This window comes from Saccostrea cucullata, unplaced genomic scaffold (genome assembly GCF_032062105.1).
Source record: "Saccostrea cucullata isolate Sc308-1 unplaced genomic scaffold, CSIRO_AGI_Scuc_v1 ctg295, whole genome shotgun sequence".
In the NCBI taxonomy this organism is placed as follows: Eukaryota; Metazoa; Mollusca; class Bivalvia; order Ostreida; family Ostreidae; genus Saccostrea; species Saccostrea cuccullata.
In genome coordinates this window covers 13,598-157,197 of record NW_026937303.1, presented here as the reverse complement: position 1 = coordinate 157,197, position 143,600 = coordinate 13,598, and the positions used below count along the sequence as shown (strand labels likewise).

General features: G+C 34.4%; 14 protein-coding genes and 1 long non-coding RNA gene across 23 annotated transcripts in view; 5 read left to right on the top strand and 10 right to left on the bottom strand.

Moving 5' to 3' along the window:
- Window positions 1–409, bottom strand: part of LOC134247835 (uncharacterized) — a 6,339-nt gene extending 5,930 nt beyond the window's left edge. Inside the window, exon 1 of the mRNA XM_062730239.1 lies at window positions 362–409. The gene's annotated coding sequence lies outside the window, so the exon portion shown is untranslated. The remainder of the gene's footprint in view (window positions 1–361) is intronic.
- A 5,311-nt stretch (window positions 410–5,720) lies between these two features.
- LOC134247794 (uncharacterized) lies at window positions 5,721–12,042 on the bottom strand. The gene is made up of 4 exons (XM_062730182.1): window positions 11,950–12,042; window positions 11,706–11,838; window positions 7,407–7,502; window positions 5,721–6,127 (listed from the first exon to the last, which is right to left on the bottom strand). Exons 1-4 carry the CDS (start codon window positions 11,962–11,964, stop codon window positions 5,994–5,996), a joined length of 378 nt encoding a protein of 125 aa, XP_062586166.1. The 5' UTR covers window positions 11,965–12,042; the 3' UTR covers window positions 5,721–5,993.
- A 14,223-nt stretch (window positions 12,043–26,265) lies between these two features.
- LOC134247805 (BUB3-interacting and GLEBS motif-containing protein ZNF207-like) lies at window positions 26,266–37,369 on the bottom strand. The gene is made up of 10 exons (XM_062730194.1): window positions 37,366–37,369; window positions 35,884–35,935; window positions 33,354–33,480; window positions 32,840–32,978; window positions 32,321–32,563; window positions 32,048–32,066; window positions 31,799–31,928; window positions 27,822–28,040; window positions 27,463–27,544; window positions 26,266–26,807 (listed from the first exon to the last, which is right to left on the bottom strand). The coding sequence occupies exons 1-10, from the start codon at window positions 37,367–37,369 to the stop codon at window positions 26,671–26,673; spliced, it is 1,152 nt and encodes a 383-aa protein (XP_062586178.1). The 3' UTR covers window positions 26,266–26,670.
- A 2,614-nt stretch (window positions 37,370–39,983) lies between these two features.
- Window positions 39,984–45,671, top strand: LOC134247812 (heterogeneous nuclear ribonucleoprotein L-like). 4 transcript variants are annotated; one of them, XM_062730203.1, is made up of 2 exons: window positions 39,984–40,079; window positions 43,514–45,671. In XM_062730203.1, the coding sequence occupies exon 2, from the start codon at window positions 43,534–43,536 to the stop codon at window positions 45,190–45,192; it is 1,659 nt and encodes a 552-aa protein (XP_062586187.1). In that variant the 5' UTR covers window positions 39,984–40,079; window positions 43,514–43,533; the 3' UTR covers window positions 45,193–45,671. The 4 variants fall into 4 exon arrangements, with proteins under 4 accessions (XP_062586187.1, XP_062586189.1, XP_062586188.1 ...); XM_062730205.1 differs by lacking the exon at window positions 39,984–40,079 and adding an exon at window positions 40,359–40,406; XM_062730204.1 differs by lacking the exon at window positions 39,984–40,079 and adding an exon at window positions 40,372–40,441.
- Window positions 45,672–49,573: 3,902 nt separating this feature from the next.
- Window positions 49,574–56,573, bottom strand: LOC134247814 (H/ACA ribonucleoprotein complex subunit 1-like). The gene is made up of 7 exons (XM_062730207.1): window positions 56,480–56,573; window positions 52,772–52,892; window positions 52,525–52,590; window positions 52,074–52,222; window positions 51,865–51,924; window positions 51,653–51,779; window positions 49,574–49,871 (listed from the first exon to the last, which is right to left on the bottom strand). Exons 2-7 carry the CDS (start codon window positions 52,875–52,877, stop codon window positions 49,768–49,770), a joined length of 612 nt encoding a protein of 203 aa, XP_062586191.1. The 5' UTR covers window positions 52,878–52,892; window positions 56,480–56,573; the 3' UTR covers window positions 49,574–49,767.
- Window positions 56,574–56,587: 14 nt separating this feature from the next.
- Window positions 56,588–71,339, top strand: LOC134247811 (probable ATP-dependent RNA helicase DDX46). Its single transcript, XM_062730202.1, has 20 exons — window positions 56,588–56,680; window positions 57,313–57,552; window positions 57,735–57,852; window positions 61,257–61,481; window positions 61,739–61,783; window positions 61,941–62,057; window positions 62,304–62,369; window positions 62,754–62,850; window positions 63,305–63,425; window positions 63,575–63,750; window positions 63,923–64,123; window positions 65,245–65,327; window positions 65,493–65,657; window positions 66,032–66,363; window positions 66,682–66,844; window positions 67,348–67,497; window positions 68,460–68,717; window positions 68,874–69,047; window positions 69,699–69,890; window positions 70,999–71,339. Exons 1-20 carry the CDS (start codon window positions 56,664–56,666, stop codon window positions 71,044–71,046), a joined length of 2,988 nt encoding a protein of 995 aa, XP_062586186.1. The 5' UTR covers window positions 56,588–56,663; the 3' UTR covers window positions 71,047–71,339.
- Window positions 58,744–60,863, bottom strand: LOC134247815 (uncharacterized). 2 transcript variants are annotated; one of them, XM_062730209.1, is made up of 2 exons: window positions 60,160–60,863; window positions 58,744–59,081 (listed from the first exon to the last, which is right to left on the bottom strand). In XM_062730209.1, exons 1-2 carry the CDS (start codon window positions 60,263–60,265, stop codon window positions 58,774–58,776), a joined length of 414 nt encoding a protein of 137 aa, XP_062586193.1. In that variant the 5' UTR covers window positions 60,266–60,863; the 3' UTR covers window positions 58,744–58,773. The 2 variants fall into 2 exon arrangements, with proteins under 2 accessions (XP_062586193.1, XP_062586192.1); XM_062730208.1 differs by lacking the exon at window positions 60,160–60,863 and adding an exon at window positions 59,438–59,794.
- Window positions 71,340–76,339: 5,000 nt separating the features above from the next.
- On the top strand, window positions 76,340–79,588 carry LOC134247793 (uncharacterized). The gene is made up of 3 exons (XR_009987925.1): window positions 76,340–76,354; window positions 76,508–76,642; window positions 79,252–79,588. It is a non-coding gene; the product is annotated as an uncharacterized LOC134247793 (long non-coding RNA).
- A 7,595-nt stretch (window positions 79,589–87,183) lies between these two features.
- LOC134247827 (protein Njmu-R1-like) lies at window positions 87,184–101,666 on the bottom strand. 2 transcript variants are annotated; one of them, XM_062730228.1, is made up of 11 exons: window positions 101,515–101,666; window positions 101,364–101,423; window positions 94,723–94,848; window positions 94,329–94,493; window positions 94,157–94,214; window positions 93,893–94,003; window positions 92,754–92,818; window positions 92,430–92,593; window positions 91,634–91,734; window positions 90,281–90,351; window positions 87,184–87,353 (listed from the first exon to the last, which is right to left on the bottom strand). In XM_062730228.1, the coding sequence occupies exons 1-11, from the start codon at window positions 101,577–101,579 to the stop codon at window positions 87,221–87,223; spliced, it is 1,119 nt and encodes a 372-aa protein (XP_062586212.1). In that variant the 5' UTR covers window positions 101,580–101,666; the 3' UTR covers window positions 87,184–87,220. The 2 variants fall into 2 exon arrangements, with proteins under 2 accessions (XP_062586212.1, XP_062586213.1); XM_062730229.1 differs by having other exon boundaries at window positions 101,364–101,420; window positions 101,515–101,648.
- Window positions 101,640–113,272, top strand: LOC134247825 (meiosis-specific with OB domain-containing protein-like). Of its 4 annotated transcripts, none has more exons than XM_062730224.1 (14): window positions 101,640–101,763; window positions 101,882–102,087; window positions 103,371–103,428; window positions 104,044–104,175; window positions 104,304–104,379; window positions 104,989–105,181; window positions 105,310–105,410; window positions 105,773–105,825; window positions 106,003–106,098; window positions 107,359–107,445; window positions 109,855–110,014; window positions 110,935–111,154; window positions 112,041–112,127; window positions 112,545–113,272. In XM_062730224.1, the coding sequence occupies exons 2-14, from the start codon at window positions 101,899–101,901 to the stop codon at window positions 112,635–112,637; spliced, it is 1,545 nt and encodes a 514-aa protein (XP_062586208.1). In that variant the 5' UTR covers window positions 101,640–101,763; window positions 101,882–101,898; the 3' UTR covers window positions 112,638–113,272. The 4 variants fall into 4 exon arrangements, with proteins under 4 accessions (XP_062586208.1, XP_062586210.1, XP_062586209.1 ...); XM_062730225.1 differs by lacking the exon at window positions 101,640–101,763 and adding an exon at window positions 111,520–111,578 and having other exon boundaries at window positions 101,794–102,087; window positions 110,935–111,095; XM_062730226.1 differs by lacking the exon at window positions 101,882–102,087 and having other exon boundaries at window positions 101,706–101,763.
- Window positions 113,173–121,114, bottom strand: LOC134247826 (methionine aminopeptidase 1-like). The gene is made up of 13 exons (XM_062730227.1): window positions 120,971–121,114; window positions 120,790–120,841; window positions 117,727–117,809; window positions 117,497–117,557; window positions 117,312–117,403; window positions 115,527–115,610; window positions 115,253–115,320; window positions 115,023–115,093; window positions 114,669–114,800; window positions 114,427–114,532; window positions 114,280–114,317; window positions 114,108–114,173; window positions 113,173–113,530 (listed from the first exon to the last, which is right to left on the bottom strand). The coding sequence occupies exons 1-13, from the start codon at window positions 121,091–121,093 to the stop codon at window positions 113,364–113,366; spliced, it is 1,143 nt and encodes a 380-aa protein (XP_062586211.1). The 5' UTR covers window positions 121,094–121,114; the 3' UTR covers window positions 113,173–113,363.
- Window positions 121,115–122,164: 1,050 nt separating this feature from the next.
- On the bottom strand, window positions 122,165–128,847 carry LOC134247807 (cystinosin-like). The gene is made up of 9 exons (XM_062730196.1): window positions 128,711–128,847; window positions 128,484–128,607; window positions 127,634–127,840; window positions 126,994–127,134; window positions 126,559–126,658; window positions 125,892–126,011; window positions 125,496–125,672; window positions 123,977–124,094; window positions 122,165–122,855 (listed from the first exon to the last, which is right to left on the bottom strand). Exons 1-9 carry the CDS (start codon window positions 128,799–128,801, stop codon window positions 122,689–122,691), a joined length of 1,245 nt encoding a protein of 414 aa, XP_062586180.1. The 5' UTR covers window positions 128,802–128,847; the 3' UTR covers window positions 122,165–122,688.
- Window positions 128,848–129,090: 243 nt separating this feature from the next.
- LOC134247792 (large ribosomal subunit protein mL55-like) lies at window positions 129,091–131,745 on the top strand. The gene is made up of 3 exons (XM_062730180.1): window positions 129,091–129,243; window positions 130,895–131,066; window positions 131,477–131,745. Exons 1-3 carry the CDS (start codon window positions 129,224–129,226, stop codon window positions 131,621–131,623), a joined length of 339 nt encoding a protein of 112 aa, XP_062586164.1. The 5' UTR covers window positions 129,091–129,223; the 3' UTR covers window positions 131,624–131,745.
- A 1,517-nt stretch (window positions 131,746–133,262) lies between these two features.
- On the bottom strand, window positions 133,263–136,007 carry LOC134247791 (uncharacterized). The gene is made up of 2 exons (XM_062730179.1): window positions 135,962–136,007; window positions 133,263–135,100 (listed from the first exon to the last, which is right to left on the bottom strand). The coding sequence occupies exon 2, from the start codon at window positions 135,081–135,083 to the stop codon at window positions 133,425–133,427; it is 1,659 nt and encodes a 552-aa protein (XP_062586163.1). The 5' UTR covers window positions 135,084–135,100; window positions 135,962–136,007; the 3' UTR covers window positions 133,263–133,424.
- A 5,857-nt stretch (window positions 136,008–141,864) lies between these two features.
- LOC134247806 (SMC5-SMC6 complex localization factor protein 1-like) overlaps window positions 141,865–143,600 on the bottom strand; it is a 15,306-nt gene continuing 13,570 nt past the window's right edge. Inside the window, exons 11-12 of the mRNA XM_062730195.1 lie at window positions 143,111–143,236; window positions 141,865–142,652 (exon numbers count right to left, since the gene is read on the bottom strand). Of these exons, the coding sequence (XP_062586179.1) occupies window positions 142,138–142,652; window positions 143,111–143,236 (641 nt within the window). The 3' untranslated portion in view covers window positions 141,865–142,137. The remainder of the gene's footprint in view (window positions 142,653–143,110; window positions 143,237–143,600) is intronic.

Sequence of the window (143,600 nt, the reverse complement as noted above, 5' to 3'; positions counted from 1 at the left end):
TTGCCATTTAAGTATTACTACTTTAATATGTTTACCCACAAAAAATTGAGGTACCTTACCAGATATTTATGCAAGATAGCAGAGCGTAGTGTTTCTTATATAATCTTTTTGGAGAAAAAAATTAATTGTCCCAAATCAATTTTTTTAGTGTTTTATTTGTATTAGGATGATCAGAAAATGGTTTAGAAATCAGAATATGATTAGATTTTTAAATGTTTTTCAAACTTGACAAAAATATACAAAACAGATATTTGAGGAACGTATCGTCTGACCTTAAGATGGCCTTAGAATACACGATGCAAAACTAAACCATAATGTTCACTATTTTCAGTTTATAGTAAAGTTTACATATTGACTATACCTGGAAAATATAATTGTCAAAATCTGCACATGAAGTGCTGTAGTAGAATCTGTTATGCCTAATGTGACTCTCGGTACGTAAGGTATATTGTATATAAGAGTTCAGGTTACATGTACTACGCAGAAGTTGATTGAATGCAACAGGTTTTGGGTAATTTAAATGGAATTTTTGACATCATGCATTTATTACGACTGGTCTGTGGTCGTGATAACCTGGTGTCAACTAATAATTTAAACTGGACAAAAAGAGAATTTCATATTGACTTATTATACTTCTATTAATTGATATTTCCTTGATGTTACTGTTTAGAGTATTTTATTTTTTTTTCAAAATTTTTCAAATATGTGACTGTCGGCTACAATGTACAAAATGATTCCCAGTATATATCAGTCTTTTATACACAATTGATAAAAGGCTATGTAATTACGAAAGCCGGATAGGCTCATTTCTGAAAAGATAAAAAAAAATTTAACTCGTTATAACGAGTTAATTATCTCGTTATAACGACTTAGTTATCTCGTTATAACGACTTAGTATCTCGTTATAACGGCTTAGTATCTCGTTATAACGAGTTAGTTATCTCGTTATAACGAGTTAATTATGTCGTTATAACGACTTAGTTTTATCTCGTTATTACGAATTACTTATCTCATTATAACGAGTTAGTATCTCGTTATAACGAATTAATTATCTCGTTATAACGAGTTAATGATCTCGTTATAACGAGTTAGTTATCTCGTTATAACGAGTTAATGATAACGTTATAACGAATTAATGATCTCGTTATAACGACTTAGTTATCTCGTTATAACGAGTTAATGATCTCGTTATAACGAGTTAATTATCTCGTTATAACGAGGTAGTTATCTCGATATAACGAGTTAATGATCTCGTTATAACGAGCTAATTATCTCGTTATAACGAATTAGTTATCTCGTTATAACGAATTCATTATCTCGTTATAACGAGTTAATGATCTCGTTATAACGACTTAGTTATCTCGTTATAACGAGTTAGTTATCTTGTTATAACGAATTAGCTTTCTCGTTATATCGAGTTAATTATCTCGTTATAACGAAATAATAAGTTGCCCTTTTATTTCTAAATCAATAGCAATATAGGAATTAAAAATCGCTGTAGTTTTAATGCCATTATTGAAGTTTAGTTGATAATTATCAGTCGTACTTAACTTTAAAATTGATAAAGAGATGCAAATATAATTTGCAATATGGTTTTAATAATATTAATCATGTTCGAACTTCAAGTATCTTGCCGTCAATAATCACAATTTGATAAAAATAGCAATCTTTTAATCGAACACATTTACACATTTATATGTGAACGTCTCTAAGTACACACTATTACAAATATATGGCCAAATGTACTTGCTTCAAAGTTTTGCAATTTAAGTATAACAACTTTCTCCGATAAAATACACTATTTTTAGCTCACCTGAGCCAAAGGCTCAAGTGAGCTTTTCTGATCACAATTTGTCCGTTGTTTGTCGTTGTCGTTGTAGTCGTCGTTGTCGTCGTCGTCGTCGTTGTTGTTGTAAACTTTTCACATTTTCATCTTCTTCTCAAGAACCACTGGGCCAATTTCAACCAAACTTGCCATAAAGTATCCTTAGGTAAAGGGGATTCAGGTTTGTTCAAATGAAGGGCCACGCCCTTTTCCAAGGGGAGATAATTATGAATTAGAGAAAAATTAATGGCATTTTTAAAAAATCTTCTTCTCAAGAACCACTGGGCCAGGAAAGATGACACTCATGTGGAATCATCACCAAGTAGTGTAGATTCAAGTTTGTTCAAATCATGACCCCCGGGGGTAGGGTGGGGCCAAAATGGCCGATCAAAGTTTTACATAGGAATATATAGGAAAAATCTTTAAAAATTTTCTTCTCAAGAACCACTGGGCCAGGAAAGATGAAACTCATGTGGAATCATCACCAGGTAGTGCAGATTCAAGTTTGTTCAAATCATGACCCCCAGGGGTAGTGTGGGGCCAAAATGGCCGATCAAAGTTTTACATAGGAAAATATAGAAAAAATCTTTAAAAATCTTCTTCTCAAGAACCACTGGGCCAGGAAAGATGAAACTCATGTGGAATCATCACCAGTTAGTGCAGATTCAAGTTTGTTCTAATCATGACCCCCGGGGGTAGGGTTGCGCCAAAATGGCCGATCAAAGTTTTACATAGGAATATATAGAGAAACCTTTTAAAATCTTCTTTTCAAGAACTTCAAATCCATGCTTAGTGATATTTATATGGATTCATCCTCAGGTAGTGTAGATTCATGTATGTTCAAACCATGACCCCATATGAGGTTAAAATTCAAGCCCCCCCCCCCCCAAACTCAGTAAACTTTCAGTTCGGATCTGATATATGTGCTTTTCCTAGCAAATTGCTCAGGTGAGCAATGTGGCCCCTGGGCCTCTTGTTAGAATTATTATACATTGAAAAGGGTTTGTTATTTCTTTTTCATTATTTTTACAGATGGTTAATATGAGTGATGTAGTTTCGGAAATACTCCATTGAACTAAATGCGATACGCCTTTCCCTTTTGAATTCCATCTTGGAACTTGGATGTTATCATACCGTCATTACTCCAGATAGGTACTTTTGCTACAACGCCTAAATGCCTAGAACTCTGTGAAACTGGAAACAAGCAGAAAATTTAAAAAACTATATTCAAGTTCTTATTAATTCACCTCTAAACAATGTCTATTTTAATGTGTATTCACTTGAGACTATATTCAATGCGTCATCACATCAGGAGATTCTGTCGTTATTATTCTTTGTTATGGTGAACCCCTGTACAGACTAAATACATTCATTCTTCTCTACTCTGCTCTGTTTTTACTCTAACCAAATTGTTATAATTGGTTCCAATAAAAATGATTCCTTGTAAAGGGAAAACGTTCCAGTTATTTAATTTTTAGGGATGGAAAATCCCTGCTAGTGTTTTTCTTTCATAATAGAGCTCGGTTGTTAGATTACCATTAACGTCTTTTTCAAGTAAAATATCTAAATATTACACAGATTGTCAGACTTGTGGTATCTTTTAGATCAATCTCACCAGGAAATATCGCATCGACATACGAATGGAAATAACCATTGTTAATTGACAATACGTCGTCAATATATCTAAATGTCGAGTTGAAGGCCACAGCAAGTGTTTTCTTCTTTTCATGCATAAGATTTTGCAAAAATGTTGCTTCATATGAATACAAAATTAGGTCTCCTTATAACGGGGCGCAATTGGAACCCATAGGAATTCCAATAGATTGTTGGAAGACCTGTTCTCCAAAAAACAACATAGATATTGTCAATCAGAAACTCGAGCATCTTTTTGATGTTGACTTCAGAGTACTTGTTTGTACAATCAGAATACTTTTTAACAAAATAATTCTGCAAATGACCCATGACCAAGTAAGTAAATTTACGAGTTCCATTTTTATTGAAAAAGCAGCTGTCATTGATATCGAAGAGCCTGGACTTTAATCTATCGTGGGGAATATAACAAGAATTAGAACAGGAAGAACAGAGTCACTGTCACCTGCTTATGATGTTTCTATCCCGCAATGTATTCGCTTATCGAGAACTTACTCTGAGTATGATCAATTTTTAAATTAAATGCTTTTCAATTAATTGTATCCTCATTGTTCGGAATTAAACAAAAAATTATTTTCAGTGGATCTGCCTTAATGACTTAATAATACCTTGAATACTCTCCTTTAATTAAAGATTTTATCCAAATTACTAATTCTTTTTTAAGACACATCTTTCTGAGTATGCCCTTTGTGTATTGGAATACGATATTCATTATTCTAGAGATTACAAGGTTTGACGGATTGCTCATTATCTTCAACTTTTTTCAACTATTTAAATAGGGCATAAAACACAACCTCATGAAATTCCAAAGGTGAAACAAATGTCGAAAAACAGTCTAAGCATCCCTTGTCGACCGTTTACACCCGCCAAGATCCTTATGAAGAGATCAGACAGACGAAATATTCTGTAGCTAAATTTATTACGAACCAAAGGCCTATTAATTGTTTGGAGATATCTCACTCATTTATCGTTTCGTTGTATACTCTATCTGACATAATTCATACATGTAACTATTTGTTATTTTCGTGCTAAATCTGAGTCCAAAACATTTAACTGCGTCTACCTGATCAAGTTCACAGCGAGTTTTACACATCTATTAGATATACTCACTCCTCCTACATAAACAACTGGTCCCAACATCTGGTGTTTACCAAGGTGAATTTTTGTCCTAGATTTGTCCCAACTATATATCGAGTCGACATATCTATCAAAGTAACTACTGTTCTTGATTAATGTTGGGTTGAAAGCCATAGCAGGAGTTCTTTTTTTTCTTAAAGGTCTGCTTCAAGTCGGTTAATAAAGATGAAGTGTTTGGAGATATCGAACAGTATTAATTCAAGCTCAAAAGTCCATAAAATAATACAAAATAGGAACAAAGCCAACACGGACCTCCAAAAATCAGAGGTGGGATAAGGTACCATTGAGGAGTGAGCATTCCCTACCAACCAATCGCAACCGCAGTGTGCTCCTTGTCATAATCAAGAAATAATGGGAAAATCCAGTGTATGAATAAAGGCCTGACAATTAGTATTAAAAACGTCAGTCAGCATTTGACTTAATGATAAGTTGTACTTGTTGACAAGGTCAATGTATGGACCATAGACCTTACGAAATGATGACTTTAAACGAGACTGCTGATATTCTTGTTTCATCAACTTGTTTGTCAATAATTTACCTCGTTTTAGAAATTGTTCATACGTAGAGCATGCAATTGCGTATCAAATCAACTGACTCAAGTGATGAAGGTATATTGCTGCATAAGTAAGGTAAATTGAAGATTGAAAAGTTAATTTAAAAGTCATCACGTTTATCATAAAGATTGATTATTCGATTACCATGAACGACAAGAAAAATATCCAAATATAAAACAGACTCTGTGGTATCTTTTATCTCAAGTTCACCGGGATATATAACGCATCGACATAAGAACAGAAAAAAAACACTGTTGATTGGTAATAAGTCGTCGATAAAGGAGTACAATTAATGTCCATCTTAAATTAAGATCCTGTTTCTAAATACTAAAAGAATTTTTGTCAACCAGGAACCCTTGCATCGTTTAAAAATAAACTTCAAAGTACTTTTATGCAACAGAGGTATCAAGAACCTCTGACACGAATCTTGTATTTTCGTGCAGTATTGTAAGGATATAAACAAACTTTTATTTATAAAGAACATGAAATGAAAATTATTTTATATAAGTAGAATACATAAACCCAGACACATAAAATTTCGTTTAAATTCAAAAGTTTTAAAGAGCTAAAATAATTTAACAGGGGTTGTGGCAAAAAAGAAAGAATTGAGTATTTTAAATCTTCGATAAAAGACCCGAAATAAATCTAAAAATAATTATATCTCCACGAACCAACATATCGTTTGTGTTTTGTTTGTACCATGTGTCCTTAGCACTAGGTTTTCTAAAGTACAAATTTTAAAATCACTCAAGATATTGACAACGATCAAAAATTACTAAAGGTACATATATTTAATTTGTGTACATATTGGTAAACAGCGTCTTCACTTAAGGTGGGAGAGCACAGTTAGGGTTTGACATACAGTTATGCCAGTACTCCCTCTGTTGCTTCACCCAGGTGGCGTTGTAACAGCGAGCCTGTGGGCAGCACACCCCGGACATCGGTGTATAGCACTCGTAGCCTATAACATAAGGAACATTGATATATAACAGCCGTAGGCGTAGCCTATATCATAAGGAACATTGGCGTATAACACTCGTAGCCTATAACCTAAGGAACATAAGTGTATAATTCTCGTAGCCTATAACGTAAGGAACATTGGTGTATAATACTGATAGTCTATATCATAAGGAACATTGGAATATAACACTCGTAGTCTATAACATAAGGAACATTGGTATATAACAGCCGTAGCCTATAACGTAAGGAACATTGGTGTATAATACTGGTAGTCTATATCATAAGGAACATTGGTATATAATCACAGGCGCTTGTTTCATACAGTGAGCTTAGTTTTCTACTATATAATAACACAAGGTATCCATCTTTCTCGAGACCAAATATGTAGGTCACCAATTCAAACCCCTTTTTTATTTATTATACGCGACTGGCAACAAAAAACCCACATGTAATGGTTAGCGGAATCCCCCTTCTTGGACCTAATGTATATTTCCTTACCTCACCCCCTCGCGAACTTTGACATTGACCATAAAATTACACGCTTCGTCAATCGAGAGAAAAAGTACATCTCTAAACAGCTCAGCACTTCCGGTTTGGCAATCGCGATATAAAACACAAGATCTCATTGGCTACTGGTACATTTTGCACTGGTGTAGAGAGGATCCTTAACAAAATATTTTTGCTTTAATAATAACTATCAAATCATCACATTACATGTGGGTTTTTTGTTGCCAGTTGCGTATAATAAATAAAAAAGGGGTTTGAATTGGTGACCTACATATTTGGTCTCGAGAAAGATGGATACCTTGTGTTATTATATAGTAGAAAACTAAGCTCACTGTATGAAACAAGCGCCTGTGCCTGTATGTACATCCTTGATCAGTGGATGTTCCGTCAATGAAACGTACTAAGACGTACATATCAATAATGCGATAATTAATATTTTAATCCTACTTTAAAATATAATTCATACGGATATAAACATAAACAATAAAACTTCTTTCGTTGGTTTTTAGTATGGGAATGAATGTCGCGGCTATTGCAAAAAAAAAAAAAAACATTGCACAATCCGCTTGCACGGGTTGTGTATTTTTTCTGCAACAGCTGCGACACTTATTCCCGTGTAACAATCATTTAGGAGAGTGTGATTTGAATGGTTAGCTTACCATTCCAACTCCTTTCTTAATAGCATGTATGTATTTGAATTATAAACTATACATTACACCCCACTCCATCCTTCCCCTCTGAGTATCTCGGGCTTGCCTTGGACTATTGATTACCTGGTTCACATTTACAGTAATGTGAGTCACATGCTTCGTGTTCACGTGACAACTGTGATGTACACTGCCCTGAACGGTCCATTATTAACCCTCCGCCTACAACAAATCAAAATACTTATTATAAGTCTCTTATACAAAAAGAACATATCTGGATTAACCTTGTCGTCCCTTTGCATATGTTATACAATGGTTTAGAGCTTTTTCTGAGATAAACATTTGCTTAATTTTGGAGGCCACCTGGCCATCTTGTCGCCTTTTTCAATAAAGTTGAACATCGTTAATTTACAGTTAAATATTGAAAAGATGTGCGACATTAACATGAAAAAAGCTTATGTTTCAATTTTATATTATGTTTCTTTATCTGATTTTTATTAATAAAAAATCTACTGATCTGTGATATTATTAGTAGAATGTTGATAGAAATTTACATCTTCTTTCCTTTTTTGGACAGAATTGACTTTGCTTAACTAATTTGAAAACCTTAATAGGTCATTGAAAGGTAACAACCTTTTTTACAACATTTTGACTAAAACTCTTAAATAAAGAACTGCGTTCAATAGCGTACTTGCATCAGTTAACAGAAGTAGACAGAATACTGTCTTGCGATTTTCTTGATCAATTTCATGAAAATAAATCTTTGGCAATAAGTTTAACAAGAGGCCCATGGGCCACATCGCTCACCTGAGAAGCTTTGACCATTCTGTTCTTTACTAGATTTCCCCCTTGTAATACATATCGTGACCCCACCCTAAACCACTGATCATAATTTAGACAATTTGAAACTACACTACCCCAGGATGCTTCCACATAAGTTTCAGCTTTTCAAAGATTGTCCAATATATTTCTATGTAAAACTTTGATTCCCCATTGTGGCCCCGCCCTAACCCCCGGGGGTCATGATTTGTACAATTTAGAATCTACACTACCCCAGGATGCTTCCACATAAGTTTAAACTTTCAAAGATTGTCCAATATACTTCTATGTAAAACTTTGATTCCCCATTGTGGCCCCGCCCTAACCCCCCCCCGGTCATGATTTGAACAATTTAGAATCTACACTACCCCAGGATGCTTCCATATAAGCTTCAGCTTTTCTGGCCCAGTGGTTATTAAGAAGAAGATTTTTCCTATATATTTCTATGTAAAACTTAGATTCCCCATTGTGGCCCCGCCCTAACCCCCGGGGATCATGATTTGTACAATTTAGAATCTACACTACCCCAGGATGCTTCCACATAAGTTTCAGCTTTTCTGGCCCAGTGGTTCTTGAGAAGAAGATTTTTAAAGTTTTTTCCTATATATTTCTATGTAAAACTTGGATTCCCCATTGTGGCCCCGCCCTACCCCCGGGGGTCATGATTCACATAAGTTTAAACTTTCAAAGATTGTCCAATATATTTCTATGTAAAACTTTGATTCCCCATTGTGGCCCCGCCCTAACCCCCCCCCCCCGGTCATGATTTGAACAATTTAGAATCTACACTACCCCAGGATGCTTCCATATAAGCTTCAGCTTTTCTGGCCCAGTGGTTATTAAGAAGAAGATTTTTCCTATATATTTCTATGTAAAACTTAGATTCCCCATTGTGGCCCCGCCCTAACCCCCGGGGATCATGATTTGTACAATTTAGAATCTACACTACCCCAAGATGCTTCCACATAAGTTTCAGCTTTTCTGGCCCAGTGGTTCTTGAGAAGAAGATTTTTAAAGTTTTTTCCTATATATTTCTGTGTAAAACTTGGATTCCCCATTGTGGCCCCGCCCTACCCCCGGGGGTCATGATTTGAACTATTTAGAATCTACACTATCCCAAGATGCTTCCACATAAGTTTTAGCTTTTCTGGCCCAGTGGTTATTAAGAAGATTTTTCCTATATATTTCTATGTAAAACTTAGATTCCCCATTGTGGCCCCGCCCTAACCCCCGGGGGTCATGATTTGTACAATTTAGAATCTACACTACCCCAGGATGCTTCCACATAAGTTTCAGCTTTTCTGGCCCAGTGGTTCTTGAGAAGATTTTAAAAGTTTTTTCCTATATATTTCTATGTAAAACTTGGATTCCCCATTGTGGCCCCGTCCTACCCCCGGGGGTCATGATTTGTACAATTTAGAATCTACACTACCCCAGGATGCTTCCATATAAGTTTCAGCTTTTCTGGCCCAGTGGTTCTTGAGAAGAAGATTTTTAAAGTTTTTTCCTATATATTTCTATGTAAAACTTAGATTCCCCATTGTGGCCCCGCTCTACCCCCGGGGGTCATGATTTGAACAATTTAGAATCTACACTATCCCAAGATGCTTCCACATAAGTTTCAGCTTTTCTGGCCCAGTGGTTCTTGAGAAGAAGATTTTTAAAGTTTTTCCTATATATTTCTATGTAAAACTTGGATTCCCCATTGTGGCCCCGCTTAACCCCCGGGGGTCATGATTTGTACAATTTAGAATCTACACTACCCCAGGATGCTTCCACATAAGTTTCAGCTTTTCTGGCCCAGTGGTTCTTGAGAAGAAGATTTTTTAAAGATTTTTCCTATATATTTCTATGTAAAACTTGGATTCCCCATTGTGGCCCCGCCCTACCCCCGGGGGTCCTGATTTGAACAATTTAGAATCTACACTATCCCAGGATGCTTCCACAGAAGTTTCATCTTTCCTGGCCCAGTGGTTCTTGAGAAGAAATTTTTTAAAGATTTTTCCCGATGTATTCCTATGTAAAACTTTGATCTCCTGATTTGGCCCCGCCCTACCCCTGGGGGTCATGATTCACATAAGTTTAAACTTTCAAAGATTGTCCAACATATTTCTATGTAAAACATCGATTCTCAATTGTGGCCCTGCCCTCCCCCCTCCCTTCCCCCTCCCCCGGTCATGATTTGAACAATTTCGAATCTACACTACCCAGGATGCTTCCACATAAGCTTTAGCTTTTTTGGCCCAGTGGTTATTAAGAAGAAGATTTTTCCTATATATTTCTATGTAAAACTTAGATTCCCCATTGTGGCCCCGCCCTAACCCCCGGGGATCATGATTTGTACAATTTAGAATCTACACTACCCCAAGATGCTTCCACATAAGTTTCAGCTTTTCTGGCCCAGTGGTTCTTGAGAAGAAGATTTTTAAAGTTTTTTCCTATATATTTCTATGTAAAACTTGGATTCCCCATTGTGGCCCCGCCCTACCCCCGGGGGTCATGATTTGAACTATTTAGAATCTACACTATCCCAAGATGCTTCCACATAAGTTTCAGCTTTTCTGGCCCAGTGGTTATTAAGAAGAAGATTTTTCCTATATATTTCTATGTAAAACTTAGATTCCCCATTGTGGCCCCGCCCTAACCCCCGGGGATCATGATTTGTACAATTTAGAATCTACACTACCTCAGGATGCTTCCACATCAGTTTCAGCTTCTTTTCTGGCCCAGTGGTTCTTGAGAAGAAGATTTTTAAAGATTTTTCCTATATATTTCTATGTAAAATTTGGATTCCCAATTGTTGCCCCGCCCAATCCCCGGGGGTCATGATTTGAACAATTTAGAATCTACACTACCCTAGGATGCTTCCACGTAAGTTTCAGCTTTCCTGGCCCAGTGGTTCTTGAGAAGAAGATTTTTTAATGAACCCACCCTATTTTTGTCTTTTCTTGATTATCTCCCCTTGTTAAGGGATTTGGCCCTTCATTTTAACAATTTAAATTCCCCTTCACCCAAGGATGCTTTGTACCAAGTTTGGTCAAAATTGGCCCTGTGGTTCTTGAGAAGAAGTCGAAAATGTGAAAAGTTTACGGACGGACAGACGGACGGACGGACGGACGATGGACACAATGTGATCAGAAAAGCTCACTTGAGCCTTCGGCTCAGGTGAGCTAAAAAGTGTTTCTAATCTAATTTCTTTAAAGAATATATATACTGTTAAAGGCGTTATTACGCCTTTTCGAAAGGCGTTATAACGCCTTTTAATTTTTTTTCTCTCTAGATTGATCCTAATAGGCTTTCGTACTGTTGAAATTTGAAATAAGTTGTATTCTCTATTACATGTTGTTCGTTTCCTCTAAATTTCTTCTCACGACTCTATGTAATATCATCGTGAACCCATGAAATATTTATCAAACAATTCGTTGGCAAATTATTCATCACATTACTTTCCAGATATCAAGCTTTATTTCAATTTCTCAATACAAACTTACCAAAATGTCAAAAACCTTCCGAATGCAGTATATAACGGCTGGCCGGCAATTTTTTTCTATTAAATATTCTTTTCCAGATAACTAGCTTTATTTCAACTTCTCAATACAAACCTACCAAAGTGCCCAAAACCTTCCGAATGCAATAAAGGCTGACCAGCCATGTTCCTACAGCACGTTGCTGTCTTGGGACAGTCGTTCCCAAAATGACAGCTCTGGGCATTGATACTGAACACAACACATAATAAAACCTGTTGAAAGTATATGCTTTATTAACTTTCTTTAAACATCACAAAAAATTGTCTGAAGATAGATATAACATTTTGTATTATACATGTATTAAGTCGTAAAGAAAGACTTACCAGAAACACATACATATTTCCAGTAATACCAGCAAGGTATTGATAAGTTCTTATCACACCACCACGTATATGATAGTCACAATACGTTAGTTAACTCAATATCGAAATCTACAAACATCTACTTTTTAAAAACATATCAATAAAATCACTTTAACAAATGCATATCATCGGGACATAATACGCCCATCCCTTTTTCCCAACTTATTTTTGGTAAAACCAATTATTGTTTAAGAGTTAAGAGTGTTCATAAAACGACTAACAACCATCTAGATAGCATTGAAAGATTTGATATGAAAGAATAATACGTACTTTAACTGCACTCTTAAAAATCAAATCAGTTGAATACAAGTAGAAATTTAGGTGGTTGAAACATCTGTATCCATGGCGTATATCACATTAGCTTCGTCGCAGTAGTCTTGCAACAATTTTTCATTATTTATATTTGAGCTTAAGATTAAAGACTCCACAGAGCCTGGAAATCATACAATTAATTTGTATCACAAAAGAGATGACCAGTCTTCCACTATCTCCTGCTGAAGGTATTCATCTCTCCCAACTTATTCGCCTCTTAAGAGCTAACTCTGAGCACGATGAATTTTTAAAGCGATGCAGGCTATTCACTGATAAGTTGATGTTACAGCGATTTTAACAAGCTCATTTAAAGTTGGCATTTCATATAATTCATGTTCGTTATAATGAACTGTTAGCATTCATGGCCTATTATTGGGTGTGTTTTCTTTTTTTTGGGGGGGGGCTGTTTTGTTTGATACTTATTGGAAGGCCTTTGTTTTTAATATACTAAATTGACAACGGAAAGTTCCAACTACCTGATCAATACGCACAGCGGGTGTGACCCGTCAACAGGGGATACTTACTACTCTTAGGTATCTAATCCCACTCTCGAATTTCCCTTCACATTGTTCATATACTAGTATTGAGATAGATCGCTGTTCTTTATCTTCACGTTTTACTTTTCTATGTCTGTTTGGGTATCTCTCACTCAATCATTTGCTGTTTTGTATATGTACTGCCTGTTAGTGGATACTTTTCTGATTTTGGTTGCTCGTTAAATTCTGTCAGCTTTCGTTAAGATTTAATTGATCTGGAGGACCTGATGAATAAATAATTCGGTAATGTGAAACGTTAATTAATGAGAGGCGTAACAACCAAGATTTTCAATCAGGTCAGCTTAAAATTCGTCACGATTAGCCACGAAATAACAGAGAACATCTGTGTCGAGTGCTTACGGCACCTGCAACAATTGATTGTTTATCTATGTATTGCTGAAACATTTTGTTTTTTAAAATGTACATCAAATTTCATCAGATTTTAATTGAAGCAAAATGTTACATTCACAAGGTAGCGCAACAGGCAGGACGAAGAGAGGACATAGCATGTTACCTTGTATTCTGGTAATATTATATTTTGTAATGTTTGTTGATATGTATTGATTTAATAAGTTACCCTAATGTTTGTAAAGTTTTATTGAATCCATTTGATTGGAATAATTGCTATATATGGACATCAATAACAAATTAAAAAAAACGATGAAAACCATCCCAAAGAGTAATACTAGTAAGCGTTTTTATCATAAAAATGCAACTCGAATACTTACTTACCTTATCATTGGTCATTTGCAAAATTATTTTCTTAAAAAAACATTCTGATTGTAAACGCAAGTGCTCTTAAGTCGAGATAAAAAAGATGCTAGAGTTTCTGATTAACAATGTCTTTGTGGTTTTGGAGACCAAGTCGATCTTCCAACAATCTACTAGTATTGGAATTCCCATGGGTACTAATTGCGCCCCATTATTAGCAGATCTATTTTTGTATTCATATGAATTTTGTCCAAAAACTTATACATAAAAAGAAGAAGAAACTTACTGTGGCCTTCAACTCGACATTTAGATATATCGACAACGTAATTGCCAATTAACAATGGTTATTTCATTCTTATGTCGATACGATAGATTCCCGGTGAGCTTGAGATAAAATATATCTCAGAATCTGACACATCTGTTTCATATTTTGATACTAGTATTTCACTTGAAAAAGACATTAATGGTAATCTAACAACCAAGCTCTATTATAAACGTGATGACTTTAACTTTACAATCGTCAACTTCCCTTACTTATGCAGCAATATACCTTCAGCATCTGCATACAGAGTTTATATCTCTCAGTTGATTCGATAGCAAGAGCATGCTCCACGTATGTACAATTTCTAAAAGGAAGTAAATTATCGACAAACACGTTGATGAAACAAGAATATCAGCAGTCTCGTTTAAAATAATCATTTTGTAAGTTCCATGGTTGATACAATGACCTTGTCAGCAAATACAATTTATCATTGAGGTAAATGCTGACTGACGTTTTTCACATAAGTTAGTCCATTATTTACACACTGAACTGACGACGGATGTTTTCGTTATTTCCCGATCATGACAACTTGAGGAGCACACGGCGGGTGTAACCGGTCAGCAGGGGATGCTCACTCCTCCATGGCTTCTGATCCCACTTCTGATGTTTTGTAGGCTCGTGTTTGCTCTGCTCCTATTTTGTATTATTAAATGGACATTTGAGCTTGAATTCTGTTTGCTATCTCCATATATTTCATAACCATCCATGCCATCGTCATCTGAATGATTGTAAATGAGGAGAAATTAAATTTCTCCATATTCCTAGTCAACAATTTATTATCTGTTAGAGGTTTTGATTTGTTTAACATTGAAGATGGAAGCACAGCTGTGTCAAGATGGATCTCAATGTCCACAAACAGCCCCGTTCTGCAGAAACAGTAATGGCCAAGCCCTTCCCCATCAGAAGGTATATTTATTTATACGAATGATGGTGTTTGTACATAAGGTATCAACGCACGCCCTTTTCATACTATGAGCCTTTCTGATTCAAAGTCTGACCGTGTGCGACAGCCACAGGGTAGCAGGAGCAATGAAAATGTCTGGGCTGGACCAGAATCTGTCATTCCTTCAATAGAAATACATGTAATATATATTGGAGATTTCCTCAAGGATCTATGATCTGTAGTTCCTTTAATTGATTAGCAAATATCCTCAAATATTGATTGATTGACTGACAGATTGATATTTTGCGTCTCGTTCGAGATTTTTTTTCTTATAAAGACTTCTATTGAAGAATAAAGTTCTTCAATATGGGACCAGAATTTGGAACGTACTATATCGATTCCTTTAAAATGTAACTAGGCTTGCTACGTAATCATAGTGCGTCAATATACTTTAGATTAAAGTATAATAGCCATAAAGTTTTGAAGCCACAATAATGTGTTTCTTAATAATAATTACAAGAATGGGTGTTTCTAGTCTCATTCTTAATTATAATTACAGGAATGGATTGGATCGAACCAAAAACTGGGTTTTGCTCATCACGTCTGGCAAGTCAACACGAAACATGCAGCCCTTCTTGTGCATGTGCACCGGGTACTTACAAGCTCTTTTTTCATAGACATTTTTTGTCGATTAAAAACATAAATGAAATTAACTGCAACACTGTCCCCATTTATTACACAATTGTTAAAAGCTTGATATATTTTTGAAAATTTCAGTGAGCAAACTGAATGTGTGACTAAGTGATTGCTTCCTTTGGAGATTTTTTTGTAGGATTTGAATGTTACAGGCCTCTGTCAGGCGCTTGTTGTCCGCCATTTTCTTGTTATAACGCCACCTGGGTAAAGGAAATAACCGAATTTTGGGACATGTGCTTCAAAGACCCATCCTGTCCTCTACCCCAATAAGATGACTCATTTTCTGTTGGATTTTCCAAGAACTCTATTTTCAATATAGCTGTAGCGTTGTTGTTTTTTCAAGCAGCTGTGCTTATTCAGAATTTGCAATCATGCAGAGGTTGACATTTTCTCTACTGAACAGTTGAGGGAGAGTATTAAAACGAGCCATCAACTTCTCAGTAAAGAATAAGATTGGCAACCCTCGCATATCTCGGACTCTAACATCCGACTGAGGTAAAATATGCGTACAAGGAATTCTTGTGATGGGGTATAACGGTCTCAAAACAAGAGGCCCAGGGGCCACAGCGCTCACCTGAGCACATCGGCTAGGAAAAAGCACATATCAGATCAGAACTGAAAGTTTACTGAGGTGGGGGGGGGGGGGGGGGGGCTTGAATTTTAACCCCCCAGGGATTCATGATTTGAACAAACTAGAATCTACACTACCTATATAAATATCACTAATCCTAGCTTTGAAGTACTTGAAAAGAAGATTTTAAAAGGTCTCCCTATATGGGTCATTCTCAAAAAATGTCCAGATTTCAGTTACACAAGTTTTCTGATAAATATTTTAATAAAATACAAACTTTTTCTGTGCTGATGAACTTATCAATGATCTAAAAGTAAGAGAACAAATTTAAGTACGATTAAAAATTGATATAAATGCTGAAAAAATCCTTCAACATGAGTAAAATTAAAGAAAATTGCTTGTGATTTCGCCGAGGGTGAATTTTCAACCCTCTTTATTGAGACAGTAAATATAATTTGGGAGTATAAATTACCTTTAATGTATTTGTAAATACTTAACTTTGTTTAAAAACATGCTAAAAGGTAACTGAAAAAAGTAAGAATATCAATTTTTAAACAATAAACGTTAAAAAAAACTTTGTGATTTTCGCCGTGTCCTTGGAGTAACCAAGACATAAAAGTTATCTGTAACAGTTATTGTTCTTGAAGGAGGTCTTCAGCATCAGCTGCCTTCTAAAGATATTGTACCCGCCAAAATATAAAAAGACACAAAACACATGTGTTTCACCTCGTAGACACAATATTTGGTTTCAGTTGAGGTTGGTTGAAAGAGTATTTTATTTTTAGGTCCTTGGAGTTACTTAAATAATGCGAAGATAAATTAATATTTTATGTGTGTGATGCATTGAGCGACTTTGAAGTGAAATGCACATGATGTAGAAGCTGTGCTCTATCTTTTTAATTCAGCCATTGCTTTTATACTTGTAACTTTTGATATAGTAATTCCCTGGCGTTACTGTCCATTTTGTTACTGTAGGAAAAGTTACTCGAAGGACATATTTAATTACTCTATGGACAATCTGTAGAGAAACTTCAATATTTACAATTTAAAAATAAAATATAATGTGTAAAGTTTATCGAAAATAGTATATCAATAATATTTGTATCATCTGATCATATGTTTTACATATAATATTTTATACATGCTACAAATTCATTCAATAACCGATACGTGTAACACAAAGGACAAATTTGGTAACTTCATGGACGTCAAAAAGATGAAACATTTACATTATCAATATACTCTTGTATTTATACTTGCTTCAGTAGTAGAGTATAGAGTCTTTATTTATTTTGAATAAATTGAAATATCAAAATTTCTTATGAAATGCATCTTTACCCCTTTGTAACCCTATAATACTCAACTGTGGTAACATTATAGACAAATTCAGTTACACAAGGGAAATGGCAAGCATTTAAGATAGAAAAATTAAATAAAAATACCATGTATGAAGTCGTTATTGTGTTCAATCTATAAAAAAACAATTGTGGGGAGATGGTACAATTTGAGTTATATCAAATATAATGAGGTCCTTAAAAATGAGATGGTTAAAGTGGTAACTCCAGGGAAGTACAGGAACACAAGGGAAAAAAGTAAAAATCCAGGATTTTATGATATATGACATTTTTAACCCTGAAACCTTTTGATTCCATGTCATGTTCTCAACATGTTCTGAACAAAAAATTTCAAAAGTTGCAAAAAAGAGACAAGTGAAAGATCCAAGGTCTCCAGACACCTTCAAAGTAACATCAGTGGTGAACATTTGACTAATCTAGCATTGAATGAGTATGTACGACGATGAAATAGTTACAATTTTTTTTTTTTTTATTCACTATCAAAAGCGATATCAAAAGATTATATTTCAGAGGAAAAATGCATCTGTCACCAAATATGAATTGTTGTTTGAATGAAGATGAAGATGCTCTTCATGCATATTTGTCTAATTGATTTTACCCATAAAGGTTAGAAATTGTTTGTAAACCTTACACTGTAGAAGTATATTAAAGCTTTTGAAATGGAGTCTGAGCAGCTGAAGTAAGAGTGGACATTATAGAAGACGCAGTACTAATATGGACCTCTATCTTTCCCAGCATATCTAGAAATTTATATCAAACAATAAACAGGCATTATGCAAATGTATACAAGTATTCTTTATGCAGCTGATCAACACTCAACGTAAAATCAAATAATTTTTGAAAAAGGAAAGGCTGCTGACAAAAAAGTACGTACCGGTATGAGGAGAAACTAGAGCAACCAGAGTGCCCGGAGAACAATTCGAATAAAAATACTGAAAACACTGAGACCCTGGAAAAGAAACCTGATAAAAATGCTAAACACTGGGAAAGAGACAATCAGAACTTCATGTATGATCAAAGCTGTAATGAAAATTAGAAAAAAAAACTAAATATGTCCAAAAACTGTAAAAGATGAATATTAGTACAACATAGGTGATGATTTGGTTATAATTCGTCCTCCACATACCGTAGGTAGGAAGTATTAAATAGATAGCCCAGTGTGGAAGTAGGCTGTATGTAAAACAAAACACATAAAATAAGATGTCCTTTGTGTTATCTTTTGTCTTTGGTGTTACAACTTCTTTTTGGACATACAAATACTTGTACTTGTACCAATCAATGATTCTAGGTTCTATGATAGTAATCCTTCATTATTCATGCTTTACTTATTTTTATTTTTTGTTCATGTTTACGTATCTTTATAATTGGACAATTATGTCTGTGTTGTTACTTTTTAATCATTGGTGTTACTTGTCAGACTCCAAATGTAAAAAGAAATGAAATCCAAAGCATTTCTTTTCTTAAAATCATATACTTTCATCAACATCTATTAGATAATGCCATTGTTGTGCTTTTTACAGGGGAAGGGGAACAAATTTATTATTTATTCTTTACGTTTGAACAAAATGTCTTTTGTGTTACTTTTATGTCCTTTGTGTTATGAAAATGTCCTTGTTGTTACTCAACCATTTTCCCTGAATTTATATTCTAAATCTTTCCACAATTTTGTCAAAAACTGCTACACAATCCTGCTGTCTTCTAATACAAAGTATGTTTGCAAAGCCAGTGTTTCATGCTGAGGTAAAATGACATATGCTTAAGGTATATTTGTAAGAATAACCAAATTTTATAATTTTATTAACTTTTAGCTTCATGTCATCTAAAATGTCTCTCTCAAGAACCCTCAGTTTGTTTTGATAAAATATTTTTGATCAAAATGTTTAGATTATGATTCTAGAAACCTTAAGTTTTCATTAGTTATTATTTTATTGCAATTTCTAAGTAAGTAACACTATGGACATTTATTGTTTGATGCATGTACTTATAAAGGATTTTATAATAAATGTTGATAGAATTCTTAGTGCTTCAACATTATTTACGCATCTCTGATGTGTCATTGCTAACATAAAACTTTAAAATATTTAGTTCTCAGAATTTGTTTTCTCTGAATTCTGTTGATGGAATCTGGACAAAATTTGAGAATGACCCATATATCCCTATGTAAAACTTGGGTTGGCAATTTTGGCCCCACCCTAACCCCGGGGGTCATGATTTGAACAAACTTGAATCTGCACTACCTGAGGATAATTTCACATGAGTTTCATCTTTCCTGGCCCAGTGGTTCTTGAGAAGATTTTTAAAGATTTGTCCTATATATTCCTATGTAAAACTTGGGTCGGCCATTCTGGCCCCACCCTAGCCCCGGGGGGTCATGATTTGAACAAACTTGAATTGACACTACCTGAGGATGATTCCAAATGAGTTTCATCTTTCCTGGCCCAGTGGTTCTTGAGAAGAAGATTTTTAAAGATTTTCCCTATATATTCCTATGTAAAACTTGGGTCGGCCATTCTGGCCCCACCCTAGCCCTGGGGGTCATAATTTGAACAAACTTGAATCTACACTACCTGAGGATGATTCCACATGAGTTTCGTCTTTCCTGGCCCAGCGGTTCTTGAGAAGAAGATTTTTTAAAAATGGCACTAATTTTTCTCTAATTCATAATTATCTCCCCTTGAAAAAGGCGTGGCCCTTCATTTGAACAAACTTGAATCCCCTTTACCCAAGGATACTTTGTAGCAAGTTTGGTTGAAATTGGCCCAGTGGTTCTTGAGGAGAAGATGAAAATGTGAAAAGTTTACAACGACAACAACAACGACAACGACAGACAACGGACAAATTTTGATCAGAAAAGCTCACTTGAGCCTTCGGCTCAGGTGAGCTAAAAATTATAAAATCCACTCCAGGTATACATCACAGTAACCATTATTTCTGTCGGAAAACGAAAATTTCGGTAAACTAGTTTTTGTTTTTCAGATTTCCTGCTGCAATTCCCCAAATTTTAGACAGACTACTGATACATTATGTATTCTTGTTTCATCAACTTGTTTTTCAATCACTTTCCTCGTTTTAGAAATTGTTCATACGAAAAGCAAGCACTTGACTTGTGTTTCCAATTGACTGATATAAATCCCAAATGCTGGTGATTACGTTATATGGCTGCATAAGTAAAGGAATCATAGAGCTTGGTTGTTAGATTACCATAATTTCTTTTTCTAGTAAAAGATGCAATTATACAACAGTATCTTTATGTTATGCACAGCAAGTGTTTTCTTTTTTCACTACGAAATTTTTTAACAAGTTCTGCTTCGAATGAATAAAAAATATAAGTCTGCTAATAACAGGGTGAAAATGGTATCCATGGAATTCCAATATTGGAAGATCTGGTCTCACTCAGAAGTCTTTGTCGAGACTCGACTGGTTTGTATGTATAACAAGGACACATACGGAGATAACGAACAGTATTCAAGTTCAAAGGTGCATTAAACAATACAAAATTGGAGAAGAGCAAACAAGGGCCTCCAAAACATTACAGGTGGGATCAGATGCAACGATGGAAGATCATTCCATGCCGACTGGTCACACCCACCATGTGCTCCTTGTCATGATCGGGAAATTACGGTAAATATTAATCCGTCGACATTTCAATGTGTAAATTAATAATGGCCTAACAATAATTATGAAAATGTTGACCAGACAGCATTTGACCCAAGGATAAATTGTATTTGCTGAGAGAGTCATTGTATCGACCATAGAACTTATCAAATTACGACTTCAAACAAGACCGATTTCTTGTTTCAGCAACCTGCTTGTCAATGACCTACCTCGTTTTAAATAATGTTCGTAGGTAGAGCATGCTCTTGCGTATCGAATCAACTAGGATATATCGTATCAAAACAAGAATGGAAATTACCACTGTAAATTGATAATACGTCTTCAAAGTATCTGAATGTCTAGCTGAAAGCCACAGCAAGTGTTTTCTTCTTTTCATATATAAGATTTTGGACAAATTCTGCCTCTTAAGGAATAGTCATTCCTTATAATTTAATTTTAAAATAATTAAACAACTGGGGATGTAAAATTGTGTTGTTTTTATTAGTTCAAATTTACCGCGCAATAATACAACCGTAGTAACGGAAGTGATGGGAAGCAAGGGGAGGTAAGATCTAGCAGCCATGATGCTTGTTTACATGAGGTAAGATCGAGCAACTGTTTGAAGTTAAAGGTACATTCATTAAATCTGGAATTTTTCATGAATCCGAAGGACTGGAAATGAGGGGATTGATGGATACAGATGATTCAGCTGGTTGTCAAGGGGGTGTGTCCCCATACCAAACCAGATTATACAAAATGTTATGCGTTCCTTTTTGGAAATCAACCAATGAGAGACAAGAATACAAACAGAATTAAATTATTTAAGGAATGAATTTAATAGCTACCCATTTTATACGGTAATATGTTTTACGGTGTGACCGTTGGGGCGAGCGCAGTTTATTTACAATCATAAACCTACACATGTACTGTCTATCATTCAAGAAAAAGAAAGCAAAAAGAATAAAACAAAACAATAAAAAGAAATCATTTCCCAAGCATCGGGATCGAGATTCTAAACTTCTCGGAAGTTTCCGACAAAATCGGAAATACCCGAACCGTTGAAGTGACGAAAGTATGACGTCAGATAAAAGGCTCTGTTGACTTAGGACGCAAACGCTAGTTTTATGGAAAAGAGATTGCATTAAATCGTTCTTTTCAAGTAAGTTGTTGCTATGTTTTAGCCACCATGTTGCTATGCACCGCAACATGTTTTCCGAGTCTCACGGAAGCAACCGACATAACTTCGTCAAAATTCGCAAGTTTCCGCTGACGTCATTTGTATCATTTCCGAAGGGCAAGGTGAAGGCCGGTGTTGTGGCATGGGGGTATTTTTTTGAATAAGGTAAGGCAAAATCATTTCGTTAAGATTTCGGTAAGAAACAGTGTTCCTTTAATTTTTTTACTATTTTTGATTTATTTGCGCAAAGGACATTGGGTAGTGCAGGAATTCTGGGAATGTTGCACAGAGAAATTTGGCTGACGTATGTACAGATTTCAATCCGAATTTCCTCTGTTCATACACGTTAGTCTATTGAGCTCGCTTCGCGAGCGTCGCTTCGCGACGCTCGCTATAAACTGGGTTGGGGCAGTTTACGCTTTATAAACCGCGAAGCGGTTTATAAAAAAGCGTAAACTGTTTCAACCCAGTTTATACCGTATAAAATGGGTAGCTATTAATTTCATTGCTTATAATTTAATTTTCATTCATTCGCTGTAAGAAAAAAAGATAATTGTTCTAATAAAATGACTTTAATTTGTACAAAATTTTGAATGTAACGTCAGGCGGATTGATACGTTTTTGACGCAAGTCATTGTGACGTAGGCAACCCATTTTATACAATATGAAGTAAATTTTTTATCCAGTCAAATACAGTGTTACAGCCAGAATTAAATTATTTGTGAATACAAAAAATAGGTCTGCTAATAACGGGGCGCAATTGGTATTCATGGAAAACCTGATCTCCAAAAACCACCTAGATATTGTCAATCAGAAACTCAAGCATCTTTTTGATGCCAACTTCATAGTACTTGTGTGTACACAATTAGAATGTTTTTTAACAAAATAATTTCGCAAATGACCAATGACAAGGTAAGTAAATTTATGTAACATTTTTATTGAAAAGAAAAGATAGCAACTTGACTTAAAACTTTGCAACAACTGAAAAATATCAATGATCTTTTTATTCTCTTTTCTTGGAAAGATTGCAATCTGACTAAAATTGCAGGAGTAGCCTCAGTTCAAAAGTTTCTAATCTTAGTAAATACGGCAACACCATTTCACAAAAAATTATATTTTTAATAACTATCATGACAATACTGTTTATCAAAACCTGATGCACTAATAAATATATCAAAGTCATTTACTTGTGAGCCAAGTATATTGAAATTATACCAAACCTGTAGGAGGAATAGCATTTTATAGAAATTTGGCAAATATTTCTATTTTAGTAACCATGATGACATTGTTCATGAAATCAAAAACCTATGTAATAAATTATGTATCTTAGTGAAGTCCACTGATGTGCAAAGTTAGATATTGAAATAGGACGAAATCTAGGAGGGGCAGATAAACTGACAGCTGGACATACAATGGACACCGTATTATCGCACAAGCTCTTTTGGTCTATGACCAGAAGCGCTAAAAATCACATAGATATTGTCAATCAGAAACTAGTTTTTATTGAAATTATCAACTTCAGAGTACTTGTGCGTACAATCAGAATGTTTTGAGCTTGAATACGTTTGTTATCTCCATAACATTCATTCAAACGAAAAAAAATTGCAAATAACCAATGACAGGTAAGTAAATTTATGATTCCCATTTTTATTGAAAAGGCACCTGTCAGTGATATCAGAAAGTCCAGACTTTAATTTATCGTGGGGAATGGCTGTGTATAAAGTTGAAAAGTTGCAAGTTTTTTAAGCTGTTGATTTTGGCAAAATTCTGTGATTTCAAACTTTCAAAATATTCCTCGGAATCTTAAAATTATGTCTCAAATGAACTTCTTTGGAAGGATCAACTAAAAACATCATAAGGCAAGACTTATTTTGACAAAATCATATTTTAATGACAACCAAAACAGTCTCTCAGCTTATATTGTAACAACTGTTTTCATTGATTACATACAAACATTCAACATAATTCACATTATAACAGAAAACTTTACATCTTGATTTTTTTTTCACAATTTTGTCAATGATCAATTTACTGTCTGGTATATTTCTACTTATTTTAACATGTAAATGTTTAATTTGCCAAAAAATCTGTTCTGCTTCCAACACCACTTCAGGTTCACATCTAAGAAATCAATGTGCTCTTCTCCTTTAGAAATTCAGTTCATTTAAGTTCATTAGTCTTGAAAACTACTCACATTATTCAATCAAGAAATCAAGCACAGTTCTCAGTTCATGAACAATCACAGCAAATTCCATGTTCATTCAACAATTTCCTGAACAAGTGTTTCATTCAAATTTCCCAACACTAGTCTCAGTTCACTTGAAAAACCGCCATGTATAGAAGAAGTAAATGACATGCCATCTTTTAAAACTTGACCTTGACCTCTGAACTTGTCAATTCTATTTTTCAAGTCTGACAAAGTGAAAGTGCCTCCAAATATAATTAATACTTCCATCTTTAATATCCATAATACTTTCAACTATCTGAAAAGCATCTAACATACATATAATTTTTTTCTTTGAATCTAAAAAAATTCCTTAACATTCTTTTACACTTCACCAGTGATATATGTAACTATACATGTATGCTTAAAAGAGTACATTTTACAATTAATAAAATATCATTTAGTCCCTGTGGTCTTAACAACCCCAACCCCATCCTACATTTTAGCCCTATGCCTTCAGATCAATGGCATCAATAATCCCACATTCCCCTGTTTGAGCCTAAAGCTACAGATAAGGGGCCTCATAATGCCCAACCCATCCTCCATTTAGTTGCTCATCTTTAGATCAGGGGCCTCAATAATCACCCACCCCATCCCTTATTGCCCTTCACCCAGAGAAAAAGGGCCTCAATACACCAATTCCATTCCCCGTTTCCCTGTTTTGGCCCTACAACTACAGATCCTCCATCCTGTCCCCTACATGTAGAGATCAGGGGCCTCAAATACCCCCACCCCCTACCCCGTTTTGGTCCTATGCCTAAGGATAGCCATAATAGCCCCTACCCCATCCCCCACTTTGGCTCAGGGGCAATCGATCTCTTCATTCAAAATTACTATAGAGGGGGTATTGCATGATAGCCTTTTTAATGTTTTCAATATATAATAACATTAATTAAAATTCTAATTTTTATTTTTTGGAAAATATGTTATTTTATATTTTCACTTATATAGTATATTATTGCAAAAGATTTTAAGCATTTTAAGATGTTAGTGTCGCCAACCAATGTTGGGGGCCAACAGCCCAACAGTAAGATGCTCTTACTGTGACTGGGTACATACCAGTTTGGATACATAGATCAGCGGATTGTGTACCAGACTGGGCCCTGTTCTACAGAAAACAAACCAGTCTCATTATATTACTGCCTATACTTATTGATATTAGAAATTAATTTTATAAAGTGGAATAAAACATTTTCTTAATAAAATAATTTTACTTTCCTCTAGAATAGTTTCTTTTTATATGCATTACTTACAGTGTGTTGATTCTGTAAGATTCTACTAGAAATAAAAACATTATTTTATCAATTCTCAGTACACCATGCAGCCAACTTAAACAAGAATGTCACCAACTTTATGTTGGGGGTGTTAAACCCAACAGCATTGACATGCTGTGACATAAAGCAAAAGTAACATGAATCAAAGTCACCAACATCATGTTGGGGGCCTAAAACCCAACAGCAACACAACTTGCTGTGACTACTCGCCTTCCAAAAACTGCAACAAAAGTCCTAAGCCACAAAATCAGCTGTCGCCAACACATGGTTGGGGGTGTGAAACCCAACAGCAAGACAACTTGCTGTGACCACTTGCCTTTGTAAATTGGACACAGTGGATCTAATCCCGCTGTTCCAGTGTCACCAACATAAATGTTGGGGGTGTAAAACCCAACAGCAAAATGTCAAAGGTCATTCTGCTGTGACCACCCACCTTGAATCGGGTGTCAGGAGAGTTTACCAATAAAAGCTCTACACCAACCTTTACAGCAGTTGTTTTCAAACCTTCCAAATTTGGTCAATTTTGGAACAATTTAAAAGGTATTTACTATAGATTGCAATACAGTGTTAATTGTCTAGTACTTGCCTTCTTTTCCTGAAACCATGACAGTCTCATGAGTAACACGATTTAAGAAATATTTATTGTGATAAAATAATGCAGATGACAAGATCGGATGAACATTCAATGAAGAGAATTACACATTTGCTGAAACAGCTGACTTACCCCCTGAGTATCTTTTTGATGATAAAACACTTTTGTCAGATTATTTTATTCTTACCTTGATACTCAGATCTTTATTATTATTAAAATTTATGGACATCATTTAAATCTACAAAATATAATTAGTTCACAAAATAAAACACATTAAAATCATATACTTTGGCAGTCCAAGTACCTTCGCACAATACTTTTGATACATGCATATCTTAATGTCCACAACATTTTAAAAACGCTTGACTTAGCTGTAGTGAAACACATTTGAGAAACACATTTGATGATCTTTGGATCTATTTCTAGAGGTCATGGTCAGTACTGGCGGCTGGTCATCTGAGGCCTAAATCCACTCTGTCCTTGATAAGACATCCCACTCCCATACATGTTGGATCCACCACTACCATTTGCGCCGGACATCCCCATACTTGATGGCACACCTCCCATCATTGCTATAAAAAAAACATGTAACTGAAGACTGAAGGACACTACAGCACTTAAACATACTCATGAATATCTAACAAAATAAGATACTTTAAAACTGCCTTTAAATGTCTCGACAGTGTTTGCAGTTTTATTTTATCTCAAATCTAATTTTAAAATAAAACAAGCTGACAGCACTCAAAATGAAAATCCTAAAAATGTCAAACAAAATAAGACACTTTAAAACTGCCTTTAAATGTCTCGACAGTGTTTGCAGTTTTATCTTATCTCAAATCTATCATACGCAATGTAGTTTGAACTTTTTTGGATTCTTCCCTGGAGTTGAAGAGTTCCACTAAATGAAGGACCTGTGTGCAATATTTTTGATGTCTAAATATGGATTTGTACCTCTAAAACAATATTTGATGGAAAAAAATCTGGAATTGTTGTTTTATAATTTTTGTACATTTTTATTTGAATTATGCAAAAATTTTCAAAATTTGATATCTTTTCAAAACCCCTGGTAATGCATGCTGATTTTTTGTCTAAGAACATGTAATGATATTATAAGTTTAAATTTAGAATATCTTGAAAAATTATCAGTAGGTAAGGTACATTGCGTATGTCCTTAAAATAAAACAAGCTGACAGCACTCAAAATGAAAATCCTAAAATATCCTTTTACTTGATGCTGGTGGTCGGCCTGGCCCCTGATTTAAATTCCCCATGCCTCTTCTATATTTGGGCATCATGGCTCTTTTTTCCTCCTAAAATTAAATTATATATTGATCAATGTTAAATTGCACAAAGGGATCATTTCACAGCAAATTTAAGCAATCATAATTTTAGGTTGCATCAATCTTTATCTACAATAATTTTTATTTGTTTCTCTATCAAAAAATAAAAATATTTTTAGTTCTGACTAAACAATACTTTAGAAAGGAATATGCATGGTGCATTTTATCACGTAACCATATTACTAACCATTACAGTCGTTTCTCTGGTTGACAGAATCAGGGAACATATATAAATACATGTACTTACCAGGGAAATATCTTCCTCAGGGTGAATGAGTTTGGATGTCAAACCTGAACTAGACTCGGGTTTCTTTATTTGGGGGGCCCCCGTTATGGTAGCACTGTTATTGACGGGCGAGTTGGAGAGGGCCGCCGCAGCAGCGGGGAACGTAGGCTTGACAGGGGCAGCCATGGGTGCTGCCTTAAAGTTAGCTGTAGGAGGTGCTGAAATAGTCGCCGGCGATGACTGGAAGTAAGAGTGCTTACAATTAGAAAGTGTACTTCCCTCTGATATCCAGTTTACTATTCATTTGATATACTTATAAAAGATTATCTTTCTTAATATCTGAAACTGAATTTTGTAATGCAGGTTACTGTAAACATATTATATTTGGCTGTGTATTCTTTTTAGCGCTTTTGGCGGAAAGGAACTTTTGCTAATTCAAGTACAACGCTAAATGTCTTGCACATATATACATAAATAAGAACATTGAGAAATCCACTAAATCAAATCTACTCTATCTTGTTCAATAAAGTGCCACGCCACAGCATGATACGCCCGTCACTTTAATATATAATATAAATATATTAGGGATGTCAAATCGGTCAATTTTTGATACTCGGTTACTCAGACGTTTTTCCGATCGAGTATATCGGTAAAAGTGTAAATAAATATATTAATTGATAACTGTAAAACATTGTAAACTCTTGTAGAAACAAAACCGATGGGAGGTTACCTGCAAATGCGTTGTAACAATTATGACCACTTTGTAACCGACGAAATTTAATCTAACATATTTTTAAGTTCAATTTATTTATCAGGTAAATACGAGAAATAAAATCAGAAATGGTTCACAGTGTTTTTGTTTAAAAAATAATCTGTTCCGTAATTGTAATGTAACTCTTTGGTGCGTTTGATGTCCAAGTGATAAGTTGTCTGAGCTATATGTACGGTATAAACTTGATCAAGTTATCCTATAACAGAGCGGATTCATACGATCTTCGTACACTTTTTATGCGCCCGGATCGATAGATCCGAGGCGTATATTGTTTTTGTCCTGTCTGTCTGTCTGTCTGTTTGTTTGTCCCCAAACTTTAACCTTCGCCATAAATTTTGAACCATGGAAGATAGAGACTTCATATTTAGTATGCATACTCCACTAATTAAGCTTTTTCAAATGACACCAAGGTCAATGACCTTGGGACCTTGACTGTGACCTATATGCTAAAAATAGCTTTTTTCGAACTTTGTTGCTGCCGGGCGCATAGTGTTTCACAAACACATCTTGTTGATCCTAGATTTCATAGAATTACGATACGGTATGTTGTAGTTTAGAGCAACGATGGACATAAGATTTTCAAAGCATTTGCATTAATTGGCATGTAATCAAATGCATCCAAATCAACAATCGCACGTGCAATATCGTCTGTCTCTTTCCCGAGAATTTACGGCTTCTTGGAGAATTGACAAAATTATTTAATTTGTTTAAATATAATGGACCTTAAACGATGTTCAATGAAAACAAATAATTAAAGCAAACTAAATATAAGGGAAGACGACAGTCGAAGGTGATAGGTACATCAGGTGTTTGGTCACGATAATTACAGTATAAACACTGCCTCAGGCGATAACGGTCATTTAGAGGCATAGGAAACCCTAATTACTGTATGTACAAGTGCAATGAACATTTTACGTTTTAAAACTAATGTTTTAATGCATTAATAAATAAGCTTAGAAATATTTAAAAATATACATCCGAGTAACCGAGTACCGATTTTAGTATTCGATACATGGACGTTCGATCGAGTACCTGGTTAACCAGGTACTCGTTGACATCCCTAAAATATATATATTGGAAATATTTCTATAATATAATCTCTTCTACAAAATAAATATAGATTAAACATATCTGAGTATCATTCTAAAATGTTAATGTTTACAGGGCCAGAATTGCCTCTTATCATATATAGCCCTTTATATAATGAGCCTCACAGACGAAGAAAATGTTTAAGCTGCTTTGTCAGCAGGGACCAGTACGTACTGATCATGTAATTCTTCTTTCACTTCTGGATTATTGAATACAGTAATTTAGATGGTTTTCATATTGCCTCTCAATCTTTATGTGGTTGTAACATGGATCTGGTACATTTAATCTATTATGACAAAATGTCTACGTCCTCTTTATTACATCTGGCCCATCGTCTGGCAATAATATATATATTTATGAAATTCTGTTGCCAGTTGAAGGATCGGGGTTCCCATATATGAGACCATTTAAATGAAGTATATTTGCGTCACCTGTAATACGTGTCTAGCAGAACTATAGCTATAGGGTGAAGAACATGAACAGGACCAAATGAATCTGGAAAAACATTTCTTTTATCAAGTTGTCTGTTCTTGATGAACAGGTATTGCATCTAGAGGGCATTGCTAAATACAATTTTCTTGAACAGTTTAGCATGCAAGAAAATCACATCAACCTTGATTCTAAGATTTCCATGATTTTCCATTCCTTCAAATATTTATCCATTCCCTGTGATGAAGGCATTAATTATAATAAATATTACATCATTAATAAATTTCTATGCTGGTTGTGTTAGACCTTGTCAAATGCCCATCATATTAAACAATATCAAATTAGTCTGAACACCTTAATCTATACCAAATTAATTTTGAAAAGAAAAAGCTGGCCATCAAATGACATATGCTATAAACTGACCAGCACTTCTTCTGTCTAATCCCCAAAGGATACAGATAAGACTGCTTGATCAAAGTGATTGAGACAGCTGGCCTTCCTACAATGAACTCATTAATTAATCTTTAACTGGATGCTTGTCTACTCATTACTACCAAGAGATGAATGGGTCTGTAATATCTACCATAATTCTTTTTTTTTAAACATATAAAATATTCAAAGATTTTTTTTGGTTGAGATTTAATGTCCCACAGGTTTTAATATGTAATTCATATGGACATGCTGATTCCATCCCACCCCATAAAATTAGTTTTTAAATTAATAATATCATATAATATCAGATTAGTCTATTATGCAATATCAAATTAGTTTTAGCGTAATTACTTTTCATCAAATCTTAAAACTTAGGCTAGCCAACAAGAGCTATTTTTAATCCAACAGGCTTACCCATCTGCCCAATACCCAAGGGATATAGATAACACCAATGCTCTATCAGTTAGATCCTCACACTCAAAACTCATTAATTTCTCTCCAATTTGACATGCAATTTTCTGTTATCAAAATTCTTCTTGACCAGTGCTTGATAATTACACTCAAGGGAGAGGTAGGATTTCTCTAACGTACATTATATTTGTTATAGATTGCTGTCAAGTATATGCTTAAAAATATAAGTACATGTATTTTCTTGATTTAACACTTTTTTAATAAGGACAGTGCAATACTCTTACATTATTTGGGATACTTAAATGAATAGTAAAAAGACACATTTTTTTTTTTAAATTTCACTTAAATTAAAGGTCACAGTGACTTTGAAATAGGTCGCGACACACCTTCTGCCTAAGATGCATAAACTGGTCAAGTTTGATGATTGTAAGTCTTGTAGTTTTCTACTTATGGGCCGGAAAGGATTTTTCCATATTTGGCTATAACTTCTTAATAAAAGGTCAGAGCGACCTACTTTTTGTGCGTGACACACCTTCTACCCAAGATGCATCAGATGACAAAGTTTGATAATCCTAGGACTAATAGTATTAAAGTTATGAGCCGGAAACGAAAAAGCTAACAGACAGACGGACCGACACGAAGTCTATAACATAATACGTCAAGTCTTAAGACGGGCATATAAAAATCAATTTCCGCCAAATATCGTACACGCTAAATATAATACATTTACAGTATTTTCCAGATCATATAATACCAGGTATTTATATATTTTTTGCTTAACATAAAATAAAACTTTCTAAGACAACGTCATTAAAGTTTGGTATGTAGCCTGAAGCTCAACAGTAACTTTGGCATAATTTCTGACCTGTGCTGAGGGAAATAGTGGTTTAGCGGGTCCACTCTGCGTACTCATAGGCATGGTCCCGGGCATAGTGGATGGAGGTCCATTGGGCATAAAGTTAGGGCGTGGAGGCATCCCAGGCATAGGGGGCATACTGCAAAGATATCATAAAGGATACTCCTTGTTTATTCAATTCTCTAATTTATTACTTACATATTTATCAACAATTGCTGAGTATTAAATCTCAGATTTTCAAAATAAATTATTTCTTACCCCATAGGTCCCATTGGTCCTGCAAAAAAGGAGGAAAATATAAAATTATGGTTGTGCAAAATTATTTAATGATATATTCACCAAGGAAAGGAGTGAAAAAAAACAAAAAATTTTAAAAGCTCTACCTGATTATAAATCAAATCTGTGATTTTGATATCAGGGGTGGTTTAAAAATATTTCTGATTCTCAAAAGCTTATTGTCTATAAACTCATTTTAAATTGTTGCTCAGAGGGAATTTCAACACAAGATCAAATTCAAAAGTAATAACTTACCCATTGGTGGCATAGGGCCCATTGGCCCCATAGGACCCATTGGTCCCATCATTGGACCTGGACCCATAGGCCCAGGAGGCCCCATAGGGGGCATGGGAGGCATGCCATAAGGCATATTACCAGGAGGCATTGGCATTCTGTTCATGCCGTACGGTGGGGGTACCTGGGGGTTTTGATTGCCTGAGGGACCAGGCATTCCATCATTACTGTCTGTATCTTCCTTCAACTTCTTACCGGGAGGCTCTAAAAATAGAAAACCCGACTTCTAATCCTAGCAAAGTTACTGAATCTTCCAATCAATTAGAAAACACGACTTCTAATCGCAGCAACGATACTGAACCTTCCAATCAAATAGAAAATAAAACTTCTAATCCCAGCAAAGTTACTGAATCTTCAAATTTATTTAGCAAACTATTCTTTCAAATGAAATAGAGCCATAGTTGTACCATGTCTTGAAACACAACAAGATCCAATAACCCATATTTACTTATCTCTGTAGTAGTAAGATTCTGTTTTTACCTCCTTCATTCCCCTGCTTCTGTTTTTCATGTGCTTTTATATCTTCCTCTGGAATTCCCTCCATTCCGTAGATTTCTATTTCACAGTTATTTCTCCCTGGCAGCGAATTTGGCACTTTATCTATTTTTTCTTTGTGAACCTAGTAAGAATTCAAAAATTTGTCAAGCTCAATATTTTTTCTCTGTTTTCCATATGAACCATTATCAAGACATTTTTCAAGTCATTCAACAAACAAACGTTTTACATTTTTGGTGAACTGTAAGTCTCTAACAGCAAACATACATGTAGTTCTGAGACTACATTGCTAGCATAATGATGAATTACCTGTGCTATGCATATATAATTCTGACCTTTGTGTTCCTAAAGAACACATGACCCTACATCCTTTGCCCTTCCCCACCCCCCAAAACAATGTTCTGATCAAGTATTCCTGAACCTTATTTATGACAAACTCAATTTCAATTCACCTCACCATTTCGAGTGTCACAATTTAACGTGATATTGTGAGGATTACCTGCATGCAGTGAATGGACAATCCAGGTCCTGTGTAGAGCTTTTTGTGACATATGTGGCATTTAAAATGCTTGGCTTTCTGATGCTGAATCAGAATCTTTTCATCATCAAATTCTCTGTTGCAATACCTTTTTTTTTTTATTAAGGAATATACAGATAGTACATCTATTAAGGTCAAGATCTAGTAAATGAAAGGTGCCTACAGTTTTATCAAATTTAAAAATAAATTCCTTCAATGATGCTTTATTACTTTAGCTAGGTCAAATAAGGTGTTTCGGGGCATAATTTATAGGTAAACAAGATGAAATATATTTTACACTGTCATTTCCAATGAAAATTTAAGAAAAGCTGTAGTGATTATGGGAGTTTTTTTCCAATTCAGACAAAGAAAATGTATCCAGATTGCCTACAGTCTATTAGAAAATGGTAATTTGTATGTTCATGGCCTCTTCTTTAAAATGATATTAAATTCGATATAGGTATCTGGACTACTTTTCATGTAATTTCAAATTGAATTCCAACAGTGTTTTCCCTAAGAACCGGCAACCAGCCAAATTAACCACTTCAACTGACAAAAATACCGCTTTGAAATAAAAATTTGTTGTAAGGTCCACAAAGCAGTGCTCCAAGTTGCGACTAAAATGGTAGCATTTGCTACCAAAAAATTGATTCTACGACTAGAAATTTAAAATAAGTCGCATTTACGCGACTGAGAAAATTTGGGCTGACAACGTCAAACTTTTTATGATCGGGATCAAGATTTACGTTTTCAAGATTCTCTTTCAAGACAACGTTTGAAGATATATGTTTTAACACACTTTACAAAGCGTCGCATGGACTTAGATCACGTATTGTTTTGACAGCATGCTGTTTGATAGAACCAGAAAAGTATATGCGTAACATCCCTGATAGAATGACATCCAAACATCGTAAACTTTCTAGAGTTTCTTTGACCTTGTTATTAATGCATTTGGTCAATGGCTTGCATATCACAATTAATTGTTTTGGCGGCATTCATAACGACTGTGTAATGGGTAAGATACATAGTAGTAAGTAAACATGATAAACAATTGGCAAAGTCCTGTCTCAACAACTGTCAAAGTTTTATTTTTCTTTTGATTAAACTAATTCTAGGTCTAAGGATCACTCAGATTACTTGTGTTCTTCAGTGTACATGTACTATTATGTATTACAACCACAAGGGTGTTGTAATTAATAAAAATATTTCCTTCAACAAGCAAAAGATTTCTAATCACAATAATTAGTAATCTTTTCTTTAATAAAAACATAACACAAATGAGTGTTAGTTCCTTGTTTTAATTGTGTTATTCACGTTTTCATCATGGCGAGTGAAAAATTTGTTTATGGTGATCATAAATTCTGAAATGGCGACCAAAAAATTTTTTAGGTCGCCATTTAGCGACCTTAAAGTAAGTGTGACTTGGGGCACTGCAAAGATTTTGTTCATAAACCTCACGACATAGCCTGTTACAATTGATCTCTAACCCTTTATTTTGAAATAAAGGGAAAATACTCGCAAAAACCCTTTATTTTTAATAATTCTAGCGGTGAAGTACGGGAAAAAGAGAGTTGAAAGTTATTATAACGTCATAATAGATCTAGCACAAAAAAGTTAGTCTGAAGACAATAACTAGATCTTGACCTTAAGCACACTAGTTTATAAGGGCGTTAAATTCACATTAAAGATTAACGAAATAAGCAATTGAAAAGAAAAATTAGAGAATGTAAATATAAGCTATTGCTACGGTATTCGGTCGGCACAACCAGCAGGGCTATCACAGGTACCCGAAATTTCCTGGAACCAGCTGAACAATTAATTCCGGTCAGGTTCGGTTCTGTTTTTCCAGAATCTGGTTCGGTTACAATTGTAGTTTTATTTTACCATCAAAATGGCGTCTAAAACGAAAGGTTCAAAGTATATTACCATTAAAAATGGTTATAATGTGATTTGAATCATTTAGTTCAATTATTTTTCTAGTTAACTTTTTGAACCAATCATTAATTTTCTGTTTCTTAGATTTTGAAAAAATATAAAATTTTTGTTGAATACAATTCAAATCATGTTTTTATTCTATTAACATGATTGAAAACCCGAACCGAAAAACCCGAAACCAAACCTTAAAAAATTAAGAACCGACCTGAACAGAAAAATTATGGAACCATGACAGCCCTAACGATCATATTGTGTGTTATTTTTTGGAATGTTCCAATAATATGAATTATCAGAATTCAATACTTAAATAGCCTATTGTTTTCACTTTTGGTTTAGAATGCCTAGATATATGTATTGTACATCTTTTTTTAATTAAGAAACCAATCCATAAACGTAACAATTCCCATCAAACGACTGCTGTTGTACACGGAAGAGGGACAAGTATAATTTGGGCGATTCATTTAAATTAGCAAACATATCTGACATTTAATCTGGCAAAACTTCTTTATTATTTCTAGGAATCGTTCGATATAATTTAACTTTTTCAAACTGTATCAAGATTTTACAAAAAGGATACCAGCACCAAGGCTTCAATTGCTTCTTCTTTTTAAATTTCTTTTCAAAATATTCTAATTATTTTTCAATCCCTGCAAATCCGACATAGCCTTTTGAAACCATTGAATTTTAACCCTTAATCAAATGTTTGAAATAAAAAAAGTTAAGTTCTGCATTCCATGAAAATAACCCTTTATTTATAAAATGTATTACATCTAGAGAGGTGAATTATTTTACAAAAGAGAGTTTTTAAAGTTATTAATTATGTCATGGAATATATATAGCACCAAAAAGTTAGTTAAATACAATATATACTAGTATCTTATATTTAATACACTAGTTTATAAGGGCGTTAAATTCACAAATTAAAGATTAACGAAATAAACAATTACCGTTGGAAGAAAAATTAGAAATTGTAATTATAAGCTATTGCGCGGTATTTTTTGCACTTTTTCGGCACAACCAGTAGGGCTGTTGGTAAATGACGTACAGCTAGTTATGACCTGGCAACCACGGAACAATTAATTTGGATTAACAATTCCGATATAAACGTTTTTCCAGAATCTGGTTTGGTGCTACAATTGTACAAAAATCATAGGTTTTTCATGAAAATGGCGTTAGACAATCCATTAAATGTATCATATAAAACCATATTACCATTAAAAACGGTAATAATGTGATTTGAATCATTTGGTTCAATTATTTTTCTAGTTAGGAAACTTATTTTAACCAGTCATTATGTTTCTGTTTCTTAGATTTTGAAAAAATATAAAATTTTTGTTGAATATAATTCAAATCATGTTTTACATTGAAAGTTCTATGGTAACATGATTGAAAACCCATTTGAACAGTGCTGAAAGTTAATGAAAAAAACCTTAAAAAATTTCTTCAAGATGTATCGACCTGAACAGAAAAATTATGGAACCATGACAGCCCTAACGACAGACGACATTTTAATGAAGAATTATCACAATTTTTAAAACAATACTTAAATAGCCTATTTTTTCTGGTATTCAACAATGCCTAATATAGTTGTATAATGCGAAAAAAATTGGTAATATTACTAAAATTCGTAATATAAGCAATTTCTAACTCTTCTAAGAGTTACTTCCCTTTTTTTTTTTTTTGCCTGTCAAAGAACCTCCTTGTTATGTTTCATGTGTTTGATTTTTTGTATCTGGTTTCATCAAATCACCGTGGATATGCATGCATTTTCTTTGTTTTGTATGCATTTGATAAAGGCAAGTGCATGCAGAATCAGAGCCTTTGCTGAAAGTTGTACAAGTTATATCCCGTAAAATCTCATTGTTGGAGATGAATTTTCTGATTGTCGTTAGAGCTCGGTACGACGCTCGCTGCGGCTATAATATGTTGTGTCTTTTCCAATTATTGAACACTTTGTGAACAAGCTTTTTTTGGATACATTGAAGATTTTTTGTGGAAAATTGTTCCCATCCCTGCGTGTAAATTCTTATATAAGAAAAAATACAAAATTTTCACTCACCCATTACTATTGTTACTTATATTTTATGCATTTTCCCAATTTTCAAAAGTGACGTCACTGACCAAAATCGACCACGTGATTCCGGTACAATTGGGGCAAAATGTATTAACTTACACGCTGTACAAAAATTTTAACATTATTTTTTTAGTTATTTCAATTATGCTTAATTTTGTCTTACATTACGAAGCTAAACGTAATATAGCTCAGGCACAACATGCTATATTACGAGTATTTTTTCTTACCTTTAAAGTTGATATTAAGAAAAACCTTGTAAATTAAAAAGATATTACGATATTCCTTGGCATACAATATTACATATTCCCTTAATTTAAATTTTTCGTAACATTACGATGTGTGTGGGGGGGGGGGGATATATGTATTGTACATTTTTTTAATATTAAGAAAAAAATTGGGGGTGGGGCTAAACGTAACAATTCCCATCAAACGAATGCTGTTGTACAGTTGAATATGAACCATAATTTGGGCGAATTATTAATTGTGAATTCAATAAAATTACGGCATATATTTTTTCAAATGTAATATCTGTCTGGTTACATGGGATCTCTCTCTCTCTCTCTCTCTCTCTCTCTCTCTCTCTCTCTCTCTCTCTCTCTCTCTCTCTCTCTCTCTCTCTCTCTCTCTCTCTCTCTCTCTCTCTCTCTACAAAAAGGATACCACTTTGCAAAAAAGAATAACTTATAAAAATAAATACATTACTTACATGAAAGTATTTTAAAAAAATCCAATAACACTTAGAAAATATTTTTCCGTTAATTAACGAGAAATCCGGAAGTTGATGTGTACTTTTGAAACCATCCAAAATTTTAAATATACGATATATGCTTAATCAAATGTCTTTGAAAATGCAGAACTTGATACTCAAAAAGCCATTTTAAGTTCTGCATTCTCCAGAAGTTATTCTGAAAATAACAAACTTATTACATTTAAAAAATTATTTTACAAATCTAGAAATGATTGCGTAACATAAATATTTTACAAAATAATGTTCTTGTATGATTTTGTTATGACAAAATTATGATAATTATGTACATGGACCTGCATATATGCCAAAGACATAAAACTAAGGACATGTATCAGTAAAAAATTTAGTATAAAAGTATATATGGTGCAGCAGGCTGTTATGTATAACCTTTATATTTATAATATGTTGTGTCTTTTCCAATTATTGTAACTGTTTTTTTTAAAATTTTTATTTTAATATTTTTTTCGGTATCAGCATTTATCAGTAATTTGTTTCTTTTTGTGCGTTTTTTTTCAGTTGCCTTATTCAGTTTTTTAAAAAAAGACTGTTTTAAAAAAAATCAAATGACATTACAGACACATAGCTTACAGGGGGGCCTTCCAAGCACTCGGAAGGCCTGCCTAGGCTATTACACCAAACATTTATTTTATGATTCCGCGGAATTTTTTTATAGCGCATAAAACACAGGAGTTCGGTTAAAAATTGACACCCCCCCCCCCCAATTTCTGTTACAGTACGGTGAAATAATGGTAAGATAGTATATGATATATTTTTTTTAAAGATGGTACTGGAAGAAATTGGCCTCTACCAGAAAGTTTAAGCCAATGCTTAGTCAAATTTAATGCACTTCTGAACACAATTAAAGTAGAATTACAAAAATTGTCAAAATTCATTTAGAAAAAAAATTCATTATACATGTAGTCCATCATTCTTGAATCCTCCACATATATGTATGTAAATTACAGGCATACCTTGTGGTAAAAATAAGTATAGGGTGCCCCGTATATGAAACAAGTGCCTGTGATATAAATACCAAATTTCTTTGAATTCGCTTCTGATATTCAATATCTAGCTAAAACTTGTGCTTTTTAGCCGAAATAATTATTATTTTGGCATAATTGTTTGCTTTAGAAATAAATGTGAATGGATTTTTTCGATTCTTTTTTTTTTTTTTAATACATTCTCGTTCATAAATTTGCGAAGTGAAAATTTAATATTAAATGCCATGTTATGTGCATGGTTGATTCTCAGGGACCAAGCAAAATTTATCACAATGATGGGACCAGTACAAAACAAAATTCTCATTTTAAAAAAAGTACGTGTCCCATGACAATCGTATTAAAAAAAAAATATCCGTCCCATGCCTTTAGACATATATATAAAAAAAAAAAGTTACTGTCCCATGGTACCCCGAGTATATTTTGATAATGATGAGATTATTGCAACAAAACTATAAGGATGTTTTTCAGATAATCTGATTCAAATCATATCTTTGTTACGCTCCGAAATTCTGAAAGTTGCTGTACAACGACTATTATTTTAAACAACGATATTGTTTTCTGTTCATTTTCATAATCCATGTTAGCATGGTTAGGAATGCTTGCCACTTTGTGATATTTTCTATTAACGAAGATTCATGTTGCTTTTAGCCTTCGTTTGAGTTTTAAGTCATTGATTTTTTTTACAGTAAATTATTGAAAAGAAGTTTGTGTCCCATGTGTATTTAATGAAAAAAATGTTTTAGCCCCATGGTTTTCTTATATTTGTCCCATGCCTATTAGTACTGTAGATTCATGTGATAAATTCTGCCTGGTCCTTCACAAGAAAAAGTCCATAGTGCAGTTTAAGGGCGGTAACTCATTGTAATATTCCATGTCACCGGAAGTCTACTGTTCATGCTTGCTTTTTGTTTGAACTCAATACAATATACTGTACAACATTTCCAGACAAGGTATGCATCTTTTATTATTAAAATCATGTTTATCAGGTAAAAGAAAGCGAGCTCATGTAAAATAAATTTGTAAAATTAAAAGCCCGATTTTACAGTAAAAGGCGCGGTAAATAAAATTGTAAGCTAGGTTTGCAAAAAAAAAAATCCCATACACACACAGTCGAACATTTTTACTGCTGAGTTTGTTGGGTTTTGTTTAAATTTAGCAAGTTTTAGTTTGCATTACGGAAAAAACGATTTTCCTTTTTCGTACGGGCATCGACTTATTGCGCGAGTTACCCACAATCCAACACGCCATTCAATATGGCTGCGTCCTGATCCAATAGCGTGGGACGGTGGGCATTCTAACAAATAAGCTACAGGTTCATATCATTTGTGTCAGTTTCAAAATATATCTCTATTCAAGTAAGTGCTAAAGTAAAAGTCCTTTGCCGGGAGTTCAACAGCAAGGTGTTGAATGGAAACTCTGAGTGGCCTTGTGATATTAACTCTAGGTTTTACTAAGTTACAATAACAGTAATTTTTGGCTTCCAAAAAAGCTTGATACTTTGTGTCATTTTATAGTATTAAACTTACACAATGTATGAAAAAACAACTATTGCTTGATTTTTAGAAATTTTGAATTTTCTTCACAAGTTCAAATGTTTTGATAAAAAAAGTATAAATGCTGAACTGGAGATAATTCACACCTTATTCGCATTGAAATGTGCCTTAATGTATTAGGCCTAAGGCATTATAACTTTAATTTTAACAGGTTGGGCACACCCCCCCAAATGGTCAAAACCCCCGTTTGTGGTCAAACGTGTTTATCGGTTATTTAACCAAATGGTGGTCTTTTTTATTCAAATCCAATTTTCATTGAAATAAAGCAAAAGCGCATTTGAAAGGCATTGGGGAATTTTAATTAACATATTCATCGCACATTTAATACAATTTAGTCAATTTTCCATGTGGAATTTCTGAACTTTGAAAAACGAAACCCACAGCTGTTCGTGATGGCCGAACTATTAGCTCAAACAATACAAAAAATTATTTTGTTGTGTATAGTTCGGTAAAAAATACATTTAAGCAAGAGGTGTTAGTCTAGAGAAGTAACTTTTCAAACGATTTAAAATACAAATCTGTGTTTTTGGAAATTTTCGTAATGGTCACTTAGTGCTATAATATTCATTTTCCCTACATTTGAATGTAACATTTATTCTTTAGTAAACTCAGGTGACCTATTGCTATCCGTTAAACCTGTTCGTCGTGAAAATTTGAACATTTTCAGATTTTCTCTGCAACCACTGAACCAATTTCAACCAAATTTGGTACAAAGCATCTATGGGTGAAGGGAAACAAAAATTGTGAATTTTTGAAAGTTGGGGCCTGATTTGGGGCCAAAACCACTAAAATTAATGCAATCTTTAAAAATCTTCTTCTTTACTCCTGGACATCAAGCAGTCAAACTGTTTATATGATTGTAATCAGCAATAAGTCCTCTACCAAAATTGTGAAATTCATGGCCCTGGGGTCAGGAGTTTTTTGCTAGGGCGGGGCTAAATTAGTAGGTAGAAAATGCATTATTTTGTCTTCTTCTCTGCTGTATTTAATAAACCAAAAGTACATAGTTATTATGAGCAAGAGTGCCTCTACCAAAATTGTGAATTTTATGGCCCCAGAGTCAGGGGTTCTGGTGTTAGGGCGGGGCTCTATTGATTATGTAGTGATAATACATGAATTATTTGATAATCTTCTTCTCTGGTCCTGGGTATTAAATAAAAAGTACATAGTTATGATTAAGGGTGCCTCTAACCAAAATTGTGAATTTTATGGCCCCAGGGGCAGGGGTTCTTGTTTTAGGGTGGGGCTCTAATGATTATACAGTGAAATGCAAAATTCTTTGAACATCTTATCCTTTGCTCCTACTAATGATCTAATTACATATTTAAGGCTAGGATTTTTATTATTAAAACCCTCAATTCAAGGTTTTGAATTTTCAGAAAAAATAAAACAATTTTTTTCTCATGTAAAATAAATTTGTAAAATTAAAAGCACTTCCGGTTTTAAGTAAAACGGCGGGTAAATGGTAAGTGTAAAATTCATCGTACGAGTGACATTCAAAACGTTTCACCCGCAAAGGACAAAAAAATGCTGACGACTTTGTTGCACACACACACAAAAGTATCTGTCGGTAAATTATTTTTTTTACTGCCCGTGGTAGCTTTGTATGAATTGTTTAGGTCTCTGTTATAGCTTGCAGTCTAAGCATCATGTGTCCAGTGGTAAGGAGCCTATTAGAATAGCAAAATGTACAAATGTTAATAATTGATTTATCCAAATTTTTTTTAATTTCCTTCTCCTTTGGGACTTTTTTATTCTCATGTTCATAACTAAACCTACACATAAAAAAAATGCTGGCCTTATAATATGGATAATTTCAGGGCCCCTGCGGGGTACCTGAACCAAAAATAAATTAATGCTTTGAAATCTGCCCTTTGATAAGCAATGGTGCCACTTTCAAAATTTGTGAATTTCATGGCTTTTGGATTAAAACACGAAGCAAATACAATCGCTGGAAACTTGTTACATGATACTCAGGTGACCTATAAGGCCCGTGGGCCTCTTGTTTTCAAATAAGCTACAGGTTCATATCATTTGTGGTTTAGTTTCAAATGTTGTATATATATATTTATTAAATATTTTTGAATAAAAGATTTACAAAGTGACATTTGCAATTATTCCTGTTTTTATTCCAAGATTATGGTTTTCAAGTGATTATTTTAACATGAATTCACTGCATATCGCATTTTTATAAAGAATAAAAGCCATTGTGATATTAACTAAATAAAAGCGTTCTTACCATTCCTCTTATTTTACTTTTTGAAAATTAACACTTTGGGCCTCCGTAGTTAATTCAGTCTTTTGACCCAAGTTTGTGTCATTTTATTGGTATTAAACTTGCACAATGACAGAAATATGAAGTGATCAACACGATTGATAGGCTCAACTACGCGCGAGACGGAGGGAATTTTTCTTTTAAAGTTAAAACAGAGAAACATTACATTTGTTTACATAGGTGACGATCCCAATTATTTGAGTGGCACAAAAGCCGTCAAATTTTTTTTTTCGTTCAGAGTACAGATAAATATAAATTCCCCGTGAACTGAAATTATGATTTCAATTCACACAGAACGATTTTTATCTCCCATTTGGTGGTTAATGTGCCTAAATGTATTAGGCCTAAGGCATTATAACTTTAATTTTAACCTAAATAAATACATTTGTCATAAGAAAAAAATCCTTGTCAATCCATTTTTACATTTTATCCATCTCAGATTTTAAACAAATTGATCTGCAGCAGTGTATTTAAAAAAAACCGAACATCTAAAATGAATAGAAGAACATGTAAATGATAGAGAACGAACTTTAAAATAAAACTCTCTTGATTGTAGATTGCTGATAGTGTGAAATCATGGCATCTGGTTATGAAGATCATGCTTCCAAACGTATGAGGATGGACAAATCAAGTGAGGACCCGATCAAACCATCACCTTCTCCTGTTGTTCACGTGAGAGGTCTCTATGACAACATTTTGGAGAGAGACCTGACTAGAGCTGTGCAGCAGTTTGGTACAGTCAATTATGTTGTGCTCATGCCAAAGAAACATCAAGCTTTGGTTGAATTTGAGGATATTCAAGGTGCCACAAACTGTGTGAATTACTCAAATGAAAGCCAGATATTTGTGGCTGGACAGCCAGCTTATTTTAACTTCTCCACCAGCCAGCGCATCCAAAGACAAGGAGCTAAAGATGACAATAGACCAACAAATCACATCCTGTTGGTCACTGTCCTAAATCCACAGTACCCAGTCACTGTGGACATCATGCACACCATATGCAGTCCCTATGGTCAAGTGGTGCGTATTGTCATCTTTAGAAAAAGTGGATTGCAGTGCATGGTAGAATTTGATCATGTAGATTCAGCCAAACGTGCTAAGCAAGCTTTAAATGGTGCCGATATATACTCTGACTGTAATACCCTTAAAATTGAGTATGCCAAAACAGACAAACTGAATGTATTTAAAAATGATCAAAACAGTTGGGATTACACTAATCCAAACCTGAACAGTGAGGCAGCACCACCAAGAAACATGCCCCTCCTACCCGAGCCCGGAGGTGGGAATGCTCCCTACAACAGAAGACCAGGTCCTGGGGGCCAGGGCGGGTTTGGTGGGTATGGAAGAGAAGGAGCTCCAAATCAAGGTTACCAGGGCTACCAAGGAGGGGGCTTTGGTGGGGGAATGTATGACCAAGGTGATGGCTTTAATCAGGGGTATGGAGGAATGCCACAGAGGCAGGGAGGGTATGGGCAGGAAGGATTTGGGAGGAAACCTGGTCCACCCCCTCCAATGCATGATGAGAGTGGCTATGGAAGACCAATGCCCCCGCATGGATATCAAGACCAGGGTGGACCACTTCCTGGAGCCATGATACAAGGAGCGGTACTCATGGTGTATGGTTTGAATCCTGAGTATGTTAACTGTGACAGATTATTTAACATTTTCTGTCTGTATGGAAATGTTGCTAGAGTGAAGTTTCTAAAGAGCAAGGAGGGGTCTGCTATGGTTCAAATGGGAGACTCATTAGCTGTGGAGCGAAGCATTCAGAATCTCAGTCACATCACACTGTTCGGAAACAAGTTAACACTTGCAGTTTCTAAACAGGCATTCTTACAAGATGTTCCTAATCCTTATGAGTTACCTGATGGTACTCCATCTTTCAAAGACTTTATGGGCAGCAGAAATAATCGATATGCAAATCCTGAACAAGCAAGCAAAAACAGAATCATGGCACCAACAAAAGTTCTTCATTACTTCAATGTTCCTCCGGAATTATCAGAGCAAGTTTTGGAGGAAGTTTTTACTAATATGGGAGCAGAGTGTCCGGAGAAGATTAAACAATTTCCTACCACCAGTGCTCGAAGTTCATCAGGATTAGTTCAGTTCAAAGATGTAGAAGAGGCCGTGAATGCTCTAGCATTAGCAAATCATGCATCCATACCAAACCCATCGGGCAAAAGTCCATATGTGATGAAGCTCTGTTTTTCTGGCAGCCCTATTGGTGGTCGATAAAAGTAGAGAAAAGAAAACGCTCGTCATAATACAACAAAGGCTACATCTGTACTTGCATAGGCATGTGTAGGCCTCAGGAAATGGCTATTTGACCATTCTGCATAATGAAAACATATTTTTTGGCATGTATTTTGGAGGAAATATTTGAAATGGTGAAATTTAATAAAGTTAGGCCTAATAACAAGTTGAAAGCTATGGAATGACAGGGCATACATAATCCTTTGCTAATTTTAAGTTTGTATAGAAAATTACGAAGGTGTAAAATATGTATGTTTTATCAAGAAATGTTCCCAAGAACAATAAGATTTCATTAGATATTGTTGCACTGATACTACAAAAGATAATGATAAAATTGCTTTTTGTCCTCCAAAAATGATGTTTAATGTTTTTTTAAAATGAAGTTTTACAAGTTATTTTACATGAAAGAAATTAGAATAAAATTTGTTAATGTGAAAATTGGAATAAAATTTGTAAATGTATGATGTGGTGTATTTTTATGCCCCCCTTCGAAGAAGGGAGGGCATATTGCTTTGCTGCTGTCTGTCGGTCGGTCTGTCGGTCCATTTAGTTTCCGTTCATTTTCTTCATAACCGTTGCACATACTGAAATGAAATTTGGTATACAGGTATATCAGATGAAAATCTAGGTCAAGTTCTGTTTTGGGTACGATCGCACCATAATTGACAGAGTTATGCCCCTTGGACTTAGAAAAATTCCAAGTATTTGCAGTTTCCGTTCATTTTCTTTGGAGAGGTTGCACATATTGAAATGGAATTTAGTATACAGATTAGTCAGATGAATATCTAGGCCAAGTTCTGTTTTGGGTACGGTCGCACCATAATTGACAGAGTTATGCCCCTTGGACTTAGAAAAATTCCATATTTTTGCAGTTTCCGTTCATATCCTTTTGAGAGGTTGCACTTATTGAAATGGAATTTAGTATACAGATTAGTCAGATGAATATCTAGGTCAAGTTCTGTTTTGGGTACGATAGCACCATAATTGACAGAGTTATGCCCCTTGGACTTAGAAAAATTCCATATTTTTGCAGTTTCCGTTCATTTCCTTTTGAGAGGTTGCACATATTGAAATGGAATTTAGTATACAGATTAGTCAGATGAATATCTAGGTTAAGTTCTGTTTTGGGTATGATCGCACCGTAATTGACAGAGTTATGCCCCTTGGACTTAGAAAAATTCCTATTATTTGCAGTTTCCGTTCATTTTCTTTTGAGAAGTTGCACAAATTGAAATGGAATTTAGTATTCAAATTAATCAGACGAATATCTAGGTCAAGTTATGTTTTGGGTATAATTACACCATTTTTGACAGAGTTATGCCCTTTTGGACTTAGAGAAATTCCAATTTGTGGGGAAGGGGGGGGGGCATAAGTGTTTTACAAACATCTCTTGTTTTCCTTCAGAAATCTTGTATTCATTTTAAGTATTTAACATTGGTATTTGGCCCTTTAAAATGATGTCGTGGGTATTGGAAGAGAATGTGTTGGCTCTGATTGCACTCCCCCCTTTGAAATAGAACATTTAGAGAACATTTTTAAAATTCATTATGTGACAGGAAGGAAGAAAATGTATAACTGGACGGGGAATCGAAACTGGGACCCCTGCATCACTAGTCAGGTGCTCTAGCAACTGAGCTATCCATGACCCAAACCATTGCAGTTATCAGTTTTAATAAGCTCAATTAGATTTTATTTAATATTTGAAAATATGGCTATAAGAGCAGTTTCAGTCCTCAGGGTTGGGGCTCTGTTCATCCCCATTGCTGTGGTGGTCAGACAGGTTTTATAGCTGGTAGCCACAGGTATTCAATAGAGCACCTGACTGGAGATTCAAAGGGCCTGGATTCAAATACTGTTCTGGTATGTGGCAATTACATGTGGTGCCATATGCTCAGAAAGTGACAGGTGAAAGACCTGCCTAGGAAGAGCCTGGTTTGGTGTCTTCAGGGACAAGGACCTTTAAGCAATGAAAAAATGTTAAAGTTAGACAGGTCAATCAGAATGGCAAGATAGCTCAGTTGGTAGAGCAACTGTATAATCAATATTATGTTCACAACTTTTTTGAATGGCATCAGACTTACTGGTTCACTGGTTGCCACTAATGAATATATGACCTCTAATCATTTTGACCTTCAATCGTATGACCCCAAAATCAAGAGAGGCTCTATTGATTTTGAGGTCATACGATTGAATGTCAAAATGCTTAGGAAGAAAGTGTCTGCTTAATATCTTTGGATCTAATTGCCTTAACACACAGATTTCCTTTTCAAGGAGTAAATAACACCTACTATTATACCTCTATTGGTAATACTCGAATTTGATTGGCTGGCAAGAAAACTTTAAAACACAACAATGACTCCAAATGGTAGTGTTTACAGCAATAATGACCTAGGAATCATTGCATGTGGGATATAATGACCCGGTCATTATAATTAATGACCGCAAAATAATAAAAAAAAAAATCCTTTCTGAGTGAAGTTAATGCATAAAATAATAATTATTCGAGAAAAACATGTTTTTAAAATTGTGCATGGTCTGTTTTGCATTACCATACAGAATACGGTAAAATTTTATCGTTAACTTAAACGGTTTACTCATTTCAAAATATCGTTACAATTCAGTTCAATGGAATGTAGAAGCGGGTCTGTAAAGAGTTAAATTCTGTGTTAGATTTTGACTGTGCAGAGGAAAAGTAATCACTAGTTATAACAATGTATATCAACCAAATATTGTTTTAATCAGTAAAATCATGATGCAAAAACTTACACGACTTGCAGATGTCAATGTAAACAACTTCACTATACAGAGTGTAGCGAATCCTGATCCTGATCAAAGAAAAAATAGACTTTTCAATATACATCGGTATAATAAAACAATTATTACCCTTTTTGAGTTCAACATGGTGAAATAAGGACCCTCAATGACCTGCCCTGACCTCGACCGCTATGCGGCCTCGGTCAGGTCAGGTCACCTCGTGGGCCAGGTCTCGGGTCCTTATTTCACCATGTTGACCTCAAAAGGGGTAATTAATTGTATATTGATTAGGAGGTCACAAGGTCAAACGTAAGTGTCAAATTGGACATGATGAAGACAATACTTCCTACATACCTTACTTCCCCATTCGAGCATATGACCCTACTGATTTAACAGGTCAAATGACTGAGAAACCTTGGTTTGACAGACTTCAGTCTTGGTCCTCTGGTTCTTCTTGTGAAATGGATACGCAGCACAGTTAAGGTTACAAATGGAAATATCGGCGATTTTTTAAGATAAAAAATACATACTTTATTAGGATGGGCGAATCTTTTTACGAATTCACTGATATCAAAAAAATGTAATTTGGTTAAAATATACATGTTGGGGACATTTAGATTTTTTATTTAGACTTGTCATTTGATGTCGACGTCACATGACTTTGGCAATTATACTTGCAGTTTAGAGGTCATTTATAAATTTCAATATTGCAAGGGCATAACCAAGCTAAAAATCTTAGTTTATTTTATAATCCTTTTCAACACTTTATGTAGTTTGTGAAAAGTGCTGCGAACCTATATAGATTCCCTTTTTTAATTGGTAAAATTTAATTTGTTGAACGGCAGGTTTAATATTTTGCTGGTCAACTACATTAAATATAGCTATAATTGATTTATTTGCAAGATTTCAAGAGGTTCGCAGCACTTTTCAAATATTTTAATGCTTCTTGAGTTTATGTGTAAAATTTTGACAAGATACATTGAGGGTATGCCCTTGCAATAAAGCGATTTATCAGGGCCCTTCCATTACTTTTTCAATGAATCTGCATACAAACACACGACAGTATCACTTATCTGATAAATGCACGTACAGTTCATGAATAAAATACTAAAATATACATCGCATCCAAATTAATGGCTTTTTATTTTACCGCAAATAATATTTTATTTGAGAACAAAAGACATTTTTCATTGTAAAAAATGTGACTTGATCAGCCTCTCACTGTGTACAAACTGCGTCATTTTTGCGTGATGACGTCACATTGACAAGTGCATTGCGATCGATGCATCGTTTATATACTGTTGTGTGGTATTTAATAAAAGACAAAAATGCAATTAGTAGTAAGTTTGTATGTAGTATACAGCTATCCAGCTGTTTGAAATAGCAAATAATTTCATTTTGTGGTATTTTGAAGACCTGATATTATGCGTGACGTCATAGTAAACATTTCCCGTACAAATTAGGCCCCGCCTCCTTACTGTAACCTTAACTGTGCTGCGTAACTCCGTAGATTTTGAGGTCACAAGGACAACCTACAAATCACTCATCATGGCTGGTGTGTATCTACATATGATCTCTAATACAAACTGACAAATCATAAAACATTACAGAGGGTATGTATCACTATTTATTATAAAACATGTTTCAGAAAATATAAAAGAAACAGTTACATGAAAATCATCATGTACATGTATTTTAACAAATGAACACATCAGACCATTTGAGAAAACTGTCTCTATGACATGATTAATGAGGTCTTCATATAAATCTTGATGTACATTTCCTGGAAGTCCACAGCTGAGGTTACCTCCCCCTAAATCCCCCTCGACCCCTGCCCCCTCCCCCACGACCTCTGAACCCTCCACCTCCACCGCGACCCCGGAAACCACCGCCGCCGCCTCGGCCACCTATAAGAGAAGATTTCAAAACAAGTTAATCTTGCATTTGTATATATATTATAACAAAAAAAAATTCTAAAATCTAAGGCTAAGTATGCATACAAATATCTTCCTATTATCATGATAGACACATGACACAAAGAGCCATGATATGCTGAGTTGTTAGACACAGATTATCAGATGAAACTTGATAAATACTGTGAAGATAATCTAATGATCCATATAGAATGAGATGTGATACAGAACCTTGGATCAATTTACCAGTTCTGTTATCATGAAAAAATTTATTATGTACCCCTCGATAATAAGTAAAATTACATATTAAAGACATTTTTTTTCAAAGAGGTTGCATAATAAAACCAACACTAGCCTCTATCCTATGGGGTATATTACAAAAAAAAGTTTTTTTACGTATTCATAAGTGGCAGTGAACTCTTGGGAGAAATCAGAAAAAATTTGCTTAATACTTCAAATTATTTTATCATATACGAGGGTTGTCCCAAAAAGTCGTAGACAATGGTAATAACTTTTTTAACACGCAACCAATACTAACCAAATTTTGCACAGACATAAAACATTCAATGTTCTTTAAAATTGTGAATTCTTAAATATATACCTTTCATATTAATTATATATACCTTTCATATTAATTATATTGGGACGATTTATATGAAGACCGATATGGTCTGTCAGCGCACGACCAAAATTTGGAATAATTTATGCATATAACTTTTACATTTGTTTTTATTTCTTTGGTACTATGTAAAAGATTGAACTAAAATTTTAATCACTGAAACCAGAATCAAAATCTAAATAATATGTCAAAATTTCATATAAATAGCATTAGAAACAGACGACTGGTGGCATGATTTTCAAAGTGTTGTTCGAATTGAGATTGATGAAACTGACGTCGTCGAACGCGTGCCCGGCGCACGGAAATGTAATAAATTGTGTTTGGTATGTTTTATATTCATCAGAGACAGTGAAAGAGTACAGAAAGGACTACTATATAGGACACTATATTTTAATAGAAAAGTTGTTTTTAATAGTATGAGATTCAAAGATAGTTTTTCCTCTATATCGAAAAAAATAGTTTAATATTGCATGTAAAGTAGAGGTTCTGATTGTTTAACGCAGACATTTGCGGGGAACGTTCTGGGTCATGAACGTCGTCAAACAAGGTGTATTCTCTGCTGTCTAAAATGTACGGTGATCTTTCAACTAATTTGATTTTGACTAAAATTTGAATCTATTTAAGAAAACGGACAGTAGTTAATTTAAATTATAACCTTAGTCAAGAGTGGTTTTTCACTATAAAAATATTCATTTGGATGTTAATAGCCTCATGTTGCAGAAAAAGGGACCATGACGTTATGAGAGACGTAAATTACGCTTGCTTTCGTGCGCCGATGTACACTTACATGGTTTCTTTATTTTTTCATTATTTTCTTATTAAATGTGGTATCGTCATGAAACTTAAAATATATGATTATAGAATGTTACTCTTTGCTAGGAAAAAAAAAGAAATTTGATTTAGCAAAGAGAAAATAAACTATGTTCCCTGTCTACGACTTTTTGGGACAACCCTCGTATATACATGTATAGCATTGTTCGTGTTATCTAAAATAATTTGTAGCTTTTTTCATTTAATATAAATTAAGTCATGTGACATCATCATTCAAACAAATGTTACATTGCAAAAGATACAGAGGTGGATTAAAGACAACCTCAGGTCAAGGTCATGTCCCACTCAAAGGTCATAATCAATCTAAATATACATGTATCCTTACCTCCTCGTCCTCTGCCCCCACCGCGTCCTCCACCTCTCCCTCCCCCTCTACCCCGCCCCCCTCCTGACCCCGGGGGCTTTGGCAGGAATCTCTGGAGTGGTAACAGCTTGTACGGATCTATAAATAACTGTAAATAAAAACAAACCAATTATATAAAATACACTTACTGCATCATCCATTTACCTTAGAGTTTGTGTAATAGGAGTACTTACCTTTGTGCTTTTGGAAAAAGATTTTGCTTTCATATTTTCTGATAATTTTACAGAGAAATACTGCGACAAGGTCAAGGAAAGAGGCAGAAAAAAGAAAAATGCTCTAAACAAACATATTTTTCTTCATACCTTATAAGAAACAGACATCACTAAATCCAAAACAATAAACTCAAATTCATACAAGAAAAAACTGAATTAATCAAGGATACAAAATTTCTAATGGAACCAAAGATTTCATCCACTTTTCCAATTTGTTGTTTGTTTTCTAGAAAGATAGGAGCATTGAAATGTGGAACGTCCTCTATAGTGCTGACACAGACCAGGTCGTCTTCACACGGGTGGACATACTCCCCCAGCTCTAAAATACAGCTCTCATATATCAGTATTGTGTGTATACATCATGGTTGTGTCATGTCAGATTAAAACTGGAGAAAACTACATGTAATCTGAATGTCTTCTTTCTCTTCTCTTTTACAGAGATGGAAATTAACAGAATATCAGAATGTAAACATTTTCTATGTTGTGAATGATTAAGTTTTTTTTATTTTGGCAGCTATGAACAGATTTTAAAAATTAACTAAAATTAAGAAAAGATTAAAGTTTAAAGAAATTCATTTTTATAAGCTATACTCTCTGTTGTTACCATAGTTACTGTTTTACCTTTCACTGTTTCTGGAGGGCCTTGGTCAAATTTGTTTCCATATCCTCCTCTCCCACCTCTGCCTCCTACAAATATGTCCAATTTTTTATCAACAATCCCATAGGACTGACCAAATTTATAAACATAATTCAGGATACTAAAAAATAATACCTTTGTTCCAGAATTAAAGCTCTCTGTAGTAGTAATCAAGATAAACTGTTAGCTCGGTGTATAAATATGTAACTGATGTGTTAAGAGTCTACTGACCTCCACCCCCGCGGAATCCTCCCCCTCTTCCTCCTCCTCCTCTAAAGCCGCCACCTCCCCCTCTCCCGCCCCCTCCATAGTTACTCCTGAATCCTCCTCTGGACATTCTTCTCACTTAAAACTAAAAATACTTAATAAATTAGTATTTCAATACACCAAGTCACATATCAAAAATCAGCTTGATTGATACCTGCAACATATGCAAACATTAAAAAAAGTGTAGAAGAGCAAATGGGGTCAGATGGACAGAGAGGTGCAAATGAACATTACAGAACCATGCGGTTGCACCAGCAGGCAACTAACAAATTATACACAAAATACTGAACATCTTGAAACCAAGCACCTCTGTTAATGTTACTAGTGTAACGTTTTTCTCTCTATGGGGTGTTGGTTTTTACCCGCGTCACAAAATATTGTGGATCCCGTGTATAAAGTCAGGAACTCTAGATCTTTATAGATCTAACATAAGAACAACACCAGAGTTTGTTTCAACGAGTGTATTAATAATATCCAAGAGTAGTTTTACAAATCAAATCCAAGCTATGTATATCAACTCACTAACTCTCTCTCCTTATATACCTTGTCTGACACCTAACGTGATTTAGGGCACCTAGTTAGGGCGTTAGGCTCCATCGTTAGGGCACCTGTTAGGGCGTTAGGCTCCATCGTTAGGGCACCCTGTTAGGGCAATCGGCTCCATCATTAGGGCATCTATTAGGGCAATCGGCTCCAAGTATTAGGGCCTCTGCACCATTGTTAGGTGTCAAGACACTTGATACATTTAGGGCATCTGATAAGCACCATAATTAGGACACTAATTAGGCTCCAAGATTAGGGCACTAATCAGGTACCATGATTAGGGCTTATCAGATAAACAAAATTCTTATCTCTGTTTTATTTATAACAATAACATATTTTCATGTAAAACAAAAACATTACATTGGTCCCTCCTTTTGAGACATGACTTCCACTGTCATCAACAATTAAAACATGAACATGAATTATACCTAAAATCACATTACGCAAATAAAAAAAAATGCCTTATACACAAAAGCCAAACAAAATCAATAAAGACAAAAAAGTAAAACAACAAAATTATATCAAATAAAAATGTCACTGGATTAAATCAAATGTTCATCACACTGGTAGCTTCACATTAGTCTTTGGATTTCCCCGGCCTTATTCTCAACATTTTCTCTTCCCCTTTTCTTGATTTAGGCTTTTCTTCCCTAGGTTTTAGGCCGTATAAAGTTGACTGATACCTGACCTGCGGCATCAGTCATCTGAATTAATATAATTCCTTACAGTTCTCTTTTCAACACAATTCAGGTCTCGAGAACTGTCACTTGGTTGAAATCTTCCTCCTTCTCTCTGGTACCATGGGTTGTAAGGGCGTCCCCTCCTCCCTGGTCCTGTACTGGTACAAGTACTTGGGGTTCTCATGTTTTTATAGATACTGTTGAATCCGTCACCCGCGCTTGGAGGTTTGGCAGTATCCGCAGCTGCTATTTCATTATTCCATTCCCCATCTTCAACCTCATACACAGGTCTATAGCCTGGTTTGGTCTCCTTTATCAATTCTTTTTCCCAATTCGTAAGCATTCTTCTTGCATCGCATTAAGAACTGCTTCTTGGAGTGTCCTGGGTCTGGTCCGTTTCACTGCGAGTCGAAAATCCTCAGATTGTCCACACTTATCTAAGAAGGCTTGTATAGCATTTTCTTCAACTAAATGTGGATTTCCTGGATAGGCCCTTCGGTACAAATCTTCGATGGCCTGTCCTAAATCTCGCAGGGACTCACCCGGTAGTCTTCTTCTCAATTTGGCGTCTGCAATATACCTTTCTTTCATTGCAGAATGCCCGAATCTTTGGTTCATCTTATCCTTAAGTTGCTCATAGTCTTTCTGCACAGTAAGGGGCATTCCATATGCATAGCTCTCAGCTTGTCTTCGCAAGGTGCTAAGCAAAACTCTGCGAGATTTCTCGGGTCCCCATGAGTTTAATTCTGAGATGTTTTCAAAATAGTGTAAAAACTCATCCCAAACATCATCATTGGCCCCTGAGAAGGTCCTCCTTACTGGATATTCGTTGGTTCGTTGACCAGCATTTGGTGTCATAGGACTGTTTGTAGGTGTCCCGTCAGTAGTAGGAAATTCAAAATTGTACCCAAGTCGCTGAGGAGACTGATTACCCAAATAAGGAGTAGTGCATCCAGATTGCCCAGAAACTTTAGATTCCTGATAGGTATCTGTAGGGGCGTTAGGTGCACTACCACCAGTATAGGGTGTATCATGGGATATCAAAGAATTTTCCCTTTCCTTACTGGCATTCAGCAGACCTGATCCATACTTCCATAATACTCTGATTACCGTAACGAGCAATATCATACTTGTTATCGATATTAGAGAAATTACTGCATTTTCTCGAGATTCTTGCACGATCTCATTCTCTGGAAAATAGGTCCAGGTCATCATCATCAGGGAGCATCCCATCAAAGCAAAGAGTATCCAAATAAATAGGATTCTCTTTAAGCTTGGCCTTGGATTGTACTCGTTGTGAACAGAAAGACCCTGCGAGTTTTGCCCGAACTCCTGAAAGTTAGGACTGTCTGGCATTACTCGACTTGTGGGCTGCAAACTTGTTCTACACCCTGCATTGACCTCTATCCCAGAGTCATTAAGAGGAGCTGGACTGGCGAAGTACTGTCCTACCTTTCTAGGCGTAATTCTCCTCCTTACGATGGGTGTCTCCATTTCAAACTTTGTGTTGTCTCGTTCCTGTGTTACACGTAGAATAATTTCTATGGATCCCACCGCTGCCACCAATTGTAACGTTTTTCTCTCTATGGGTGTTTTGTTGATACCCACGTCACAAAATATTGTGGATCCCGTGTAGAAGATAGGAACTTTAGATCTTTATAGATCTAACATCAGAACAACGACAAAGTTTGTTTCAACAAGTGTATTAATAATATCCAAGAGTAGTTTTACAAATCAAATCCAAGCTATGTATATCAACTCACTAACTCTCTCTCCTTATATACCTTGTCTGACACCTAACGTGATTTAGGGCACCTAGTTAGGGCGTTAGGCTCCATCGTTAGGGCACCTGTTAGGGCGTTAGGCTCCATCGTTAGGGCACCCTGTTAGGGCAATCGGCTCCATCATTAGGGCATCTATTAGGGCAATCGGCTCCAAGTATTAGGGCCTCTGCACCATTGTTAGGTGTCAAGACACTTGATACATTTAGGGCATCTGATAAGCACCATAATTAGGACACTAATTAGGCTCCAAGATTAGGGCACTAATCAGGTACCATGATTAGGGCTTATCAGATAAACAAAATTCTTATCTCTGTTTTATTTATAACAATAACATATTTTCATGTAAAACAAAAACATTACACTAGTATAGTTAATAAAATGAACTGTTCTAGGAAGATTTTCGCTTTGTAATCAGTGTAAACAATTTGGTAAAGAAATAATGCTGAACGTTTAAAGCTAAGAAGATTATGAAGTATACATAATTGGAATTTAGAACTGGTTTTTCTCTTAAACATAATATTAAATGGTACAAACTCCCCCCCCCCCCCCTTCGAAATTTGATGGACATAACAATTTTTGACATACCATTTGTACCATCTGCAAGTTTAAATAAGCGTCTTTATTTGAAGTAGTTGACAAATAAAAACTAACTTCTGAAATATTACCTTTATCTTCAGTTTCTTTCTTAATCTTAGTTCACTTCTCATTCAATGTTTACCACATGGTACTTCCGGTTCTGATTTGTAAATAAAATCGAATCCTCTGTGCGTTTTATTTGATAGAGATTCAACCTGAGGTTGAAAGCTTTATTCGGCGTGTACTTGGCCTATCGAAACTCTAATAGAGAAGATGCCGAGAGAAGGAAGGTTTGTGATAAAAACATCGATATTCTCTCCTTAGGAATCCTATCTTAAATAACTGTCAAACGACGCATCCAATAATATGGGTGAAACAACATAGGCCTTTGTTTTGGCCACACTGAGTTACCCTGGGCGCGTTCGAGATCGTTGCCCCTACGATTACGTAGTGCTTTGATCTTGAAGTTGAACAAAAAGCCACCTAGTTTAGTCTCTGTTAAAGCTTAGTATAAATAAATTAAATTATGGATGCAAAATTTCGAAACCCAGTATCTCCCCTTACCTCAGTCCAACACATTTATGATTTAAACAAGTAGACTAGATCTAACAACATGAACAGTAATATGAGAAGATTAAAGTGATGGACGCAATAAGACCATAGATAAAACAGTACAACCTTGTTTAATAATTTCTTCTTGCATTAAATATTTTCAGAAGTAAATAGCTGTCTTTATTTATATGTAAAAGAGATATTTCAAGGGTGTTATTTATAACATCACACTCAAATTTAAAAATGGCCAATAACATTTTTTTGTTGGAAAAAATTATTTGAATTAGGTTTAGATTGTTGGCAGCTGGATGTCAGATCAAAATACTGTTATTCTATTGATTAATTTGTCCAAATCATTTCTCATCATTAGATCATACAGACGAAGATCTCGGTCACGAAGCATTTCTCGTGAACGGGAGAGAAAGAGACGCAGCCGATCGAGGAGTCGACCTAGAAGATCAAGATCGAGAGAAAGATCCCGAAGATCCAGATCTCGCGAGCGGAAAAGATCTCGATCTCGCGAAAGAAGGAGGTCAAGATCAAGGGATAGAAGGCGGTCACGATCCAGGGATAGACGTAGGTCAAAGAGGTCGAGATCTAGAGACAGAAAGTAAGGAACTTTTCAAACTAGGTTTTCAATTTCTTTTTATGCTTACTTTTGAATTTTCCAGAATTTTTTTTAAAAAAGGTTTGTTATATCATTTAATGACTCCTATAGAAAAAAAAGGACCATAAAATTGAAATGATTTCCATTGATAGTGGATTTTATAGTTATATTTTCTATCAATGTAGTAGAAAGTCAAGATCCAAAACCCCAGATAAGAAGAAGCGCAGTACATCTCCTGAGGCCGCAAGAAAATTGACTCATCGAGAAGGAGAGATCAGCGTGAAGGATGAACCGTTGGATAAGGTAGGTAACCTATCATAAGGGGGACCAATGTCAAAGACTGGCCACCTTAAAGGTGAGGACTAATGAACTTATAACTCAAAGTATTCATTAATATGGATGTGCCCAGTTAATATTGACCTTACAGCGATATGTATTTCCAAAATTTTCTTCTCCACTTTATGTCAATTTTTTTCATTAAATATTAAATAAATTTAGTTTTTTCTTTCATCATCAAAGGGTTTCAAAGTTATAAGTGATTTAAGTGAAAACCTTCTGCCCTTATTACCAGTAATCATCCATTTATCTATTCAAGTATACAATAAATTATATTATGGTCTATAATTCCAAATTCATGTAATATTGTGTATTTTCAAACACTGACTTCAGAACTCATCTTATGAATTACTTTGAAGTTGGAAATTCAAGAAAATCAGTAATATCTTTCAAGTTTTATTCAAGCACTACAAAAAACATTCAGCACACATTTAAGCAGTCTCTAGACACTATTTACAATTTTTAGCACTGCATCTGTAAAGAACAGTGTACACAAATTTGTTTAACCAAAGCATTAAAAATAGGTATGAAGACTAGAATAAACATTCCAATGTCAATGACAGTTAATTATTTTTTTTTAAATAGAGCAGATTTTAAGAAAAGTCCAGTAGGATTCTGGATTCCTCACTTTTCTATCATGATGTAGAGTTTAACTGCTTTGACTTTGTTCACTATGGTACCGGGGCATCCTGTTAGATGTTGATAATCTCTGATTGAAGATCCATTTTCCTTGTTGTGACAGGACCTTGCCACTTTCTCTTTGATATTTGACTGTTTAAGTTAGTGTTTATCCTGAGCCATACTCACTGTTGATATTTAACAGTTCTGACTGAAGTTACTTCAGATCATTGTTGTTGATATTTAACCGTTACACTGGGCTATCATTGTTCAACTGTTCCTACTGAAGTTACACTGAGCCACCATCATTGTCTGTGCGAACTTTTCCACCTGGATCTCCTCCACCCCCTCCTGGTTGTCATGGGGACGTTGAGGGAGGGTGATGTCGGGGTTGATGGTACTTGCCACACTGAGTGCGAGTTTCTGAGCTTGAGACCACTTGAGTTGTCGATACTGGCGGTACATGTGTTTGATGCCGTCAGCCACACACCGTCGCTTCAGCAGCTGGAGTGCTTTCCCCTTGTTTCCTGTCCTCATGGCGGCAATGGCTTGTTTTGTCAGCTGGGAAGTGTACTCATCTACAAAGGATTGTCATGTCATTAATTCATTTGTCCAGTGAACAAAAATTACAAATACCATAAGATTCCCACTACATTTTATGATTATCTGTCCCTTTCACAACATGCTGTTTAATTCCTTAGTTTATCAAGATAAGGATTAAGGAATTAAAAAAACCAGTGTTTTTACACAATCTTCAAAAGTATGCCTGGCATCACAGAGGTGATACTTGTATTTGTAATGTCAGCTTAGTTTCTTGTACAAGGTATAAAAGTTGTGTGGACCCCTGTTATGAAGTAACTATAGTTTTTCATTCTGTGTACCCAAGATTTTGAAAATGCTAGATAAACTTAAACAAAAGACTCCCGAGACTTACTGATTTGGATTATTTCTAGGACAGCCTTGTCATGTAATGACAGCAGGTGCTGGATCAAAGTTATTTCCCTTGCGGTAGAGGGTTGTACAAAAGTTTCTGTCATGACTAGATGTGTTAAGTCTTTTGGGCAATGATAAAGAATGAAGCCAGGGGAATTGAGTCTTAGTGATATACTATAAACCTCTCATCATTATTGAAATTTAATCTCCTTATTATTAGGTGTTTGAGCATATGAAAGTGCATTTTGAGTACCTTTGTAATAACTTAGAAAGAAATTAATTAATTAGGATCTCTGCAGTCCTTTGTAATTGTCAGAGAATTAGGTTGTTTGTCTTAAATGATACTAATGAGCTATAATTTTGCAGTAACTCCTTATTCACTGGGTTTTATACATTGATGTTAAATTGACATTCTTTCTAGGTACAATTGAAATAATATGTTTGTTTTTTTTATTAAGTTTTAATTTTGAATTTCAAAATTTATAAAGAAATTTAAAACAAAGTAATTCTAAAATATAATAGGTACACATTTTATTACACAGAATAGTTAAATAACTACAAAATAACTAAATACAATTATAAAAGTTACTTTAAACTAAAACAGGATTAATTAATAGATACCCAGTATATAAATGCTACATAGAATCATTTCTTTCATATCTATAGTGAAACAATAAACTGAAAATTGTGTGAGAGAAATGAACTACTATAGGGTTGACTTACCAAGGCAATGAATTTGTTGTCCAGCTTTGCTGTAGTTCTTGAGGAAATCAGTTAAAACATCAGAACTGGCCAGTAAGAGTTTCTTCTGCTGAATCTTTGTCATCATCTTAAAATTTACCTCTCTATCTTACATTAAAAAAACAATAATACCTAGTAGAGAGGCTAGCCTTTTAGTCTATTAACTTAGAATCTCAAGTATTTTTATAGGTGGATTAACTTTCTCTGTCTAATCCCTGTATACTTTTCAGACTTAGATAGCAGTGATGGTTGATTCTCTGTATAGTCTTATAAATACCCACTCTGATGAATTGTCACAGCAGGGGGGTGACACAACATTGCTTATTGGGGTGGGAAGTTAACTGTAAATTCAGCTGACAGGTGGACACAGCTCAGTGAGCACAGCCAGGTATACAGGGGACAGGTGTGGCTACCCGGAGATTGTTGTCACACCTGGTACACCTGTAATATTTAAACCTGTGTATATTGTGACAGGTGACCAGTCATAAAGATATATACACACACCTATATCAGTTTTATGTCATAATTTGTTTGTGTAAGTGAAAGATTGACCAGATTTTACATGTAAACTTGTACATACAAGTTAATAAAAAAGACAAAGATTGAAAAAAGAATATTTATTTATAATCACAGAAACAGCAAGAAAATAATTTAAGGCTGCTTATAAACTCCATTACATAATTTTACATATTTAATATGTAAAACAAATATAATGTAATTTTAAAAAACTAATGTAATTTACATTTTTTTTTTTTTTTTAACTGGATATATGTTAAAATTTTTTGTAGTTTATGTAAACTATTGCAAAACAATTAGAACAAACTTTTCATTTACTTGTTTTTTGCAACCAAATACAATAAAAAAAATTAATTCAATTCAATATATTTGTTAACATCCCCATGTTGGTATACAGTCAAAAAAAGAAATCAATAAAAGAAAAAAAAATTCTAACCCCAAAAATTTTCTTTAAGTTTAAAGAACAAATTTATTTTTGTTAGATTTACTAGTACATGTATATGTTATATCATCCACAATTAAAAATTCCAACAATATAAAGGAATTATTGTAATTATATTCAGGAAGAAGAGCAGAAAAGGTTGGAGATGGAGATGCAGAAACGTCGTGAGAGAATTGAGCAATGGCGGGCGGAGAGGAAAAAGAAGCAGGAACTGATCCCGATCAACATCGCCCCGGTCAGTAAGAAGTGGTCGTTAGAGGACGAAGATGATGACGACGAGGAGGAAGTAGAGGAGAAAAACATGGAGGATGGCGACGAGGTCGACCCACTGGACGCTTACATGCAGGTACGTATATAATGTGTGTTACCTGCAGACACATACGTGTAAAATATACAGGTCTCTATGTAATACTTGTATATTACATGCAGGTTTGTATTTAAGACATGTTACATACACGTCTCTGTGTAATACTAGTATTGTATTCCATGGATAATTTGCATATGCAAATCGGTAAAATAACCAAAGTAATATGGAATTTTAACTGTGTAAAATAAAACTTATGATTTAGAAAACGTATAAAGTAGTTTTCTTTATATTTTTAGGACATCATGACAGAAGTTAAACCCAAAGAAAAAGAAAAACCAAATGTAAGTTATGTACCGGAATGTCGTGTTTAGAAAAAAAAGTGAATTAGTCTTTTATAGTATCATTTCTTCTTAACTAAGTATCATTAATTTCGGTCACAATTGAGTAGATATCAGTGAATTTGTGAAGTTTATAAGGATGAATTATAATTATTGTTAGGGAGACGGAGTACAAAGTACGGGAAAAGTCACCATCATCACAGCAGTGGCCAAGAAAAAGGTCCAACCCGAGAAAGACAAAGGGGAACTGATGGAGAATAATGTAGATCTAATGGAGGTAAGAAACTGAATGAAGACACGTTGTACAGGTTCTGCTGTTAGACAGAAGTCTATAAAGAGACCAGTCAGTGTACAGTGTAAATTTATCAAGTTTTGATAACAGCTTTATAGTAAAATTACAAAAAGAAATAAACTAGAAAAATAGAAATTAATGTTATGTTTATATTGTTACTCTGTTTTGTTTGCATTGTTTTGTTTACTTTGTTTTGTTTATTTTGTTTACTTTATTTTGTTTACTTTGTAGTATTCTTCAGAAGAGGAGGAAGAGGACCTTGAGTCAACGTTTGCGAACATGAACAAGAAGAAAAAGGTACAACAGTTATTATAGTAGTGATTTATATGTAGTTCCTTAAGATGATGATGCTTTAGTTATATTGTTCAATATGGCACAATATGACAAGGGGACATACTGGCTAAAATTCATGTACACACATGTACAAAAAATCTACATGTGTATATTGCTTTCTCATTTTATATATAAGTGATTTATATCACATGACACATTTTACTACAAATTTACAGGTATTTCTTTTATATGTTTGACTAAATATTAAATGTGCACCATACACAAATATACAAAATAAACATGAACATTACACTTTGAAAAGTAAAAGTTATCTACTTCAAACTTGACTTTGATGCATGTAAAACAGAATTGAGTTCATACACATCATCATTTTGTATTTTTTCGCAGGATGCCATTGTGGTTAATCATGACAAGATTTACTACGCTGCGTTCAGGAAGAACTTTTATGTAGAAGTTCCAGAGATTGCCAACATGAGTGCTGAAGGTAGGATACTTTCTACTGCCGCTTACTGTGGTTTCATCAATTTTCGTTGGCAGCAATTTTCCTGGATTTTGTAAAACAGACGATTTTGAGGATACGTAATTTCGTAGACAAAAGCATTGCCTGTACAAATGAATATCATATTTATTAACTCAATGAACATTTGAATTTGTGGATCTGCTCAATAACAATTCCTCAAAAATTGGTGCTCAACGAATATTGATAAAACCGCAGTATTTAAATACCAGATATACGTAAATAAATGATTGCAACAAGTACCTATATAGGACCAAATGGGTCCAAGTGCATGAATTCATGATTTGTGAGCTAATAATGAAAAGGATGCTAATTGTTGTAAATTTACAGTTGATTAACAAAGTATTTAATATTTGTTATCATTGCACACTGTATTACTCATACGAGGAGGTTTAACCTAGACTTTGTTTTTTTATGTCAGATGTGGACGCCTACAGGTCAGAACTGGAGGGGATCAAGGTGCGAGGGAAGAACTGCCCCAAACCCATCAAGTCCTGGGCCCAGTGTGGCTGTAGCAAGAAAATCATGGAGGTCTTCAGAAAGTCAGTACTATTCATAGCTCCAATAATTTTGTAGTTAGATGATTAAATGACTTTAAAAGAAAGAAAAAAAGAAGAAATAGATTACAATTCAGGACACAGTTTGGCTATGATAAAAGTTTCCTATTTTATGATATGGTAATATTTTGTAGAAACAATTTTGAGAAGCCGACCCCAATTCAGTGCCAAGCAATCCCAGCTGTCATGTCAGGAAGAGACCTGATTGGAATCGCCAAGACAGGAAGTGGGAAGACCCTGGCCTTCCTGGTGCCGCTGTTCCGACACATCCTGGATCAACCTCCCCTGGACGAGAACGACGGACCAATAGGTAACTAATATCACCTCTACTGGCGAAGCGTATAAAGACTAAGTTAGATTTCTTTGAAGGGAACAATTTTTATTAGAGGCATAATCTCAAACAAATAGTCTCAACACACATGACTGGTGTTTTTGATATGTATATATAGACAAAAATCACACAGTAAGTTAAAATATTTCAGCCATCATCATGACTCCAACAAGAGAGCTGGCCATGCAGATAACCTCAGAGTGCAAAAAGTTCACAAAACCCCTGGGACTGAAGGCAGTGTGTGTGTACGGGGGGACGGGAATATCGGAGCAAATCGCTGAGTTAAAGCGAGGCTGCGAGATCATCGTGTGTACCCCAGGACGGATGATTGACATGTTATCAGCAAATAACGGTTAGTGTTGTAATGATACGTTTATAAGTCCTCTATACACTTTTGTTTTATCTTGAATATGGATGGTAATTACATAGGGCGTACCATGTTACAGGTTACTTTCAAGATAGTCCGATGTTTTCTTGTAAATATTCTTATGTCTTAAAAAATTAAATATGCATGAAATTGTCATTAAATATGCATTTTGATAAATAGCCTAAAGAATTTTATCAAACCAATAGAGCGATCTCAAAAATAGGACTACATAAGTTGAAAATAAATTGCAATGTCTTGGCATATTTTCACAACAATATGATAAGCAGAAAATGTATGTTACATGGTATACAGCATATTTAATTAGCTCTGAAAAATAATGTCAGTTTATTAGAAGTTAGTGTTTACAACTACTACTGGAAAGCAAAATACTAGATGAGAAATGTAAATAGATGATTGTGAGCCCAGTGGGTACGTCTAATGGTTGTTTTGGGTGAAAGTGGGGACCAGTATTCCACACATACAGTGTAATACCTTTGTTTCTTTTGACCAGGATAGGACAACTCTTGTAACAGTTTATTTCAGACCTCATATGACCTTCACCTCTACAATGGATCAGTTGCCATGGAGATCATTGTTACTATGGTGAGATACAGGAGAAGAGGACTCAAATATCACAATGATGCATGCAAACGTTTACTGTAAAATCAGTCATGGTTTACTCCTCACCTAATGTTTATTGCTGAAATTTTCAGTTTATACAGTATTTTGATGACATATTTTTTAAAAGATATATTCTTGACAGTGCATAAGGCATTAAGTTATTATAAACTAAAATTATGAATATGCATTGTTTATCTTTGAAAATATTACAGGAATCCCAGAATCTTCGGGCATGCCTTACTTTTAAGTCCAGCTTTAACTACTGATATATCAATATGTGTCAAACAAGTTATGTCATGAGCTGCACAAAAAAAGAAAGCCACATTATCATATTTTACAATTCATATTTAAAACTTACAATATCAGATTTATATTAGTGAAAAGCCTACGCAAGATAAGAAGAAAACATGGGTTTTTTCCCTTAGAGATGTTATTTGAAGAAACACTGTACTAATTCCCCCAGTCTGATATTTGTTTCTTTGCAGGTCGTGTGACCAACTTAAGAAGGTGTACATATGTTGTGTTGGATGAGGCAGACAGAATGTTTGACATGGGGTTTGAACCTCAGGTTAGTAAAACAAATATATTGTGGTGACTCTGAGAAAAAGAATAATTTTATGCTCTCTAACAGAAACTACTGCAAAGCCTGAAAGTTTGTGTAGGAGTGTTAAACATTGATCTACTCTCTGTGATGTTTAATGATTTATTGAATCTTTCTGTGTGCTACACACAGGTGACAAAAATCGTGGACAGCATACGGCCAGACAGACAGACGGTGATGTTCTCTGCCACATTCCCACGTCAGATGGAGGCTCTTGCCAGGAAGATTCTACAGAAGCCAATCGAAGTCCAGGTCGGAGGTCGCAGCGTCGTCTGTAAAGATGTCGACCAGAATGTGGTGAGTGAGTCAAAACTAGAAGTTAAAAACATCTCCAAATATAACTTTATAGAAAAACAGAATTTTCTGTTCCAAGCTTCCAAAGATATCTTTGTTAATATTTAAGGTAAATCACTAAATGATTCTCAAAGTTGAACATGTATGCATTTATCTTAACTTAAGCTTGCATTGCATATAAATGTAACTAATATTTTCATTGTTAAAAAAAAATACCCTCAAAACCAAAAAAGGAAGCTGTTTCAATGCAATTTATCAAACAAATAAAAATTTAAGATTTATGTTTCCAGAAATTGTTTTGAACCTATGTCTGGTTGATTTTCTTCTGAAATATCAACATTACGTATTTATCCTGTCATGTAAGCTTTATTTTGTAGATTGTTATAGACGAGGATAAGAAGTTCCTGAAGCTGTTAGAGTTACTGGGGATCTACCAAGAGAGGGGCAGTGTGCTGGTCTTTGTGGACAAACAGGAGCATGCAGACGAGCTGATGAAGGAGCTGATGACCCACTCCTACCCTTGTATGTCCCTCCACGGGGGGATAGACCAGTATGACCGCGACAGCACAATCGTGGATTTCAAAAATGGAAACATCAAGCTTCTAGTGGCCACCTCTGTAGCGGCCCGCGGACTAGACGTTAAACATCTGATTCTGGTCGTCAATTACGACTGTCCTAATCACTACGAAGACTACGTTCACAGATGTGGGTATGTCAGTTATACACATCTAGCAAACTTTTATCTAGACTTTGGAACTGTTTGCTTAATTATTATTCGTGACATATACTCATGTACATGTATGATCAAGAAGTGCATAGCTTCCTGCATTTTGAAATTTCCTTTCAAACAGTTTAACTGACTTGAAATATTATGTATCAAAGATTCAAACTGTTGTACCTTTATGATTCACACTTATTGTGTATACTGATACACATGCAATTACATGTACATGCATTTGTACTCATGTTCCTCACCCAGAAACTATGGTGTGTGAATTGCTCTTTAAAATTACATTTCTGATTTCAGTCGTACAGGCAGAGCAGGAAACAAGGGCTATGCCTTCACTTTTATAACTCCTGAGCAGGAGAGGTATGCAGGGGACATAATCAAGGCTCTAGAGTTGTCTGGAGCCACTGTGAACTCTGACCTGGAGAAACTGTGGAATGACTACAAGGAAAGAGCTAAGGCGGTAAGTTATACATAACGGCTGTAAGTCTTAATTAAGGCTGTATATCAAATAAAAAGGCTGTAAGTTAGGCACATAAGTGACAGGGAGGTTTGTTACCTCTTAACTTTCGTGACACCTTTTTTTTGTGAGACAGTAACTGTCCCTTTATTAGGGAGACAAAATTTTCACAAGTTGTGGTTATTGCTCTATAATGGAATACTGTTATATGCGAGGATTTGTTTAAAGCACATTGTCTGGCATAATTATGCAAAAATTAAGTTCTTGCGAACAAAAATTGATTTAGAGTACTTGTCATCATTTGTTCCCCAAGTTCTACTGGGATCAGATACACAATGTAAAATGTAGTAAAAGTAGTATTCTGAATTTCTTTTTTTTCGTTCAGTAAAACTAACTTTATGTATGTGAAGTTTTCAAAGTGATTGTTGATGATGTCATGCAATGTAAAATCAAACATAACAACAAGATACCTCTCACTAATCTTTGTACATGTAATGTTAACACAGGAGGGTAAGACCGTGAAGAGTTCCAGTGGTTTCCTGGGGAAGGGATTTAAGTTTGATGAGACAGAGGCGCAGCTTGCTAATGAGAGGAAGAAACTACAGAAGGCTGCCCTCGGACTTCAGGACTCGGATGATGAGGACTCTGGTGTAGATGTAAGTGTGATCATACATAAATCATTAAATACAAAATTAACAAAAACAGCAAGTTTTTTAACTCTATAAATTTAAAGCTTAACACATTCAAGTATAGATAAATATCTTCTTTTCAGCTTATCTAAATATAAACCATTAAAGCTATGGTCTTCTTAAGGACCAGATTTTTTTTCTTTAAAGTTATAAAAATTGTTAAAATTGAATACTGTAAACCTGCTTTAATTCGCATGCGAGAAATATCCACGATTGTGCAACCTACTTTTATTCAAATATTAATTGTAGGCAACCATTAATTTTTTTTTATATTTGTAGACAATATTTCCATAGTTGCAAATATTTAGCGATTTCTTTCAACCAATTGGGAAAGGGTACGGTACCGGTTCAATTGAGAAAAATAACATAGAAGAAAAACGAGAATTTTCTCTCATTTATGCAAATCCCACATATTTAGCGTTTATTCCAAATTAATTACCTATTACTCCTTGTTTAAAGAATAAGCAACAAGTACTGTTTGTTTTTTATATCAACGTCCCATGTTTTCACATTTTCATGCTTTAATTTGTCAAAATGTATGACAATACGCTGTCTAAACCACAAGTCCCGCCAAATTACGACTTTCTCTACTTTCTATTTAAGTGGAAGTGAAACAATTGGTCAACTTGTACAATGTTTCATTTAACAAGAAATACAATGTCGTCATAATCTGTTGCATCACAGTTGAATTGGGAATATTTAGTCACAGAATTGGGAAAAAATTAACGTATTTTGGCATTGGGAATGGTGCCGTTTATCAGTACCAGTTATATAAGGGAAAAAACGCTGATATTAATTGCAGTGAATTGATTTCAAATTGTCAAATCACAAATTTTGAATTGAATAATGAAGTTGGTTTACAGTATGTTTGATAATACAATAAAAGAGGTTGAAACATTACTGACAGATTAATGTTTGTGTGCCTTTAGATTGACCAACAGATAGAGGATATGTTTGCTAGTGTAAAGAGAGTGACCGACATAGCCAAGCCCCAGGTTATTTCTAACCCCGCCACAGGGGCTGGGGCTCTCCCCACAGGACAGTCAAACCAACAAAAACTGGCCCTAGCCAAGCAGCTGGCCGCCAAAATCAACATGGCCAAGAAAATTGGCCCCGACGCAAGGGACATCACTCAGCAGGCGGCTAAGTTTATCTTATCTGACGAAGGCTTTGCTCCAAAAGTTGCAGTAAGTCTGGCATTTATATTTAATTTGATGTCTGTATGTCATGCAATCTCTATTTTTTCTCCAATTTTAAATTCATCTTAATATCTTCAGAATTGCTTTATCCAAAAGTTGTTATGTACAATGATTGACATCAAACATCTTTAAATCATTTTACAGTCAAAGACAATAGCAGAACAAACAGCAGAGAAGATAAATGCCAAGTTGGGATATAGGCCTCCATCTGAGGATGAAGACGGAGAAAACAGTAACGCAGAGACGTTCAAACGCTACGAAGAAGAGCTGGAAATTAACGACTTCCCACAAACGGCCAGATGGAAGGTCACATCTAAGGTACACACAGATCTGCTCAAAGATAGGGATCTTTTGTACGAAGTACATTATAATTTGATTCAGTAACCTAAGTGACTACTGGTTACTATTGGTTTTCATCTCACATTCTGAAATGAAAGATCCTCAGGAATATGATAGAATTTTTAAAACGTCTTCATCTGCTGGACATATAGCCAGCAAATTGTTTACATTTTAGAAATGAGTCCTTCCGTCATATTGTAAACTTCATGCCCCAATATGTATATTTTCATATGCATATCTATATTTTATTTCTTTATACCCTAACTCTGAATGAGAGGGGGTATACTGTTTTACCTTTGTTATTTCTCTTTTTAGGCCATAAAAAAATCATTCCTTGGTTCTCAGGCCCTCCCTCATTTCTTCCAAAGGTGCCTCATTGACCATTTTTATTGCTAAATCAATAAAATAAAAACAACAAATCACCTCCCTGATCATTTTTTGAGGTTTTGTACAATGTAAAAAGCTGCTTTATCATGTTTTGGGGGCAATAAAAAAGTAAAAAAAAAAGTCTTCCTTCCTCATCATATTTCTTGAAAAAAGACCTGAAAACCAAGGAATTAACTTTGCATGGCCTTAATGGTAATGCATGTTTCATTGTTGAAATAATGGTTGTTGATTTCTGTTGTATAGGAGGCCTTGGCTCAGATCTGTGAGTACTCGGAGGCAGGAATCACGGTGAGAGGGACCTACTTCCCCCCGAATAAAGAGCCCAAGGAGGGGGAGAGGAAGCTCTACCTGGCCATTGAAGCCACCAGTGACATGGCCATACAGAAAGCCAAGAAAGAGATCACTCGACTCATCAAGGACGAACTTATACGACTGGTAAGTCAATATATCACTCGACTCATCAAAGACAAACTTATATGACTGGTAAGTCAATATATCACTCGACTCATCAAAGATGAACTTATACGACTGGTAAGTCAATATATCACTCTACTCATCAAAGATTAGCTTACACGACTGGTAAGTCAATATATCACTGATCTCATCAAAGACGAGCTTATACGACTGGTAAGTCAATGTATCACTGATCTCATCACGGTCAAGCTTATACAACTGGTAAGTTAATATATCACTGATCTCATCACGGTCAAGCTTATACGATTGGTAAATCTTAATATAATGCTCAACTCATCAAGGATTAGCTTGTATGTGTCAGAGTGGTAAGTTATATTATACACTGAATTTATCAAGAATGAACTGAGTAGAGCTGGGGAATCTTAATACATGTATATCATTTGACCAGCTTGTACAATCAGCAAGTCTTAATATATCACTGGAGTCTTCAAGGATGAATGGTTAGATTTAATTCTGTGACCTGTGAAAAGTAAGGCTTTCAGTTAATATAATTATTCTTTAAGATAGCAGCAAGAGCTTCAGAGCACAATATGCAATCCAAGTAGAATGACAAAAATGTTTCTCATTACAATATTTTTTCTATAATTATAATTATACATGTAGGTCATAATATTGTTGTATGTTACAAGCTATATCTATTTATATTATACCTTCATGTAAATTAGTTGAATCTGATTGGTCGAGAAACATTTGTTAAAAAACACCTTTACCCGCTGAATAATGAAGCCATGCCCTCCAGCGTAGCAACAGTAAACAGTGCTTGACGACAGATGATATTCCAAAAAATAGCGACTGTGCAGAATTTATGCACGCACGGTTCACTGTTATATGTAATTTTATAAAACATTCAGTATAATATAATAAATATTGCATGTAGATGAGTGTAACATTGAAAATTTTCACCCCTTTGAAAACCATTGTAACCTCAGCTGTGCCTCGGTTGACAATGGTTTTCTTGGGGTGAAAATTTTCAATTTTACACTCAACTACATGCAATATTTATTTGTGTTGAGTAAAACTTTTAAATCAATTCTTTAATACTGTAATCAATTTTACATTTTTATTGCAGCAAAATTCCTACCAACCCATCAACAAAGGAAGATACAAGGTGTTGTAAGAGAAAAACAGAGGGGTGGATCAAGAGAACTAGGGTCAAGACTTCATTCACATCTAGTGATAAACATTTTTCTTTTAAGATTCATTTTGCACTTTATGTTGCATACTAAACAAGCTTTTTACTGTTTCATACTAAATAATCTTTTATAATGAATGAAATTTTCTTACATGTATGTTTGTGATGGATAGGAAAGGAAATATTAAACAATGTTGATGTATGATAATGAGTTTTGTTTCTGAAATCAGTTAATTTGGTTGAGTAAGTAGATGGGTAATAAAACACTGACATTGTCATTTATTACTGATACATTTATTAAGTATTGTGGAAAATAGATAGAGTTTATCTACTGAAGTGTCCTCCCAAATGAGCACAGGGTTGAGGGTAGTTAGATTACAAACTTGATGAGAGATAAAGCAGCTTGTATCATTTGATTTTGGTAATAAGTAAATTAGACCTTAACATTTTGTTTGGGACCACTTTTGTAATCAGTGACAGCTTACTTTGTAAATCAGTTAGATTATATTCACTTTGGTAGTAGAAGTCAAAATTTCTTTCCATGTTGCCCAAAACATCAATCTTAAATTAAACAAAAATAATTAAAACAAATACAAATTGGTTGAGTCCATTAGCTGGAACATTATCTCCCAATTCAAAATATAGCACAATGTATCACTGTGTGTGTATGTCTCTGTTCTCATGATAATGTTCTCACTTATTTTCAAGACATTTTATGACCTATACATGTATTTATCAGAGATGTATGTAGTTACAATGTTTCTAAGTATGTTTCATTGTACCAGTCAAGATTTCAGATGCTGTAATTTCAGCTAAAGAAGTTAAAGTTACTGGATCAGGTCTCATTTCAAGTAACTATATTATGTTGACCAAACTGACTTGGAATATACATCTAAAGATGCACATGACTTGCTTTGGATGTTGGATCTGACCAACACATATCAAAGCAAATTTTATAAATTTTGCATCTAGGGATGCACTACAAGGTTCTTACATGTAGTTTAGTGAGGAGCTTTGCCATACTAAAACAATCTTTATTGAAGTGAACTTTGTATAAATCTCTGATGAGCTATGTTTTTATCACCTCAACCAGTTGGCGGAGCCTAAGTATTATGCAATATCCTTTGAAGCTGTTTTATATATATATATATATATATATATTGTAAATGCTCTATTGTTCTTAAGTTTCATTAATGATACATATAGTGGATGTTTCATTATAACATTCAGGTATCTGATGCTACGTCTCCATCCAATATTTGACTAATGAATGACGTTCATGAGACCGAGTCCAGATCAGTAAGCTCTGAAGCTCCAAATGATTTCTGTGTTACAAAATGATTGACAAATTTTTACAACCGAGTTCAACCGAGACTTATACGGAGATAATACCTCCATATACTTACAATATTTACAAAAAATCCTAGCCATGTTACAGATACTTAGTAAGTATTAGTGAATTGTGATTTTAAATCTTAGGAATATGAAAACTGGTGAATGTTTTTCATGTCTCTAGACTTGTACTTTGGGCTTGATTTGAATTAAACTTCTCTTTGTAAGTCTAACACGCTGATCAACTGTATTGGATTCATTTTTTTTTTCAGAGAAATGAAAGGAGCTATCGTTTAAATCAATTTTCAGAAAATTCCAATCATTAGTTTTTGACCCTGATCCATGAAGTGGTTATTTTTTTTAAATTCCATTTAAATCTATTTTATTTTATAAATTACTAGCGCATGAAATTTAAATGTACATTTGCGTTGACATACGTAAAGGCTATTTTCAACTGTGTCTTTGTTCTACTTTTAAATCTATTAAGTGCACTGCATTCTTCAAAGCCGCACAGTTTTTAATCTTATGTAACTTGACCTTGAACAACAATTTTTAAAAAATCTATTTTATTTATAGTTCACGTGTATCCTGATTTAATGCATAAAAGTAGACCATGCTGTTTTCTATAAACATTGGGTTTTTTTAAAGATAAAAAATGGAAATAAACCCAGAGAATTGGCGCTGACCCAAATTGTGCCATTTATTAGGAAAAAATAAACAAGTAGAGAGAAAAAAAATAGCAGAGGGCGGAAAATATTTTTTTTTTTTATACCAACTTTGCATTAAGATGTGTTTGTGAAACACTGATGTCCCTGCATGGCAACTTATGGCGTGGATTGAAATTTCTCCAAGGTCAAGGAGAAAAGGTCAAAATTGTTGGTCCCAGAAGAAGGTTTGGTCTCAAGGAATGCACCTATGAAATATGAAACTCGTAGTTCTAACGGTTCAAAAGTTATGGTCAATTTTTTTTTTTTTACAAAGTGGGTCAAACTCTAAAATGAAGGTCAAAAGATCAAATATTTTTATACCCAATGAAACGTCTTGTCACGGCGAATACACTTGTGAAGTATGAAAGTTCTAGCACAAACTATTCAAAAGTTATGGCCATGATCAAAATTCGGAAATTTTTGGTAAAAGTGGGTCAAACTTCAAGATCACGAGGTCAAATTTGGTGGTACCCGAAGAAAGGACTTGTCACAAGGAATACAGCTGTGAAATATGATAGCCCCACCCATTCCAAAAATTATGGACAAGGTTAAAGTTTTTGTTGTCAGACAGACACACGGACGAGCAGGGCAAAAACTATATACCCCCCCCCCCCTCCGAATCGTCGATTACAGGGGCCTTAAAATTTATCGGTTTATTTATGAGCTGTTTAGCAAGAAATAGTTAGCAACAGAAACAGTTCACTTAGGCGTAGACGGAGAAAACCTGATAAGAAACGTTTTTATCAGGGTAAATTACGGTTGGTAACAAATAGTAATAAACCCTTCAATTTATACATGTATTTACACAATCCCCTAAAGAATTTGGTAAAAACATAATAATGTCTGATATATGACCTTTTTTTTTGATCTTGCATCTCATTATTTTAAGGTATGCGATCCATAATAGCCCCAGATCCAATGAATCTGAATGCACAACGAATATATATTGTTTGAATACTCAGGACATGTAGACATAATCTTCATGTTTTAATATCAATATGTAAGAGAGGAATGTGTCCTACTTTATGACCTTGACCTGTCCTTCAAGAGTTATCCCCCTTTGCAATAATCAATAAAAATTAATTGTAAAAAAAATCTATCGGGTAAAAAATTGTTTTCAATCGTTTTTTCTATTCTAAATCAAAGGCCTGAAGGGCTGAAATTTGCTTTTTCATACACCTGGGCACAATACCTTCATATATTCAGTTTACTTTGCATCTTAAGAGATTAAATATTATATGTCTGATCCATGTTCGCTTCATAAATAAAGTATACATTGCTTTTCCTTTATAAATACAGGTTGGCACTAATGGGCTTCCGTATTATTTTGACTGGACAACAATATATATTGTGTTATGGATTAATTAGGTTATGTTCCCACAGCAAATCATAATCTTCAAATGTTTTAATATCAATATGTAAGAGAAGAATGTAAATAAACTTCTGGGAAGATTATGACCTTTCTTGAACATATTCATACTAATTGTACAACAGGTATTTAATCAAAAATTTCTTTAAAAGCAATAATCAATAAAAATTAATTGTAAAAAAAATCTATCGGGTAAAAAATTGTTTTCAATCGTTTTTCTATTCTAAATAATTATATACATCTTTCCACCATAGCATTTTTTGATATTCTTAGTACTTAGATTTTTATTTTCAAAACTTGGCTCGTCCCTATAGACCTCAATACATTCTTCATTAATTAATTACTGCTCAGTGAATCATATTTTAAAATCTCTATCTACTTTTAACTGCTTTGAATTGGTTTTAGAGTATTTAATACAGGATTGATATCTAAGGTTAGAAAATTATGTTCTTATATGGATCGGATACCTTAAATTGAGATACATGTACGGCAGTATATATCTTTCCCTTTCTGAATGCGTGCACGCTTGTGATATCCTTTTGAAATAACCTGTAAAATTAACAAGCCTTAAAACATATAACCTTCAGACTAATTAAGGGAATAAATTTCTATTTTTTAGTTAAGGATAAATAACACAAACAAACTTTTTTCAGAAATCAGCATTTTTTCTCATAGATTTACATTTAAATTGACAACCTAAACAATGTTTACCAAGTAGAGTTGGAGAATTTTATAAGATTTTGTCATCAAGTTAAAAAATTGTGCAAAATTTTGTATGGAATTATATAGAAGGCTTAAATCTCAAATCTAAGTACCTGGAAAAATAACAAGCCTTAAAATTTCATATATTATTCATGTCATTACAAATCAAAATAAATATATCTATTTTTTTGTTTGTGGTAGTTAAAGTAGAAATCTAAAAGGGGGCGAATTAAGGTATACTGAGATGTATATAGGTAATGAAGAAGATGGGCGAATAAGGCGAATAAAAAGCCGATGGTGCCACAAGGAAGGTGAAGTATACAGACGGTAGAGGTAAAGATAACGGAATACTGATACGTGACAAATCTGTATAGAGGACATAAACACGGATCCCTGAAAATTCCAGCGGTGGGATCAGGTGCCTAGGAGGAGTTAAGCATCCCCCTGTTGTCCGGCCACAGCAGCCGATAGCCCTGTGAATTGATCAAGGATATATTCCGTAGTCAAATCTAGTTTAAAAACAAAGGTCTATCGATTAGTATAAAAGAATTCAACCAAAATACCAGCCAGTGATAGTTATATTTTTTTTAGCAAGGTCATTATAGGAACCATAGAATTTACGACATTCCAATTTTAAAAGAGGTTGTTGAAATTCCAGTAACGCGTCAAATAAATAGTTAGTAAAAGGGGGATGGGGATGGGGTGAGAACAACCAATCTTTCAATGAACATTTAGTTATTACAGAAATCTAGTACTATTTAAAAACAGTACAATGCTGCATTGTTTTTTGCTTCTGTAATTTATCGTCAATTATATAAAGAATTTTAAAAATGACCGCCATGTACTAGGTTCTATAATTAATACAGTATGACTTTGTTCTTTTTTTAGTTAATTAATATAAAATGACTAAATTCTAAATTTACCACATAGACTGGATTTTCCCTGTATATAAAAAAAATATTTAAATAACCTACATGTACATGTAAAAAATCTATATAAAATATCGTATTCATTGCATCTCTTTTGTTGTTATGTTTTTACACTGTGTTTTATATCGATTAGAATATCTCAATGATTTAATGAACAATTCATTGGGTGAGAGAAAAGCGTTTTTATTATAAATGTTAATCTCTCTCTCTCTCTCTCTCTCTCTCTCTCTCAGCACCATCTGGAATATTCCACGGTACTTAATATCCATTTTTGTTTTCTCTTTTCCTTCTTCCTTTATTTGCTAAGATACGCCACTGAAAAATATTTATCTTATTTATCCATTATTTAACAGTCATATTTTGAAAATAAATGGGTTAAACTTATCAGCTTTCTCTTTTTCTTCCAGGAATTACTAGGTAGACTAAAATTATCAGCCAATGAAAAATCACAGGATAGAGTATTTAAAACGAACTCATCCATTTTATTCTCCGTTAACGCCACTGAAAATCAACTGTAGACTTCTACTTCATAAAGGTTTAAGGTAAATATTTTTTAACATATATCCAGAAAATGTCCAATTTTATTAAATAATCCAGCACAATTACAACTCATTAAGTTTTTATAATAGTTCTTTATTACATATATTTATTTTTTTCCATATGCTACTAAAAATGTTTTTCTACGCATTTATTTATTGCTTTTTTATGTTTCTATTAGGCTTATGAAAAAGTGGGGAAATATCAAATTAATAGTGCTTAGAAGCAGTTTATATATATTTTTTTTTTAATCCGTTAGACTTCAGAAATATATTTTAAAAATTAAATATTATATTTATATATTTATTTTTGCTTAGCGTGATTTATAATTATAAATCAAATATTGCTATAGAGCTACGGTTGGACAATTATCCCACGTTTCCAGCTATCGTTGATGTTCCTGGCATACTCTACTAACTAGACAGTGATTCCTTTTATTTCCATTTCATTGTGAAAATCTTTAACAATTAAATCTTTAAAATCCTAAGGATGAAAACCAGGGGATCCCTGACTTGAAGAGCTTAGACCATGCCCTGGGGGAGGCCCAGTTAACTGGTGGATATCGCTGACCAATATCGGATAAATATCAAAATTCCACTTACGTGTGCATTATTGGTTTTTTTTTATATTATATCAATTTATTTAAACGCTTTTAAATTTTTATAAACATACTTCAAAAGAGTTGCCATCACCACCGATCAACCAGCTGAAAATATACTATAATTTTGAAATAGGTAAAATGACTGCGTAATTCCACAGATACTTTTTGAGGGAAGCCCCCCATGCACCGGCTCCACAAAACATACCCCACTTTACAGTATAAGAGAGACTGTGGAGCGATTATTTGGGGGGGGGATTACTTTTTTTACCTATTGTACACATGATGAATAAGTGTTATAAATATAATTTGCGAAAGAAAAGTCTAATGAGCTCCTGGTGGGTGGGTGGGGCGGGTTCCTGTCCACAAGTACCTGTGTGCAGTGCAATGGGCAAGGGCGACGCTGTTAGTGTGGACACTATACATAGATATCGGGATTTTTTTCTTGAAAAGTGATTCTTTTTCAATTAGGATTTTAATGTTAAACGTCTTTTAAATATAAGTATAACAGTTTTACATGATATTTTTTACAATTAACGGCTGGATGTAGTTAAGTGATTTTACCTGTAAAATGTCCATATTTTGAAGGCTATGTCTGCATTAATTTAAAAGTTTATATTTATTGTAAAACTTTTTAAAATACTATTTCATTGTTTATCTTATTCAATGTGGCTGTGATATTTATTCAACGAGATATATTTGAAAGTCACGCGTGCAATATTACATAAAGGCTACATAACATGTGCACTGTGTAATAATAATTAAAGAGAATTCAGTTTCACTACTCGTAGGGGAAAATTTTAAAATATATACTGAGGTATGACAGATTTGGAAAAAAAATATTTCTGAAAATAAAAAATATCGTCGTGTTATTTTTATGGAATTAATTTAATCTTGAGAGATTTTGGTATCGTTCTTCAGTACTATTATTGGGTACTACGCACGTGGAATTTAAAAAAACGGCATCAGAGCACGTGGTGTATTTCAATACAATTTAATCCTTGTTTTCAAAAGATTTTCCATTCATGAAATGTTTATTATTTATCACCGTTAACATTATCTGTACATTAGATTACCAATGACTATTGATAGAATTTAAATTGTAAAAATAACCCTTTTTTGCGTCAGATGTGTGTCACGAACATCGATATCAAGTGAATAAGTTTGGTAAAATGTCGTTTTTTCGTATTGAATTTTTCAAAATTCATATTGAGCGCAAGTGACAACCAACACCATTTTAATTGTATGAATAAAAGATATACCAAAGAACTTACATGCAAAATATAAAATTGGTTGTTGCATGCGCAGGGGTCTAATTTTTGGAAAGATCGCTTATTTCAAAACATTTTTCAACGAATTTTAGCTAACATTCCATGTTTAGAGCGTATTTGTGACGTCATAATGAAAAATTACGTCATCTTTGTACCTGTTGAATTTAGTTCGCATCTTACTTACGCCAATGCTGAACATCAAAAGATGAAAAAGAAAAGTTTAAAACATTGGAAATTTTGCGGCAGATTACCGCTAATACCGCCCTTTGTTCTCTAGATTTAAAAAAATGTTCGCCTACTGCATGACGTCAAACACAAAGACAGACGGACGAAATCTACATGCATTTTAGCCCCCCCCCCCCCCCCCACCTCCTGACCTTTATCGCTTGGCGAAATTTACATTCTGGAAGAATGATCAAGAAATCAAGTCAACTAACTTTCGAAGTTATCACAGAGAACACAAATACAATTAAAACAACTACATGTATATATCAAAGGGGTATGATATATGTCCAGGATGATATTTCAGTGTACTAGTATTTTGTGATGATCAATACATTTCTTGTGATTACTAATATTGATTTATTTAAACCATATTCAGTGAAAATAAATACAGCATTTCCACTTCCTAACCATAAACGTGTGAGAGGCAAAGTTCTTAAAAATGTGTTTCAAAAGTTTTCTCTTTTAAAAAGATTTTAGATTTCGAAACTTATATTCTTATAAAAGAGCTTTCTTTTTACAGGTTTCTCCAAAATGTCGGGACGAGGTCAAAGCCAATCCAACAATGACAACAGGTCGAACCAATGCAATCCAAACAATCCGGAATATAAAGGTCACACAAGCAGCTATTCCGGAACCGGAACTAAGCCGGATCTGGATAACCATGGCAACCAATTAAATCCAAACAACGAAAGATACCAGCCGAAACAGAAGTAGTATTGGCGGGAAAATATGACGGGGAGAAATAAACTGTCATCAGTTGATTCATTGAAATTCTCTGTAGAACACTTCAAACGCTTAAATATTGTTCTCTTTTTGTTCTCTTTTTAAATCATTTCCAATAAAACAAATTTCACAAACCGAATTGTTAACTCTTTTGCTCAGAGAGACTGAGGGAAATGGCAAACATTGAACAGTATAGAACCTGGTGTATTTGAGGCTTTTGTCCTCATCATTTGATACAAAATATTGTTGGTGATGTCAATGTTGACTGCCACTGATAGCTACCACTGCTAATTATAAGCTGGTGATGTTAATAATGACTGCCACTGAAGCTACCACCGCTAATTATAAACTGGTGATGTCATTGTTGACTGCATGTCACTGATAGCTACCACCGCTAATTATAAGCTGGTGATGTCAATGTTGACTGCCACTGATAACTACCACCGCTAACTATAAGCTGATGATTTCAATGTTGACTGCCACTTATAGCTACCTCTGATAATTATAAGCTGATGATGTTAATGTTGACTGCATGCCACTGATAGCTACCACCGCTGATTATAAGCTGGTGATGTCATTGTTGACTACCACTTATAGCTACCACCGCTAATTATAAGCTGATGATTTCAATGTTGTCTGCCATTGCTAGCTATGGCACGCCAAATTTACAAAAATGAGCTAAACATGGTTTCAAGTCGGTAAAATAGGTTTTTTGGTTGTAAACTATAGTTTACGGACTGTAAACTATAGTTAGCAATGTTAATCTATATTTTACATCTGTAAACCATAGTTAACGCGATAATCTATGTTTCAGAGCCGAAAACTATACTTATCACTGAAAACAATCATTTGCGATTGCAAAACATAGATTATCTGATAAATACAGTTTCACGATTTGTAAACTATGGTTTACAACTCTTAACTATAGTTAACGATCTGATAAATATAGTTTCAAGATTTGTGAAACTATGATTAACAACTCATAACTATAGTTCACGATTGTAAATTATAGTTTACAGATGTGAATCTATGTTTTATTACAGACAGATAAACTTTAGCATTCGTAAACTATAGTTAACAACCGTTAAATATAGTTTTACAGATGAAAACTATAGTTAACGAATTCTTACCTAAATATGGCACGCCAAATTCACAAAAATGAGCAAATCAGAGCTTCACAATCGATAAACTAGGTTTATCGGTTGTAAACTATAGTTTACGGACTGTAAACTATAGTTAACAAAGTTAATCTATAATTTACATCTGTAAACTATAGTTAACGCGATAATCTGTTTCACAACCGTAAACTATACTTAACACCGAAAAATATCATTTGCGATTGCAAAACATAGATTATCTGATAAATACAGTTTCACGATTTGTAAACTGTGTTTTACAAACCGTTAACTATAGTAAACGATCTGATAAATATAGTTTCACAATTTGTGAAACTATGATTAACAACTCTTAACTATAGTTTACGATATAAACTATATCTCTCAATGCGAATCTATGTTTATCAACAAAATCTATTGTTAACGCTTTATTCAGACAGATAAACTTAGATTAGCATTCGTAAACTATTCTTAACGACCGTTAAATATAGTTTTACAGATGAAAACTATACTTAACAAATCGTTAACTATAGTTTACGGTTTGTAAACTATAGTTTACAGTCGATAAACCTAGTTTATCAATTGTGAAACTAGGTTTATCTCATTTTTGTGAATTTGGCGTGCCATACCTATAGTTTACGGTTTGTAAACTATAGTTTACAGTCAATAAACCTACCGGTAGTTTATTCACTGTGAAACTATGTTTAGCTTATTTTTGTGAATTTGGCGTGCTATACAAGATACAAGATACAAGATTTTATTAATCCAATTTGGGCCCCCGGAGGAGCAAAAAGATTTACAAATAGAAGGAGGAGGATCCAAATGATAGAACAAGCATGATGATGATATTACAAATAAAGAGCAATTGTTAAAAAAATCAAAAAACAAAAAAAAAGTATATGAGATATACTGAATATACATACATGTATCGTATTGTAAGTTACATACAAATATATATAATTTATACATATATATATATATATATATATATATATATATATATATATATAGTTAAAGGCAAGAAACTGGGAAAGAGGTATATAATTTTTTTTATGCTTATCACAATATCTTCAATTAAGGTAAATTACCAAGGAATCCAGCAAGTGATCTAAGGATGTCCACTGATTACATGAGCCAATAAAATTGATTATCATATGATTTCAGTTGACTGAAAATTTTTACATTTAATTTTACAAATATTTATGAGTTCAAGTCTTTGTACATTAAGATGAGGACATACAAGGAGAAAATGAATTTCATCCTGAATCTCGTTGTGATGACAAAGTGAACAAATTCGTTCCTCTCTAGGTATTTTTTGGTAACGTCCAATTTCAATTTTAAGCCTGTGGGCCGATGATTTCAATTTGTTAAAACTGCTATGTTGATTGTTTGTAAGAATATCTAGATAAGGTTCAAAACAAAATTTAGTCTTTATGCTGGTAAAGGTAGACAGTTTGCCATCTTTATGTAAATTCCTGTCTTTTTCCCATGTTAATTTATAGAAATTCAGTAATATTCTTTTCAAATTGATTTTAAATTGTGGGGTTGACATACCTAGGAAATCACTAATTTTAATATCAATATGGTTAAGTAAGAATTTAACACAAGAATACCATGAAGTAAAACCATTTTGGTGTAGTGTTTTAGAGCAGTTAAAAGCCTCACTAAGCAAGGGAAATTCACCATCTAGATTCTCTAATCTATGCCAGTATAATAACATATTTTTAATGACATCAAAATGCAAATTCAAACGTCCTAGCTCAGATCTTACAGCAAAATTGCTGCTTTTACCATGAACCATTAGTAAATGTTTGTAAAATTTAAGATTTAGAATTTCGCCTTCTAAGCTTTGGTATATTTTGTCTAGTGTTATATTTGGATTTCTCTTAAATTTAGAGGTTGTTGGGTCAAAAAACCCCCATAACTCCGAACCATACAGGATAATGGGTTTAATAGTGTGGTCAAATACATTTAAAGCAGTTCTAATTGATGGATTAAATGTGAGAAAGTCTTTTTGAAGTTTGAAATAGGCTTTTTTGGCTTTGTTACAACAATCATTTTTAGCATTATTATGTTCCAGATGCATTAACAGTCACAAAGATACTTGTATTGTTTAACACATTCAATATTGTTGTTATCCAGATGGAAGGGAATTTTAATGTGTTTACCAGATGAATTGAAGACTATAATTTTTGTTTTCTTTGTATTAACTTTGAGACACCAGTCCTTACAGTATGTACTTAGTATATCGAGTTTTTCTTGTAGACCTTCAGCAGTTGGGGAGAGAAGTACCATGTCATCAGCATACATTAGGCAATGAATGGACATAGATGAATCATTGTTTAATTTTACAAAACTTTTAGAATTTGACAGATAATTTGATAGATCATTGAGATAAATCTTGAATAGGTTTGTAATGTTATCACCTTGTCTAACCCCATTGTAAGTACGGAAGTGACCGATTAATTTGTTACCCAGTTTAATAGAAGAATAGCTTTTAGAATACATATCCTTAACAATTGAGTAAAATTTAGTGCTAATACCAGCTTTTAGTAGTTTAAGCTTCAGACCAGCATGGTTTATACTATCGAAGGCCTTATGAAAGTCAACAAAGCAAGCATATAGCTTCCCTTGTTTTGATTTGCAGTATTTTTCAACAAGTGTTTTCAAGACAAAAACATGATCTGAAGTTCTAGCTTGTTTTGTAAATCCTATTTGACAAGGATTGATTTTATCATTGCATTTTAAATATTTATCTAATCTTGAGTTAAGAATATAGTTAAACAGTTTGCCAATTGAGCTGGTTATTGTGATTCCTCTATAATTGTTGGGATCATTAGTGTTGTTAGATTTGTATACTGGAGTAATGTATCCTTCACACCATGAAGAAGGATAATATCCATGAGTTAAGCAACCATTAAAGATTTTCAGTAATATTGGTACCAAGACCGTTTGACCATGTTTAAGCATTTCATTACATATTCTATCAGTACCAGCTGCCTTACCATTTTTTAGTTTACCTATTGCTTTATTTATTTCATTGAAAGATATTTTGTAGTCAAGTTCATTAAATATGGGTGTAAGCTAGCTACCACAACTATCAGCTGGTGATGTCAATGTTGACTGTCATTGCTAGCTTTCACCGCTCACTGCAGGCTAATTGTCAATGTTGACTGCAACTTCACGCTACAACTGCCAAATATATACAGGCTCGTGATGTCAATCCCGATGTTGACTGCTTCTGCTAGCTTCCACCGCCAATTATACAGGATCGTGATGTCATTGTTGACTGACCTCTCTAGGAACCACTGCTTGGGAGCTTTATTGATTATATATTAAAGTTGCATAGGCACAGATTTGAAGCTTATAATTTCTGTATAATGATATTATACAGAAATAACTTTTAGGTTAGTGATAGAGCTTCCAAACTCTACATATGCATTCTTTGAGGGAAGAGCATTTATTGGAAACCAATAACTTTGACCCTTTGACCTTGACCTTGGAGATTTCCGGAATTATGAAAAAACATTAACCTTGGCAATAAGTTTTTAACGGTTAGAAAAAGGGCTTCCATACTTCACATATGTATTCTTTGTGGCAAGTCCTTTTATTGGATACCAATAACCCTGACGTTTTGACCTTGACCTCTCTGGACCTATGAAAAACCATTAACCTTAACAATAACTTTTGAAGAGTAAGGGCTAGGGATTTCATACTTCACATATACATTCTTGTGACAAGACCTTTCATTCAATACCAATAACCTTGAATTTCTGACCTTGATCTTGGAGTTTAACCTACTTTTAAAATCTTTTTGACCTTAGCTATAACCTTTGAATGGTTAGGTTAGGGCTTTCATACTTAACCGAAAAAACAACCTTGAACAATAACTTTTGAACGGTTATGGCTTTCGTACTTCACATATGTAATCCTTGTGACAAGACCTTTCCTAGAAACCAACAATTGTAAGCCTTGACCTTAACCCTGGAGTTTGACCTACCTTTCAAAAACTTATCCTTGGCCATAACCTTTGAACAGGTGGTGCTAGGGCTTTCATACCGGTATTTCACAACTGCATTTCTTGTGAGAAGATCTTACTTTGGGCAACAACGTAATCTTCACCATGCTGCCATATGGAGGCATCAATGGATCACAAACACATCTTGTTTTATTTGCTAGTTTTGTTGTTGCCATTGTTTCAAAACCAATTGCTACCTTTCTCTACTTTTGTTAAGTAAAAAAAAATCAGTAGAGCTGTGGTATTGCCAGGGACTTCTGGTTTTTAAATTAAATTTGACTACAGAATGTTCTGTTTGCCTGATCAATAACAAGAGGCCCAGGGGTCACATGGCTCACCTGAGAAAATTGGCTAGGAAAAAGCACAAATCAAATCAGAACTGAAAAGTTTACTGAAAAGGGGGGGGGGGGATGAATTTTAATACTACTTGAGAATGTCTTCATATTAATACAGGATAAGGCTTTGCTGTTCTTGATAAACAGATTTTTTTAAAAAAATTTTCTTCCTATATATAACTTCATAATAATTTGAATTTGATTCCCCATTGTTTCCCTCCCTACCCCAAAAGGACCATGATTTGAATAAATTTAAATCTTCAATATATGAGGATGCTTACATGTCAATATGACTAAACATAGCTTTTCTGTTCTTGGTATTTTTTCCCTTTTTTCTATGTAAAACTTTGATCCACCATTGTGGCCCCACCCTACCCTTGGGGGTTATAATTTGAACAAATTTAATTCTACACTACCCGAAAATTTTTCCATATAAACACTAGTATCATTAATCATGGCTTTGCTTTTCTTGAGAAGAAGATTTTTTCAAATATATTTTTAATGTAAAACTTGAATCCCCCATTGTTGCCCCACCTTATCCCTGGGGGTTATGATTTGAACAAACTAGAATCTACACTACCTGAGGATAATTCCATATAAATATCACTAATCATGGCTTTGAAGTTATAATTTTAACAAACTTGAATCTATACACTACCTGAAGATGATTTCACATGAGTTTCATCTTTCTTGGCCAAGTGGTTCTTAAGAAGAAGATTTTTAAAGAATTTTCCTATATATCTCTATGTAAAACTGTGGTCAGCCATTGTGGCCCCGCCCTACCCCAGGGGGTCTGGATTTGAACAAACTTGAATCTACACTTCCTGAGGATGATTCCACATGCGTTTCATCTTTCTTGGCCCAGTGGTTCTTTAGAAGATTTTTAAAGATTTCCCCTATATACTCCATGTAAAACTTTGATCGGCCATTGTACCCCGCCCTACCCTGGGGGTCATGATTTGAACAAACTTGAATCTACACTACCTGAGGATGCTTCCACACGAGTTTCATCTTTCCTGGCCCAGTGGTTCTTGAGAAGAAGATTTTTAAAGATTTTCCCAATATACTCCTATGTTAAACTTTGATTGGCCATTGTGGCCCCACCTTCAACTCGGGGGTCATGATTTGAACAAACTAAAATCTACACTATACCCAAGGATGATTCCTCATGAGTTTTATCTTTCTTGGCACGGTGGTTTTTGAGAAGAAGATTTTTAAAGATTTTCCCTATATACTCCTATGTAAAACTTTGATCGGCCATTGTGGCCTCGCCCTAACCTGGGGGTGTTATGATGTGAACAAACTTAAATCTACACTACCTGAGGATGCTTCCACATGAGTTTCATCTTTTCTGGCTCAGTGGTTCTTGAGAAGAAGATTTTTAATGATTTTTCCTATTTACTCCTATGTAAAACTTTGATCTGCCATTTTGGCCCCACCCTCATCCCGGGGGTCATGATTTGAACAAAATCCTCTACACTACCTGAGGATGCTTCCACATGAGTTTCATCTTTCTTGGCCCAGTGGTTCTTGAGAAGAAGATTTTTTTTTAAATGCCGTTAATTTTTCTTTAATTCATAATTATCTCCCCTTGGAAGAGGGCGTGGTCCTTCATTTGAACAGACTTGAATCCCCTTCACCATAGGATACTTTGTGGCAAGTTTGATTGAAATTGGCCTGGTGGTTCTTGAGAAGAAGATGAAAATGTGAAAAGTTTACAACGACAACAGATGACAGACAACGGACATATTTTGATCTGAAAAGCTCACTTGAGCCTTCAGCTCAGGTGAGCTAAAAAGGACTCAGGGCTTGTGTGACCGGTCAACAGGGGATGCTTACTCCTCCTAGACACCTGAGACTACTTGTGAAATTTCCAGGGTCTGTGTTTCTATGCCCTCTTCACAGATTTGTTTTGTTTATAGTTTTTTTGAGAATTATAATAAATTGAATAAATTTTATAGCAATTGGAAAAAAGGTGGATTTAGGTACTAAGTATTTTACTTAGTTTTCTGAGATTTTAAGTTTCAAAGTAATAATACTAAAATATACTTATTACTTAGCTCATATTGAAAAGAAATAAAATTTATATAAAACCTGATTGGTTATGTACATGTACTGTATGTACACTATGTACTTCTGTTTAATTTATATTGTCACAATACAATTAGAATATCAATGTTAAATGGTGGGTTTAGTTGCTGATTGAAATGAGGAACCTTAACCTGTGTGTCACAGATGTAGAATCATAAAAAAGACAATCATACATAATGTACATCTTTATTAATAAGAACACTATTTCTACCTCACACCAGTTTCTCTAACAAACTCCTCCAGACATTTAAACACATTGTAGGTCTCTGGCATAGAGTCAAGGTGAGCACAATTCAGAAGAATTTCACAATTCCCAGAGTTCTTCAGGAACAGATAAGCCCTGTAAAAACGAATCTAAAGTTAACATATAGTTATAACATATAATATAATGGGCCTTATAGGTCACCTGAGCATCATGCAGCAACTTTCCAGTGATTGAATTTGATTCATGTTTTAAGCCAGATGCTATGGCATTCACAATTTTGAAAGAGGCACCATTGATTATCATAACTATACACTTAGCAATTGCTTCGTTTGGTTACTTAATACCCAAAGGCAGGGTAGGGGAACAAAAAATGCATTTCAACTATTCAGTAATAATCAGTAATAATTCAGTAGTGCCCCTATCACACATGAACCCCTGACCCTAGGTCCACACATTGCACAATTTTTGAAAAGACACCCTTGCTTTTCAAAAATATTTCATTACTACCAAGGAGCAGATTTCAAACAATTCATTCATTTTAAGTATATAAGTACAGCCCCCTCCCCCTCTATGGTATCCCTGACCCTGGGGCCTTAACATTCACAATTCTGGAAGATTAAGGCCCTTTCTCATCATAACTATATAGGTAGTTCATCTGTTTAATACCCAGGAGCAGAGAAGAAAATTTTCAAAGGATTCATGTATTTTCACTATAAAATCAATAGAGCCCCACCCTAACACCAGAACCCCTGACCCTGGGGCCATAAAATTCACAATTTTGGTAGAGGCACTCTTGCTTATCATTACTATGTACTTAGTTAGTTTATTTAATACCCAGGAGCAGAGAAGAAGATTTTCAAAGAAATAATGCATTTTCACTATATACTCATTTTAGACCGGCCCTAGCACTAGAACCCCTGACCCTAGGACCATGAATTTCACAATGTTAGTAGAGGACTCAATGCTAATTACAATCATGCAAACAGTTTGACCGCTTGATGTCCAGGAGTAAAGAAGAAGATTTTTAAAGATTACATTAATTCTAGTAGTTTTGGCCCCACCCCTCAGGTCCCAGAGGGGCAGGGATCATGAAATTCACAATTTTTGTTCCCCTTGACCCATGGATGCTTTATGCCAAATTTGGTTGAAATTGGTTCAATGGTTGCAAAGAAGAAGCTGAAAATGTTCAAATGTTAACACACAACGACAAGAGGCCCATGGGCCACATCGCTCACCTGAGAAGCTTTGACCATTCTGTTCTTTACCAGATTTCCCCCTTGTAATACATAATGCATCCCCACCCTACCCCACTGATAATAATTTAGACATTTTGAAATCTACACTACCCCAGGATCCTTCCATGTGCACATAAGTTTCAGCTTTTCTGGCCCAGTGGTTCTTGAGAAGAAGATTTTCAAAGATTTTTCCTATATATTTCTATGTAAAACTTTGATTCCCCATTGTGACCCCGCCCTTCCCCAGGGGGTCATGATTTGAACAATTTAGAATCTACACTAAACCAGGATGCTTCCACATAAGTTTAAGCTTTTCTGGCCCAGTGGTTCTTGAGGAGAAGATTTTCACAGATTTTTCCTATATATTTCTATGTAAAACTTTGATTCCCCATTGTGGCCCCGCCCTTCCCCCAGGGGTCATGATTTGAACAATTTAGAATCTACACTACCCCAGGATGCTTCCACATAAGTTTCAGCTTTTCTGGCCCAGTGGTTCTTGAGAAGAAGATTTTCAAAGATTTTTCCTATATATTTCTATGTAAAACTTTGATTCCCCATTGTGACCCCGCCCTTCCCCAGGGGGTCATGATTTGAACAATTTAGAATCTACACTATACCAGGATGCTTCCACATAAGTTTAAGCTTTTCTGGCCCAGTGGTTCTTGAGGAGAAGATTTTCACAGATTTTTCCTATATATTTCTATGTAAAACTTTGATTCCCCATTGTGGCCCCGCCCTTCCCCCGGGGGTCATGATTTGAACAATTTAGAATCTACACTACCCCAGGATGCTTCCACATAAGTTTCAGCTTTTCTGGCCCAGTGGTTCTTGAGAAGAAGATTTTCAAAGATTTTTCCTATATATTTCTATGTAAAACTTTGATTCCCCATTGTGGCCCCGCCCTTCCCCAGGGGGTCATGATTTGAACAATTTAGAATCTACACTACCCCTGGATGCTTCCACATAAGTTTCAGCTTTTCTGGCCCAGTGGTTCTTGAGAAGAAGATTTTCAAAGATTTTTCCTATATATTTCTATGTAAAACTTTGATTCCCCATTGTGGCCCTGCCCTTCCCCCGGGGGTCATGATTTGAAAAATTTAGAATCTACACTATACCAGGATGCTTCCACATAAGTTTAAGCTTTTCTGGCCCAGTGGTTCTTGAGAAGAAGATTTTTTAATGACCCCACCCTATTTTTGTCTTTTCTTGATAATCTCCCCTTGTGAGTGGACTTGGCCCTTTATTTTAACAATTTAAATTTTCCTTCACCCAAGGATGCTTTGTACCAAGTTTGGTCAAAATTGGCCCAGTGGTTCTTGAGAAGAAGTCGAAAATGTGAAAAGTTTACAGACTGACAGACGGACGGACGGACAGACAGACGGACAGACAGACGGACGGACGACGGACAAAATGTGATCAGAAAAGCTCACTTGAGCCTTCGGCTCAGGTGAGCTAAAAACGGATAGCAATAGGTCACCTGAGTTTACTCAGGTGACCTAATAAAATGCTTAAACTGTGCACGCACTAACAAAACCCCAATAAACTCGTCTTGTAAAATTTAATTGTTTTATGTTCCCTATGTATAAATAAACAGTATTAAATACTTAAGATACTGTATTTCAATAAATCTTTGCAACAACCTTATTTTCATGAGTTTTACATACAGTACATGGAGATACTGGTAATTTTCACAAATGCTGATTTTTGATATATTCTTTGCTAATATTAAAATTAAATGCAAGAATTGCATTTTCATGAGAACACCATCAAGTGGAATCACTTGATAATTCTCATGAATAAAAAATGATTTACAGTATATCCACTTGCCTGTATAATGCATAAAAGTCATTTTCTGCTTGCATCATCAATCTTTTCATCATGTTTATACTCTGTGTGTACTGAAAGATATAGAGAAATTGTAAAAAAAAAAAAAAAAAAAGATCTTTTTGTTATGATAAAACATGACAGAATTAATTATTACATTAAAAATTTATGACCCCCCTCCCCCACTTGAGGACACCAAGTGTTAGCTTATAACCTATCTATGATATCACCTGTATATTAGTTTCTGTCTCCCAGTTGATTCAATACCAACATGCTCTACCTATGAACACTTTCTATAACAAGGCAAGCTAGTACCTTCAGTTTACCTGTATTTTACACCTGTCTGAAAAGTCCTTATGACTTACCTTTAGTTTACCTGTATTTCAAACCTGTCTGATCAGTCCTTATGACTTACCTTAAGTTTACCTATATTCTACACCTGCCTGATCAGTCCTTCTGACTTACCTTTAGTTTACCTGGATTTCACACCTGTCTGATCAGTCCTTATGACTAACCTTTAATTTAACTGTCTTCCTCACCTGTCTGTTCAGTCCTTATGATGACTTCTCTTCAGTTTACCTGTATTTCACACCTGTCTTATCAGTCTTTATGACTTATCTTTAGTTTACCTGTATTTCACACCTGTCTGATCAGTCCTTATGACTTCCCTTCAGTTTACCTGCATTTCACACCTGTCTGATCAGTCCTTATGACTTCCCTTCAGCTTACCTGTATTTCACACCTGTCTGATCAGTCCTTATGACTTCCCTTCAGTTTACCTGTATTTCACACCTGTCTGATCAGTCCTTATGACTTCCCTTCAGTTTACCTGCATTTCACACCTGTCTGATCAGTCCTTATGACTTACCTTCAGTTTACCTGTATCTTACACCTGTCTGATCGGTCCTTATGACACATTCAGTTTACCTGCATTTCACACCTGTCTGATCAGTCCTTACGACTTACATTCAGTTTACCTGTATTACCCCTGTCTGATCAGTCCTTAAGACACCTTCAGTTTACCTGTATTTTATACCTGTCTGATCAGTCCTTATGACTTACCTTCAGTTTACCTGTATTACACCTGTCTGATCAGTCCTTATGACTTACCTTCAGTTTACCTGCATTACACCTGTCTGATCAGTCCTTATGACACATTCAGTTTACCTGTATTTCACACCTGTCTGATCAGTCCTTATGACTTACCTTCAGTTTAACCTGTATTTCACACCTGTCTGATCAGGCCTTATGACTTACCTTCAGTCTACCTGCATTTCACGCCTGTCTGATCATTCTTATGACTTACCTTCAGTTTAATTGTATTTTATACCTCTCTGGTCAGTCCTTATGACTTACCTTTAGTTTACCTGCCTCTATCACCTGTCTAATCAGTCCTGGGTTCTCAGTTTTTGAATTATTTACTGAATTACTCCAATCTTCACAGAATCTTGTACAATCTAGTAAACAAATCAGAACATTTAAAAGATGTGTCAATAAGTCTTGTACATTTGAATTTTTAAGAGAATCAGAAAAAAAATAATTAAGTGCAAATTTCCTGTTATAATCCTGCAAATTTTTAACAAATCAAAATATACTGAAAATAACTTTTGTGTTAAATTTGGTAATTGCTTTTCATTCTGTAAAACTGTATATTCTTAATTCCTATTTATTAAACAAGTCATATAAAAATTTAGATGTAAAAATCAGAAATATAATCAATGATTTTGTGATGCAAATTTCTTGACCTGATTTAAGTAACATGCTATGTTTTTTTCTAGATTGAAATGATGATGATGATGATTTTGACGACAATGCAACAATGACAAATATAGCAATGCTAAATACATGTATGGCCAATTGAGAATCTTGTTCATTTTTTTTATATCTCCCAATGTACTCCCTTTTAAGTTTATAAAAAAAAAATCCTCATTCCAAGAAATAAAAAAAAAAAACCTCTGGTCTAAGTATATCATTTGGTCTGCCACATTTCTATAGCAGAAATGGTTTTGCAAGATAACAATGTATAAAAACATTCAAACCCAATTATGGGTACAACAAATACTATAATTCCCTCTCTAAAGATAATTAAATAAGATACATGTTGAACCAACTGATTTGATTTTTCAACTTTACGAAACAAGATTTTACATACATTCTGGGGTGAATTTGAGACTGCCATCAACAGCTTTAATCTGAATTGTTGTCTTTTTGTCATCTGAGCTCTGAACATTGAGATCTGCCAGCATATCCAGACTTCCAGAAAGGGGGCTTCCAGTCTGTCTCAGCATATCCGCCAAACTGCACGACTTCACAAACCTACAAATGTCACATTTAAGGCATATCACGGGAAATTTCTTTTCTTGGACTATAATACTAACTTAGCATTGTTACACATCTCAAGAGGTGTAAAACTCCTTTTAATAGTTTGAGTTTTACATAAATAGCAATATGGTAAGAGAGCTGTAAGATAGATTACTTGAGTAAATCCTGCTGTAGACTGCTCTCCACTCCATCAAATATAACCTGGGCATCCATCAGTGCCTGCACAAACAAGAAAAGGTAAAAATTTCTATTCAATCAAATATTAGTTCAAGAAAGCTACATTTCTTAGCTGTGTAATGGTTTGGACCATGGATATCGGCCTGGATAGCTCAGTTGGTAGAGCACCTGACTAGAGATGCAGGAGTTCCAGGTTCGATTCCTGGTCCAGCCATCCATTTTCTCTTTTCCTGTTACAGATTTGGTGCTGATGACCAACCCTGGAATTGCAGGTGAAAGTCCTGCCAGGAGCAATAAGGACTTGAGTTTACCTCGAAGACAATTTAAGGAGGGAGGAATGTAATGGATTGAGCCATGGACATTGGCCTTGATAGCTCAGTGGTTAGAGCACCTGACTAGTAATACAGGGGTCTCGGGTTCGATTCCACGTCCAGCCATATGTTTTTTTCGTGCATTTCTCCTTTCCTACTACATTTGATGGCCAGTGTGGGGGGCTTTGTTCAGGTTACAGTGTATGTGTAAATTAGTCATTCCTGACAGGGCCCTAGAACTTGTGTCTTCGAGGTCGAAGACTGTTTAAGGAGGGAGGAATGTAGAAGTTGGGGCTTTATGGACCGTGGATATCAGCTTGGATAGCTCAGTGGATAGAGCACCTGACTAGAAATGCAGGGGTCCAGGGTTCGATTCCCGGTCCAGCCATACATTTCCTCCTTACTGTTACAGCTGAATAAAAACATAAACTTTTGTAATATATATATATATATATATATATATATATATATATATATATATATATATATAATGAAAGAAAGTCAGAAATCACAAATCTCGAAAATTATATATATATATATATATGTCATAGTTATGAAGAATACAATCCATCTACACACTTTGACTCATGGTTACAATAAAACTCAAATGCTTATTACTTCCATTATAATTTATGGCATCATTTTTTTTTACTTGTGTAAGCTTCATCAGGAATCAAAAACTTTGACTAATGGTTACAATATAGAACTCAAATGCTTATTCCATCCATTATCCATTGTATAATTTATGGCAGCATTTTTTACTGTGTATGAGCTTATTCAGGAATTAAAGATAGTGTATACTCACAGCATACACCAGGTACTTGACGTCCTGTCCTACAGCTGACAGGGTTCTACAGAGGTACTCCGTTGTCTCATACGACCAATTCTCCAGGTAAACCTTCACCTGGGCTTCATTCTGGAACAACATTATCAAATTACTGACAGTGCAACATGCTTGTAATGTCATCTAAGAAATGCAACAATTGTGCACTTAAATACTGACAGTAACATATTAATGTCAAAACTATTTAAAAGTACATGTACTTATAGATACAGAGTATTTACTCACTTCTTGCTCTAAGAATTTAAAGAGTCCCAAAGCATACAGATCCAATTCATGTCTGAAAGTGCTGTGTTAAGGAAAGATAATAATTTAATTCAAGAATTAATTGTTTTTCTATTCATGATAAAAACAGTATTAAATGTTTCTGATTAGGATCAATTAATCTCTGAGAGGATATTGATCTAGCATGTTGTCGTGGAGTGTGAGGAAGCATACGATGTGGGACTTGGTACTCGTGTCTTTACCCGAGTCTCCGCTCCCGAGGTTGATGTCAACGTTACTGGTGTCTGCTCCACTCAACATACAGAAATAACAGGACATCTCTCTTTGTAGTTCACCCTCGCTGTGCCAACAAACAATCACAACATGGCTACTGTCAAAACCTTGTCTTTTGAAACCTACATACTTTGCTATTACATTTACAAGTATTTTTTTTCCAGTAAACACATTTGGAAATGTATGATAACATATGATTTCACTTCACACTTATCTTATGACATAACACACAAAAATACATTTCTTAGACAAATAAGGAATCAACAGAATATATATATCCTGCTAATAAATCAAACCTGTACACAAAGGAAGCGATGCTGCCTGCATCATTGTAGAGTAAACCCTTCGAGATCTTACTGAACAGGAACTGGGAGAGGTCAGGCTCTATGGAGTCTGGGAGATCACTCAGAACATGAGACAAACTAAAACAACAAGCAATTTAAATAAAACAAGACTGGGTTAACTAGAACTGTCCAAACGGGACAAAATACCTCCCGCTGGGTTTTTCAGAAGTAAGTTTTTCCATAATAAAGATATCACGCCTGCTAATCGATCAATTGCACAACCAGCATTTGTGTATAACAATCAAAAGAGATCGATTTCCGGTTGTGCATTAGATGCGAATAATTCCAGTACACAGGTAGTAAATTGACCCGATTCAGGCAATAATTGATATTTTTATTAAAATATAAGAATGTGATTCCATGAGCAATTTATTTTTCGTTAATTTTACACTCTCATAAAATGCAGTGATTGTCGATTAGCGACGATATTTGTTTTGAATCAAGGGCTGGTAGAGCGAAAACGCTGATTGAAAATAGTATTCGCCGACTAAAATTCGTTTTAATCTCAACTAACCTTGACAATTCAATGTCCACCATGAGTATATGCTACAAGTGTATCCTATCCACCAAAATTGGGACTTCGATATGTGTATAAATTGACAAATATTCGTAGAAAATAACATTGCTGATGCATGCGATCATTCAGTTGTGAAAGAGATCCCGGGTTATGCATGAGATGAAGGATAAAAAGTTACGAAAGTATTAAACAATCTCCATAATTCACCTCTTATACTTTTGTATTTTTGGTAATTATAAAATTTTAAATATTGGCTATAATATGAAGACGTTGCAGTGGCAGATCCGGCAATTTTTGAAAAAAAAAGGGGGGGGGGGGTGTTGTCCAGGTGTCCAACTCATGCATATAGAGACTTCAAACCTGGCAATACTGAGTTTTCAACAGTTCTATGGGGGACTTTGACAAGTCAAAAACAAACAAACAAACAAATAAAACAAAAACACAAACAAGCAAGCAGTAGATATACATGTAGCTATAATTCGATAAGATGACATTGTCAACATGCCATTTTGCGCGCACGTGCTTGCAAGAGCGCACACGTGCAACACGTGAAATGACCAATATATTGAATATAGCCGTAACTTTTCTATTTTTTGATGAAATCTTTTGAAATTTATAATGTAAGGATATATTAATAGCGTAGAAAAAAAATGACATGGTCAAAATAGCAAGATCTCACGTGCATGCACGTGCGCTTCGCTCTGATTGGCTGAAACTAAAGTCTCTATATCTTTCTTGTTTTTCGACGAAATCCTATGAAATTTTGAACATAGCCATGCAATAGGATATCCTACAAAATGATGTATAGCAATTATCATGAAAACACGTGCATGCACGTGTGCTACAATCTGATTGGCTTAAACTTTAAATAGCTATAACTCCCTTGGTTTTCAACCAAACAGGATGGAATTTGGAACATAGATAGATATAATGAACTTCTACAAGAAGGTATGGTCACCATGCACATGCATACACGTTAGTGTATGTGCGCTGTAATCTGATTGGCTGAAACTTTAAACAGCTATATTTCCCTTGGTTTTCAACCAAACGGGGTGGGATTTAGAACACAGGACTTCTACAAGAAGATACATGTATGGTCACCATGATCATGTATGCACGTGCGTGAACATGAAATGAGATAAATCAAAAATACACTTGAATGAGCGTATTTTTTTAATACTTTTGGATTAAATACTTTAATATTTAGTATATAAAAATATTTAGATTGTGTAGACAAGATGATAAGGTCATTACGCACCTGCATTCACATGCGCACGCATGCAATGCTAAAATTTGAATGAACTTGGCGTTGTTAAAGTCTCAAATGCATAGATTTTGTCCTATTTAATGAAGCTTACAGGGAATATGGCACCAAAAGGGAATCTGGGAGCGTTTGGGGAACATCTGTAACGGTCCCCGTTACAATTAGCACTAGTTTTATTAGAAATATTTTTTTTATTCAAAGTATTTATTTTATTCAAAATATTAGTTGAATAAAATATCCATGTTACATAACTCTCTCTCTCTCTCTCTGCAAAAATTAAGGGGAGAGTCCAACCCCAGGAACCACCTTCTAGATCCGCCAATAATGTTCAGTCATTTTTGCAAGCACATTTCTAAGACTTTTTCAGCAGCAGCGGCCGATCTCTTTTATAAGGAATGAAACGTTATTTTTCAATAGTTCTGTAAACTAATCTTAATTTTAAAAACTTGCTTTGTTGTTGTTTCAATTTCTTTGTCATTTCTAATTGGATAATTAATAATATATGGTTATATAGAAAAAGTTTGTACAATAGGTACTCCCCAACCAGGGAGTGTTCAAGATATGAAAGGAAATCGTCATGATTTTAATTTCCGGATAATAATGAAGTGGTAAAAGTTGCGAGATGAATAAAAAGTTTTTCAACAACACTGTAGTAAAAATTGTTTTGAATGTGCTACAGATGTGACAACAAAGATTTTTCTTCCATTTTTTCCATCATACTACGCACCTTGAGTAGCCTATTCTGCAGAAACCATGGGTATTATCACGTGTCAGACAAAGATCCATGCTGCGTTTCAGCATGTGGTTCATCTTGAGAGGTCTACATCTTCATTCATACATTCTTATCATTCATCATATATATTTTATTGATTCATTGATGAACTCTGCGGCCGATTGATTTTATTTGGAATGTTTAATAGTGGTATTTTTATTGAACGATTATTTTTGGTTTTTGACGAGTTTTCACCTATGGTATACATAATGAATATTTATGTAATAAATATAATTTGTGAGAAAAAAAGTGTCCAACGAGTTCGGGGGTTGAATATTGGAGGGGGGGGGGGTGTCCTGTCCACAAGCACCTGTAATGTGGTGTTGTCATCTTGATCCTTTCCATCTCGATAACAAAATTCAGGAAACCGAGATTCAAAACACCAGGAAATACTTACCCCATGGCAAACACATATCATCGAGAGTCTGCCTCTTATTTTCTCACAGACAGCACTTTTTACTATAAAATATATATGAAATGAAAGTATGAAAAATTCGGTCTTTCCCTCCACTTTTGTTGCAGTACTGTCAAATAAAGATAAGGTATGTTTGAGTTAAACAATTTCGTACTGAAAGAAGTCTATATATAATTGCTGTTTTTTTTTTTGTTGATTTTATCTTTTTTTTTTTTTTGCATACGGAATAGCCATATTAAAGATGCATTGGATAATTCACACAGAATTTATGATCTAAATAATACACACATAATTTTTTTTTAATGTAATTATATTTATTGTAACTGAAACTTTAACCCCACCCCCCTTACAGATCTACTTCAACAGTTTTCTTATCTTATATATCTCTTTTTTCTCACAATTTCAACTTATTTGCAAGAAAATCCTGTAATGTTATTTTTTAAAATTTTGCAAAACTACTTTATAATTATATAATGTTTAATTTTATTCATACAGTTTGAAACTTTTGTCCTTAATCTCATGCATAACCCGAGATCTCTTTCACAACTGAATGATCGCATGCATCAGCAATGTTATTTTCTACGAATATTTGTCAAATTATACACATATCGAAGTCCTAATTTTGGTGGATAGGATGCACTTGTAGCATACTCATGGTGGACATTGAATTGTCAAGGTTAGTTGAGATTAAAACGAATTTTAGTCGGCGAATACTATTTTCAATCAGCGTTTTCGCTCTACCAGCCCTTGCTTCAAATCAAATATCGTCGCTAATCGACAATCACTGCATTTTATGAGAGTGTAAAATTAACGAAAAATAAATTGCTCATGGAATCACATTCTTATATTTTAATAAAAATATCAATTATTGCCTGAATCGGGTCCATTTACTACCTGTGTACTGGAATTATTCGCATCTAATGCACAACCGGAAATCGATCTCTTTTGATTGTTATACACAACTGCTGGTTGTGCAATTGATCGATTAGCAGGCGTGGATATGAATCAAACACGAATTATGAAATTTTACTTCCATTGACCTTCAACTTCCCCAAATGACCTTGGGTTAAGGTCGTGACACACCCTTGGGTCATGGACAATCTTTGAGTGAAATGAGAACCTACCAAGTTTATCCATAAGAAAGATATGGACCGGACACGAATCATGAAATTTTTATTCCAGTGACCTTGAACTTCCCCAAATGACCTTGGGTCAACATGACACACCCTTGGGTCATGGACAATCTTTGTGTGAAATGAGAACCTACCAAGTTTATCCATAAGAAAGATATGGACCGGACACGAATTATGTAATTTTACTACCAGCGACCTTGAACTTCCCCAAATGACCTTGGGTCAAGGTCAAGACACACCCTTGGGTCATGGGCAATCTTTGTGTGAAATGAGAACCTACCAAGTTTATCCATAAGAAAGATATGGACCGGACACAAATTACCAAATTTTTCTTCCAGTGACCTTGAACTTCCCCAAATGACCTTGGGTCAAGGTCATGACACACCCTTGGGTCATGGGCAATCTTTGTGTGAAATGAGAACCTACCAAGTTTATCCATTAAAGATATGTATCAAACACGAATTATGAAATTTTTCTTCAAGTGACCTTGAACTTCCCCAAATGACCTTGGGTCAAGGTCATGACACACCCTTGGGTCATGGGCAATCTTTGTGTGAAATGAAAACCAACCAAGTTTATCCATAAAAAAGATATGGACCGGACACGAATTATGAATTTTTTCTTCCAGTGACCTTGAACTTCCCCAAGTGACCTTGGGTCAAGGTCATGACACACTCTTAGGTCATGAGCAATCTAAGTGTGGAGTAGTAGATTCTAATGTCCCTCTGTAAGAAAGATATGGACCGGACACGATTGCACAGACAGATGGACAGCTAGACAGACGGACGGACGGACAGACGGACAGCTAGACAGACAGACGGACAAGGTGATTCCTATATACCCCCCCAAACTTAGTTTGTGGGGGGTATAAAAATGGAAAATGCACATAAAATCTTCATTTATACATGTAGCTACTTACAATCTTCTTAAGTGATCATAGCCATTTTTTCTGTCATAACTTAAAATAGCATTGCTGCTGCTTTGAAACAAATATTCATGATCAATTTTGATATTTTAATGATAATTTTTTTTTTAAAAATCATGGTTCTAGTAATATTATACTGTTGGATACTTTCCAAAACCCATTTGAATAGTCTCCCAACAGTCATTAAAAGTTAAGACTCAACTAGGACAACAACAAATATTTTACATGTATTACTATTAAAGGTACTTGGACACAGATTTGAAGTTATTATTTTCTCTATAATATTACAACTTATATATTTTAATAGCATTTCACACAAAAATTAATTAAAAATCTTATTTCGTTTAAAAGATATTGAAATTTCAAATTTTTCGGCGGGTTTGATTGACATATCCTTGCACTCTCACAAATTTAATTTTATTCTTAATCCTTAGGAAAAGTGGCAATCTCGTTTTGTATAAATGAAAAATATTAATACTATAATCCAGGAAATTCAGAGTAGACACGTTCGAAAGCAAAACAAACACACAATATATTGTCAGTCCGTGCAGTTGTGGTAAGCAGACTGTGACGATTGAACGCACCCGGTGAATTCTAAATATAAACAATAACAGAACTCGAGCCCTGTTTACAAAAACTGTGTACATAACACGAGTGTGCTCGATTTGCTAAACTCTGTATGCATCTCTTAGTTCGGAATGACGATACTTGTGAAGGTGTTTTGCTTTCTAACATTCCTACTCTGAATAAAATTATTTTTGTTGATAAAAGTTTTAATATTTCTCATTAAAACCATCAAAATTGCCACTTTTCCTAAGGATTAAGAATAAAGTTAAAATTTGTGAAAGTGCAAGGATGTGTCAATCAAACCCGCCAAAAAAATTAAAGTTTTAATAACTTTTAAATGAAATAAGATTTTAATTAATTTTTGTGTGAAATGCTATTAGAATATATAATTCGTGATATTATACAGAAAAAAATGAGAAAATATTAACTTCAAATCTGTGTCCAAGTACCTTTAAATATGGTAACTTAACTCAATGAACTCCCATTGTTTATATCTTTAAAGATTTATGGTCCATTTTTGGAGTAGGGGAAGATTGCAACAAAAAACTATTTGCTAATTCCTATGCATTGATGTTAACTTTTCACAGGATTTTACCCTTTCCTATAAATTATTTGCACTATGATACTTATATACTGTGAAATCACAAATTTCCGCAGGGTTTAATCTTCGTTGTTTTAGAGGTATGAATAGACCCATGAACTTATGTCGACAACAAAATGTAAAATGTTACGTACATAACTATTCAACAATTCTTCATCAACGAAAATCAAATCCCCATGAATTCATAGTTTCATCATACCACGGAAATTTGACCCCAGGAAAATATAATGTGATATTTTACCATGTTTACAATATATTTTTTGGGAATATCATAAGCAGCATATTGTTATATGAGTCATTGAGTGAACATTGAAATATGAACCCAATTAGCATTTACATACATTTACAAGAGCTATGATTACTGAATTGACATTACAATTCGCCTACAATTCCACATACCTAAATCCTACGTTTTCAGTGGTCTGGCTCTGCTGATTATCCCCACTATTATCTGGACTGCTTCAAAATAACATAAAAACAACATTGATCATCGTTTTTACATACAAATACTCCTACACCATATTCCCTCAAACCAGAAAAATTGCAATACCTTTGTGGACTGTATGCATAGAGAGCATAGTAATTTTTCTTTTCGACTGCTCCTTCTTCCGTCATTTTCAGATGTTATGGGTCACAGTAATGCATATCTGCCAAGCGAAAAATTTCGTGTAAGAAAGAGTTTTGCTGATCCAACTGGTCACATGAGTCCGCTTGTATCAAGATGTAAACACACGTGATTTCTAAAAATATGTAAACTTACACATTGGCGGTGTTTTTGAAGTGACAGTGTCACTATCAGGTAAAATAAATTGTAAAATGAGGATTTTCTTGAATAATTTGCTGAAATACCTCACATTTCTAGGTATTTGCTGCAAAGAATACATTAGCCCCACGTGCGTTATTTGTCACTCAAACAGCAGACGACTGAACAAACATGGCATGGTCAGGTCACTCAGGATCCCAGTTCCAGCAGTTTAAAAACACCTCGACCACAAGAGGAAATAAGTTTCAACAGCAGCAGCGGAGTATATCAGGAAGCAACAACCAATTCAATGTTAAACATTTACAACAAGCTGGAGCCATTGTGAAAATTGAAGATGTCAATCAGTCTTCATCAAACATTGTAATCAAATTTATAACTTTTTAGCTCACCTTAGCTGAAGGCCCAAGTGAGCTTTTCTGACCTTAATTTGTCTGCTTTCTGTTGGTGTCACCTTTTTTGTCGTAATTTGTCATAAACTTCTCGCAGCACTATAGCTAGGCCTATGAGGGCCTTAATATTTATGTGTTGGACAAATTTAACCAAACTTGGCACAGAAAATTCTTGGGTAAAAGGGGTTAAATTTTTCGAGTGATTTCCACTTTTTTCCTTTCCAAAATGTTCAGGTAAGTGATATGGCCCTCGAGCCCCTTTTAGTTTGTTCAAATCGTGACCCTGGGGGTAGGATGAGGCCACAATGGATGAACAAAAGTTTTTTAAACAATTTAAGGAATGCCTAGGAAATTTAAAGCATAATTAATTAAGTCTTTCAAAATTCAATTCAAGGTACACTTTGCCAATTTCAATCAAATTTGCCACAATTAAATGAGGCCGATTAAAGGGGATTTAAGTTTGTTTTTAATGAGTTAAGGGCAGTATACGTACACTTTCTTTTTAAGGGGAGATAAGAGATAATTCAGAATTAATGAAAGTTAATTGCATCCTTTCCCCAAGGGTCGGGTAAGTCAACAAAGGGCAATCAAAGATTAACATAGAAATATAATTTATAAACAGGAAAAATGTGACATACTTTACCTGGATTCAGAACCTTAATAATTTTGCTATCATGGCTTCCGGCAAATGAGTTTGCAGGAGTACGTGACATGTTCACCAGCAAATGAACCACTGTAATGCACAACAACTGATAATATATCCACTAATAATAAGGTGTCCATAAAGGTTTTTTTATTCCTTGCCAGTTCTATTGGAATTTGTTTTGATCAAAGAATTCCTTGTATTAACTCTTTACAACTTACTGAAATGTAACGCAGCATACTAGTGTTCACATAAATATGACGCTTTTTCTTTTCCCTGCAAGCACATCATACTCAGTGCAGTACAAGTTTCTCTAATTTAGCATAAATAATTATGATGCAATATTCTGATATCATTATAACTTTTCTTATTTTATGAGATTTTAGCAAAATATAAAATAGACGGAAATTGGCATTAAATTGAGGATTAAATTTACTTTTGAAATTGCATTAAAAATGCATGATTGCGAGGAAACAGTATTTGTGCTTGATTTTGCGTCAGAAATAGGAAATGTGTGACTGCGGGGAAGGAGGTTAAGGACTGAACTGAAGACATTCTTTAGTTAAAGCTGTTGAAATTCTCTAAAAAGTAATTTAATTTTTTGATTTCAGAGTGTTGTTGGAATTATAATAGCTAAAGAGTCACCCAAGTCTATTATCTCAAGGAAAAGTAAGTATGCCTTTCCTACTAATTTTATAAATGAGTATATAATATTTGCCAAGACATGCTTATACATTTCTTTCTTTTTAAGATTGGCCTCTGTTTATAACTTGTTCTGTTGATAGGATTATTCGATCTTTTAATACCATAAAACAATGAATTTAAAATAATCCCCTACCCCCCTCACTCCAAAAACTAGGGATTTCATAGTTTTAGTATGGGGAGAAAGTTAAGAGGACATTTCTTTTTCAAATTCAAACATTAGAGCCTTACTTTCAAAATTGTTTAGATGTATATGAGACTTGTAGCTGGTGCAGGAGAAATACATAAGTGAATATTTTAAATTCAATATTTAAATACAAAAAAGAAAAACAATTTATTATTGATATTGCATATTTCATATAAAGTAGGATTAAGTATGTTAAACATTATTGACAAGTATGTCATTTGTATGTTTCATTGATGGACAAGTCACTGATCAAGAAATCTCTACAGGTGGCCAGCTGCTTATTTAGTGAGATTTTTAATTGGAAAACACCCAAAGCTTTTATAACATAAGAAACAAGAAAGATAACATTCAGTGGGTGTAAATTAAAATATTAGTATTTGTTTAAATCATTTCAGACCCCGGGACAGAGCGGCACCTAGTGAGCTTTGTTATAAGGGATTCTCCGATGGGATTTGTATCTGTTACATGCTGGGGATCAGAAGCCTACATAGCAGGAATATCAAACTGTCACCACACTGGGGATATTGGTACTGTTCATTGTCATTATTTCATTCCACATAATTTTTGCTAAAGGATAATTTAAATATTTTGTTAAGCTTAGAAAGAGGCTTAAAAGACACTGATTATGTACATATAATTTGCATCTGTCTTGTAGTTCAACTGTCCAACTTTCAAGTATTGCTAAAACCTACTGATGGAAGTGAAGAGAAATTCAGACCTTATACTCCATTGTAAGTTTATTAAACATGACAAAAAAATTTTAGCTCACCCACTCCAAATGTTCTAGAAATTTTATTTTAAATCAACATTTGAGTTTTATAATTGAAAGAATAAGATATTTTTATTCTGGTCAAGACCTTTAAAGATGTCATTTACACAAGTACAAAAGAAATAGGATGTGTCAAATTTTGAAACTCACTTAATGGGTCATTTTTATACCCCCCGCTTAAAAAGTTGGAGGGTATATAGTAATCGGTATGTCCGTCCGTCTGTCCATACGTCCAGCTGTCTGTTCGTCTGTCTGTTACGCTTTGGGGTACCCATCTCTTATCCGCAACTTCTCTTATACCACTAAGTGAAATTTAATGAAACTTCACAGAATCTTTATTACATATTGCCATTGTGTACCTCCTATTTTAATTTTTGATCCGACACGTATTTTGGGTTTCCCAGCCATAGCAAAACATGGACTTTACCATTATAACATTTGGGAGGCAGGGGGTATCATTTAGTGAGCTCATTGCTCACAATACCTCTAGTTTTTTGAAAGTTTCATATTTAACCAGAGTTTTGTTCATTAGGTTGCATTTCATGCAGTCATTATTTGGTTCTGTTTAAAGGCCGTTCAGCTTCTCCCTGAGTGAGAACCATTCCTCCATCACAGCTTACACGGGGTACGATGTGGAGGATTGCCAGGCCCTCCTTCACCTCCCCACAAAGGCCAGCAATGATTACTACAGTCTGGAGGACATAGTGGCCAATGGTCAGGCTCTTCATGGGGAACATATCAACATTCTGGCCATTCTTAAAAAGGTCAGTATACAATGGCAATCAATCAGACCAAATGTTACATCCACTTTGAATTTCACAACAGAAGTTTAATTGCCTTCATTAATTGTTTTATTAATGTGGTATGTATAAGAATTCATTTTATGACCCAGGTTGGGGAGGTGAAGGACATTACAACAAAAACAGGCAGACAGACTCAGAGATGTGAATTGACCCTGATGGATGAGGGCTTGTCAAGCTTTCCTTTTGTCATGTGAGTTCTCTTTCAAATCTATAATTCTCATTTATAGCTCACCTGAGCTGAAAACCAATTTCAGCTTAATTTCATACCCATATCATAATCATATCTGTGAGTAACTAGCAGTGGCGGATCCAGAAATTTTGAAAAGGGAGGCCAACCAGTTTGAGGTCAGGATATAGGGACCCACGGCCACACCAAAAAAACACTGATTTATTAAATATTGTGTATTTTTTTTTAGACATAAAAGGGGGGCCTGGGCCCCCCTCTAAATCTGCCAGTGACTAGTTTGTAAACTAAGGATATTTTTTGAAAAACAACTTCATTAGCAGCCACTTGCATATTTATATATTGACTTGTTGTTGTGATCACTGTAGATGGGACAAAGAGGCTGCCTCTACGGCTTCTACATGGACACCATATAACACAGGTAAGGATTAACAACAATAAATGTCAACTTCTCATAACTTCCAGGTACATGTAAATGTGCAATAAGAGAATATTACAGAGAGGTATTTAGCAAGTAGTCCAAGATACATGTATGTTTGGGTACAAGTATGGGTATCTCAGTTGTTGACAATGAAATCATATAACCTCTGTATTCCAGTGTTGTACGTGGCAGATGCCCGCATGTCCTTTGACAGCTACAGATCCTGTATGGTAGCTACCTCTGATTCTAGGACAGTCTTTACAGTTAACCCAGGTATCAACCATATCAAGGTTCTTTAATAATTCTGTCAGCTATACACTGTTTTGCATATTAGTATAAATTAGGGATGTCCCTACGTAGTTACCCGGTTAACCGGGTAATACAAGTACCATTGGTAATGTACGTCTAACTGAAGAAACTTGAATACTAAAATCGGTACTCGGTTACTCGGATGTATATTTTTGAATGTTTGAAAATTAAACTTATTCATTAATGCATTAAACAATCTGTTTTATAACTTAAAATGCTCCTTGCACTTGTACATGCAGTAATTAGGATTTCCCACGCCTCTAAATGACCGTAATTGCCCGTGACAGTGTTTATACAGTAATTATCGTGACCAAGCACCTGTTATCTGGCTTTTCTCACCTTTGGCTGTCTTCTACTTTATTTTTGGTTTGCTTTAATTATTTGTTTTCACTGAACATCGTTTAATGTCTAATTTGTTTAAATAAATTAAATAATTTTGTCAATTCTCCGAGAAGCCGTAAATGATATTACACGTGCGATTGTTGATTGGTTGTGTTTGATTACATGCCAAAACAAATGGTTGAAGGCAAAGGCTTTAAAATACCGATTTCCCGGACGTCAAACGCAACAAAGTTACATTACATTTACGAAGTAGATCTTTTTTTTTTTTTTTTACAAAAACACTGTGAACCTCTTATAATTTTATTTCTTGTGTTTATATGATATTTAAATTGAACTTCAAAAAAATGTTATTTTAATTTCGTCGTAACAAGTGCTCATCATTCTGACAACAGAAATACAGTTAGGGGTAAACCTCCAATCAGAGCATGTGGTTTTATTTCTACAAGAGTTTACAATGTTTTACAGTCATCAATTGACTTGTTCATATTTATTTACATGTACACTTTTACCGAAGTTACACATTGTACTCGATCTTTAAAAAACGTCCGAGTAACCGAGTACTAAAAATTGACCGATTTGACATCCCTAGTATAAATCATCAAATTGCAGTTGCCCTACAGTAGTTACAAGGTTTGTCCATTTGTCTAGACTTGTTAATACAAGTACCATTGGTACATGTACTTCTAATTGAAGAAACTTGAAAAACTATCTATCCAAAAAATTGTGCATGTCTATGGGATTTTATGAAGTAAAATTATACATGTATATTTGGGTGTTACATGTTATGAAAATGAGTATTATACATGTACATAAGGGCTCTGCATTATTGTGTCAGATTGTTTTAAGTCCAAATAAAACAGTGGTATTAATTTCTGTTTGTAGACACCCAGGAGGCCCACAGTCTGTATCAGTACGCTCAGAGCTGTGACATCACAGAGGAACCAGATGATACTAGGGCTGATCCACCCTGTATGTATACAGCAAATTATTGTACTTAAAGGCACTCATGATTTTATCATGTATATAAACACTTCTTAAAAGATTACTAATCATTTGGCAAAATTAATAAATCAACTTGCTAATATTAATTATGAATTGGAGGCACCAATTGCGAAGCTCAAACATTGATTTCATGTTTCTTTTTTGGGGGGAGGGGGGGGGGCTGATTTCTTAAGGTTCATTGATACTCTTATAAGACTCTAAGTGGGATAATCTTTATGAACATTTTCAAGTTAAAATGTTCTTTCCTTTCACCAATATAATGTGCTGCAAGCTATGCTGAAATTATTTACATTTTATTAGGTCACCTGAGTAACTCAGGTGACCTATTGCTATCCGTTTTCGTCCGTCGTCGTGCGTCGTGTGTCGTGCGTTGTGTGTCGTGCGTTGTGTGTTAACATTTGAACATTTTCAGCTTCTTCTCTGAAACCACTGAACCAATTTCAACCAAATTTGGTATACAGCATCTATGGGTGGAGGGGAACAAAAATTTTGAATTTCATGGTCCCCGCCCCCCTGGGGCCTGAGGGGTGGGGCCAAAACCACTAAAATTATTGCAATTTTTAAAAATCTTCTTCTTTACTCATGGACATCAAGCAGGCAAACTGTTGGCATGAACTGTAATGAGCATTGAGTCCTCTACCAAAATTGTGAAATTCATGGCCCCAGGGTCAGGGGTTCTGTGCTAGGTGCGGGGCTCTATAGATTATATAGTGAAAATGCATTATTTCTTTGAAAATCTTCTTCTCTGCTCCTGGGTATTAAATATACTAATTAAGCACATAGTTATGATGAAAAAGTGCCTCTTCCAGATTTGTGAATTTTATGCCCCAGGGTCAGGGGTTCTGGTGTTAGGGCGGGGCTCTATAGATTATATAGTGAAAATGCATTATTTCTTTGAAAATCTTCTTCTCTGCTCCTGGGTATTAAATAAACTAACTAAGTACATAGTTATGATAAGCAAGAGTGCCTCCTACAAAATTGTGAATTTTATGGCCCCAGGGTCAGGGGTTCTGGTGTTAGGGCAGGGCTCTATTGTTTATATAGTGAAAATGCATTTATTCTTTGAAAATCTTCTTCTCTGCTTCTGGGTATTAAATAAACTAACTATGCACATAGTTATGATGACCAAGAGTGCCTCTTCCAAAAATTGTGAATTTTATGGCCCCAGGGTCAGGGGTTCTGGTGTTAGGGCGGGGCTATATTGATTATATAGTGAAAATGCATTTATTCTTTGAAAATCTTCTTCTCTACTTCTGTGTATTAAATAAACTAACTAAGTACATACTAGGTATGATAAGCAAGAGTGCCTCCTACAAAATTGTGAATTTTAAGGCCCCAGGGTTAGGGGTTCTGGTGTTAGGGCGGGGCTCTATTGATTATACAGTGAAAATGCATTAATTCTTTGAAAATCTTCTTCTCTGCTTTTGTGTATTAAATAAACTAACTAAGTACATAGTTATGATGAGCAAGAGTGCCTCTTCCAAAATTGTGAAATTTATGGCCCCAGGGTTAGGGGTTCTGGTGTTAGGGCGGGGCTCTATTGATTATATAGTAAAAATGCATTAATTCTTTTGAAATATTTTCCTTTGCTTCTGGGTTTTATGTCAATGATCCAAGTATATATATATTTATGATGAAGAAAGGTGCATCTAGCAAAGTGGTTTTTTTATGCCCCCAGGGTCAGAGGGGGAAAGGGGGGGGGTTATATAGTCTGAAAAATAAATTAATGCTTTGAAATCTGCTCTTTGGTATTAATCAACCATTTTATGATAAAATTTGCAAAATTTTGAAAAACATGTGGCCCATGGGTCAGTGGTTCCTTTAGGGTGAGGTGCACAACTGGGTATAAAGTGGAAGTGCATTTTCTTTTTGTTACTCTGATCTACCTCTGGGTATAAAGTAAATTGAGTAAGCATGCTAAGTTAATAATTATGATAAGCAATGGTGCCTCTTTCAAAATTGTAAATTGTGAATTTCATGGCCTCTGGTTTAAATCACGAACCTTGCAAATTTAATTGTTTGAAAGTTGTTACACAATACTCAGGTGACCTATAAGGCCCATGGGCCTCTTGTTATAAAATAAAATTCTTTTGGAAAATCATCAATTTTATATGACTGAAGAAAGTGATTATAATCTAAGTGACTCAGGATTGTCCCTAAGAATTGAAATAGAAGGGAGTGATAGGAAAGTAGAGGGGATCTGCGGTTCCTCTCCTAAATGGGATTTTAGGAGGAATACCAAAATAACCAGGAAAGCTCATTATAAGATGGGAAATTACCCAGCCCCCGGGTCTTAGGAACAAACCTTGATGACTGGTCTTAAATCTTCTGAGCTAATAAGCTGACTTAAAGTGAAAGGAATACTTTAATTTGCAGTGGAGAAGATAACAGACAAGTTTACTGTATCTGATGTGAAGAGTGTGATGTCTGACTTACAGAGCCAGTGGAAACCTACTGTGTACGGTGTAAGCTGTCTTTTCCTGTCCCAGTTCAACACAGACAAAGAGGACCCTAACTCAGTCATAACCTACAGATGGTATATCTATTGAATTTATACTTCACTGATTCAAAGTCTTTAAGAATTTCAACAATTATTGTTATCCTCCAAAATAATAAAGTCCATCTGATTGGTTTCGAGCATGTCACATGCAAGGAGACAATTTGTGATGTCTTCCTCACATGCTGAATGACAACTGAAATTGCTGCCCTCAGATGGCAACGAAATAGTGCAAGGTGACAATTTATTGTCTCCCTTTGGATGCAAAAATACTGTTGTTATCTTTGACATCACTGTTAGAATTTAATGCTTACCAACCCCCATTTATAGTTTGACATACACATGTACATCAATTTGAAAGTATGGAATCAGAGCAGTGGGTCACTGGGCCAAAAAAGATTTAAAACTTTACATTACATAGTGTAGATTGATGCAAATTTGTTCAAATCAGGAATCCCCAGAGGTAGGACAGGGCCATATTAGACAATTTAAGTTCTACTTGATAGGAAAAATCTTCTTCTCAAGAGGAGCAAAGGCATCCATGATTAGTAATATCTACCTGGTATATGAAAGCATCCTTTATCTATCAGAATAAAGGGATATTCACAGGAAATATCAAGAAAGCTTGGGCATAAATTTGTGCAAATTGAAGAGCCCCTGGTGGGAAGAAGATCTGTCAAGTTCTTGCAAATCTAGTGGATTGAATATTTTTTTTACAAAGAATTAAGATACATGTACATGTATACATATCATACCCTCGCAGAGTTTTTCCTAAGAACCGGGTACCGGTCATATTGACCGCTTCACTTTGAAATAAAAATTTGTAACAAGGTTCACAGAGCTTCTGTTCATAAACCTCAGTCCCTAGCCTGTTACAACTGATCTCTAACCCTTTACTTTGAAATAAAGGGGAAACACTGCTCTCAGAGCATATAATAGATATCTTTTTTTCCTTTCAGTAAGAAATGTAAGCATCCTATAACAGAGGCAAATGGCTACATATGTTCTAATGTTGAGTGTTGTAACAGTGCCCTGAACTTGTTTGATATAAGCAATGCCCCTGTACTTGGAGAAGCTGACTTGGAGTATAGGATCCCTGTCTGTCTGTCTGACCACACTGGTACCCTGGAGATGTGTTATTTGTACGGCAATGTAGCAGAGCACCTCATAGGGGTCAAGGTAACTATATACATATATGTACCTGTCTCTCTGTCTGACCACACAGGTACACTGGACATGTGTTACCTGTACTGAAATGTAGCAGAACACCTCATAGGTGTCAAGGTAACTAGTTATATATATATGTACCTGTCTGTCTGTCTGACCACACAGGTACACTGGACATGTGTTACGTGTACGGAAATGTAGCAGAACACCTCATAGGGGTCAAGGTAACTATATATATATATGTACCGGTCTCTCTGTCTGACCACACAGGTACACTGGACATGTGTTACCTGTACGGAAATGTAGCAGAACACCTCATAGGGGTCAAGGTAACTATATATATATATATGTACCTGTCTCTCTGTCTGACCACACAGGTACACTGGAAATGTGTTACCTGTACGGAAATGTAGCAGAACACCTCATAGGGGTCAAGGTAACTAGTTATATATATATGTACCTGTCTGTCTGTCTGACCACACAGGTAAACTGGAGATGTGTTACGTGTACGGCAATGTGGCAGAACACCTCATAGGGGTCGAGGTAACTAGTTATATATATATGTACCGGTCTCTCTGTCTGACCACACAGGTACCCTGGACATGTGTTACCTGTACTGAAATGTAGCAGAACACCTCATAGGGGTCAAGGTAACTAGTTATATATATATGTACCTGTCTCTCTGTCTGACCACACAGGTACACTGGACATGTGTTACCTGTACTGAAATGTAGCAGAACACCTCATAGGGGTCAAGGTAACTATATATATATATATGTACCTGTCTCTCTGTCTGACCACACAGGTACACTGGACATGTGTTACCTGTACTGAAATGTAGCAGAACACCTCATAGGGGTCAAGGTAACTAGTTATGACATTCATTTTTGTGTTGTAGGTGGAGAATTACCTCAAATTAGATTTGGAAAACAAGACAAAGGTCAAGTGGAGGTTTCTTTTAGAAAGATGTAAAGTCTACTTTAAGGTTAGTATGTTCAACGTGAGAGTTGTACAAAAACAGCAGCCTAGGCTTAAAAAAATTAATTGATTTGAATTTTATGACTATCCATCCATCTGTTTATTTTTTTTTTTCCATATCCAACAAAATCTCAGTTTCTTACATCAAATTTTTTCATTCACAAAGTTCCAGGGACCCAAAATTCTTTTAGTATTGATTAATGGAAGTAAAACTCTCCAAGTGTATAAATCCCAACCCCAGTTTATCCTTTTTCATCATGCTTTAATTTAAAACTCCTGTCTTGGAAAGTATATCATTGCAAATTATCATTTTTCCATGAGATGCTGTGCTTATACTTTGGTGGACTGAGGCACTACAAATAAAGTATTATTCCACTTAGCCCAGTCCATCAGTGTTTTAAAGTTTGTGTATTTTCTTACACAGGTATACAGAAGCAGTAAGGATGGAGGAAAGGCTGTTTTACAGATCATGTCCTGTTCTTTAGCACATCCTGAGGACATCTACAACTTGGCATAAATAACAAGCATCTGACATCATGTGTTGTCACAGAAGCTGATCATCAGAAGACTTGATTCATTCTGCAATAGAAGCTGTACACTCAACCATAAAACACAAGAGTTAAAACACAATACATGCTGCGCAGAATCCAGGTTGTGGACACTAGCTGTGATATGTTTCACAGAACACTTAAATGTGGTATTTAATGTGGGGGGACAGGATCCAATGTTTTTTTTCGTAATGACTTGAGAGTTTAGGAGGTACAAAGTTTGTTACTATTTTCTTGTTTTGTATCAGTAACAACAGAACTCGTCTCATTATTATATACACTGTATTATGTACATGACTGTACATCTCTTTTATGTACAATATTTTAAAAGGACTGTTTCCACATTATATTGATACTCTGTTTAAATGTCTTTTTATTGCTCAGGAAGCAGCTGAACTGTAGTTCAACAAATTCTTTTATCTAAATGTATACCTACATTCATAATTGTTGTGAGGCTATAATCTTCACCAAAAAACAATAGGTAAAAAAAGCAAAATTGTGATATTTCTTTTTCTTTTATTTGATATTCTTAATATGTGATCACAAATTAAAAAGATAACCAGAATTAATCCTAACAAAGCATTAAAAGCAGGAAGCTGTTTCATGGTGTCTGTTCTCCTTAATATCACTTTAATCATATCAAAATACTTTGTTAAGTACAAACAACTGTTAGATATAAATCCATATTTGAGAACTCATAACTTGTCCATGAAGTGAGGCTGTCCATCTTTCTCGCGGCGTCTTGTTAACACTTCACAGCCAATGTCTGTAACTAACAGTGTATGTTCAAACTGAGCAGATCTTTTCCCGTCCAGAGTGACAGCTGTCCAGTTATCAGGCCACATCTCATCACGCCAAGTACCTAAATAATTGTATGTAAACATTAAACAAGTACCTAAATAATTGTATGTAAACATCAAACAAGTACCTAAATAATAGTACATGTATCAAAACATTAAACAAGTACCTAAATAATAGTATCAAAACATTAAACAAGTACCTAAACTAGAGGTACTGCAAGCAATGAGTTCACTAAATGATACCCCTCCTCATCTCCCATATGATTATAATAGCAAAGTCCATGTTTTCCTCTGGGAGACCCAAAATATGTGTTGGATCAGGGCACAATGGTATTATGTAATAAAGTATTTGAAAATGTTAAATTAATTTAGTTGCATACATAGGAGGAGTTGCAGATAAGAGATTGGTACCTTGCCATATTATAGAGAGAATGGCTGTGTTCATGTTTTTCTCTGTAGAACCAAAATATGTGTCAGATCAGAAAGTAAAATAGGAGGTGCACAATAGCATTAAGTACCAAAGATTCTGTGAATGTCTCATTAAAGATAAATGAAAGTTTTATTAACCCCCTCCCCTCCCTCAAATTGGTGGGTGAGGGGATGGGATCAGAGAGAAAATGAGTATGATAATATAAGTACCTTCTGATATCATTGGTTCTATGGTGAATGAATGTCCAGGTTTCATCACTCCAATAGCCTTGTTTTCTGAAAACGAGACACAAAGCAGAATAATAGAAACTATAGGTACTTGTAAATGACCCTTATTAGTATGGTAATACAGAAATTCCAGAAACAAAGCGTGGAAACTTACTGCCATAATGAGGGACACTGGGGGCTGTATGGAATAATCTGTCAAATATAAACCATGTTAATATGAAGAAATGATTATAAAAATGTAAATCAACTACAGTAATACATGTTTATACTGGTCAAAGCTGTCTGTACCGATGGTACTTACTGATGAATGCCGTGACCGCAGTAGCTCCTAACAACAGAAAAACCATGAGCCTGGGCATGCTTCTGGATAATGTTTCCCATCTCTCTGTACCGAACACCGGGCTTGACTAAAACAGAATTTAAAAGTTCACACAGAAGGTATATAGTTACGTTTGTCAATTGGACCAACTTTTAGTTTTGCAAAAATCTGCTGTCTTACATTGTTATTCTTTTTAAAAAATTCATCAATTCAATCATATGTACCTTCTGCTATAGCCATAGCTAAACATTCATGAGTCGTTTTCACCAGTTTTTTACTTTTTTCATCTACATTTCCAACAAAGAAAGTTTCATTAAGATCTCCATGGCACCCTCTATGGTATACAGTAATGTCAACTGAAATCAAAAAAATACATGCACATACACTTATTATACTTTCAATTTGAACATACATGTAAAACATCCATCTTCAAAAGTAAAAATTAGTGTTTGTGTATTTATACTGGTACAAAGTACATGTATTTCCTTAGGATGAATTTAGCTAATGTAATAAGTACAATGAATGTTTTATTGTGTAGACAAGTGCAGAGTTAATGTATGTGTTAATTTATATCCCACCATTCATAATATCACCGTCTTCTAACGGCCGCATGTCTGGTATACCATGACAAATAACTTCATTTACTGACCTGAAAAACATAAACATCAGATAATAATAACGAACAAGCACTTATAATCTTGTATTTATTTAAAGAAATAACTTAAAGCAAGATTAAATTCATTTGTTTTTCCTGTATTCTGCTTCAGGTATGATGTATCATGTTTAAACAATAAGACTGAATACTTACGTACAACATGACTTGGGGAAGCAGTAGTAATTTAGTGGAGATGGGTAGCACTGTCTGTCAATACAGGCCTAGAAAAGTCAACATTTGTACATTTGTTTTTATCCTATTAAATTGCATAACTCTACTTCAAGTAGAACAATACTGATAAACATCATTACCAATTCTTTTATTGAAAACTAAGGGAAATCAAGATCTCAATATTTCTACTTAATTAAAACTTATTTTTAAAAAGCTCAACTCCTTTGTTGTGCAAAGATGATGATAAATTATGTACCTCGTGAACAATTCTGTCTATTTCCTCTGTAGTAACACCCACTGCTGTGGCATCAGCTGCTATATCTAACACTTCTCTTCCTAACTGTAAATACACATTGAAAATATTGTTTGATATGCTAAGTCACTCTATTGCACTGGCTTAGGCTGTAATATTACAGATAAGCAGTTGTGAGATTGAAAATTGTGGACATAAAGGAGATGGGTGAACATGACGAGAGATAAGCCCATAGTGCAACAAACATGAAGGTGAAAAATTAAATCTCAATTTTGTCAAAATTTTCCTTAATATTTCATCTAACATTAAAGTATACTTTGTGTAAAATCTCTACAACTTGCACAAATCTCATGAAAATTGAAGTTATTTGCCTATGAAATATTATACACACACAAAAGAGGACAAAACGAGTCATTTTTTCACACTATAACTATTTTTCTTTATGAGTGGGTCTTCTCTCCATTTTTTTTGAAAGCTTACATAAAAACATACATATTTTGGTTTCCAAAATTATGGAGCAATGACCCACTATACCTGAAAAATATAAGTTTATGACATAACTTTCGTATCTTTTCGAGAAATACTTGAAGTCCCTTAAGTCAATGGTCATATCACAAACATGATTTAAATGCCACACTTCATCAGGACTTGTGTAGCGTAGTGGTTAGCGTGCCAGTCTCAATAGAGAATGCAATTCAGGATTTTTATTGCCAGGGTTCGAACCCAATGGATACCACATTATTTTTCTTAATAAAAGAGTAAATTTTAACGAAAATTTTTTCTCAAAACTCTTTGTTTATCATGATTTTACAAAATTCAATAATGAGAACTTTACTCTAAATACTAAAATCACAATTTGAAAATGATTTTTATATATCTGAAGCTTGTGGGTTTTTTGCACGTTAAGTTCACCCATCTCCTTTTAACAACCTGGAGAAGCTATGTCAGTTTAAGTCAGTATTAAGGTGTATCTACCTATTAAAAGGGACCTCCAAGTAGTACCTCTGAGTAGATACTGACCTTACAGACGACCTTCAAGTCCTCCTGACCTCTGAGTAGATACTGACCTTACAGGTGACTCTCCTGACCTCTGAGTAGATACTGACCTTACAGATGACTCTCCTGACCTCTGAGTAGATACTGACCTTACAGGTGACCTTCAAGTCCTCCTGACCTTTGAGTAGATACTGACCTTACAGGTGACCTTTAAGTCCTCCTGACCTCTGAGTAGATACTGACCTTACATGTGACCTTCAAGTCCTCCTAACCTCTGAGTAGATACTGACCTTACAGGTGACTCTCCTGATCCCTGAGTAGACACTGACCTTACAGGTGACCTTCAAGTTCTCCTGACCTCTGAGTAGACACTGACCTTACAGGCGACCTTGAAGTCCTCCTGACCTCTGTGAGTAGATACTGACCTTACAGGTGACTCTCCTGACCTCTGAGTAGACAATGACCTTACAGGCGACCTTGAAGTCCTCCTGACCTCTGTGTTCAATACTGACCTTATAGGCGACTCTCCTCACCTCTGAGTAGATACTGACCTTACAGGCGACTCTCTTGACCTTTAAGTAGATACTGACCTTACAGGTGACTCTCCTGACCCCTGTGTTCGATACTAACCTTACAGGCAACTCTCCTGACCTCTGAGTAGATACTGACGTTACAGGTGACTCTCTTGACCTCTGAGTAGAAACTGACCTTACAGGCAACTCTTATGACCTGAATAGATACTGACCTTACAGGCGACCTTCAAGTCCTCCTGACCTCTGAGTAGATACTGACCTTACAGGTGACTCTAAGGTCTTCCTGTTCTTCGTCTGACAGAATCTTTATGTTTGTAGACCCTCTCATCTGCCTCTCACTGATGGGTATACCTAACACACATAAGAAATAGAATTGTCATACACTTAACTCATATTAATTTTGTTTTAAAACATCTTATACATGTATTATATTTTTGGACTCACCTTCTGGATGTTCTGCATAGTCAGGTCTGGGTATTGTGTCAGGAACCATACGTTTGGGTGTCTACAAAATTTCACATATTTTTTATTAAAGCAGAGATAATATCAAATGAAACGTACACTACTGGTACTTAATTATTATACAACATTAAGAGTTCAGACTCTTTTTTTTTCTGTTTGTAAATGTACATTATTACATGTACCGTGCTGGCTGAGTACCCCCATAAACTTACTACTCTGTGTGGTCTGAGTACACCTGTAAACTTAAATCCAGGCCAAGGGTTGTATTCACCACTGTTCTTTGCAGATTCATCTTCTACAGATACATATCAATAAATCAGTCATGATATTATCAAAAAGATTATCAAATAAACTAGGAGAAAGATTTTATAATAATATTTTGATAATGATAATTATAAAGATATTAACAGTGATCGTAACAAGCAGCACAAAGCACTACTCAAATTCCAGCCTTAACAAAAACATCTGGGCAAAGAGAAACTTCAGATTTATACATTGATCCTTTAGAAAATTTCTGCAGTGACTTTTGGACCCACAAATCCTCACTTGTTTAAGCTACATTCTTGTGAGAATAACGTAAAAAAAAAATATATATTAACTCGCTTTGATTTAATGGATAGTGCAGTTAAATCATAAATAAAATGTTCTTGGACTTTATTAAAGTCTGCCTTTCACTGATTGGTATGCAACTTAAACACAGATGTCATGTGACGTCAGACTCATATGCACTAAAATTTTGTTTTAAAACATCTTATACATTATTATCTGCACTCGCCCTAACAGTATAGCACCGTCAACATATTACGATATTCTTGGTACATACGTTTGGGCACCTATTTTCGAAATCCTATTTCGATAGGCTACTTTTTTATTAAAGCAGAGATAATATCAAATAAAACGTACACTAACGTATTAATTAAGCCAACAAGATTGAAAAATATGCCATTCAGAGAGGTAAGATTCTATTTTTCTGTTGTGTAAATTTCGCCCTTTATTACATGTATGCAAAAAAATCCCACCCATAAACTTACTACTTGTGTGGTCTGAAAACGACATCTGATCAACCTATGTTGTCGTCTGTTGGCCAAGCTCTGTGTTATGGTCAAGAATACATAAGCCTTCTTTGGCAGACTTCATCTTAAAAAAATAAAGTAAATGGAAGCATGATATTTTATCAAAAAGATTATCAAATTTTACAGTTTTGTGTCCGATTTTATTGTTTGTTTCTTTGTATATTTTCCATAATGATAATTATAAAACTATTAACAGTGATAATGTTACCAAGCAGTAAAAAGCGCCACTTTCAAATTCCCTTGACAACTTTAAGAGAAACATCTGGGCAAAGAGAAACTTCCTCTGTTTACCCAGGAACAAATTTTACATAGTGGAGCATGTAAAGAAATTTTTACAGTATGATATACCCACAAATCCTCACTTGTTTAAGCGGTAGATCTTGGTATAAGGGAAAAGGGGAAAAAAAAATAATATCAACTGGTATTGATTTAATGGATAGTGCAGATAAAACATAAATAAAATGTTCTTGGCTTCAATTTGGTATGCAACTTAAATATGTCATGTGAAGTACTTTGAAGAGTTGAAAACCATCATTAACAGGTATGGACTAGAGATAAGCCTCAACTTATATTCAATGTTGATGAAAAGGGAATAAATACTGTGGGTCAACATATTACAACATTGTTGCAGCAAATATAGCACAATAAAATTAAACAATTACTGTTATTGGGTTGATTTCATTTGTTTACACTTAATATAAAAAAAACAGACTTGCTCAATTAACTTGTGAAGACTATAAAATAAAATTCACACTTAAATCCATACATATGATTTTGCAAATAAATTCGTCATTGGTTGAAACCGGGACACTTTTGCTTTTTTGTCACAATTTTCTTTCATTAATCCAGAACCCTTTAAAGCATTCTGTTTGTCTGAAATATACATTTATCCAATATATACTGTTTTGGTCCAAATCTGTCCACTATATAAACATTTAGAGAGAAAATTCGTGGGCTTAACTCTTTATGCGACAGAGCGTCGGTCGATCAGTGACAAGGTATGATGTGTGCAGGCTTGCGTGCAAATCACACTGCCCTTAATAAGAATTTATCTATTCCGGTACATAAATCCATCAACAATCACCTGAAAATAGCACTTTGCTTTTCATGTATATAAATGCAACAAACATAAGCAAAACTAAAATGACAGCTATTTTATTACCACTGATGAAAACGTTTTCTACAGTTTTTGAAAGCTTTTTCAACATGTGTACATGGAAAACGAGGTACTCTTAGCGTAGAGAAGGCAAAAAAACCAAGGAGAAATCTTAGTTCAATAATTGCAGGGAAAGCCATAACAGAAAATAATGTATTTGATAAAATTTTCCTTTATACAATGAAAAGTTAGAACACTCAACCAAAGAAAATGTGTAAATATGGGGAAAAAATCAAAGCAAAATCCATGAACAAATTGCTCCTTCAAACATATAGCAGGCTTTTTCAAATACTTCCTCTTGTCCATCACTTGATTTGTCAGACAAGGAATCATTAGCTGTTTATTAGTGTTTTACGATAAGTAGCCTGAACAGTTAAAGTCAAACCGTACAATGTTTTTGATCAAAATGTGGAAATTAACTGTCTTACTGTGTAAAGGAAAAAGTAATCAGAAGAGACACACAAATCAAATGCCCTCATTGTGTTTGACCTGATTTAATTGATCTCAATCACTGAACTTTTTAATCATAAAATTGAAAAAAAAATGTTTTAATGTTATTGTTAATTGTAATATTTGTTGTTAAGATTGTTGTTAAGATTATTAAGATTGTTGTTAAGATTGTTAAAAAAAAAAAAAAAATTCAAAAAAAATAAAAGAAATTTAACAAACCCACACATATTTATTTCATTCTAATTCGATGTTTTTATGCCAATTAATTCGATACTTGCTATCCGCCATGCAAAACGATTTACACCTTGAAATCATTTTTCAAAACAAATTAAGTAAGAATATATCAGTTTTATTGCAATAATTTAATAATTTAGGTGGAAAAACATTGCAATTGTTTGTGACTAAAGGTATATATAAATAATAGGATATATCACAATAAAATTATTTTTCTTTTGATTTCATTTGTTTACACTTAATATCAAAATAACAGACTTGCTCAATTAACTTGTGAAGACTATAAAATAAAACTCACACATAAAATCCATACATATAATTTTGCAAATAAATTCGTCATTTGTTGCAGAATTTACACTTACTTGCTTTTTTGTGAATTTTCTTATGATCATTCCAGAACCCTTTAAAGCATTCCTGAAATATACATTTATCTATTGAAATGTTACGTGACTTCTAAACTCATAAGATATGATGTATTTGATGTTCTTTCTTTTTCAGAGGAAATACGGGTTGAGGCAAGTTTGTGCTCTTACGGTAACAAACCTGTGAACAGAAAAATGACCCGGGAATAGAAAGTTTTATACACGTTGGACACTGTAGTTTGGCATCCTTATCACAGCCAGGAGTCTCGCAAGAACGCTGAATAACTTCTCCGTTTCCTGCCATCGCATTTGAGACTTATTTGACAGAGAGTTGTTTCCTCTTGGCACATACAACACTCAAATAGGAAAGGATTGATTTTCCGGATTTTTTTTGTAATTGTATATGCAATGCTCGACATGTATAGTTTTAATTATCTGTGGAAGTTCCAATAATAATTAAATCAGATTTTTTAAAAAATTTGCTATTAGTTTTGTTGCTGTTGTTTTTTTTTTTTTTGGGAGGGGGGGGTCTCTGGCTGGGAAGCTGCATATTATGGTCCAATGTATTTTATTGTATGTTGTGTGATGCTTACCCAGTTTGCAACCTGCCAGGGGAGAAAACTATATCACCTTTCACTTGATCATAGGAATTCATCTTTAAATAATCCTAGCAGAGACGAGGGTCGTTTTACAAAAAGGACTTACAACTAAATTTTTTTACTAGCTTTATAATTTGCATTTTATTAAAAATGATTTTTACCTTTTTTAAAAGAAATGAAGAAAAAATCCTTAACAATGGCAATTTCCAACAGAATCATTTATTCTGTAAAATTTCACTATCTCCTGATTTTTTTTGTTTTGGTTATAAATTATTTTATAAAACAGGCCTCAGAAAGTTAAATTGGCAATTATAATAGATTCATACTTGTAAACTATTTATAAGAATATATAGAGAAAATATGTATTAAGAAGTTAAGACCATAGCTTTTAAGCTGGTTTATGGATTTTACTTTCAAATACTTTAAATTTCCAGAAAATTATTCGGTAAATAAATATAATCCCATTTTCCCCACAATTTGTCACTAGGCCTTTAGTGCATGTGTGTGTGTGAGTGGGGATTGTAAAAATTCATTTTATATCATTCATTTTATACCATAAATATATATATTATTTCAGAGTACCATTCATGATGTGCTCCTCAATAATCTTCTTAGGAGCGAAAAAGAAATATTGGCTTTGCCATCAATCTGGGAAACAATTCCATCTCCACATATACACACAAACACAAAAAGCAGAGCCCAAACCAGCAAGTAGAAGACAGGTACCGATATTTATTATATATTTTTTTAAGAGTTCCATTAAATGTATAGAAATATTTTCTGCAAACCACCTTTAATGACCTCACAAAAATGCATAATATAATTGAATTACAACAATGCAAAAAAACATGACTGTATTATAATGGGCATTTTTATCAACAAGATTATATCAAAATGTTTTTTTCTCTAACAATGCATACAGTTTATACAGTAATAGCATAAAAATGTTAGGACACAGGTTCCATATAAAAAAAAAAATCCACACATATCACAGAAAAATTAACATGTTCTTAATAATTAATGAAGGACTGATTTACAGATCAGAAGCACTTTTTCTTCCACATAAAATGTTATGGTACTTATACAAAATACAACTTTCTCACAGAATCCATTCATGTATTATAACAATGTATAACAAATAAATCACTCTTCATTATATAAAATGAGTCATTGTTCAGATACACAACAGTCTCATAAGTTTATATTGCACCGAATCACATAGGAGAGTTGCTATGAGCTTGTCATTGTTAAAACAATGACAAACCTAAGCTGCCCTGAGTATCTCTATCTCTGTAGACAGTTACTTGATGAGGGGACTGTAGACCTCCTCGTAGTTGTTCAGACTTTCATACGGATCTCTCCCCCTGAACAAACAGTAGTGCTGCACCATGAAGAGGATGTCAAACAATATGGAAAAGGCACCCAATCCAAACTTAGTGGGGTCTCCAAATATAGACGACCAATCATCTGTCAAGCAAAGTCAATGAAATTGAAAACAGTCAAGTGGGTTTAAAATTCTATTATGCCTTCTTTTTACTTGAGCAGAAAAAAAGTTTCAGTAAGAATTTTTTTTGTAGTATTCAGCACTATTAAAACAAGAGGCCCATGGGCCACATCGCTCATCTGAGTAGCTTTGACCATGCTGTTCTTTACCAGATTTCCCCCTTGTAATAACCTATTGTGATTCCAAATTATGGCCCCGTCCTACTCCCAGGGGTCATGAATTGAACAATTTAGAATCTACACTACCTCAGGATGCTGTCATATAAGTTTTAGTTCTGCTGGCCCAGGGATTCTTGAGAAGAAGAATTTTAAAAATTTTTCTTATATATTTCTATGTAAAACTTTGATTCCATATTGTAGCCCCACCCTACCCCCAGGGCTCATGATTTGAACAATTTAGAATCTACAGTACCAAAGAATGCTTCCACATAAGTTTCAGCTTTTCTGGCCCAAAGGTTCTTGAGAAAAAGATTTTTAAAGAAATTTCCTATTTATTTCTATGTAAAACTTTGATTCCTTATTATTGTGGCCCCTTGGGGGTCACAATTTGTATAACTGAGAATCTACACTACCCCAGGATGCTTCCACATAAATTTTAGCTTTTCTGACCGACTGGTTCTTGAGAAGAAGATTTTAAAAGTTTTTTTTCTATATATTTCTATGTAAAACTTTGATTCCCTATTGTGGCCCCGCCCAACCCCCGGGGGTCATGATTTGAACAATTTAGAATCTACACTACCTTAGTATGCTTCCACATAAGTTTAAGCTTTTCTAGCCCAATGGTTCTTGAGAAGAAGTCAAAAATGTTAAAACCCTGTTTACAGATAGACTGACAGACAGACAGACGACGGACAAAATGTGATCAGAAAAGCTCACTTGAGCCTTCGGTTCAGGTGAGCTAAAAAATATCATACTGACTACTCAGCATTTTTAAAGCCAAAATGTGATCAGAAAAGCTCACTTGAGCCTTCTGCTCAGGTGAGCTAAAAAATATCATACTGACTACTCAGCATTTTTAAAGCCTAACTACTCACCATTGTTGAAGGCTGACTACTCACCATTAATTGTTATAGACTAATACTCACCATTATTGTAAGCTAACAGGAACATCTGTAGAAGACTGAAGCTGCCTCCAGTGAAGTCCAGGAGGACGTTCCCAATACTCCATCCCAGTGTACTCTGCCTCTTACAGTTCATCCAGGCCTGTGTAATCAGGAGAGGTACTTATTTCTTATATATCAAAAATACTTTTTCATTGAGAGAAAAAATATGTTAAGATATTAATATCAATTCTCTATAAAAATCAAAATTTTAAATAGGGTCGTGGACATGACATGTCTCCGATTTAGCTGAATTTCACACCATTTACTACAATTGGCATACCTTTAATAAATATGATGTTAAAGTCTAACTTTTCAATTTGGTTGCCATGGTAACAAGGATGTTATATTTAGAACCCTCCGATTAAGCAAATTTTGCTCTGTTTTAAATTAAATTAGTGCACATTCAATAAATTAGTGTAAATTCACATGAAAATTATATTCTCTGAGCTCATATAACTTAAATCTCAGAAATAAATTTCATTCAAGATATTTGAATGGATATTAAGCGAATTTTCATTGCTGCATTTGGGCTGTTAGCAAATTGGCAATTTGCCGAATTTGTCTTTTTTAGTCATATTCATTGAAATTTTTCACCATTTTGACAACTGATATATTTGTAACCATGTATCATTAAATAAACCATATATTCTAAGGTTTTATGAGAATAAAAAAAATTTATGGGTAAATCAAAAACTTTCTAGAAATTATTGCATGAAAATTGGTGATTTGCCAAAATTGACTTTTTTAGTCATATTCAATGAAATTTTTCACCATTTTGACAACTGAAATATTTATAACCATGTATCATTAAATAAACTATATATTCTAAGGTTTTATGAGAATAAAAAAAATTTATGGGTAAATCAAGAACTTTCTAGAAATTATTGATAAATAGCAATATTCACTATAATTTACACCTTTTAGCCCCGTTTCCATGGCAACCAGGTAAACTACCATGCTTTATTTCATATAGTCAATCTTTTCATTCAGTATCTTTTCAGTAAGAAAAAAATTATCTGAATCCAAGACATCGCATGGCCACGTCATTTTGATATTTACATAGAATTGATATTAATTACCATTTTGATTGAGCTAAGTTGCTATAATGCCCCCACCCAATTTTATCATTACTGGGTAGATGTATGCTATCTGATTTTTAACTATTGCCACTTGTGATTGATCACATTTTAGATAAGCATGTTCATTTCTTCCATTTTTTTCTTATTTAATTTCCCTTTTTTATTTGCTAAAATTCACTTTTTAAATTCCCCCTGTATTTGGATGTTAAAATTTTTTAATGGTTTGAAATCCCACTATAAGTGAAAGAGCCCTCCATCTTATATATCTTTTGAATTATATAGCCATACTCATATGCCCACTGAGACCTTTAAAAAATAATGTTACGAACTTGACAAATACATGTATATCTGCTCTGTGTGGAAGAAGAGCTGTTTTGTGATCCTATGTAATTAAAACAGACTCTAATTCATAAAACTATTACCTGTGGGATGTATTTGATGATGGTAACCCCCAGCTTGACATATGAGAAATAGTATAGATACTGTAGCCAGGTGATGATGTCATCTCCAAAAATAACAATAAATAATGCCACGACAATAAACAGCCAGGCTAGAGACACCAGGGTAATACAAATCTTAGAGATCTTCTGACCCCCTCTCTGTCAAAGATAAAATCATTTCATAATTATAAACAGTCATTGTTAAAAATCTGATGGATTACCTTGCTTGCTGTTTATCTGAATTATTCCTCAAGATACACATCCTCTAAATTTCAATTTATTAAAATAACAGGCACATCAGCCTTTATGGTCACCTAAGAATTGTGAAAATTTTCCAAATACTCTTTACTGAAAAGTATTTAAAAGGTGCAAACTTACATCATAAATAAAACACTGAAATATTGTTATAGTTGTCACGAACACTGCATGAAGTGTAAAAATGACATCATTCAGCTGTACAGGATTTATTCCCCTTGGATGTTTATTCATGTATTCCGCCTGTAAATAAATAAGAAATGAAACATAGGTATTCAGTATTCACAGTTGTACAGTAGACTACATGATAATTCTGAATTTATAGAAACAGTAAGATAAAGGAACAACAACATTAGGAAAAAGTGAAGTTCAAAGTCATAAAGAAAGTCAAGGTCACAAAGTTATGACACTGGAGGTCAAGTCAGAAAATTATGAAGTACCATTTGAATTATTGCTTTAATCTATGTGCATTCTTGTTTAAAGTTTTAGATATCTAACAGGTAATTTAAAAAAATGAAGGTCACAGGGAAATTGAGGTCAGTAAAATATAAACCAAATTGCTTACACTAGTTTGTATCATAATATTAAGTTTGATAAAAATATTTAGAACAAATATAGTGAAAGTATTAAAGGTAAATTCAAAATGAGGAATATTAAATTCAAGGACAAAGGAAGAAATCAAGATCAGAAATAAAGATACAGTTGGAGAAGATTTTTATTAATATCATTATGTATCACAAATTTTGATAAAACTTTCAGACACAAATTTTACAATGTTAAATTAGCCTACCTTAACATCATTGACCCAGTACATTCCAACATTGAAGAAGCCGTAGGCCAGGAATCCTGTGATGTTGTACAAAAGGAAGTCAAAATTCAGACCAACCACACTGTAAACCAAAGTTAATTTATATTCTAAGTTTACGAGAGTCACCAGTTAGATGTACATGAACCATAATGCTTATCTTACAAGTTGTGTGACATTTTGTAAGTAAGGAGAGTTTATGTGTTTAAAAGCCAATATCCAAACACTTAGTTTCAGATAAAATTGCAAAAATATTTTCAAAAATTATTAAGTACCGGTAAAAGAAATTCTAGTTTTAACTTTAAAAGTTAAATTTTCATTAAATATGTACATATTTCAGCTGTCAAGCTTTACAGAGTTTCAATGACTCCATTATTAAAGCCTTCCTTATAATTATGTGACTTGAGTGATTAGACAAACCTTTTTCTCCTCCAGTTTTCATATACCTGGGGATAAAAAGAAACAGACCAGGCCACAAAGTAGATCCAGCCAATCACAGAATTAATCACAACCAGAGCTGAGCTATGAACGATGGTGATCCTAACAAACTGCTCAGATAATCTACAAGTACAATGTATATCAAGACATTTATATACATGTAAAACAAAACAAAGATAGAATTAATAATGTACAAATTTATATCTGGCTCATTCCTAAAATAGTAGTATTGTAGGACACTCAGGTTCAATATAACCTTCACAGCAAGAATTATATTTTAAACTTTAATTTATTAACTCAGATCAGTCCAGAAATATCTGTCTACAGTAATTTTCTTTGTTTGTTTGCTTGTTTGTTTTGTATTTGTTTGTTTCTTTGGGATTTTTTTTTTTGGAAAGAAAGGTGGCCCACAGAAAAAGAGGGTCTTATTCCTAAAACTCATTTGTATAATTGAATTCACCATAACAGGTGATAAGATACTGGACAGACAAATACCAGAACAAGTAGTCCCTATGTAATACGTGTCTGTCATGCTATGCAGGCAACACAAAATCTAATTAAAAAACATACAAAAGGTTTTTTTAAGTGTTTAAAGCTATTCTATTGTTACTGTATGATATACTTAGTAAACTGTTTTGACGATGAGTTGACTCCGAGGTTGAAATGGCCCACACCAGTGCTCGTAATGTTGAATGACATCGTCCTAGTCTGATTGGCTAAAATAAAGACATCAGGAACTGGCTCTATGTAGTGGTCGTTCTCCACAGAGCTGATTGTGTCCCCTATCTGGTAAGTAAAGGTCACCGTGGCATTGCTAGCAGTGGTATCACTGTAAAAAATGCAAGGGAATAATAAAATTAAAATGAATGACACTATTTATTTGTATGTAATTTTATCCATAATACTAGGGGGAATCCAACTCTATGAATGTATATACACATTTAATCTATTTTGTGGAATTAGTTTCTTTCAAATGCTTGAAAATATTGGGTGGCATTCTTGATGACAATTTGATATGCTCAGTACTTCTGTGAGAACATTTCTAGCTATATCTACGAAGACATTTTTTTTTCCAAAAGATAACTTGTTAGGGCATTTGACAGTTTATGAATAATGAATTACAGTTAAAGTTAAATTAGCAGTTAAAGTATACAGTATATATATTTTGAGGGAGTTAGCAAAAGTCCAATTCCCAAAGGCCAGGGCTATTTCCTCAGGTAAAGTCGAAGGAAATAGCCCTGGTCGAGGGGAACTGGAATTTACCTCAATGATATACCCTTTAACAATAATTTATCATACCAATACAAAGTAATTTAAGTTAAAAAATGAGGATTGCAGATAACTGGATATTAGCTTGCAGAGTGGGGATTAGCTCACTTGACTAATAAACATTTTTTTATATAGAGAAAATCAGTAGAGGTATAATAAACGTCGTTAATGCAAATGTATATGTCACATTTAAATCACTATACTTCAGCGTCAAATGTAGATCCTTGACATCGCCCACCACTGTCTTTAATTCTGATTTGGAGAACATCAGGAGTACTTTTGTCTCATTCTGGTCTACATCAATTTCTGTTGATACAACAGGTATACCTGAGTTAAACAAAGATATAAAATTAGACAAAACATGAACACAAAAAGTTGACATCATGCATCTTTCAGTCATTGATTCATAAAATTCAAACAAATTACTTACATATACAAAGTAAACAAAGCACAGTACAACATAATGAATTGCTCAAAATGTAGCGTCGTGCTTGTCTAGTAACCATTTCCTCAAAAATCATGAAAATAATTTGCTGGAAAACTTCACTTCAGTCACATGACCCTTATATCAACACAAAAAATATTTATCTATCTTTGTATATATCCATATTTTCGAATAAATGTATATGATATTGTATCTTAATTCGTGTTTGTTAGTCACGTGTTGCAAAATTTACTATTTTTCCTTCTTGTTGTCTATAATAATGAAAAAAAAAATATTGATGTAAGCGATATTATACATTAGCTCGTACATTTAATACAATTATTTATTGTCGAAATTCAGGCTCAGTTACCTGAGTTTAGCAAAAATAACTCACTGAAGAGATTAAGATAAGTTTAATATTGTTACAAAATGGTAAATGGTAAGGTCACACATATTCAGTGAACTTCACTAAGCTAATACGAGTTTCATCGGTAAAAGTTAATAGTTGCTGCCGAAAAAATGGCAAGTCTCTTGACAAGGTGAAGTTTGTTTTTTATTTATTTTCTTAAATCGTTATGATGATCAAATAATATAGATTTCATAATAATTTTTTTAACTATAATGTTTTAGAATCACATATAGGTGCCAAAATGTCTTTGAGATATATAATATCTTAAAGGAGTAAGAAATATCAGAGTAAATTCGAAATGTTGGTGTTTTTTAATGAAAAAAAAAATATTTTAGAAAATTGGACTTTTCTTTTTCTTTTACGTAAAACTGTAAGAAACTCACCATTATATATATGTATATATATATATATATATTTTAATTTGACATCTAAAGATTTATATAATAATATATCACCAACATTATGAATTTAGCTGCAGATCTGTAGCGTTATGGTTTTATGTAATATATTTGTCTTTGACCATAACGCTACAGATCACGTAATGAAAAACAGGTGCAATTTACGGTGCAATATTTTTTGCACACTTTTGGGGAAAATTTCTCCACTTTCCAGCATCGATCACTCCTTCATTCTAGGCACATTATATAACTTATCTGTATATTTTATCCATCTACCTATCTTTTATAGTCGTCTCAACAAGTGATAAACTCGCTTGATTAAAATTGTATGTTAGATTGCTGAAAATTCACTTCAAGCGAGTTTATTGCCTGTGGAGACAACTATAAATGGTTGGGAGGTTGATAAAATATACTTATTGGCTACAGAATGTGTCTAGAATTAGGGAGTGAAAGGTAATTACTTTAGCAATGCTAGTACGTTGAGAAATTCTCTCCCAAAGTGCGCAAAAAATATTGCGCTGTAAATTGCACCTTTCTTGCATTAACGGATCTGTAGCGTTATGGTCAAAGACAAATATATAAAACCATAACGCTACAGATCTGCAGCTACAGTGAATTAAGCAGGTCTGGTACAATCACTAGATTTAGCTACCAAATCAATTTATTTATATAAAAAATCATTTTTCTCAGGGTGTGCAGAAAATATCGTGTTGATGCAGTGATCATTTTCAACTTTGTAAAAATCACTCTTCAAGAATTGTCTTTTTCTGCACAATTGCAATCAAAGTTCTGAAAGTTTTGTGGCTACGTATGGCAGTTAGAACAGTTACTCCTTGAATGAAATGACAAAGAAGTCCAGTTCTGGTTAACATGATAATAGATCAGTATTATTCAGCACAATGTTTCATGCTCCAAATTGTTAACCAAACAATGCAGTTTTGCTCCAAATTGTATGTATAACTATCTCTGCTTTGGTTTGTTTTTTAAAACCTCCGCAGTATAAATATTAATTGTCATTTAATTGCAATTTTTTGTCTCTTAAATAAAAAGAAAAATTGTGAAAAGTTTCATTGAAATAGTTAAATAAAGCTACCTGAGGTAGGTAAATAAAGCTACGTAGGTAATTCTACCTATAATTTTATTTAAATCTAGTGATTGTACTGGACCTGTTATGGACAGGTAGTATACTTTTAACGTACATTGTGGTCATTGAATTTTAGAAAGGCTGATATTGTGTAATTATTATGTAGATATATGAAAACTTTTTTAAAGCATTTAAAAGTTTTGTCCATTTCTTTTCACTGTTTTTTTAATGAAGCACAGTGAAATTCCTAATGAGCACACACTTTAATAATCAATAATCTTTCCCTAACTATATTTTAGGTACAGAGAAATTCTCATCACTTGTCAGGCATGTATTAGACACGTCAGCAACAAGGCAACATGTTCGAAAATACAACGCAAGTATTATGAACGTCTTTATCCAACTATCCTTGTTCTCCCGAATGGTGCTACGATAAATATCAGATACCACAAGCCCAGACAAATCATAAAGGTAACAGGAATCACTTACAGATTCTGTCTGATTTACATATCTTAAACACTTATTAAAAGAAAAAAAAATATGAAACTACACTTTACATGTACTTTTGTTACCTTAAAGACAAAGGTGCAATCATGTCTTAAACAATTATTATATGTATTAATTACGTCAAAAAATTTCTTTTGAAATGTAGTTTACAGTAGTTAAGCATAGTAATTCTCCTTTTTTCATTAGAAGTGATTACCACAGGAAACAAATTTTTAACATATAGTATAACACAAGGATGTTATTATAATACCATGGGTTCAAAATTTATTTTCAAAACAAGTACCTGTGGTGATTAAGGACAAAATGCTTTAACCATTCTTCTTTTACATTTGATACCTGTTTAATCTCGTTGTACCTATTTACTATTTTGTCAGCTACCAATAGACATTACAAAACTTTCACCTGAAGAACAGCTTGCCCTAAAGCAAAGACGGAAACCAAAAACAGAAATCAAAGTGGAGAAAGAAATTGAGGATAATTACGACAGACGAAAATATCTTCAATACATGAACAGATCATAATAGATCAATATAGTGTTAAAAAAAAAATTATAAGACCTTGTAAGAAGTTGAAAGATTTTTTTATGTAGATTTGTAGTGATTTTACAAATTGAGAATGAATATTAAATGTAGATTTAAATTGGTTTGATATTTCATTCATAACCATTTATATTATTTTGTGAAAGAGGATTAAAAGTGAACATTTGGAGGAATTGCTCTATTGCTGATGTGTTGGAACAAATCTGACCCTATGAATATGGATTATTTAAATATATAAACAGACAGATGTTCCTTTTTGCTCCTCAGTCCTAAGTGAAGATGAGCTTCCATTATTCCCCCACTGTCAGCATCCTATTTAAAGTAACTGTAAGTTCTACCTCGATCAAACTTGCATGTTCAGTGCATCTAGGGATAGACACTACCAGACATGGATGATGCTTCGGATGCTAAATCTGACCTAGATTTTCCAGCTGAGTGACAAGGTTAAGGTTTTTGGTCAATTCCCAAGTAACTATAAACTCTAAAAAAAAAAAAATTGAGATGGATGATGAATCAAGGGATGGATAGTATGTACCATATTAAAAAAAAATTGTATATACTGGTATATTTATGCCCTCCTTCAAAGAAGAGAGGGCATATTGCCTTGATTTCTGTCTGTCGGTTTGTCTACTGGTCCACCAAGTTTCTGTTTATTTTCTTCACTTACTGAAATGGTATACAGATTTATCATAAGAATATCTAGGCCAATTTCTGTTTTGGGTAGGATTAAGTCATTTTTGACAGAGTTATGTCCCTTGGACTTGGAAAAATCCAGTTATTTGCAGTTTCCATTCAGTTGAACATACTTAATGACCTTTGGTATAAAGATTTATCTTAAGTATATTGTACCCAATACAGAACTTGGCCTAGATGTTTTTATGATAAATCTGTATATACTGAATTTCATTTCACTATTTCAATGAAAAATATGTGTGAATCATAATATCACTACATTCTTTAAGAAATATGAGTGTTTCCCCTTGATCCAGCATTTTCTAAAATGTGTAAGCTAATATTATTAATAAACAAAAATTATTCCTGAATTTCATGTCAATTAAACCTTACCCTTGTAAAAATTATTTGCCCCTGGCAATGGAATTGGAGAAGATATGGTATACTATACAAACGTATTAACCAGGGTAAGGTTTATTAGGGGCTTGTGTTTGTGGTAGGGTTAGTATGCGTAATGGAAGTAGCATAATTTGTATTGGGATCCTTAATGTCAAATGCTGCCTTGATTTATAGTTATGCTCTAATGCTTGCGAGAGGATGCTCTGATTCGTGGTGCCCCTGTTATTAACTCTAAGTCAATTTCCAAAAGTTAACATAAATGTGAATTATTCAAATCTAATGAAATAATTCTAAATAGAAAAAAAAACAGTAGAGGTAAAGTAATTCTTATCTAGATATTTGGTTTCTTTTCTTTGATGAATTACATTGTATTTATTTATCTGGTATACTGATTGACTTATATATTATATGTTTCAGTCGTTCAACATTGATTGACATACAGATTTACAGATAAATTTAAGTATAAAATTGTTGTTTCACATTTACTAACATAGAAATGGATATTTAAAAATTACATATTTGAATGTAATAATAATTTAAAAAGCAAGCAACTATCACTCATTGATAATTTTATTCAAACTAATTTCTTTCTCCCTGCTTTAAAAAGATCATCAATGGTACTGACAGAGTAACTTAGTACAGAACATCCTTTAACTGTTTATCACAAACATTATACATCAAGACAGATGCAATCAGTAATCTATTTGCCAAGTCATTCTAGATAATGATACAAGTGGACTGTATTGATTTCATATGAGCCCACAACAACCATATTCTTCTCACTGTCAAAACATAAACCAAAAGGTTTGCGTAATCCTTGGTCCACGTGCAAGTATCGCAAGAAATGACCATCGTTGTCGACAATGTGCACCGTCTGTGTATAGAAGTCTGACACCAGGATGTTTGTCTGACTATCGGTGCAGACACCACGAGGCCATAACTCTGTTGTTGACCCTAATGGTGGACCTCTGTAGGAGAAGCGATGTTTCCCCGTCTTATCCGTCACTATGACTGCCTTTCTCTTGTAATCTGATACAATCACGTCACCGTTATTTTCTGTGATGTATGCCGGGGCTTCGTACAGTGGTTTTCCTCTGTGGTCGTTTTGTAAAGTCTGAATTTCCTGACCTGCTCCGTTGTAGCAGACCACTTTAGCGCTTTTCAATGGAATGATCATCCCTATCAGCAGAGTATCTGAGGAGCGTGAGCAGTGAATGCTGATAGGTTTCCACGGCTCTGTAGTTCTCATCAGAAGTTCTGCCTCCCTTCCTTCTGACAGCTTCTTGATGTTGGAGGCTCCATCTATGAAAATCAAAGCTCCCTCACAGTTAACAGAATGACAGCCATACCCATCTGTAGTGACCGGTAATTTGTATAATCTCTTTTTAGTCTTAATGTCTGTTAGGACTAGATCTTCTGTTCCACTGATCCACAAGCGGTCTGATGTTCCACAGGAAATATGACGAACATGAGTTATATGTGGAATGTTTAACTTCATCTCCGTTACAGTGTTCACAGTCTCTGTCTCCATTGATGGGGTCCGGGATGGGGTTCGTGAAATTTGTTTCTGCATTTCCTCTCCAATGACCCCAATTAATGTTTGAATGTCATTTTTGTTGAAATTGGCCTCTTTGTAATAGGGTGTTGGTAATTTGCTAATATTCAGAATTTCTAGCTCAACAATGGGGTTTTCTTTCACATAAAAGAAAAATGTTGCAGGCATATTGGCTGATTTTTCAAATCCCTCAAGTATATTGTTCAACTTTTTTTCATTCGAGAGTAGCTCCTGGCCAGTATTTTGCAGGGTGCTGAGTTGAGAATTCTGGAGATCTGTGATAGAACTTCTGTGTTCGCCCACTACCTCATCAATGAGAGTTTTTAAGTTTTTAGCCTGTTCTTCTAAACGTTTCAATATTTCTGTGAACTGTCTATTCCTCCTTTCCAGATCCTTTTCGATATTATCCTGTTCAATTTTAACTTGAGGAAGGAGTTCCAGTCGAATTCTCTTACACCATTCTCTGTATTTTTCTCGGTATTTAAGATACAAGCTATTTATGTCATCTAGCGTATGACTATGGTGACTTGGACTCTGTGCACATAATTTACAAACAGGAACACCACACTCATGGCAATATTGGCTATAATACTCATCAGACTGCGGATGTAGCTGACATTTTTCGTCTATCAAGCTCTCTCTGTACTTTTCTCTGTATACTCCGATGTCATGGCTCCGAGTTCCCACTGCTTCGTTATGTTCCTGTTTGCATTTGCGACAAAGATCAAATTCACAAGAGAAACAAAAATATTCTACAGCATCTTCTTTGCATTTGGAACAAACAATAAGTTCCTGACCTCGTACCGAGTCATCCATTGTCTTTAAAAATTTCACTAAAGAAATGGAAAAAAGAATTATAATATAACATTAAAATATACAGCCTTAAAAATGTTAATAAGTATGACGATAAGATTCAATAAACAAACTTAACAAATGTTCATGGATCTTATACCCTCATCTGAGCGAGTTATGTCAAATATATATATATAATACAAAACTTGAATCTGTAGGTTAAAGTTCAAGGTCAAGAAGTCCAAAACCATAGTTTGAATAGATCCTATAATATATAATGCACAATTCCAATATCAATGCCCTCTCTTATTCAAAAATATCACCAATGGTTATGAAGTTTTGAACAGCAGGTAAAATTTTAAGGTCCCAGGGTCAAAAACCATGTGATCATGTCAAATATGAAAATTAAGCCTTACTTCTCTTATTCAAAAGTTTCGATTTTCCAAATGTTAGTCAACCTTTAATAAGGTCACAGTAATGGGTAAAGAGTCTTCACTCATGGTTCTTGAGGTCTTGTCAAAGCTAGGTAATGTAACGATACATGTGAAATACATTGAAAACTGTCCAATATCTGACATCTGTGCAAATCCATCACACTTTGAATTCCGACATTTGATTTTGTTCAATTCCCATTTTCCTTTTTTTCCATGCTTTCTACACTGTACAATCTAAATTCTGTCTATTCCGACACGAAATTCATCTCCCAGCAAGCTGATCTGCATGTCCAATTAACAGGTACACAGGTTTCTCTGAACGAAAACCTTATCCTTCCTCATTCAAAGGTCAATATGACCAATGTTAAAGTTTTTTTTTTGACAGACTGACAGATTGAATTAAAATAACAGGAGAGTCTCTATAGAAAAAAATATACCTATAAAATTATAAAAAAGAGAAATACTCACCATAAAACCTTAAATGGTTGTCACGTCTACAGTTCCGACTTGTCTGTCCTTATTAACCAATAAACACCTTGTCGTACAGCAAACCTTAAAGGAACTACAAGGGTAAGATTCTATTCATGCTAGTTACACCTGCATGCACATGTTGAGCTACAAAAACTTTGCAAGCTAGCTTGTTTACCAAATTTAAAGGTCCATGCATTTATACTTTACAATTTTGGCTTATACTCAAGATAATTGACAGGGTGTGAGGCTGTTATGGTAAACATCTTGGTTTATAACTTGCTTTATGCCAATTTAAAAAAAAAAATTAATTCAACCCTAAAATTTCAGCAGATCCAAAAACTGGAAAAAATCATCAAAAAATCTAGTTATATTGTATGTGTGTGTGTGCAAGTTAAAGGGAGCCACAGGGGCGTGCAATAGCAAAAAGATTATGGTAAAACAGCAAATTAATTTGAAATCTAAAACAAGAGGCCCATGGGCCACATCACTCACCTGAGCACTTTCACTAGTTCAGTATTTTATAAGTAACCTTTTCTTAAGTCGAGTAGATATGATTTGAACAAACCTGAATCTACACAAACTGAGTATGTTCCCTTACCAAAATATTGACCTTCTGGCAACATCTTCTGGCTTTATTGCTGCAGTATTGCAGCAACATTTTGGCAATACATTGCCGCAATATTGCGGCTATATCGTTTTTCGTATGTAAATTAGTTTTGCGGCAATATTGCCAGAAAGGGGTTGCAGCAAAATGTTGATCTTCTGGCAACATCTTCCGGCATTATTGCCGCAATATTGCGGCTATATCGTTTTTTGTATGTTAATTAGTTTTGCGGCAATATTGCCAGAAAGGGGTTGCGGCAATATTGCTGCAAATCATGACCAAAATATTGATCTTCTGGGAACATCTTCCAGCATTATTGCCGCAATATCATTTTTCGTATGTAAGTTAGATATAAATTGGTATTTACAGTGGACCTTCAGATATCCAGACACCAGATATCCGGATGCTTCAGTATCCGGACGATTTTTCATCGGAACGATATTTTTTAAATGTTATTTTGTCTTGTTTAACTGGTGATTCAGATATCCGGATGCTTGACATATCCGGACAAATTGACTTGGAACCAAAGCGTCCGGATAAATGAGGGTCCACTGTAATAGAAATAATGATCTATCAATCTAACAATTAACAAGCTGTGCTGAGGAATATAACAAACAATAGCAAGCCACAGGGTCAATAAGAAATAGCTACTTCTGCTATTCTTTGAACAGATAGAAAATTATGTTGATCATCATAATGAAAATCAAGATATGTTTGTGAAACACTATGCGCCTGGTGGCAATAAAGTTTGATGAAAAAGCTATTTATAGCATATGGGTCACAGTCAAGGTCACAAGGTCATTGATCTTGGTGTCATTTGAAAGAACTTAATTAGTGGAGTATGCATACTAAATATGAAGTCTCTATCTCTTATAGCTCAAAATTTAAGGCAGAGGATCAAAATGGCTAATTTTAGCATATGGGTTACAGTAAAGGTCAAATTGTCATTGACCTTGGTGTTACTTAAAAAAGTTTAATTAGTGAAGGGTGCATACCAAATATGAATTCTCCCATCTTTTATGACTCAAAAGTTATGTCGAAGTTTCAAAAAATCTATTTCAAGTACATTGTATATGGTCACAGTCAAGGTCTCAAGGTCATTGACCTTGGTGTTATTTGAAAGAGCTTAATTAATGAAGGGTGCATACTTAATACAAGTTCTCTATCTTTTATGGCTCAAGATTTATGTCCAAGGTTCAAAAAATCTATTTTAAGGATATGGGTCACAGCCAAGGTCTCATGGTCATTGACCTTCAGGTGTCTTTTGAAAAAGCTTAATTAGTGAATTATGCATACTAAATATAAAGTCTCTATCTTTCATTAATTTTAAGTTATGATGAATATTCGAAAAAGCTATTTTTAGCATATAGGTCACAGTCAAGGTCACAAGGTCATTGACCTTGATGTCATTTGAAAGAACTTAATTAGTGGAGTAGACATACCAAATATGAAATCTTTATCTCTCATTGGTTCAAAAGTAATGGTGAAGGTTAAAGTTTACAAACAAACAGACAGGACAAAAACAATATGTACCCCCCGATCTATCGAGATGGGCGCATAAAAAATGTTTATAGAAACAATATTAATATGCCACTGTGAAAATGTCCAGCAACTCTGCATTAATTTTCAAATAACATGCTTTAATTCATCTTTTCCTGCTACTCTAGGATATATAGACATACAAGTCTAGTATGCATGCATCACAACTCACAAGCACTAATTGAAACGCATATAATTTTTCCAATTTTATCTCCATTGAATCATTCATCTCAAAAAGAATATTGGTTTTGACTCACCAAGTCAATTATCATATTTCATTGAAAAATCATGGCTTTAGAAGTTTTCAAAGAGATTTTTTTCCTATAAGTTTTATCTTCTATTGTGGCCCCACAAAACTCCTGGGGGTCATGATTTGAATAAACTTGAATCTTTACTACCCGAGCACGCTTCGATATAAATTTGACCAATCATGGCTTGCGTATCTGCTGTTGTTGAGAAGATTTTTAAAAACATTTTTTCCTATGTATAACTTTGATCGTCCATTGCCACCCCGCCCTACCCCCAGGGGGTCATGATTTGATCTTGAATCAACATTACTTAAGGATGTTTCCATATAAATATAAAAGATCATGGCTTAGTGGTTTTTGAGATGATTTAAAAGATTTTTCCAATGTACTGTAAAATCACATATTTTCATGGGGTCAAATTTTCAAGGTTTGAGGAAAAATTATTGGTTTGTGGGGATTTGATTTCGTGGTTGGGGAATGTTTAGTTAGTAATGCATATGATATTTTATACTTCGCGGTGGTTATAAATTCATGGGTCTCTCAATACCTCGAAAACAACAAAAATTTAACCCCCACAAAAATTACCGATTTCACAGTATTCCTATGTAAATCTTTGATCATCAATTATGGCCCAAACCTACCCCATGGGTTATTTGAACATTGTGGTCCCACCCTATAATTCATAAAAGCTTGATTAACAAAGGATGATTCCATATAAATATGACAAATCATAGTTTTGCTGTTCTTGAGAAGAACTTTTTTATAAATTTTTTCTATGTAAAACTTTAATCAACCATTGTGGCCCCGCCCTACCCCTGGTGATCATGATTTGAACAAAACTTGAATCTACAAATCCTGAGGATGTATCCTCATAAGTTTCAATTTTCTTGGCCCAGTGGTTCTGGACAAGAAGATTTATCCTATGTATTCCAATGTAAAACTTAAATCATCCATTGTGTACCCACTACCCCCAGGGGTCATGATTTGAACAAACTTTAATCTACATTACCTAGAGGATGTTCCTTTCTAAATATGACCAATCATGGCTCATTGGCTCTGGAGAAGAAGATTTGTAAAAAATTTTCCTAGAATGTATTCCTTTGTAAAACTTTGATCGTCCATTGTAACCCCAGCCTACTCCTTCATGCCATGATTTGAACAATCATGTTCTTGAGAAGATTTTTAAAAGATGCCATTCATTTTTTTTTAATTTGCAATTATCTCCCCTTGGAAGAAGGTGTGGCCCTTCATTTGAACAACTTGAATTGCCTTTACTCAAAGATAATTTGTGGCAAGTTTGGTTGAAACTGGCCTGGTAGTTCCACAAATCAAGTTCCACAAGTCAAAAATGTGAAAATTTTACAGACCGACTGACAATGGACAAAATGTGATCAGAAAAGCTCACTTGAGCTTTTAGCTCAGGTAAGCTAAAAAGGATGTCTGATAATCATTCACACTTCTATTTTACTTTGTTGTTAAAATATATACTGTAAAAGCACAAATATTTGTTGGGGATTAAATTTCGTTTATTTAGTTTCAACAATTATAACGAAATTAAATCCCACACGAAATTTTAAATGATTAAATATTGAATAGGGTTACCTTCAAAACAATGAAATTAAATGCCCACAAAACTATTTTTGGTAACAAATCAACAAATTTTATCCCCACAAATTTGTGCTTCTACAGTATTACTTTAGTTTTGAACAAATGCCTTACCTGTCATCACTGTACAGGTTTTTTTAAATTTTATTTTTTTATGTGTTCATGATTAAAAAACATAGTAAACTAAGATTATTAAATATTGAAAGGCATAAATCAATTTTCAAACACATATGTAATGTAATAATCTATAGTTTTATTAAGCAATATAACTTTCATCTGGTATTTACTTTTATCAGTACATGTATTCAACACATTAAATGTACTGAAACTTTTCTAAAAGATGAATTTCCTCTCTTTTGCAATAACACAGAACTCTGTGTATGTCAAAAAAATGGACATACCTTTGAGCAAGCAAAACACCAATTTTACACTGGCTAAAGAAACCCACTGCACAGTAACTATATAAATATATACATTTCATGGTGGTCATGAATTCATGGGTTTCTCCATACCTAACCTCGAAAACCACAAGATTGAAACATCTAGGAAAAAATTGTGATTTCACAATACCATTTTGACACCCTTTTTAAATTTGCCCTGCCACAGTTATGTCAAGACTAAGAGAGATAAATAGAGGATATCTATATTGTGTGATTTGATATTGGCTTTATCCAACGAGTTGAAATGGTGTATATATTCACGAGGCTTGCCGACACCATTTCAACGAGTTGGATAAAGCCAATATCAAATCACACAATTATAGATGTTCCATTAATCTCATACGACTTTCGTTTTAACAAAACTTTGAGACTTCCCCTGCAAAACTACATGAATGATTGCCAATTCAAATTGATGACATATAACTTGATGACTTAGCAACGTTGATGTTGACATGCCTCAAAGAAAGTAGATTGTGTTCAAAAGTCAAAATTTGTCCTATCCGCGTCTTTGTAAACATTATGTGACAATTGCTGGAGTTTTACATCAAACAAATTAACTTCTGATTGAAAGTTGTAAGGACCATGGGATCATGAAAATTAACTCTTCGTTCGGTTGCAGTACAAAACGTGCTATAGGCAAGGTTACTTGTAATGTTAGATTCATTGTAGATCCATGGTAAGTTACACCTACATTATACTAGGTATGCATACATGTATGTAGTATAATATACGAAAACATTATTGAAGATGTTAAAGGAATCAAATCTCATAACAACAACTTAATTACTAGTCTTTACTTTTTTTGAAAATGATTTAAAGGGGGGGGGGGGTAACATCTGCCTTCAAGTAGCCAATACAGGTTCTTTGATAAAATAAGACACTTATTTGACAAATATGAGTCCTTTTCTTGCTTTTAACAATATTATTGCCCTTTATCATTCATTTTATAAGGGCAATAATTTTCACAAATAAAAGTTTCAATAGAAGCGAGGGATCGTGTAAAAACCGGAAGTGCTACTGATAAAGCAGATCTACCCATGGATAAAGCATAAGTTTATCCAACGGCCTGTATCACCCACATATATGAGATAAATACATTTACTAGTATTTTTGTTGAATTAGCCTATTAATGAAGGCAAATGAAGCTAAAACAAAACATGGTCAAATACTGTGAAATCACTATCTTTCCTGGGGGTTTAATTTTCATTGTTTTGGAGGTAAGGAGAGACCCACGAATTTATGACCACCATGAAATGTAAAATTTTATATGTATTACTACTAAACATTCTCCAACCACGAATTCAAATCCCCACAAACCAATATTTTTTCTCAAACCTCGAAAATTTGACCCCACAAAATATGTGATTTTACAGTATTTCACAGTTTTATGGCATTCATTCAAGCACATCTTGTGAACACATGATGACATCATAAGAACCTGAACTCTTTATCCATTTTAATCAAAAAATTATTTACTACTACACAACTATATAAAGTATCCAACACAAGGAGTTTCTTTTCTTTTTTAATAAATTGAACTTGTAATTAATTTTAAAAAAAACTATATTTCTTCAAAAAATTTGATGACATGTACTTTTTTAGAAAAACTACCATACTGGATGAGCTACGATCTCTGTGAAGATACATCTTAAGTCTGTTATAAACTAAGCCCAAGTTTGATTTTCCTTTCACTGAATTCTATTTGTGTGAGATTCATTCTATCTCTAATATGTTTTCTTAATTAACTGACATCTTACAAGAAAAGGCAATCTGCTTCAGCAAACCTAAGTCAAATCGGAGAGTTTCAAAGTCCTTGTCTTCTGTGATTTTCAGGATGTGACCGGCAAATCTTTCGATGTATGCTGACAATTTAAAGGCAGTTCTGAAGTCTTGATGGAATTGTAATACTCCTGAACCTTTCACTGCTTGTGTGGGAGTGGATCCATTTTCAATTGAGCAACTGACAGTTTTCTTAGAACAATCTTCTGTTCCATTATACTGTTTTATGACCTTTTCGCTCTTTCCATGGTGTTTGTCACTTTTACAAGACAGGTTCAGTTTTCCGTTCATTAGAGCCTGAATTTGATTGTAGTCCATCACTTTAAGATAAGAATGAATCAATGTAGTTATCACAGCGATGTACTTAGCACACTCCTCTCGGTCTGCAAATCCACGATCCTCCCCTCCCAGCACCTGCTCATACAGGTAATCACTGGGGGGAGAGTCTGCCGGGCCATCACTGCTGACGCTGCCTGAAAATAGAGTCATCAAATGAAACTCTCAATTTACAATTAAATTCATACACATATATTATATTCTAAACTCTTCATTCTTTCTCACTTAGGCTAGCATAGAAAAAACATACTTGACAACTTCGAGTTTTTAAAAACTTGACTAGTTATGAACTTATTTTCTTGATTTGGAAAAATACACATATATTCTCTAATGATTTTAAAGCTCTTAGTTATTACAATGATTGGTGATATATTGCAGACAACAAGATAAGTCCTGTTATTCTAGACAATTTGTGACCTACCCTGAGAACATGACCTTGCTGACCAATCCTCTGTTATTCTAGATAATGTCTGACCTACCCTGAGAACACGACCTAGCTGACCGATCCTCTGTTATTCTAGATAATGTGTGACCTACCCTGAGAACACAACCTTGCTGAGCAATCCCCTGTTATTCTAGATAATGTTTGACCTACCTTGAGAACACGACCTTGCTGAACGATCCTCTATGTAGGACAGCAGAATTTCCTTCATTTGACTTGTAGTGGCCAGGTCTAATGGTGTCTGATTTAAAGAAGTTTTACTTTCTAACATGGCTGGACCTAAAGGTATAAATCAAACAGATTTATTGGCTAAAATAAGCAAAAAAAAACTAGAACTGTCCAGTAGGGACAAATACCCCCCGCTGGGTTTTTCAGAGAAGGTGCCAATTCAAAAATACTTTATGGATCTAGAGGTGTTCACAATTTACTTTAAAAATTTGCAGTGAAATATAATTGCATGCTCATCATGTTTCTTAATGAATGAAACAAAGGTGCAACCAAATGAAACATCAATACTAATACATTGAATTTCCATTGTAACATTATTTTTTTTATTTTATCTTTTTATTTCTGCATTAAAAAATATATTGCAATTATGTGTTATGTCACTCTGCAAACTGATTGTTGAAAAAAAATCATATTA

Coding starts and splice junctions, on each gene's coding strand:
- LOC134247791 (XM_062730179.1), bottom strand. CDS start 135,083: ATGGATGACTCGGTACGAGGTCAGGAACTTATTGTTTGTTCCAAATGC.
- LOC134247815 (XM_062730209.1), bottom strand. CDS start 60,265: ATGATGACAAAGATTCAGCAGAAGAAACTCTTACTGGCCAGTTCTGAT. Junction 59,082..60,159: donor ACAACAAATTCATTGCCTTG/GTAAGTCAACCC, acceptor AATCCTTTGTAG/ATGAGTACACTTCCCAGCTG.
- LOC134247825 (XM_062730224.1), top strand. CDS start 101,899: ATGGCATGGTCAGGTCACTCAGGATCCCAGTTCCAGCAGTTTAAAAAC. Junction 103,429..104,043: donor GTCTATTATCTCAAGGAAAA/GTAAGTATGCCT, acceptor AAATCATTTCAG/ACCCCGGGACAGAGCGGCAC. Junction 112,128..112,544: donor GATGTAAAGTCTACTTTAAG/GTTAGTATGTTC, acceptor TTTCTTACACAG/GTATACAGAAGCAGTAAGGA.
- LOC134247827 (XM_062730228.1), bottom strand. CDS start 101,579: ATGACGGAAGAAGGAGCAGTCGAAAAGAAAAATTACTATGCTCTCTAT. Junction 94,004..94,156: donor TTAAATTCTTAGAGCAAGAA/GTGAGTAAATAC, acceptor ATGTTGTTCCAG/AATGAAGCCCAGGTGAAGGT. Junction 91,735..92,429: donor TCTCAAATTCACCCCAGAAT/GTATGTAAAATC, acceptor TTTGTTTACTAG/ATTGTACAAGATTCTGTGAA.
- LOC134247811 (XM_062730202.1), top strand. Junction 65,658..66,031: donor AAGATGTCGACCAGAATGTG/GTGAGTGAGTCA, acceptor TTTATTTTGTAG/ATTGTTATAGACGAGGATAA. Junction 69,048..69,698: donor GATGGAAGGTCACATCTAAG/GTACACACAGAT, acceptor TCTGTTGTATAG/GAGGCCTTGGCTCAGATCTG.
- LOC134247794 (XM_062730182.1), bottom strand. Junction 7,503..11,705: donor GGAAGGTTTTGGGCACTTTG/GTAGGTTTGTAT, acceptor GATTTGTTGTAG/GCGGAGGGTTAATAATGGAC. Junction 6,128..7,406: donor TTACTGTAAATGTGAACCAG/GTAATCAATAGT, acceptor CTTATGTTATAG/GCTACGAGTGCTATACACCG.
- LOC134247792 (XM_062730180.1), top strand. CDS start 129,224: ATGGCAAGTCTCTTGACAAG. Junction 129,244..130,894: donor ATGGCAAGTCTCTTGACAAG/GTGAAGTTTGTT, acceptor ACTATATTTTAG/GTACAGAGAAATTCTCATCA. Junction 131,067..131,476: donor AGCCCAGACAAATCATAAAG/GTAACAGGAATC, acceptor CTATTTTGTCAG/CTACCAATAGACATTACAAA.
- LOC134247812 (XM_062730203.1), top strand. CDS start 43,534: ATGGCATCTGGTTATGAAGATCATGCTTCCAAACGTATGAGGATGGAC.
- LOC134247814 (XM_062730207.1), bottom strand. CDS start 52,877: ATGTCCAGAGGAGGATTCAGGAGTAACTATGGAGGGGGCGGGAGAGGG. Junction 52,591..52,771: donor AGGATTCCGCGGGGGTGGAG/GTCAGTAGACTC, acceptor ACATATTTGTAG/GAGGCAGAGGTGGGAGAGGA. Junction 51,780..51,864: donor CTTTTTCCAAAAGCACAAAG/GTAAGTACTCCT, acceptor TTTTATTTACAG/TTATTTATAGATCCGTACAA.
- LOC134247826 (XM_062730227.1), bottom strand. CDS start 121,093: ATGGCAGGAAACGGAGAAGTTATTCAGCGTTCTTGCGAGACTCCTGGC. Junction 115,321..115,526: donor TAGACAGAATTGTTCACGAG/GTACATAATTTA, acceptor TGACTTTTCTAG/GCCTGTATTGACAGACAGTG. Junction 114,801..115,022: donor AGACGGTGATATTATGAATG/GTGGGATATAAA, acceptor TTTTGATTTCAG/TTGACATTACTGTATACCAT.
- LOC134247807 (XM_062730196.1), bottom strand. CDS start 128,801: ATGATTTTTGAGGAAATGGTTACTAGACAAGCACGACGCTACATTTTG. Junction 127,135..127,633: donor TCGTCAAAACAGTTTACTAA/GTATATCATACA, acceptor TTGTACTTGTAG/ATTATCTGAGCAGTTTGTTA. Junction 122,856..123,976: donor CCTGTTAGCTTACAATAATG/GTGAGTATTAGT, acceptor TTTGCTTGACAG/ATGATTGGTCGTCTATATTT.
- LOC134247805 (XM_062730194.1), bottom strand. Junction 28,041..31,798: donor CACTATTTCCCTCAGCACAG/GTCAGAAATTAT, acceptor TCTTACTTCCAG/TCATCGCCGGCGACTATTTC. Junction 26,808..27,462: donor AGGCCGACCACCAGCATCAA/GTAAAAGGATAT, acceptor TTTTTTTTATAG/CAATGATGGGAGGTGTGCCA.